Raw genomic sequence first — 144,179 nt, 5'->3', positions numbered from 1 at the left:
CTCTGAAGAAGATTCTGGTAGAGAGAACTGATGTAATTGACTGCTGGTGCAGATGCGTGATACAAGTAAGGTAATTAAGAGAGAGAAAGACTGTAACTTATTTTATATCGACTTAACTTGGTGGAGAACAAACGTTACTCTTGGAACATGTTGATAGGATCATGGCATTGCAACCAATGTGGACAGTGTTAGTGGAAGCAACAGCAGTGAATAATGGACCTAATAGTGGGTTTAGTTATTAGTTTACATCAATGTTGTCATCAAAATATTTTCCATTACATATTATACATCTATTACATTGCTTTGCCCAATTCCTGAAACACTTTTGGAATTCTGTCTTTGGGATAACTTTTAGTTCTCTCGGCGATACATTTTTAATCTCACCTATGTTTGTAAAAGACTGTTCATTTAGGTTTCCTTTATTTTTGGAAACAAAAAAAAAAAATCACATGGAGGCAAGGGTACCACTGTTTTTGGCCAAAAATTCATAAACATGAAACAAAATGTAAGCAGGTGCATTATTGTGGTGCAGAAACCACAAATTGTTCTGCCACAAACCAGGAATGTTTCCAGATTACTTCACAGAAATGGCGATAAGTTTGTAAGTAATACTACTTACTTATTGTTTGACTTGACTGATGACCAGCCATGGAAACTTCAAAAAACACCTACACACAATGGGTATAATGGAAGAGGACCCTAAATGTAGGATCTGTGATGAGGGTGAAGAAACTGCATCACACCTAATCTTTGAATGCATGGGATTGGAGAGTAAAAGATACAGAATCTTTGGGACAACTAGACCTGAAGAAACTGTGTCTAAAAAAAAAAAAAAACTGGTAGAGGGACTCCTTGCACTATTTAAGGGCACTGGTTGGCTTTACTAGATATACAGGGAGCAATACCACACAATAAACCTAGTTTCGGTGCGGGCAGTGGTGGGTTCGATCTAAGTTGTTTTAGCTGTCCTGTATTTAAAAAAAAAAAAAAAAAAAAAAAAAAATCATCATCATCACTGATTGTTTTACCTTCCATCAAAATGTTGCAATAAAAGACAACGGCCAATCCTTCCAACACCGGGAAAGCAAATTCTCACAATTGCAAGCCTAAACGTAGAGGGTATCACCAAAAACAAACAACAAATCATATCATCACAACTTTGCCGCACGCACAAATGGGACATACTGTGTATACAAGAAACACACAAGGAAGAAGGGGCAATAAGACCAGAAATAGAAGGAATGAAATTAGCCAAATCCACATCTTAAATATGGCAGCGCTGTCTTCACAAGACCTGAGATGGCCATAATATCAACTAACAGAACTACATACAATAACATAGAATTACTGACTGTCGGGTGTAGCACCTTCACCGTAACGTCGGTATACAAGCTGCCTGGAGAGAAGTTCAACTTGACTTTGCTGCCAAACTCCAACAACCAGAAAACACAGTTCTTCTTAGGAGACTTCAACTGCCACAGCACATCATGGGGCTACAAACATACAGACAACAATGGACATAAATTAGAGCAGTGGGAGGAAATAAATAACTTATCCCTGATCAATGATCCCAAGCTACCATGCTCGTTCAGTAGCAAAATCTGGAAGCGCGAATACAACCCTGATATTTGTTTTGTAAGCGCAAACGTGGAAGACCGATGCTTAAAAACTGCATACGCACCTCTTCCTAAAACACAATACCGACCTATTGGAATCCAAATATACGCTGCTTTGAGAACAACGAAAATACCATTCCGCAGACGCTTCAACTTTAAAAAAGCTAAATGGACAGAATATGCTGTGGAACTGGATGCAGAAATAAAAAATCTACACCCAATTCCAGAAAATTATCAAACTTTCGTAGAGACCCTCCAAAAGATTTCTCGAAGACACATACACCGAGGCTGCAGAGAGCATTTCATCCCAGGTGTCTCTGACGAATCAAAGAATGTCCTGAGGGAGTACGAAATGCTTTACGAACAGGACCCTTTTAGTGAAGAAGTAGTCCAATGTGGAGAAACACTAATGGAAATGATTAGTTCAAGACAAAGGAAATGGGTCGAAACTCTGGATAGAATGGATATGACCCACAGTAGCAAAGTCGCTTGGAACTTAATAAAAAAACTTAATTGTGACTTTAGGACAGCTAAACAATGCTCTTCAGTAACACCCAATCAAATAGCCCATCAGCTCCTTCTAAATGGAAAATCCAACAAGAAATGTCAGAAAATAAAAATCAGCAGAATTCTGAGTCAAGAGTCAAGCATGTTCGAAATACCATTTACCATGAAAGATCTTAATCATTAAATGAACTCAATGAAAAACAGGGAAGCAGCGGGAGCCGACGATATATGCGTGGAACAGATCAAACAGCTCGGACCTAGTGCCAAGCAATGGATCCTGCAGCTCTTTAATCATTGCTTAAAAACGTGTAAGATCCCAAAGATATGGAGGAAATCAAAGGTAGTGGCGCTACTAAAACCTGGGAAAGATGCAGGTCAACCAAAGAACTATCGCCCAATAGCACTCCTGTGCCATCTGTACAAACTGTACGAACGAATAATCCTAAACCGCATAGCAAATATCGCAGACCAAAAGCTCATCCCCCACAGGCTGGATTCAGACCCAGGAAATCATGCACCAGTAAAATCCTAGCACTCACAGAACACATAGAGGAAGGGTTTGAAAACAAACAAATAACAGGTGAAGCATTGGTGGACTTAAGTTGTGCATACGACACCGTCAACCGCAGAAAGCTCATGGAAAAACTATACTGTACATTTAAGGATCATCAGTTCACAAAAATCATTGAATCTCTGCTGCAAAACAGACAGTTCTATGTAATGTTGGACGGAAAAAAAAGCCGATGGCGTCGACAAAAGAACAGTCTCGCCCACGGCAGTGTGCTGGCCCCCCTACTATAACCTATACACCAATGATCAACCAACACCGGAACGTACTACCCATTTCTTGTATGCCGATGATCTGGCGGCCATTACTATGCAAGGAAATAGCTTCGAGGAAGTAGAAGGGAAATTAGAAAGCTTGCTACATGTAATGTCTGAATACTATAAACAGAACTCCCTCAAACCAAATCCATCTAAGACACAGGTTAGCGCTTTCCACCTCCGCACAAAACAGGCAAAGAGGAAGCTGAACGTCACCTGGAATGGCAACAAACTGGACCATACGGACAAACCAATATACCTTGGTGTCGTGCTGGATAGATCACTGACGTACAGATATCACTGTGAAAAAACCTGCCAAAAAGTTGCTGCCAGGCACAATATTTTAAGAAAACTGACGAATAGTAAATGGGGAGCTAGTCCGACTGTATTACGAACAATTGCTCGAGCACTTTGCTTCTCCATGGCAGAATATGCATGCCCTGTATGGTCTCGATCCACACATGCCAAAAAGGTCACTACAGTCCTTAATGAAACATGCAGGCTAACAACAGGATGCATGAAACCCACTCCACTTGGGAAAATATACAAAGCAGCTGGATTCTCATCTCCTGAATCCCGAAGGATTGCGCACAAACATACAGAAAAGTTTAAACAGATTTTCGACGAGAGCCACCCACTGCATGGTTCTTCATGTGGACGTAGCAGACTTAAATCCCGCAAGAGATTTCTCACTAGTGAATTGAACGAGCCTCCGAAGGACTACCCTGCCTCACGAGAAATACCCAGGAGCAGTACATCAAGCTGGAAGATTTGGAGAACACTGAACCACATCAGAACAGGTGTAGCACCAGTTAAAGCAAACCTAGTCAAATGGGGCTTCAAGGATGAAGGAGACAACAAATGCGACTGTGGTGAAGTTCAGGATATGGAACACCTTCTACAGTGCCCCATCTGCCCTACAAGGCGTACCCTCGACAAACTATGGCTTGAGAAGAGAGAAACATTGGACTTTGCCCGACATTGGGCTGGAAGGCTTTGAAACAAATCTCCGGACACGAAAAAGTAAAGTAAGTTATGGTGCACTATACTGTTAAAATCAGAGAATACTATGAGAAGCATGACATTCACATTTGACCACATGTGTTGAACATTCACTGGTCTTGGCAATCCAGAATGCTGTCACTGAGAAAATTGAGCGTTAGCTTCAACGTTGTATCCATTAACTCATGTTTTGTCTCTTATTATGACATGTTTCAAAACCTTCACCTTGTTTGGAAAGTTTATAGCAGTCATAAACCCTCATTTTTACTGATTTTTATAAAACTCTGATGCAGTTTATTCTGTTCTTATAGCAAAATTTAATACAAATGTACTGATCCATTTTATACAAAATAAGTAATTGCTGATATTACTAAATCACATGTAACCTTTTTAAAAGCTAACAGCGAACAAAATATCCGATATGCCTAAACTTGTTAGTGGAAACACAAAGAAAGAATGGGCCATAAACTCTACAGTATAATTGGCCTATGTTGTCTTTTTAAATCCTGTCAGAATATATCAATCCATTTAGGAGGAGGTAGTACACGAACATGTACATAGATGAACAGGTGATTGCCTCTGTATTTGTAATAGATGTAGGGACTATAAGAATGTTGGAATCCACAGTTGTAATACATATTACATAAATAGAAAGGGGAGATGGGACAAAGGAAAGGAACTGTTGTGAGCTGCATTGGGACTCTTAAGTGGAATCAGCAGGGATGAGTGAAAATGTGTGTCAGACCGGGATTCGATCCTGGGACCTCCTGCTTACTAGGCAGTTGCATTAACCACTGTGGCACCCAGACAGATTTTTTCAAAATTGCACACACTATCTGGGCACTTTTCCACTTAGCACCACCCATTCGCAGTCCCCGTCCATTTCCTCCATGCTCGCTACTTTGAGGTTACTGTACAAGGTCGTTTGTAATTGTGCACCCACACTGAAGGTGATCGATTCATTGCCCATTGAGGCATATCAATTATATCACATAATTAATTTGCCTCAGTGGGCAATGAATCCATCATCTTCAGTGCGGATGTACAATTATGTTTCACCTCCTGTGGGAATCTCAGAGTAGCAAGCATGGAGGATGTGGATGGGGACTGCCAATAGATGGCACTAGGTGGGCATGTGGTCAGCTGAGAGGTGTGCTGAGATTGTGCAATTGTCATAAATGCCTTGTGTGGGTGGCACAGTGGTCAATGCAGTTGGTTAGTAAGCAGGAGATCCCAGGTTCGAATCCCTGTCTGGCACACATTTTTACTTGCCACTGCTGATTCCGTGTAAAGTCCCGATGCAGCTGACATTAGTAGTTCCTTCCCTTTAGTTTCCTTTCTTCCCCTTCACCTACAATTTACATAAGATAGAACATTAACTTATGACTTCTGTATTCCAGTAGCATTAAGGCATTTATCTAAAAATAAACGCTGCCCGGATGTGTCAGCACACTGCTTCACCACTGATTTAAAGTGCACGCAGTGGAAGGGCCAGTCAGTGTTTTGAAACAGGCAGTAAAAGCACCTAGTGGTATAGCTGTTAGCCAAAATGGGGACTCACTCGCTCACTCAGGAGTTTACTGACAGACTATACCATAGCAACAACTTGTCAGATATACCTTACATTGCTGCCTGTTCCATTTCCTATTGTATGAACATCCAGTTGACAAAGTTATGCTGCGGATACATATATCTGATATTGTAACTGCTATACATCATTATTTTTTCTCTGCAATTGTACCCCTGGATAGCAACTTTGACACCTGTGTGTGGTGTTTCTGTCGTGAGGATTGTGGAAGGTTAGTGGACCCAAACACACAGTGTCTAGTTGAGGCAAAGGCAGCTGTTAGCAAGTGCAAGGATGGAAGCGATGTCTATTCCTAACAGAGGAACATAAGTGAAATTGAAGCAAATGTAATGGAATGTAGCCAAATTAAATCTGGTGGTGTTGAGGAATTATGTTAGGAAATGAGACATTAAATGTAGTAGACATGTTTGTCTGTTTGAGAAACGGTAGAGAGGGCATAAAATGCAACTGATAATATCAAGTAAAGTGTTTCCGAAAAAGAGGAATATGTTAACACTGAATATTAATTTCAGTTTTACGGAGAGTTTTCTTGCTGTATACATTTGTCTGGAGTGTAGCTTATATAGAAGTGATACATGTACAATAAACAGAACATATTTTAGAAGCTTTTAAATGTGGTGTTTCAGAACAATGTTGAAAAAAAGTAGATGGATAAATTGAGCAACTAATGAAGGAGTATTGTTCAAATTGAGAAGAAAAGAGCTCTATAGCATAGTGTCACTAAAAGATGAAATGGGTTGGTAGGACACATCCTGAGATAGTTAATTTGATAATGGAAGGAAGTGATGGGTTTAAACATTGAAGAATGAGACCAAGGCTTTGCTACAGTAAGCAAGACCAAGTGGATGTAGATTGCAGTAATTTTGCAGAGGTGAAGATACAAGCACAGAGTAGACAAGCATGAAGAATAGTATCAAATCAGTGTTCAGTTCATTTAGTTTTTTTCTTCTGAAAGATTTTAATGTTTTCATTTATTGGCTGATTTTGCATCATACCACAATGTTTTTATTATGACTTCTGCACATCCACTCGCCCCCTCAGGAGACACTGCCTTAACGAAACACTGTCCGTGTGGGCGAGGGGGTTTGTGTATTCCAATCAAGTGGAGGGCTATACCAGCAGTAGTGTAACTACCAGCAGGGCCTCTCAAGCCGGACAGGTCTCCATAGAGGACCCGGACAAAGTGTGTCTCACAACGTCCCATCTAGTGTCCTGTCCTGTCCTGTCCTGTCCTGTCCTATCCTATTCTGTTCTATCCCAGCTTATACACTCCCTTCCTTTCCTTTTCCTCCCTGTGATTGTGTGGCAGCAGACACAGTCCCCTGATGTAGATAGCGGAGGATCCTTGGAAACCAGGACAACGTTGATGCACATAGGCCTTACTGTGAAGGGATGGATAGCATTCTGTAGTCGTGGTGAAAACAAGCTATCTAATGGGTAAGGCCCTGAAATAAAACCGTGGTGGGTGTCCAGGCCCTGAGGTGGCAGCCCCACCAGGACGCTCGGGGGCTGTGGGCTGATAACCCACACCACCAAAAAGCACACATCACAGAAACTAAAAGGAGAAATAGCTATATGGATCTTAAGGATATGACCTTTGGCCTGAAAAGGAAAACCCGTACTGGTTTTTGGACTGTAAGGACATTGAGAGGGGCAGGGAGGCTAAGACAGGTCGAAAAAGAGATGGAGAACTATCAACTAGATATATTGGTACTAAGTGAAATAAGGTGGCCAGAATCTGGGGAATTCCAAACACAAAATGGTGGAGTGTTGCTGTATGTGGGTCAGAGAAGTGAGGACACGATGCATAGGAATGGTGTAGGGCTCTTACTATCTAAAAGCAGCAAAAAGAGCTTACTGGAGTGGAAACCGGTCTCAGAACGGATAATAACCCACGCTTTAAAACAAATGTGCAATATGTCACTGTAATTCAATGCTATGCACCTACTGAAATAGTGAAAGGAGAATTAAAAGATGCATTTTATACAGAGCTTAATGGAGCCCTTAGACAAACAAATTCTAGGGACATAAAAATTTTAATGGGTGACTTGAACACAAAAGTTGGTTCAGAAAATGAGGGGCTTGAACATATCATGGGCGTGCATGGCGTGGGGATCAGGAATGTAAATGGGGAGCTGTTGATAGATACGCGCGTTGAACATGACCTAGTCATTGGAGGCACATTGTTTCCACATCATAACTGCCATAAGATAACGTGGGCTTCTCCAGACCACGTTACCAAAAATCAAACAAACCACATAGTCATAAGCCGCAAGTTCCGACACTCTGTTAGATGTCAGAAATAGAAGAGGAGCAGACATTGCAAATGACCACCACCTAGTTTTGGAGGAATTCAGACTGAGGATAGTAGCAAATAGAACCAAGCTCAATCACAGGTGCAAGAAAAAAGATGTGGCAAGGTTAAAAGACCAACAGATCAAAGAAACATTTGCCTTTGAACTACAAAACAGATTCCAGGTCCTATCTGAAGAAAACTTTATGGAAGAGGGAATTGAAACATGTTGACAAAATATCAAAGACAGTTATTTAGATGTGGGAGAAATAATCTTAGTATTTAACACACATCAAAGGAAGGAATGGATTTCCAATGCTATATGGAATGAAATCAGCTACAAGAAAGAACTAAAACTTAAGTTAAATCTTTGAAAGACAAGAGCGCAGAAGAGCTTAACGCATAAAGAATACGCGGAGGCGAACAAAAAAGTGAAAATATGGTTATGTCGAGATAAAAGGAAATGGACAGATGAGCAAGCAAAATTAGCAGAAGAGGTAGCAAGACAAGGAAATATGAAAGAGCTTTACAATACAACCAAACTGTTGTCAATGAAGAACTTCAGACATGAAGGACCAGTTAAGAACACGGATGGGGTATGCTTACAACTCAACAGGCACAGCTACAGAGATGGGAGGAGCACTTCAAGGAACTGTTAAATTGTGAAGTCAACCAAGAGGAACACGTAAGAGATGTTTCAGAGGGAGTCGAAGAAGACCAAGATATAAATTTGCGGTGCCCCACAATAGACGAAATTAGGATTGCCTTGAAAACACTAAAAAATACAAAGGCTCCAGGCCTAGAGAACATAGCACCGGAGCTCTTAAAAGCCGATATTGAAAGTACTGTTAAAATGCTCCATCCCTTGCTGAAGCATATTTGGCTTGAAGAGAAATCTCCAAAGGAGTGGAAAAATGGTTTAGTGGTGAAGCTTCCAGATAAGGGAAATTTGTCAGTCTGTAACAACTGGCATGGTATTAGATTGTTGTCAGTGCCCAATAAGGTCCTCACCAGAATTATTTTAAAGAGAATTAAAGAATCCCTTGAAAAGCGACTACGTACAGAACAGGCCAGGTCTAGGGCACAACACAGGGGTGTTGATCTTATTAACACTGTTATAATCATTTTAGAGCAAAGCAAAGAATTCCAAGCAACCATGTGCCTGGCATTCATTGATTTTCAAAAGGCCTTCGATTCCGTGAAACATAAAGTGCTCTGGCAGGTGTTGCGGAAGTATGGCATACCACAGAAGATCTTATACATCATAAAAGATCTATATGATGTCTACAAATGTTGCGTACTCCACAATGGAAATATGACAGAGCCCATAAAAGTAACAACTGGAGTCCAGCAGGGTTGCATTTTATCACCAACACTTTTTCTACTTGTTCTAGACTCAGTTATGAGAAGAGTCACAGCAGGCAGGAGACGAGGAATCCAGTGGGGGATCCATGAACGTCTGAAGGATTTGGATTTTGCAGATGACATAGTTTTATTAGCTCAAAGGCTGACTGATATGCAAGCTAAATTAAACTTGCTGAGAGAAGAAGCAGAGACTGCTGGCCTCAAGATAAATACAGACAAAACAAAGGAAATGAGAGTAAATTCAGGGAACATGGAGGCGTCACTGTTAATAGGTCAGCAGTGGGTGGGGACTGTCAATTCATTCCTGTATCTGGGTAGTATAGTGATGGAAGATAGTGGAGCTGGTGATGACGTGAAAAACCGCATTAAAAAGGCAAATGCTGCCTTCACACAGTTGTATCCAATATGGAAAAATAGAAATATCACGTACAAAACAAAAATCCATATTTTCAATACAAATGTGAAGGCTGTCCTTCTGTACACCAGTAAAAGCTGGAAAATGGATAGAAAGGAAACATCCCAGTTACAAAGCTTCATAAATAGATGTCTTCGATGCATCATGAATATCTGGTGGCCAGAAAAAATATGTAATGAGGAGCTCTGGCAAATAACAAACAGATACCTATAGAAGACCAGGTACGAGAGAGAAAGTGGGATTGGTTGGGGCACATCTTGAGAAACCCAGATGGAGCCATCGAGAAAAAAGCATTGGAATGGAATACCCAGGGAACAAGGAAGAGAGGAAGACCAAGGGGCACATGGAAGAGGACAGTGGAAGGGGAAGCAAAAAGAGTTGGCAAGACCTGGGTAGAACTGAGGCAAATGGCCAAAGACAGAGACAGATGGCGAGGGTAGATTGTGATGGCCTGGAGGCTCAGCACGAGCATTTTGGAAACTGCACCACTTGCATGTTCAAAAAGTTCTGTGGTAAGTGTTTTCAACATGTGGTGAAACCACATCCAGATGTCTTGGGGTTGGGCGGCCACTTCTCATCACTGACATTGTATGTCGTAGGCTGGGCAGACTGGAAAAATAGGTCAGACAGTGAACTGTGGCAGAACACACAATGCACTGAACACTCCTAATGAAGAGCCTCCGCAGTTGATGACCCATGCATGTGGCAATGTTAACACCATGACACTGGCAACTACAACTGAAAGGGGCACCTGACCATCGGCACTGGACATTGATGCAGTGACAGAGCGTTCATGATCTAATGACTCCTGACACCTTCTTTTCATGCCAGTGGGAGGGTGCGAATTCATTGTCTTCCAGCAGAACAGCTCCTCGACATCTGGTCTGTGGGCAGAGACAAGCTGGTGGCAGCTCTATTATGATCTGGGGAACATTCATGTGGGCATCTATGGGTCCAGTGGAGCTCATGTAACAGGGTGTATACGTGGACAAGGAAAAAAAATTCCTGGATTTTTCCCAGTTAAAAGTACACCTTCTCCCGGTGAAAATACACTTAGTGACAGTATAATCTTCCTCGGCACTGTAAAACTCATCAATCCTTTGAATGTTTGTGGTTTTATATACTGACGTAGAATTTCACGGCACTTAAGAAAACGAAACTCAGGGGGGAAAAACACATTTTGAAAGACCTTTGATATGCAGCAACATGTATGCTGCATATTTTCGTATAACGAAGGTATAAATTTGAATTCCACCTAACACCGCATGTCACTTTCCGAAGCATTGAAATCGAGAAAGCGATGCGCTTTAGTAAGCCAGTCATAGCTCATCACGTGATCTCGCCAGCTGATGACAGCATAGGCCACGTGATGTTGTCAGCCAATAGCAAGATCACTCTTTAAGTAGCGCGAACACACAAATAAGAAAAGTTAATAGTTTAATATACATAGCATTCACATAAAATATTGGTCTTGAAGATTAATAAGTTGGAAGAGAAGCTAAGCGTCCACATATAATGTTGATCTTTTTTGCGCGTGTTACACTTCAAGATACATCACACAACTGTGCCAGTAAAATTTTTAGTAACGACGCAAATGTCTGATCTTCTGGGCTCAAAATTCTTCTAAATGGTCGTCCTCAAAGAGTTGATTTTTAAATGAAAGTCAAACACTTTTGTGATTCAAGAAATTCATTGTACATTCTCGCACATTGTTCATCCTGTGTAAAAGGAAATCTGCTTTGAATGTAACGCTTTTCAAACCACCATTCACAATATTTTCCCACAACCTGTTAGAAATAGGTTCGTTTCAGCAGTTGCAAGAAAGTGCCAGATAACAGGCGTCACCACACTTGCGCAGCTACGATGTCGCAGGAAGCCCATATGTTCGTACTTGTAAAACATTAAAAGATCTTACATTATGTCATAAAAGAAACAAGAAATCAGAGGATACTTCAAGAGCGTCAGAATTTCGTGAACCATACTAAAATGCATAATTCAGTTTAAAATGCACATTCGTATGTAAATTTTCTTGGAGTACCAGTACTGTATTATCTCATGTTTGGTTCTTTATTATGGCATAATGCCATAGGTGCACTTGAAACGCAACGAACAGTCGAAACTAGCCAACAATTTAGCAAACCTGCAAAAATAACTTCACTATTCTGTAAGGCGATTAATGCTTGATTGTCAGAAATGTGGGAATAAAATCTGAAACTAATAACATATTTTAGCCTTCTGTAACTATGCAAACGTATTTTAATTCATTTGATAGCTTCCGGTCACAAAAATCCGTTTTGTTATCATTTAACGTGAGAGCAATAAACGAAGAGGAAACAGCAAAATCACTAAACATAAACACCGGTCACCTGGAGACGACCCACCTCCCCACAACAACTCAGATTTTCTCTGTGCATCAGCCCCAGATTTACTATATTTCTGAACCGGAGCAAGTAGTGGCGCCCAGCCACACTTCTGCAACCACAAGAGGGAGAAGGTACTACTCATACGCGACTCAACTGCGCATGCGCAAGAGCCTGCCAGCAACTGCTCAAACGAATCTAATTTAAACAGTTTTCAGTCACGCTCATTGGAGGCAATTTGTTGTTATAAAGCATTGCATAGTCTTCCTAAAGCCTCTGAAACACTTTGCTGTTGGCAGACGCTTGTATGAGCACTGTTTTGTTGTTGAATACGGCGCATTCTGCAGTAGCGGGATACAGAAATATTGGTTCTTACCAGTCAAAAATCACAAAAATTTAACTGAAAACTAAAGCAATGAAAAATTCTCGGAAATCAACAATTCCCAGGTTTTTCCCGGTTTTCTCCCGGATGAAAAAATTCCTGGGTTTTTCCCAGATCTGCCGGGTCGTATACACCCTGTGTAAGGCACCATGATGGCCAAGGAGTATTGTACACTGGTTGTAGACCACATATACCACTTCATGACAGTCATGTTTCCTGACAGCAGTGGCATTTTTCCGCAAGATAATGCACTGTGTCACAAGGCTAGGAGTGTGATGGAGCAGTTCGAGGAACACAATGGCAAGTTCCAATTGATGGCTGACCCCCCAGCTTGCCAGATCTGAACCCGATTGAAAAAAAAACTGGAACAGGACTGAACATGACGTCAGAGCTCATCGCCACCTACCCAGAATTTACGGGAATTAGGTTACTTGTGTGTGCAGATATGGTGCCAACTCCCCCCAGTGACCCACCAAGGTCTCATTGCTTCCATGAAAAACGTGTTGCTGCTGTTATCTGTGCCAAAAGTGGATGTACCGGCTATTAGGTAGGTGGTCATAATGTTCTGGCTGATCAGTGTATATCTGGTGGTTGTAATTTTTCCTTTCACATTTCCCAGTTTGAAACTTCCAAAAATAAATTGTCGTGAGAAATTGTCTACATACTTGTATATTAACATACTTGTTAAAACATTGCTTTTATTTCTGGAGGCTCATTTGTCATTGTAATCCTTCTTTTAACAATAAGACAGTGGAGAAGAGGATATTGACGGGATGATGATACGACATCATTTTGACCTCCGCATAAAAAGTAGTGCTTCTCTTATTTTACATTATACCTTGTAGTTTGCAATATTAAATATTAGCACATGGGACAAAGAATTAGGCCCACAGAAGACATCACATCAATACCATATAAAACCACCTCTAGCTTTGATGATGGCCTCCATTTGGCAAGGAGCCATCAAGTTTCTTCTGGTTCAAATGGCTCTGAGCACTATGGGACTTAACATCTGAGGTCATCAGTCCCCTAGAACTTAGAACTACTTAAACCTAACTAACCTAAGGACATCACACACACCCATGCCCGAGGCAGGATTCGAACCTGCGACCGCAGCAGTCGTGCGGTTCCGGACTGAAGTGCCTAGAACCACTCGGCCACCGCGGCCGGCGTTTCTTCTGGTATGCCATATCCAGCTAAAGTCATTCACTGACAATTAGATCCCGTAAAGTTACCACACTGTGGGGATGTTGAGGACCCCACTGTTCCAGATAGCCCCAATCATTTTCTACAGGATTAGTATCAGGTGATGTAGTAAGTCAGTCAAGGTGCGAATGAGTGCCTGAGTCTTCAAGATGGGAGTGTCCACAGCACTCATCATGAAGAAAGTGCAACTGTTGGTCACTGATAATCTTGATATTTTGTAATGATACCATAATCAGTGTCCTTGCCTGTGAACTACCTAACCTAGGATCAGGTGATGTAGAGTCGGTAAAGGTGCGAATGAGTGCCTGAGCCTTCAAGATGGGAGTGTCCACAGCACTCGTCATGAAGAAAGTGCAATTGTTGGTCACCGATAATCTTGATATAAACATACTGTTTCATGTTCACTGTAACACGAATGAGTGGGCCCGAAACATTGTAATGATACCATAATCAATGTCCTTGCCAGTGAACTACCTAACTTCAAGTGCTAGTTGGTGAAACTTAACTTCTAGAACTTTGTGCAGTCTCCTATCTTTACTGTCGGATACAGCATTGCAATGTCATGATAGTGTGAGTTAATAATGAGTGTGTGAGGACAGTATGGGCAAGGACTTGTTCAAGGGAACATGCAGTGAAAGAGCTGTGAATCAGAAATATGCAAAGTTGGATTACGAAGTGTTTAATAGTGGACTGAGGGAAATATTTCATTGGAATAGGAATACTGAATTGTGTGTGTGTGTGTTTATTTTTTTTTTAATGCAATACAGTCAGTTGTGGTTTTCATTGTTTGGAGATGAATAAATTTTCTGCTTGTGCCTGTATATGTGTGGATGGATATGTGTGTGTGTGTGCGAGTGTATACCTGTCCTTTTTTCCCCCTAAGGTAAGTCTTTCTGCTCCCGGGATTGGAATGACTCCTTACCCTCTCCCTTAAAACCCATATCCTTTTGTCTTCCCTTCTCCTTCCCTCTTTCCTGACGAGGCAACCGTTGGTTGCGAAAGCTAGATTTTTGTGTGTATGTTTGTGTTTGTTTGTGTGTCTATCGACCTGCCAGCGCTTTTGTTTGGTAAGTCTCATCATCTTTCTTTTTAAATATATTTTTCCCACGTGGAATGTTTCCCTCTATTATATATATATATATATATACACACACTCCTGGAAATGGAAAAAAGAACACATTGACACCGGTGTGTCAGACCCACCATATTTGTTCCGGACACTGCGAGAGGGCTGGACAAGCAATGATCACACGCACGGCACAGCGGACACACCAGGAACCGCGGTGTTGGCCGTCGAATGGCGCTAGCTGCGCAGCATTTGTGCACCGCCGCCGTCAGTGTCAGCCAGTTTGCCGTGGCATACGGAGCTCCATCGCAGTCTTTAACACTGGTAGCATGCCGCGACAGCGTGGACGTGAACCGTATGTGCAGTTGATGGACTTTGAGCGAGGGCGTATAGTGGGCATGCGGGAGGCTGGGTGGACGTACCGCCGAATTGCTCAAAACGTGGGGCGTGAGGTCTCCACAATACATAGATGTTGTCGCCAGTGGTCGGCGGAAGGTGCACGTGCCCGTCGACCTGGGACCGGACCGCAGCCACGCACGGATGCACGCCAAGACCGTAGGATCCTACGCAGTGCCGTAGGGGACCGCACCGCCACTTCCCAGCAAATTAGGGACACTGTTGCTCCTGGGCTATCGGCAAGGACCATTCGCAACCGTCTCCATGAAGCTGCGCTATGGCCCCGCACACCGTTAGGCCGTCTTCCGCTCATGCCCCAACATCGTGCAGCCCGCCTCCAGTGGTGTCGCGACAGGCGTGAATGGAGGGACGAATGGAGACGTGTCGTCTTCAGCGATGAGAGTCGCTTCTGCCTTGGTGCCAATGATGGCCGTATGCGTGTTTGGCGCCGTGCAGGTGAGCGCCACAATCAGGACTGCATATGACCGAGGCACACAGGGCCAACACCCGGCATCATGGTGTGGGGAGCGATCTCCTACACTGGCCGTACACCACTGGTGATCGTCGAGGGGACACTGAACAGTGCACGGTACATCCAAACCGTCATCGAACCCATCGTTCTACCATTCCTAGACCGGCAAGGGAACTTGCTGTTCCAACAGGACAATGCACGTCCGCATGTATCCCGTGCCACCCAACGTGCTCTAGAAGGTGTAAGTCAACTACCCTGGCCAGCAAGATCTCCGGATCTGTCCCCCATTGAGCATGTTTGGGACTGGATGAAGCGTCGTCTCACGCGGTCTGCACGTCCAGCACGAACGCTGGTCCAACTGAGGCGCCAGGTGGAAATGGCATGGCAAGCCGTTCCACAGGACTACATCCAGCATCTCTACGATCGTCTCCATGGGAGAATAGCTGCCTGCATTGCTGCGAAAGGTGGATATACACTGTACTAGTGCCGACATTGTGCATGCTCTGTTGCCTGTGTCTATGTGCCTGTGGTTCTGTCAGTGTGATCATGTGATGTATCTGACCCCAGGAATGTGTCAATAAAGTTTCCCCTTCCTGGGACAATGAATTCACGGTGTTCTTATTTCAATTTCCAGGAGTGTATATAAAAAGAAAGATGATGAGACTTACCAAACAAAAGCGCTGGCAGGTCGATAGACACACAAACAAACACAAACATACACACATTATACCTTGTAGTATATATATATATATATATATATATATATATATATATATATATATATATATATATATATATATATATATATATATATATATATATATATATATAATTTTTTTTTTCTTGTACGAAAATCGTTGCTGCAATTAATTTCGGATCTGTTTCCACACACATAAGGACCAAAAATTTATAAACAGTGTAAAAGCAACGATGACGCAAGAAAAATTCTAGATTCTTATTGAACAATCAAAGATGTACTGCTTTTTATTTCTGATGGCAGGCTGTTTGTATGGTCAAATACCTCTGTTAAATGGGGAATTTTTAAAGGCAGATGTATGCATTTTTTGAAAATGGAGTTTCATGGCAGATGTATGCATTTTTTGAAAATGGAGTTTCATTTTCTGTCTTGTACCATGATAATGCAATTCACATTTTTGCTGAATTTTGCCATATTACTTTTTACAAACTTACACGTTTCTAATATGTAGAGACTGCCAAGGGGTAGAATGAGTTACTTTTGGAAGAGAGCTTTGCAGCTGTCAGTTGGCTTTGCCTTGTACATTACTCTCAAAGCTCTCTTATGGGTGGGGAAACCATCTGAACTATGTATGGAATGTCCCCAGAACATGATACTGTACTGCAGTACACTGCATACTATGCTTCAAACTCTAGACTTGTGCAGTGTGTGAGGATGCATAAGGTGTAGCACAACTTGTTCAGCTTTGGCTCTGAGCACTATGGGACTTAACTTCTGAGGTCATCAGTTCCCTAGTAACTTAGAATTACTGAAACCTAACTAACCTAAGGACATCACACACATTCATGCCCAAGGCAGGATTCGAACCTGCGACCGTAGCGGTTGCGCGGTTCCAGACTGTAGCGCCTAGAACCACTCTGCCACTCCTTCCGGCCTTGTTCAGCTTTCTATTAGTTTTGCTGATATAGATTTGTCACTTTAAGTTGTCCTGGATCCACAGGCTTAAAAATCTTGTTTCTGATGTGGGGGATATTTCAGAGCCATGTAATTTTATATCAGGCCCAAGTATCTTGGTTCTCAAGTGGAAGTTCTGAAAAGTGGTTTTCTTTGTGTTGACTGTCAGGTTACTTCTGTCAAACCAATCACCCAGTTCCCTTGTACTTTCAGTTGTAGTTCATCAACATTTCTGCTGGTAATGAGAATACTAGTATCATCTGCAAAGAGTGCACTTGTAGTGGCACTGATGTTCAACCGTTAGTCATTTATGTAGGGAAGGGACAGAACTGATCCAAGTATTGAACCTAGGGACACACCTTGTGCACTATCACCACAGTCTAGAGTAGTCTGTTTGGATATGTCCTTGATCATTGTTGCTTTTTGTTTCCCATTTGTGAAATGAGCAGAACCAGTTTATAGGGGGTGCCACTGATGCCACAAGAATGCAGTTTATGTAGAATTTTATGATGTAAGACATCAGACACTTTGACAAATCTAAGGAGATCTCAACTGCTTTCTGTCTTTTGCCTTGAGCATCTAGGATGGAGTGCCTGAACTCATATAGCAGTTGTGGATTTATTTTCCTGAAACCATGATGAGCATCAGAGAGGATTTAGTTCATTTGAGAAAATTAACTAGTCTTTCATAAATTAGTGCCTCCAGAAGTTTACCCAACACAGGTAACAATGATATGGGCCTGTAATTTTCCACATTATTTTTTTCATCTTTCTTAAAGATTGGGATACTTCTGCCACTTTTAATCAGAGTATATACACCTGTCATCATTAATGAATTTCACACATTGGAGAGTGGGACAGCAAATTTGCTTATGCAGTTCCTGATAAAATCTGAAATGTCATCAATTCCAGATGAGAGCTTATTTTTGAGGCTCTTTGTGTTTAATATAATTTCTTCAGCAGTAGTTTCCCTGAAGACTGTAGAGTCTATTGAAGTTTTTATTTTGTTTTGTCTATTTGGTGTGGGTTTGTTGATGCTTTATAATAGTTTCTTTACAATACCTCCATCATAATTGTTGAATATATTTGTAACTTTTTGTGGATTAGTGACTCTAGAGCTGTGGATCAGAGTAGTATTTTCATGTTCATTTCTTATGATGCTCAGCATTGCTTTCCCTTTGTTTGAGGACGTTACCACATAGTTGTCATTTACTGTCCACTTGGCTCACACTATAACTTTATTTTAACATATTGCTTAATATACCTCTTTTGAGAAGGGGTGCGATTGTTGTTTTTTAAGTACTGCAACAGAGCCTCTCCCTTCTTCAGGAAATCATTATGCCAGTGTTACCCATGGCTTCCTTTTGGGTTCTTTAAATTTAATATGTTTCAGTTTGAGATGAAAAGCATACTGAATTGGTATAGGAATGTATTTAAGAATAACTCAGTTTTTTTTTTTTTTCCATATCATCTGCTTTGTGTACTTCATTCCATTTTTCTGCTGCTAAGGAATCATTGAGTTTTCATATTTTCACCACTGTAATTCCTCACTTTATTTGTGTATTTTTTGTTGCTATAGCCTGTATCCAAAGGTTCTATTGTCTGGTATAGACAGTTTATAAATATCTGGTCAAGGATAGTTTTGGTATTATTTTTACATCTTATAGGGAATTTCACTGTGGCTTTCAAACTGAATAAGCTTTTATAGAAAGCTCTTTTGGGTTATGTAGTTCTTGTTAGTATATCTTTCCTGCATCTTTCTCTATCAATTCTACTTCCAAGACACTAAAACTTGACCATGTCTACAAGGGTCTCTTGTTCTAGTTTAACTTTCACCCATATAGCACGTCCATTTGCTTAATATGCCATGACCTTACTTTTGGCTTCTGTGCATATTGTAGCTATCAGCTAGCACATGTTCCAGTTAGTTAAGCAACTAAGTCATTTCCTTATTGCTTTTGGTAACTACTGCTGTGTTATTGTGCCTATCACAGAATCATATCATTAAATCTCCTCTCCCCCCCAATTCTTGAAAGAACCAGACTCTCATGAATAAAACATTGTATCTCCTGAATTTTGCAGGTACATTCTGTGGTGTATGTGCATACTTTCTGCAAAAAGTATTGATGAGTTAGTGGTAAAGGAGTAATAAACTAATATGTCTTACCTGATACTACAGTTTTACTGCACGAACAATGAATATACAGAAAGCAATAAACATTTTTTCCTATCACAATTTCCTGGGGATGTTGGCATGAAAAAGTTTTCCAAATGTTTGAATATATGTGCAGAGATTGTTGGAAGTCACCGACAATGGATACTCTCCATCACAACCCACTCAGATATAGTGACAGAAGGACCCAGTGGATAGCCTGTCAAAAACTGACACAGATCAAGCATGAGAAAAGGAAGGAGGTGTAGTGGACTAGAAATAAAAGCAAAATAAAAATAGTGAATGGTTCAAGGACAAGAAGTGCAATATAGAATATCCTAAAAGAGCGTCAAGAAAGCACGACCGTGTCGTGGTTAAGTGGTGTTGGTGTTTGTCTGTCAGGCAGGTGAGCTGTCTTCAAACCTCACTTACACCATTCTTTCTTTCTTTCTTTTGTGTGTGTGTGTGTGTGTGTGTGTGTGTGGTGGTGGTGATGTATCGTCCGTTTGCAACAGTGAGGTGTGAGGAAGGGACCCATAATGACAGTTAATTCTGCGCGACTACACTATTAGCAGTCAAGCGGAAGTGGCCTCTGAATGGAAACTGCAAATGTTTGACCTCAAGGTGACAAGTCAACTGAATCCTCCATCAAAAAACATGTCTGGTGTATCATGTATGTCATTAGTGACATTGCAAGTGTCATATGATAGGAATCTCTTAATGACATACCTAATTTGTATGCCTGGTAAGTGAGTAAGATATGCCTCCTTGTCCAATTTAGTTCTTTGTATGAAGGTGATCACTCCCAGGGAAATGATGAAAACATAATAATTTGCCACATAAGCTGCAACAAATAAACTCAACAGTTTCACAGTCACACAGTTTCTGTGTGCTCTGTCAAAATATATGTTTAATGTTTTTGAAGTTGCGTTCTGGTTTTGAAGTGTTGACTTGCCACATGACTCGTATTCTACAAATAATGTATAGTATGACGACTGTCAATACTACAGAAAGAGAACAAACATTTCAATGATGGGATGGAGAGTTCATAATGTTGTAAAAAATTAAATGGCATGAGGAAGTTCTGAACACGGCTTGTCTGCTTTACAGTCCAACATTGCGACCCCTTAACCACATTGCTGTGGTGTTTCGTATTTGCTCAATATTACACTTGTTAAGCTTGGACCGTTCACTGTTTCTATTTTGCTTCTTTTTTTTTCACAGTTCAGCACACCTTCTCCCTGTGTTCAGGTTTGATTGTGTTCAGCTTTTGATGGGCTATCCACTGGGCCACTTACAACTGAAGCTGAGGGGGTGCAATGGGGAGTTTCCCTTGTAAGTATTCTCATTTTCAAATACTGAATGATTACAGTTTGAGTAATTTGCATGCTGTGAGTTACGCTGCCTCAAGATGCAAAACAGTTTCTGTTAATGCTTGACTTATTGTGTTAAACCTAGAAAGTGACATTATGGCTCTTAATGAATAGATTATGACAGAATTTTAAATTCAGTCAATAAGTGTATGAAATATTGAAAATCAAATTTTTGTCACTCCTGAAAGCCAGTGGATAGGCAGTCTACAACTGTGACCTTACTTTGGTTTAGCTGTTTGATAATATAGATCATGTTGATTTTTCTGTCCATGACAAACAACACTCTGGGTGACTTTTCTCTAACCCTACCCATTTTCCTGGATGTCACCAATCCTTTTCCTTCATCTCTTTGCCTTTCCCTTCAACCGTTCTCCCAGAAGGAGCCACTGACTCTAGATTTCCACATCTTTTATGCATTTTCTCCTGCCACTGCCTGGTGAGGAATTTTTTTATACCTACATCCAATTACATTATATTTTGAAGCACTCACATTGAGATAGTGCTTTATTTCACTCCTTACCTATTCCATATACAAATGTAATATCGGTGGAGACAATGAGCGACCGTGTTCTCTGATAATTTGCTTCTTGTATCAATTCTGTCAATGATGACTATTCCATTCTGCCTCACAAAATAAAATACATTACCCTTTTATCATTGTAGTTGATACCACGCTGCTTATGAATAGAAAATATTATGTTCTCATTTTCAGTTGTGTTGGGCATATTTTGTGCTTTAATTTCCAATTTGCTTTTTCATATCTAAATCACTGTGCTCCTTATTCTGTGTGTTTTTAAAGTGACTATTAGTCTGTGTAAACGTTTACATTATCTGGTTTCAATTTTCTTGGTCTCGGGGCACCTTTGATCCATTTATTTTTCCGTAGAGTTTCTACATTTCTGGGCAGTTTTGTATCTGAGTGAGCTGTATTGTTGCTAATCATTTGTGTTCTAATGTTATCAGTGACTGGTAACATTATAATACAAATAGTTATTTCACAAAGTCACAGTTACTACACTTAGCCATTATAGCCACAATTAATTATTATTGCAGTTGACTTACAGCAGTTTTCCAGGGTCATAATTTCATTGACCAATAACTCATATAATTATCCAGTTATATTAAACAGCAAATTAGTTTTTATGTATATAACTGTAAATGGTGATGTACTTCACATCCAGTCATAATTATGCATGTTTGCCTGATACTATCCAGCAATAAATTGATAAAAGCAATCTCTGTTGGGCTGCTATTTCAGTAGATACATAAAAGAGAAACGTGCACAAGAGAAATACCTGAAGTGCCATTATTTCTTTTTTCACAAATTATTCCAAATTAGTCTGATATTACTGTCGCTTCAACTGTGTTTGCAGATTGCAGTGTTTTGCTAATTTCTCTTTAACTTCTTGAATTCCATCTGTATTCCCATTAGTACTAGGTTTAGTCACTATCAATGTCAGCTCCTTGATAACTCTTGCTCTTCTTAAATTGCTCTCTGAATCTTTGTTTTACCAAAGTATAGTGAATATAGTATCTTCTTTGATCCCTAGCATCTTCCTTAATACATCCTCCTTAAAAAGTATATTCACAATGACTATCTCATGCATAGCACAGATTCTGTTAATCTTTATTCGTTTAATTGTGATAACATTCATAAAAGTGTCATTAAAAGCTTTATTCGCTTGTTTCGCTAGCTGAGACCAAACAGGCCCCTTATTGCTTGTCCCCTACCTCCACTTACAACTACATTCCACTCTCCTGTTATGATTAAGTTCTCATATTCTTTATATTTTATGAATTCCTTAATAATATCACACTTCAGGTTTACCATTATCTGTAGTTGATATAGACAATTGTATGATTAGTCTCTGTTGGACGTCCATTCTATTTGCCCATCAACATTCCTTCTGTTTGCTGCATGTAACCCTTTGCTCTACTGCCATTTTCTGAATTCACTATTATTCATGCTCATATTCTGCCATTATCATCCCAAAAATCCCTCTTCTGGCCATCACTCCTCACACTTTCTTATGCCCAAAAGTCCCATCTTCTGTCCATTACTTCTCACAGTTTCCTTTGCCTATCTCCATTCCTTCTATTTATTAATTTAGGTTTTAATATTCCACACTGCCTTAGCATTCCGAGGGTACATTTATGCTGCCACCTTCTTGTTCACATCTAGCTTGTATGGCTCGGTGACAATAAAAACAATCCTACCAAGTCTTACCAACACATTTAATCATTTAATATGTGCCACTGCTGCTCATTACGACCTCGCCAGGTGAGGATATCAAGGTGGTTTGTGCTTGGTCCAGCAGCCATTGCTGCACACCCTGAAAGTCTAGCCACATTGGCTGCTTGAAGGTCACTCTAGTAGTGCCATATTGGACTGCTCCTCATTGTGTGGATTCTTGCACCCTATACATACACATCTACTTTTTCATCCATATTCTGAAAACTACAGTGAAGCGCAAGGCAGAGGGTACTTCCCTTTTGTTGTATATTAATATTTCTTTCCATCCCATTCTTTGTGCACGCTTTGATTAAATTAATCTTGTCTTCATAATCATTACAAGAATGATACATAGGGAGTTGTGGTATCTCCCTAGATTCCTCACTAAATACTGGTACTTAAAACTTATCATTTTCATTTTTTTGTTAGCATATTAGTACGATAATCGACAAGTGACATATGTAGTACATGAAGTAGATATAGATAAGAACTGACGACAGATTGCCTCAGTGTGAGTCTGCCTACGAATGTCTCTTCAACAGAAATTACGTTAATAATTTCAGGCTGAATCCTCATGTCTCATACTACTATTGTTCTGTAATTTTTAAAATAAACTGGAAAATTTATTGTAATATTCATAACTGTCTGAAAAGTCCTCTGGATAATTTTTGAGCTGTTTTGAGACCTAGTGAAAGTCTCAGCAGTGTGGATAGTCGACATTAAAGGATCTACACTATTTCTACTAATACTACTTTCTCGTTTTCAGTAACCACATTTTTTGTGTGAAAGATCTACTGTTATTGCCATCATGACACATAGAACATTGCTTTTGCTACATGCACTGCAAGTAATCTGTTCAACTAGCAACATGAATATGGTACCTTACAGAGATTACGTAGCCACACCGACGTTGACAATACCACAGACATTAGCGAGCGCTCGCTGCAATCTGCAGTGATGTGTGGGAGGTGCTCCTAAAGATCACACACCTCCCCTATCAGTAATGCCACACCCTTGCACTGAGGTCAATATGCATGCAAGAAGTCGACCCCATTTGGAGACCTGAGCTACAGCAATCAACAGCATCGTCTAGGACCAATGAGTAGTAAAAGTTCCATATGAACTTGGAGTGATGTTAATGTTAAACATTGTACCTAAAGAGAACTGTTTGTTAATTGGTGAATCAAATGATACCTTACGAGCCCACAACAATTGTAAATTATCCTGTACTCATGTAGCAAAGAAGTATGTCAAGGTTCAGTCAATCTTTTATTCATTTACGTAATAAAGTGAACTAATACGAGGGTGTTGAAAAGTTCTCGGAATGGAATAGAAAAAAAAAAAGTACTTACATCACTGAAATGTTTTTTATTTTTCAATGTAGTCTCCTTGTAGATTAATGCACTTGATCCAAAGATGTTCCAGTGCCTTGATCCCATCTCAAAAATGAGTTTCCTCTAGGCCTACAAAATAGTTGTCAACTCCAGCTATCAATTCTTTGCTTGAAGTGAATCTTCGTACACCAAGAAAAATTTTCATTTTGGGAACAGACAGGAGTCTGATGGAGCCTTTATCAAGTGCATAAGCAGGTGTGGCAACAATTCATACCTTAGTTTATGTAATTTTGCCATGGCAATTGCACATTTTTGATCCAGCGATTTAGCAGTTATAGTCATGATGTGGCTCACTGATTTTCTTCTCACCATCTGCAATTATTTATTGTTTGGTACCTGCAGTTTGTAGAATGTTCTGAGACAACCTTATTTATGGAAACCAGCAATTTAGCAAAACATTTTATGCATATATAAACACATGCACACCCTAATAAGGCAAGCGTTGCAGTTCTCTCAGTACTTTTGTGTGCTTAATAATTGCACCTTCAGTGTGAAGTGTTAGCTCATGATGACAACCCTGCTCTTGCAGCTAGAACTCTATTTCCAATGCTATGTAACAATGTGTGCTAAATGTATTGTATTTAACAAAAATAAAAGACATGGCTTCTAGCCTTGTGCAAGTCTTTTGATTTTGATGTTACTTTCATGGCTTACATTTCAATTTCATTACATAATTTGTCAAATAGCTTTCATTTGACCCCACAGGACCAAATAGACACCTTTCCACACTTCTTCATGGAAGGAAAAAATAGAATCACTTGTGATCAAGTATGAAACCACAACCTCTCTGCTGGTTGCCAGCGATGCTTTTCATTAGCATAAGAAAGCTATATATTAATCTTTTCAATCATCAATCAAATGAGTAGGCTCAAATGAAATGAAATACTTTTACTTGTGCATTGTATTTTGTTTAAGACCTCTTACAACTTTGTCATTCTTAGTAGTACAACCACAGAGAACAGTAGGTGCTTAATAGAAATGACGATAAGGATTGCATTGGAAAAACAGTTATTTATGACTAAGAAAGATATTTTAACCAGCACACATATGATTACAGGTGTCAGAAAATCCTTCGCAGACTCATTTGTATGGGGTACACAGCTCTATGGACAAGAAAGTTGAACTCGGGGTAAATTGGGGAGGAATTAGCTTGATGATGTTGAAATGTAGATATGGCAGGAAATACCAAGTAAGAGCTCGTAAAAAATAAATAAATAAATAAATATATAATAATAATAATAATAATAATACTACACCAAGAAGAGGATAGGATGTGACTTATATGGAACTGAATCAAACAGCCAATGACAGAAGAGACTGGTTGCATTGACAAGGCATTAGCCTTTAGAATATGTATGTATTTGTGTAAATAGAAAGGAAAACCTCACTTTGTCATTCAGCTTTAGCACCACTTGGCATTGTGGCAAAGTTCTCAGTACGTCACATAACTGTGATGCAACATGAATGCTTCTTTTATCAGCAGTCTCTTGGGGTATTCTTTATGTGAAAAAAAAGCACTGAATGGTTCTGAAGACATTTGCTCCAGTTTCCATTTCTGTGCTTTATCATCCACTAACCAAGACGAATGTAAATAGAACACGAAATAAAGTGACAGAAGACAACTCTTCAATCCCTGAGATGCATAAGAAATAGTAAAGTAGGAATGTTGTACAATGTGAGACTGAAATGAGACAGACATGAAGAACATCAGAGTAAGTTGATTTAAATTCTCTGGTGTCAGGAACTCTTGTTTATTTTCCCTACATGCAAGTGCTTGAGCTATTCGACAGCACAGATGTTACAATCAGAGAAATATGCAAAACAACCACTGGATTGTAACTCAATACATATTCTATAAGAAGATGCGTGGAATTTTGAGCTGTAGAAAGCTTGCAATTAACCATCCATCCTTGTTACCACATTTGAATAAAGCAGCTCCATGCAGATAGCTTCAGTACGTTTGCATGAGAGTTCATGAAAATTTTACTTGCTTTGCAGTTTTCACACCTTAACAGTTATAGGTCTTGTCAATGAATGGATTACTTTTCAATAAGATCAATTAAATCTATGGGAATTTTGTACTTGTAAGAAATGTGAAAATGTTTTTTTACTGTTTGATGAGAACAGTGTGGAAACTGGCTGTTAACGGGAGGTAACAATACATGATGTGGTAAAGGCTTACTGCTGGGGAGATCCCTATTTCAGCATAGCACTAAGAGTGAGCATGAGCTGGATGAACGACTGATGTTACCACAGAAATTCATTGCAAAAAGTCCATTCTTTTAAACCCTAATGTTATTCATAAAGATTAATTTATAGATAAAAAAATACTATTTGTTACAGAAGATATATAAATGAAAAATGACAAACAGAGAAATGATATGGAAAAAGCTAAGGAACAAGCTATCTTGATGTCATAGTAACAGTATAAACTCAAATATTTTCGTGCCTGTATGTTCTGTTTATGCAACTAAATGGATGACAGCTTTGTTTACTGCCACACGCATATCGCTTCTTGTACTTGTGAAGGATCTTCAGTGGCCTGTAATACATGTTTCTTTCTGTACAGTTAATAAATGTATTGTGTAGTAGTTACAATATGTTACTATATTACAGTATGTCATGTTTTTCAGATTAGAATCAACTTTTGTAGGACAAATTTCGTGAGGTGAAATTATCTTCAGTGTTACTTACAATTTCCAGTGCTGTTGGCCCATATGTGTGGTCCTGAAGAAGTGTGCACAAGTCCCCATGCTCCAGCTGATTGGTTCCCCCATTTATTCACCCACATTTGTTACAGCAAATCACTTACACTTTTCATTTTGTGGTCAACATGTGTGTATGTTTCCAGTGTATGTTACCAACTATCACTGTGTGTACATCTTTTGTTGTGTGCGTGTGCATACATCTACATCTACATCTACATTTATACTCCGCAAGCCACCCAACGTTGTGTGGCGGAGGGCACTTTACGTGCCACCGTCATTACCTCCCTTTTCTGTTCCAGTCGCGTATGGTTCGCAGGAAGAACGACTGTCTGAAAGCCTCCGTGCGCGCTCAAATCTCTCTAATTTTACATTCGTGATCTCCTCGGGAGGTGTAAGTAGGGGGAAGCAATACAGGGTTATTACAAATGATTGAAGCGATTTCACAGCTCTACAATAACTTTATTATTTGAGATATTTTCACAATGCTTTGCACACACATACAAAAACTCAAAAAGTTTTTTTAGGCCTTCACAAATGTTCGATATGTGCCCCTTTAGTGATTCGGCAGACATCAAGCCGATAATCAAGTTCCTCCCACATTCGGCGCAGCATGTCCCCATCAATGAGTTCGAAAGCATCGTTGATGCGAGCTCGCAGTTCTGGCACGTTTCTTGGTACAGGAGGTTTAAACACTGAATCTTTCACATAACCCCACAGAATGAAATCGCATGGGGTTAAGTCGGGAGAGCGTGGAGGCCATGACATGAATTGCTGATCATGATCTCCACCACGACCGATCCATCGGTTTGCAGCAATTGTAAATGGTAAGGCTTCTGCTTTAGCCTTTTCCGTAAGATTTTCCAAACCGTCGGCTGTGGTACGTTTAGCTCCCTGCTTGCTTTATTCGTCAACTTCCGCGGGCTACGCGTGAAACTTGCCCGCACGCGTTCAACCGTTTCTTTGCTCACTGCAGGCCGACCCGTTGATTTCCCCGTACAGAGGCATCCAGAAGATTTAAACTGCGCATACCATCGCCGAATGGAGTTAGCAGTTGGTGGATCTTTGTTGAACTTCGTCCTGAAGTGTCGTTGCACTGTTATGACTGACTGATGTGAGTGCATTTCAAGCACGACATACGCTTTCTTGGCTCCTGTCGCCATTTTGTCTCACTGCGCTCTCGAGCGCTCTGGCGGCAGAAACCTGAAGTGCGGCTTCAGCCGAACAAAACTTTATGAGTTTTTCTACGTATCTGTAGTGTGTTGTGACCATATGTCAATGAATGGAGCTACAGTGAATTTATGAAATCGCTTCAATCAATTGTAATAGCCCTGTATATTCGATACCTCATCCAGAAACGCACCCTCTCGAAACCTGGCGAGCAAGCTACACCGCGATGCAGAGCGCCTCTCTTGCAGAGTCTGCCACTTGAGTTTGCTAAACATCTCCGTAACGCTATCACGGTTACAAAATAACCCTGTGACGAAACGCGCCGCTCTTCATTGGATCTTCTCTATCTCCTCCGTCAACCCGATCTGGTACGGATCCCACACTGATGAGCAATACTCAAGTATAGGTCGAACGAGTGTTTTGTAAGCCACCTCCTTTGTTGATGGACTACATTTTCTAAGGACTCTCCCAATGAATCTCAACCTGGTACCCGCCTTACTAACAATTAATTTTATATGATCATTCCACTTCAAATCATTCTGCACGCATACTCCCAGATATTTTACAGAAGTAACTGCTACCAGTGTTTGTTCTGCTATAATACAATAAAGGATCCTTCTTTCTATGTATTCGCAATACATTACATTTGTCTATGTTAAGGGTCAGTTGCCACTCCCTGCACCAAGTGCCTATCTGCTGCAGGTCTTCCTGCATTTCGCTACAATTTTCTAATGCTGCAACTTCTCTGTATACTACAGCATCATCCGCGAAAAGCCACATGGAACTTCCGACACTATCTACTAGGTCATTTATATATATTGTGAAAAGCAATGGTCCCATAACACTCCCCCCTGTGCCACGCCAGAGGTTACTTTAACGTCTGTAGATGTCTCTCCATTGATAACAACATGCTGTGTTCTGTTTGCTAAAAACTCTTCAATCCAGCCACACAGCTGGTCTGATATTCCGTAGGCTCTTACTTTGTTTATCAGGCGACAGTGCGGAACTGTATCGAACGCCTTCCGGAAGTCAAGGAAAATAGCATCTACCTGGGAGCCTGTATCTAATATTTTCTGGGTCTCATGAACAAATAAAGCGAGTTGGGTCTCACACGATCGCTGTTTCCGGAATCCATGTTGATTCCTACAGAGTAGATTCTGGGTTTCCAAAAACGACATGATACTCGAGCAAAAAACATGTTCTAAAATTCTACAACAGATCGACGTCAGATATATAGGTCTATAGTTTTGCGCATCTGCTCGACGACCCTTCTTGAAGACTGGGAGTACCTGTGCTCTTTTCCAGCCATTTGGAACCTTCGGTTCCTCTAGAGACTTGCGGTACACGGCTGTTAGAAGGGGGGCAAGTTCTTTCGCGTACTCTGTGTAGAATCGAATTGGTATCCCGTCAGGTCCAGTGGACTTTCCTCTGTTGAGTGATTGCAGTTGCTTTTCTATTCCTTGGACACTTATTTTGATGTCAGCCATTTTTTTGTTTGTGCGAGGATTTAGAGAAGGAACTGCAGTGCGGTCTTCCTCTGTAAAACAGCTTTGGAAAAAGGTGTTTAGTATTTCAGCTTTACGTGTGTCATCCTCTGTTTCAATGCCATCATCATCCCGGAGTGTCTGGATATGTTGTTCCGAGACACTTACTGATTTAACATAAGACCAGAACTTCCTAGGATTTTCTGTCAAGTCGGTACACAGAATTTTACTTTCGAATTCACTGAACGCTTCACGCATAGCCCTCCTTACGCTAACTTTGACATTGTTTAGCTTCTGTTTGTCTGAGAGGTTTTGGCTGCGTTTAAACTTGGAGTGAAGCTCTCTTTGGTTTCGCAGTAGTTTCCTAACTTTGTTGTTGAACCACGGTGGGTTTTTCCCATCCCTTACAGTTTTACTCGGCACATGCCTGTCTAAAACGCATTTTACGATTGCCTTGAACTTTTTCCATAAACAGTCAACATTGTCAGTGTCGGAACAGAAATTGTCGTTTTGATCTGTTAGGTAGTCTGAAATCTGCCTTCTATTACTCTTGCTAAACAGATAAACCTTCTTCCCTTTTTTTATATTCCTATTAACTTCCATATTCAGGGATGCTGCAACGGCCTTATGATCACTGATTCCCTGTTCTGCACTTACAGAGTCAAAAAGTTCGGGTCTGTTTGTTATCAGTAGGTCCAAGGTGTTATCTCCATGAGTCGGTTCTCTGTTTAATTGCTCGAGGTAATTTTCAGATAGTGCACTCAGTATAATGTCACTTGATGCTCTGTCCCTACCACCCATCCTAAACATCTGAGTGTCCCAGTCTATATCTGGTAAATTGAAATCTCCACAAAAGACTATAACATGCTGAGAAAATTTATATGAAATGTATTCCAAATTTTCTCTCAGTTGTTCTGCCACTAATGCTGCTGAGTCGGGAGGTCGGTAAAAGGAGCCAAATATTAACCTAGCTCGGTTGTTGAGTGTAACCTCAACCCATAGTAATTCACAGGAACTATCCACTTCTACTTCACTACAGGATGAACTACTACTAACAGCGACAAACACGCCACCACCAGTTGCATGCAATCTATCCTTTCTAAACACCATCTGTGCCTTTGTAAAAATTTCAGCAGAATTTATCTCTGGCTTCAGCCAGCTTTCTGTACCTATAACGATTTCAGCTTCGGTGCTTTCTATCAGCGCTTGAAGTTCTGGTACTTTACCAATGCAGCTTCGACAGTTTACAATTACAATATCGATTGATGCTTGGTCACCGCATGTCCTGACTTTGCCCCGCACCCTTTGAGGCTGTTGCCCTTTCTGTAGTTTCCTGAGGCCATCTAATCTAAAAAACTGCCCAGTCCATGCCACACAACCCCTGCTACCCGTGTAGCCGCTTGTTCCTCCGATCCATAGCGACACACATCATTGGTGCCGACATGAGCGACCACCTGTAGATGGGTTTTCCCTGTACCCTTCATGGCATCCGGCAGGACCCTTTCCGCATCTGGAATGACTCCCCCCGGTATGCACATGGAGTGCACATTGGTTTTCTTCCCCTCTCTTGCGCATGTGTTTGTGTGTGTGGAGACAGAGAGAGAGAGAGAGAGAGAGAGAGAGAGAGAGAGAGAGAGAGAGAGGGGGGGGGGGGGGGGACTGAATAAGATGCATCCATCAATTGACCCAATGATGGCAACAATATTGGGGGAAGGAGGATGGCTGTCACTGAATGGCACATCCTCATGTCTGTGCAGTGTTCTTCCAACCACGCTGAACAAAATTTGGGACTGAAGGTAGAGAGAACCAGGGGGTGCTTTGAGAAAACAAATGAGTGCACATGATTGGACAGTAGGTTCCTGTGTGATTTGCCATAGACATATCATAGAAATATCAGTAGTACAATTTCATCCCATCTTGTGTGGGGCACACAAGAACCTTCCACCACCTTTCTACACAGGGTGGAGAAAAATCGTATCATGAAATTTTAACCTTGGATAGCTGATGCCAATAGGAATCAAAATTACTAATGTTGCGTAGGTCGACAATGTAAAATTTTTACTACGGAAGCTTGGCACCACGCACTCTGACTGCAGGATTGCCCTGTTGCCAGATGCTATGGACAACGCATGACCGCAAATGCTTTGCCTGCCGAAGATCGCAGTGTATCCAAGCTCAGAAGTAACGTGCCAGCCTTCCACTCTGGGGGCGAATCCACTGGGGTCCCAACACAGCCACTGTAGTTTCATGATAAGACATACTGGGAACAAACTCATCAACAGCTGTTAGATTGCATACAGAAAGTCTTTTACACAGTCTTTTGTAGCTAGGACATTGTTTATTTAAAGCAAGCGACCCTCTGATGCGACACAAGATTGGTAACTTTGAATGGTGTTTTGCCAAACTCTTTCAAAGATTCCTGGCATTGGCCTGATGTGATTAGCGGCATGTTGAATGAAATCCATTAATTCTTCTTCATTTCTTGGTGGTTTGCGTCCGGGTGGGTGAACTAAAACCTCGAAGAATCCCTACAGGAAAAAGTCCAGTGGCGTGAGGTCTGGTGATAACGGCCATGTCCTACAAGCACCTCTGCTAATTACCCGGCCGTCTAAGAGTTCATTTAAATATCCGTGCACAGCAACACTTATGTGCGGCGGGCGCCCCATCATGCTGCGACCACATACATAGCCATATGTCCAGCAGGCCGGGTGGAGTTTCTTGAAAAAAGTGAAGGTAATTTGCCCTGGTAAGTCAAGGAGCTAGAGGGACCAACCCAATCAGATGGTCAGCCACAATGCCTGTCCGAATATTGAGTGAAAATCGTTCCTGGTGTCCCTGCACGTACGTGATGTGAGGACTTCCTCTTGCCCACTAATGAACGTTTCGGGTATTGTAAAGGCCATCCCGATGGAAGGTGCACTTGTTGGTGAACATCACAATGGTGGGGATGTTGGGATCTCGTGCAACACATCCCAGAAACCACCAGCAAAACCCTAGCGTTGTTCATAGTCCACCACACAATTTAGGTCTTGGACATGGTGGAAAATAAATGTATGCTGGCTGTTATCCCTCAAAACCTCCCAGACTAACTAATAAGTGACCCCCACGTCATGTCCAACCGCTCGAGTAGTTGTAATAGGTGCTTCCTCGAAGTGCTCGAGAACAGTCTCTGCAAATGCAGCATCCCATCATGTTTGAGGTCTTCCAGCATCACCATGATATCCCGCTAACGAGCCTGTTTTGCCAAGTCGCTGGTGAATTGCTGTAAATGTTTGCGGTTGTGGGTGGTGTCTCGCTGGGTACTGTTCCTCATACAACTGCTGAGCTTCATGCACATTACTGTTGGGTAGTCCATAAACAAAAACCATATATCATTGTTCATCAAACAAATACTGTGCTGCCATGCTTACTGTATGACTATATCGAAGGTGATGTGTGTGTGCTCCAAAGCGAAGCTTACATGTTTGTTTTTCGTTTTTGTTTCGCTTTACAGCACAAAAGCAATTGGGGCCATATGCACCCAAGTCAAAACTATAGAACACGAAGACAGAGAGGAGTTCAAAAACGACTATACACCAGTACCAACTGACATAATAGCAGACAGCTAGAAACAGGCATGTGCAAAAAGGGATAAAAAATACACCAAAACTAAAAATTAAATGGCATTCACCATATTGCTTTGGCGGGTAAAATGTAAGACACATTCGACAGCCTGCACGTCATTTGCTAAAACGGGCAAGAACTCAGACGGCAAACCCAAACAGGAATGTAAATTGTTAAAAAATATACATTCAATCAGGAAGTGGCGCACAGTTAAAACTTGGGAGCAATGTGTAAGAAGTAGTGGGGTAGCGCCACTTAGCAAATTACCATGGTTAAAAAAGCAGTGCCCAATATGCAGCAGAGTTAAAATAACCTCCTCCTGGTGGGAGGGCCAAGAGGAGGTCGTCCAAGCTGCTGGGAGAGGCTTAATAAGCTGGAGCTTATTCCTGTGAAAGGAGGGCCATTGGCGATGCCAAAGGGACACCACCTCCTGACAGATAGTGACACAGGAATCATTGGAGGGAATATAGGTACTCGCAGGCTGAGGTACGAGGACTGCAGCTTTTGCAGCAGCCTCATTTCCTGGCAGACCAACATGACAAGGAACCCACAGAAACATCAAACTGGCTCCACCAAGAGTGGGCAGTTGAGGACCCACTGGACTAAGGGATGGGAGGTGTATAGCGAACATAGACTTTGAAGGGCACTGAGTGAGTCTGCGCAGACAACGGAATTGAAAAGGCTGTGTTGCCAGATGTACCCCATGGCCTGATACAAGGTGAAGAGCTTGGTTGTATATACTGAGGAGTGTGCCAGAAGCCGGTATCAAAAGACAAGGGTGCCAATGACGATGGCACACCCGCCTCACGGTCAGTCCGACAGCCATCACTGTATAAAAAGGTACTATTGCGAAGTTACATGTGAAGGTCGTGAAACTGAAGGCAATAGATCGAGGTTGGAGTAGTGGCCTTAGGAAGCGAAAGAAGGCCCAGGTTAACATGGGCTGCCAAGGTGACGACGGGTTCACACCCACTGGGAAAGTTGCAGGTAGTGTGAAGTTAAGCCGCCGTAGCAAGTGCCGAAAGCAGACTCCAAGAGGTAACATAGAAGAGGGACAAGCCTCATACTGATGATCAAAGGAATCATCAAAGAAGGAAGCATAGGATGGGTGGCCACACATGGTAGACAAAACGGCATGCATACCTGCTGAGGAGAAAGTCAAGGCGGTAGGACAGTGGTGGTTCAGCAGGTTCAGCATACAGACTCTCAATCGGGCTGATGTAAAAGGTGCCTGTGTCCAAATGGATGCCATTATGGTGGATAGTGTTGAGACAGCGTAAGAGGGATGGGCACGCAGACGCCTGAACAAACCACCCATAATCAAGCTTCAAACGGACAAGGGACCCGTTACAATCGGATGAAGGTGGTTTGATCAGCACCCCGGGAAGTACCATTGAGGACAAGTAGGACACTGAGGAACCACATACAATGGGCTGCCAGGTAAGACATATGGGAGGACCGAGAGTGCTTCCTATCGAGTGTGAGCCCCAGGAATTTCGTAGTTTCAACGAACAGAAGGGCAACAGGCGCGAGATGTAAAGATAGTGGGAGAAACCGCATGGGTCGCCAGAAATTCATACAGACAGTTTTGTCAGTGGAAAAGTGAAAGCCATTGTTGATTCTCCAGAAGTAGAGATGATCAAGACGCCACTCAGTGAGACAGGTCCGTGGAGAACTGCAATAGATGGCAAAATCGTCAACAAAAAGGGAGCCGGAGATGGCCGGTGGGAGACAGGCCATGACGGGGTTAAAGGCGACAGCAAAGAGGACGACACTCAGGACAGAACACTGAGGCACACCGTTTTCCTGGGTAAAGGTGTCCGACAAGGCAGAACCCACATGCACCTTGAAACCTCAACCTTTCAAAATTGCCTGAAGGAGACAGGGCAGGCGACCACGGAAGCCCTATGTGTAAGGCGTACGGAGGATACCAGTTCTCGAGCAGGTGTTGCAGGCCTTCTCCAAATCGAAAAACACGGCCACAGTCTGGAATTTCCACAGAAAACCATTCATGACATGGGTGGACAAAGTAAAGAGATGGTCAACCACAGAATGACGGTCTCGAAATCCACACTGTGCATTCGTCAGTAAATTGCGAGATTCGAGCCACCATACCAGCTGGGCATGAATCATATGTTCCATCACCTTGCAAACACATCTGGTGAGAGAGATGAGGCGGTAGCTAGAAGGAAGGTTTTTGTCCTGACCAGGCTTGGGTATGGGTATGATGATGGCTTCACGCCAGTGTCCGGGATGTGTGTCCCCTGCCCAGATGCGGGTGTACGTGTTAAGCAGAAAGTGCTTGCCTGCAAGAGGAAGGTGGTGCAACATCTGAATGTGGATGGCATCTGGTCCTGGGGCAGAGGATCAGGATGAAGTGAGAGCATGATCTAGCTCCCTCATAGTAAAGGTGGCATTGTAGCACTCACGATTCGGAGAAGGGAAGGGTATCACCAGAGCCTCCTCCGCTCATTTCCGATGCAGGAAGGCAGGGTTATAGTGGGAAGAGCTCAAAACTTCCACAAAATGATGGCCCAAAGTGTTAGGGATAGCAATAGGGTCCACTATAACATCGTCTGCTACTGTGGGGCCAGAAATGGGGGAATTGATCTTGGTCCCAGTAAGCCATTGGAGGTTGGTTGGTCCACATGACAGAGGAAGGGTTGTAAAAAAAAAAAACCACTAGTGAATGTAATCCATCTAGCTCGTTTGCTATCCCGAAGAATGCTATAACACTTTGCATGCACTTGTTTATAATGAATGAAGTTTGCCATCGTAAGATGACTGGGCCAAGGGACTGGGACACAACATGGTAAAGAGGAAATGTGAGGAATGGAACATTCTGCAGCAATAAGGATAATGTTGGTGAGATAGTCCACCTGGTTGTCACAACTGTGGAAATCTTGTTCTTTGATGGTTGCCAGGGAGGAGTAAAGCTGCCAGTCATCCTTAATAAGCTGCCACTTGGGCATGCACACGGATGGGGATAGGAGTCAGCAAATGGAGAGCACATGGGAAATGGTTGCTCAAGTAGGTGTCAGAAAAAACGGGCCAATCAAGACTATGGACAGGCTAGGCAGTGCAAAAGGAAAGGTCCAAATGGAAATAGGTGTGTGAGGAGTCTGAAAGGAAATTGAGTGCTCCAGTGTTAAGGCAGAAGAGGTTAAGTTGGTTAAAGAGGTCAGCCAAGAGGGCACCTCTCTGTGACGTCCTGGGACAACCCCAAAGGAGATGATGCGCATTAAAGTCAACGAGTAGCAAAAATGGGGGAGGTAGCTGCCCAATAAGCTGAAGGAAGTCTGCCCTAGTGACATTGAATGAGAGAGCGACATAAATGGTACAGAGGGTAAAAGTTGGGTAGGGGAGGAAAAGGTGAACTGTAACAGCTTGAAGACGGGTAGTCAGGGAGATGGGTTGGCTATGAATGTCATCCCACATGAGCAGCACGACACCCCCATGAGGTGGAATGTCAACCTCAGGGGGAAGGTCAAAACGAATCGGTAAGTAATGTGAAAGCTCAAAGCGGTCTTGAGGGCATAATTTCAGTTCCTGAAGGCAGAGTACAAGGGGATGCTAAAAGGAGCCGTAAATCCTCATTGGGGGACTGAATGCCACGAACATTCCACTGGAGGACCGTCATGAGGAGAAAGAGATGCAGGGGTGTCAAATCGACGACTGCCGAGTGACAGCTGGTGTAGAGTCGCTACTACAGGGCACAGAAGCAGGAGAATCCTGCTCTGATGATGATGATGTTTGGTTTGTGGGGCGCTCAACTGCGTGGTTATCAGCGCCCGTACAATTACCCAATCTTTGCTCAGTCCAATTTCGCCACTTTCCTGGATGATGATGAAATGATGAGGACAACACAAACACCCAGTCGTCTCGAGGCAGGTGAAAATCCCTGACCCCGCCGGGAATCGAACCCGGGACCCCGTGCTCGGGAAGCGAGAACGCTACCGCGAGACCACGAGCGGCGGACAGAATCCTGCTCTGTCGGGTCCACAGAAGCATCGGCTTGCTTGTGCAGTTGGTCCGTGGAGTCCAGCACCGAAAAATGGTTAGTGGTGCGCACTGGTGACACAAAGGCTGGCCTGGCTAAGGTACCACGTGGTGTGCCGTCTAAGCGGATCTTCGAGTTGGCAAAAGAGAAGACCGTTCACCTTTAGTGGACTTCTTTGAGCCTTTCCTGTTAGAGGAAGACTAGGGTGTTGTTTGGCTGGAGGGATGGAGGAAGTCTTCACGCGAGTACTCCTGTCCTTTCCTGCCTACTGGTTGTGTAGCTGGTGGCTTTGCCCCTTGAGGCGAGAGTTTGACAGTTTGTTGCACAGCGGGATGGCGGGATGGGGGGATGGTGACGCTACCTTGACACTGGGCAACTTTACAAACTCAGAGCTGAATCTGAGGTCACACATCTGCATGGGCTATGTCCTTCATGGAGCGAGGGGTAACAAGAACAGAACTATAGGTGCTGCAGAGGATAACACAGAGTTTGCGACTAGCCAGTAAATTGCGAGCTATTGGGTAAGGCACTTTTACCTTTACCCGTATCTCTTGGACAGCCCACTCATCCCGAGAAGAGACAGTATGGCCGCCATTGCAGCTGATACAGCACAGAGGAGGAGGCGGACAATCACCCTCATGTGCATCCCTACCACAGGTTACACATTTGGCTGTGTGTCGACAAGATGTTCTAGTGTGGCTGAAATGATGACACTGGTAGCAGCGCATCGGGTTTGGAATGTACGGCCGGACTGTGATAATTTCATAGCCTGCTTCGATCTTGGATGGCAGCACCACTCTATCAAAGGTGAGGAAAAGAGTGCGGGTGGGCACTAAGGAGGAATCTACCTATTTCATTACACGATGGACGGCAATGACACCCTGATCAGAGAAGTAAGATTGGATTTCAGCCTTGGTTAGACCGTCAAGCAGCCTGATGAAAATTACACCACGGGAAGAATTCAAAGTTCTATGGGCTTTGACACGAACAGGGTAGCTGTGGAGAAGCGAGGCAGCAACCAGTTGGTGTGCTTGAGAATAAGAAGCAGTCTCCGAACACAAAGTGCCATTCCGTAAATGAGAGCACAATTTCACAGGGTCAGCAATTGCATCAACACGTTTCTGAATAATAAACAAATTTACCGTGGCGAAGGACTGGCTGTCTTCAGTACGTGAGACCATGAGGAACCATGGTTCAGCGGGAAGGGTCTTCAAATCATTAGCCTCATTACGTTTACATTTCGTAGATGTTGATTGGGACGATAATTGATTCACTGCGAGAAAATCCCTGCCAGCGTCTCTGATGGTTTGCTCCTTCCAACTGGGGGCTCCCTTAACAAGGGGGCGGACCTGTCTTAGCTGATTGTTCATACCCCAGGTCACATCTCCTAAATATCTGACAAAGTGACAAATCAGCAATTTGGGAAGGTTGCAGCTTAGGCAATCCCCCCTCCCTGGGCCTGGCCTGTACCAGGGCATACGTGTGAACCCTACCTGTCGACCTGGGGCTGGGAATCACGTGTTACCCAGTCACCTGTTACACGTCAGATGCGTGGGCCGGCCTTCAGGAGCGCACAGGAAGAAGAAAAAGAGGAACCTCAAATACCGAAGTGGAGGAACGAGACAGTGCAGAACATTCCCAATAACATCCTAGACAAGTTTGCCATGGTAGGGAGAAAGAACAGCAAGAGGATAGAATGCAGCACAGAAGGGAAGAAACGCTCCAAAGCCTTGGGCGCCATGGTAGCCAAGCACGAACCCACCAAAGAGTGGTGAGCCCTTTGCAGGGGAAGCTTACGTTTGAATGCCTTTGATGTGAGGTGGAGGCAAACAGAAAGACCTATTTGACACGCATGCGTATCACATTGGGGCAATGCTGTTTGTATGTGTGAAATGACAACCATAGTGCTACCTGTCAATCAATGAATGGCAACAGGCCAATCCCATGGCCAATTGGAGTGCATGGTGCCAAGTCTGTAGTTTAAAAATGGTGTGTTGTCAACCTACACAACAATTTTGGTTCCTACTGGCATCGGCAACCCAGGGTTAAAATTTCATGACACAATTTTTCTCTACCCTGTCTAGTGTCTCACTGTCACACGGTCTGCACCGCTTTGTCCAGTTTTCAATGTGCTGGTATGCTACCATTGCACAGTCATCCGGATCTGAAAAAATGTGGTCAAAAACAGAAAAACTGATATAGTCAATGAATAAGTTGACTACTATAGAATCTTGTAGAGGAGGCTTTAGGGCATTTTACTCTGAAAGGAAAGTGAGATCTTTGATACGTAAGATGCTATGTTACTTGAAAGTCATTCTTTGTGGCATAACGTCAAGAATGTGTAGTGGCTCTGAAATTATTGGAAGTGCGTGTAACTTTTTAATCAAGTGCCCTATTTTGGTTCTGTCTGATGGAAAGTATTAAAGGAAGTATGTTGAATATTAGTGTATATAACATTTTCATTAATTTATACTACTGTGTGTTAGAAATCAATGTCAAATGACATTGGTCTTCCTTATAAAAATGTTTATCATAACGATATTTTCGTTATGCATCCATTAAAAATGCATTAATAACGTGTTTGTCACAATCAGAGGCAAAACGGCTAGAGAAGCTACTGCACACTGAAGAACTCTGAGATCGCACTCCATCACATCTCGTATGACGTTTGCGCACACTGGCAAGTAACACTGTAACTGATGATGTGCTACGAAATATATGGTTGTCTCGGTTGCCGTCAGATACTCAAAAAATTCTCACGGTATGTGCAGGCAATTTAAACACACTGGCACAAACGGCCGACAGGTTAATTGAAATGTACCCCACATCAAGTGTCTCAACATTAACGCCACAACAAGAAAATTTGCCCACAGTGACGCTAGTCTCCCTACAATCACAACTGGCAGAGTTGACCGCACAGGTAGCTGCATTACAAACAACGCACAACTGCCAATGGCCACGCCGCCGACGGTCACGAAGTCGCAATCAATCACCTTCACTACAGAACTTATGCTGGTACCACAAGACATTTGGTAATGATGCACAAAAGTGTACACCACCTTGCAAGTGGAAACATGAAGCAGACACTGAGACACTGTAGCAGCAATAACTTCCAGTGCAAACACTCGCTGACTTTCTGTGGCAGACCGCGAAACAAAACTACAGTTTCTCGTCGATACAGGCGCAGAAATGTCTGTATATCTAGCAAACCGCCTATCACGCCGGAGCTGCGACGACTGTTATCTATTCGCCGCCAATGACTCCAAAATTAGAACATACGGTTGAGTAACATTATTCCTTAACTTGGGGCTATGCCATGTGTTTGAATGGCAATTTACAGTGGCAGATATATCACAGCCTATTATCGGAGCAGATTTTTTGTCCTACGACTTACTGCCAGATCTGCGACGTCAGCGACTAATAGATTTGAATACTAGTTTGCATACAACAGGAAAAGTCCATTGTATCACACCACTAGAGGTACGCACAGTCACAGGCGACACACCATATATACGATTACTGAAAGGATACCCCGAGATCACACAGCAATCTCCTACTCTCACACCAGTCAAGCATACAATCGTCCACCGCATTTTGACCACGTCATGGCCGCCAACTCACGCTCGGCCTAGACGTTTAACAGCCGAAAAGCTGTAAGTGGTAAAGCAGGAATTTTGCAGCATGCTGTCACAAGGTATCTGCAGAGTTTCTAGTAGCAGTTGGGCATCCCCAATTCACATCGTGCCTAACAAGAAGAATGGATGGCGCCCCTGCGGTGACTACCGCCAACTCAATGCAAGGACCATTCCAGACCGGTACCCAGTTCCACATATAGAAGACTTTTCTGCAAATGTTCACGGTAAGACTATATTTTCTACCACTGATCTAGTTCGAGCTTACTATCAGATCCCTATAGCTGCAGAAGACATTCCTAAAACAGCGGTGACAACACCATTCGGTCTATTTGAATTCACTCGAATGTTATTCGGACTATGTAATGCCGCCCAGACCTTCCAACATTTTATGGATGAGGTTACAAGAGATTTATATTTTTGCTATCGGAAGAGGAGCACTTACAGCATTTGGCACGAGTGTTTGACTGCCTACGCACACATGGACTAGTAATTAATCCTGCCAAGTGTGTTTTTGGTGAGAAAAGAAGTCCACTTTCTAGGATATTTGGTGAATGCACACGGTATTCGACCGCCACACAGTAAAGTAGAGGCCATAAACAAATACCCCCGCCCTGTCACAGTCAGAGAATTACGACGATTCATTGGAGTAGTGAATTTCTACCAACACTTCATTCGCAATCATGCACTAATAACTGCACCATTGAATGAACTACTTAAAGGCGCACCTAAACCTAATCGCAGTGTGCATTGGACTATCGAGGTGGACACCGCGTTTCACGCTATAAAAAAAGCTATAGCAGAGGCCGCACAATTAGCACACCCAGTCGCGCATGCTCCACTCGCTCTCATGGTTGATGCTTCATCCACTGCCACTGGTGCCGTACGTCAGCAACAAATTGATCAGTTATGGCAGCCCATTGCATTTTATAGTGATAAGTTGTCACCATCTCAGCAACATTGGGCAACATATGACGGTGAGCTGTACGCTGCTTATGCGGCAGTAAAAAAATTCAGACACGCATTAGAAGGGCGACAGTTCACGATTTACACAGATCATAAACCGCTTACCTATGCCTTTAAGGTAAAGCCAGAGAAAGCATCGCCCAGGCAGCTGCGACACTTAGATTATATCAGCCAGTTCACGACCAGCATTGTGTATGTGGAAGGGAAGCTTAATGTTCCAGCTGATGCACTTTCTCGCATAGAAGCAGTGTCCACAGTAACAGATGACATTGCACAGGTGGAAGCAGTGACAAAGGCCATTGATTACGACGCCCTCGCGCATGCGCAACAATGTGAGAGAGAGTTGCGTGATCTATTGCAACAAGAAAAAGGATTGAAGCTACAGCTCGTGACATTTCCTGAAGCAAGCATCGAGTTGTACTGTGACGTAGCAAGTGGAAAGATACGTCCATTTGTGCCACAGCAATTCAGAACACAGGCAATTGCATCAATGCACAATCTGTCACACCCAGGAGTAAGGTTAGGATCGACCACTACAACCACAATATAAAACATGAAAGCATGTTGGTAATGTGGAAACATGTAGCATCTGCCCTCTAGAGTGCTGCACTACACTAGGGTTAGTAGAAAATAGTTTTAGTAGTTCCTATTTGTCCCAGTACAGAGCAGTTACTAGTATTACATCGCATGGTGTTTGTATTTTAGATGTACATATTGCTAAAATAATCTGCACTCACTGATAATTATTCAAGGTTATACAGAACAATTTCAGCTCCAACTTGTACGTGCTAATTAAATGGTTGGATCAATATTTTGCAACCTAGATGAAAAAGTTGGTCCAGCATTTTGCAACAAAGATGAAAAACTGCTGTGAAATGCTTGACAACAATAGGCAATCTTGTTGTCCACACTTGAATGGAGATACAAATACACTCAATGAACAACAGAATGGTTTCTTTAAAACAATAAAGAGTCACATTCTTCTTGCAAGATTGTCAAAGTGAGTACTGAAATTTTATACAGAAATAAGGAAACTTCATTGTAATTGGTACAAAAAATTAAAATAGGATTCAAAATTCCTCGCAATAATTCCATTATGTACACACAGATTGTTCAGATGACTAAGCAAATGATTGATGCAGAAAAGAAAAGTCAGTAATTTATGTTAACACACTAAGCGAACTGGAATTATCTTTGGCTATTCAAATGAGCCTTCGTTCGTCTGATTCCAATAATGGTACAGGTATCATAAAAGAAATCATGACAGTCACAATCGCGAGCTGATAAATATAAAGCAGCATCATTAAAATTATCAGCAACTCCCCAGCCATTAAAATTTCTGCAGATGAGATATTGTCCAATGTTGTTGAACGAAAGTTATCTAAATATAAGTACATGTTTATTATAAATTCAATGAAAAAACACAATGCTCTTATTTACCCCACTTATGAAAAAACAGCAACAGCCCAACTTCATTGTTACCAATTAGATATACACATAATGGAGACTTGTGCTGAAGTCAAGGTACAAGCACTCTTTAATCATACATCTGAAAGAATTTTACATGTTTGAGAGAACAGTATGGAAACATAATCTCCAGAAATTTTAAAAAAAGTGAGGGTTGTCAGTAAATAGGGGTTTCGTTGGTTCTACGGGGCACAGCAGGTTTACCTACAGAAGTGATTCAGATGTTTATGTTTTTATTACTTAATTGGTTCCACTGCAAGCAGTGTCCACAGATAATCTATTACAAAAGGAAATAGTTACATGGAAAAACCCTGCACCTTCGTCACCTTGTTTTTGTAAACCTGTAAGACTACAATTTTTGCATGAAAATGCTGGCTACTTTAAACGAGGAAAAGTATATTAACAATCAAATTGCATCTCTACTTCCTTTTGGAACTGTCTGGTACAGAAAAGAAATAATAATACATTATGAAATGATTTTCATAATGACTGATGGAAAGGTCTATAATGCTATAAAATCTACTAGATCATCTATGCACAGCTGCTTGTGCAGAGCAATGTCAAAACATTTTAGTATATTGATTTTGTAAATATTATTATAGTGATACATTTTTCTAATTTTGTTACGAATTATCATCCTTACGCAAATGGATTTGTTGCATTGAGTATTTACTTGACCTTGGGTAAACACTTGAAAGTAAAAACTGGTGATCAAGCTCAACTGAATGCATAATGTGTTTTGATGATTCAGAAAAAAAGACCCTTAGAAGGGGTGTCTGCTTAAATCCTGGTGCTGGACAAAGACTTCACTTACCAATTTCACTTTATCTTGCAGATCATGTCATGGGGCTACAATGTGAACATCGAAGAATTTCAAAAATATTGTCCTGATAAAAAAGTAACGATCTGTCAATGGATGCCCTAGAACTTTTGCTCTTTCCTGATGAGGGGTCTGAAATTTTTCTAGAAATTTCTGATAAATATGATAATGACTCTGCTTTTGAGCCCGATAACTATCCTGATAGTGAGAGCGATTGATTTTTATGTTTTCTTATTTACACAGTTTTTAACTGTACACATGTGATAGCTATTACCTCAACAATTTTGAAAATAATTATTTCACAATGTAATATTATAACTGTCATTTCCTGTTTTAAAATTATAATATGTAATTTATGACAGAATGTATAAGTGGACAAGGAAAAAAAAATCCCCATGTTTTTCCTGGTTAGAAAATACACTTCCTCCCAGGCAAAAATACGCTTTTTCTGTGTTAAGTGACAATATACCATCCCTCGGGATTGTAAAACTTATCCTTTGAATGGTTAAGGTTTTATACACTGGTGCAGAACATCCCACCACTTTAGGAATCGAACCAAAAACTAGCATTTTGGAAAGATCTTTGATTTGCAGCAACATGTACGCTGCATATTTTCGTATTAAAACAGTATATAGTCTAATTCCACCAAACAGAGAATGTTAGTTTCCAAAGCATTGAAATCTGAGTTCGCGATGCGCTTTTGTGAGACAGACATAGCTCATGTCACGTGATCTCGCCAACTGATGATAGTAGATATTCATTGCATTTACATGGAGCTCCCAAAATCAGATTTCGTAAACCGATCTCCCAGTACCGCTCCTGGGTGCTCACATAAACATTTCAAAATCGATTCTGGAAATCCGCTTCTGGTTGCCAGTTTTCCAGTTCTGCGATCTATTTTCGCTCCCATGTAAATGCAGCCGGTATTGAAATGTGCTTCGGCTGTCAGGTTTCGCCTTGTTTATAAAAATTTCACCTAATATTGACGGAGTGCCTTTTTGTACAGTGAAGGATAAGTATTACATGTGCAAACAAAGTTGACTCTCGGCGAAGTGTCTGTTGGGAGCTACCGTAAAGGCATTTCCCATTTACAGTTGCTCCCATCGGCCACTGTGCTAAGTGCCAACTTTCTTTGTGCGTGTAGTAGAAATACATGGTGACACAGAAAAGCAGGTCTGGGCGCTAATGACCATAGAAGTTTTGCGCCCTAAAACCACAAACAAAAAAAAAAAAAAAAACAGAAAAGCAGGAACATTTCCACAATCCAATAAAACTAGAAGTGATGAAGGAGAGAAATTGCATTCATAGTAATTGAAACCTTACAACTTTGCCATTTATGAACCATTGAAGGTATTTTGCATTTTTTTAAAAATTATGTCCTTTAGATGGCATCGTCCTCTACGAATACATTCATGAAATCTGCTGCTTGGATTCCTCACTGACCGCTGCAACATCACAGCTGGGATACTGTGAATTGCATCCTGAATTCTCTGTTTTCATTCGTCCAGCGTTCTTGGTTGAGTCATGTAGGCTTTCCTCTTGCCCCCCCCCCCCCCCCCCAAAAAAAAGAGAAAAAAAAAGAAAAAAAAAAAAAAAAAGAAAAACACACACACACACAGATAAATCTGGTGATCTAGGGGGCCAGGGAATGAATCGTGAGATCACACAGTTGTCAAACAATTCTTGCACAAATGCCATTGATTGCAATGCAGTGTGTGATTTTGCTCCGTCTTGTTGAAACCAGGGTTCTTGAACATTTGGAAAGTTGTTCAGTGCAAGTGTAACAAAAGTTCATAACATCTCTACGTAACAATCAGTACTGACAGTTATTGTGCTTCCCTGTTCATTTGCGAAAAAATGCGGTCTGATAATCCCATGTGATGAAACACCACACCATACTGTCACTTTACTAGCATGTAAAGAGGATTTGTGTTTGCCCAGTAACAGCAGTTATGTTTATTCACATGATCTGTGAGATGAAAATGTGCCTCATCTGACATCCACAACCTGTTTAGAAATTCATTGCCATTGTTTATTTTTGTTATTATTTGTTGACAAAATCCTAGTCATAACCAGTAAACATTGTCCTTCAATTGTTGCACCATCTGCAGTTTGTACGGATGAAATTTTAAATCAAGATGAATTCTGCAAACACTCTCCTTGGACGTTCCAACCACTGCTGCTTGCTTACGAATTGAACGCTGTGGGCTCCGTAAGACAGACTCGCATACATCATCAATGTTCACTGGCGAACGCACACTTCTTGGTCGTCCTGTTGGTTTTTCCTTGACAGATCCAGTCTCTTCAAAGTTATTAATCCAACATTTTATCGTGTGTTTCGACGGAATGGCATCATGATGTCCTAAATTATAAAAACATCAAAACTCCCTCTGCACCGCTACCAAATTATCATTGTTTTTATAAAACATTTTTATGGTTAATGTATGCTGTTGTCCATTCCACAGATCCATGATTACTGAAATGGCTTACTGTTTACTCGCTGTCACGAATCCGCAGTGCTGCCACCCGCCCATGGCTACCACTACTCATTTCAAATATTCCCATTATTCTGTGTCACCCTGTATTAGACTGAAGCTGTTTACACCTCAACTAATTGAAGAGAAATAGTGATTGTGCTGACTAAATTGTAAACTATATCTGCTGTTTTCCAGGCACAGCAGTTACTGGGCAAGCAAATCTGCTTCAGACCTTAACATGTACACACAACAGTGAAAAACAGTTTCAGAAATTTGGGTTTTGTCTTTCAAAAGACGTGTCACATGTAAATGTAGTAATTTAGAGCATAAGACATGTGATGTAGTCAGCCTATACAGACTATAACAACATCATTGTTAAGCAGTGCGAACACACAAATAGGAAAAGTTAATGGTTTAAATTAATGTATATAGTGCAGCTACAAGAAAATCTAAGCTTTCACATATAATATTTGTCTGTTTTGTGTATGTTTCACTTCAATTCATCACAAATGTGCCAGTAAAATTTTAAGTACTTAAGTAAATGTCTGGTCTTACGGGCACGAAATTCTTCTAAGTGGCTGGCCCTCAAAGAATTAAGCTTTAAATGAAAATCAAACACTCTGTGATTAAGAAATTCAAATCACCATCGTACACGTAACATAACTCATATTGCGTAAAATGAAATGTACTTTGAAAGTAATGCTTTTCAACCGACCAACTACAACAATTCCCGCGACTTGTTAGAATTCGTTTCAGCAGTTGTCAGAGAGCGTCAGAAAATGGCATTGTTATACTGTGCCTGTGCAGCTACAATGACGTAGATATCCCATATGTTCGTATGTATATGGCATTAAGAGATCTTACACTACGTCATAAACAAAACAGGACATCAGGGGATACTCCAAGAGCATTGTAACTTCACAAACCATACTAAAATGCATAATTTGACTTAAAGGGAAAAATTCGTATGTCGAGATTCACAAAGAAGTATGCCAAAAGCTGATAAACTTTTCAGTGTGGTTTTCGGATACAAATTTTCTTCGAGTACCAGTACTGTATTATCTCATGTTAGTTCTTTCTTATGGCATAATGCCTTATATCCCAAAAGATAACAACGTGCACTTGAAATTCTGCAAACAGCTGACATTAGCCAAAAGTGTTTCAAATAAACTGACAGCCTCTGCGGAAAACATTAATGAAAGCCAAATTTTGTTAGCATATCGACAAAGATAACTTCATTGTCTTGCAAGGAAATTAATAATCAACTACCAAAAACCTGGAAATAAAATCAGAAAACTGAAACTAACAACACATATTAGCTTTACATAATTATGTGAATATTTTAATTCATTTTATAACTCCCGACTACAGAAATACATTTTGATCTTGAGAGCAGTAAACCAAGAGGAAACAGCAAACTCATTAAACGCGGTCCACGTGGAGACTACCTCCATCCCACTACAACTCTGACTGCTCTGCGCATGTGAGAATCTTGCAACTTGGGTGCACCAGAAAAATGTTTCCAGGTAGCATCTGGCTGCTTGTTGCTACAGCTCATAGAGCTCGAGTCTAGTTACCTTGGATACAGCTAACGGCCACACTTCAAGTAGCCAGAAGCGGGAGAAGGTACTGCTCATACGCAACTCGACTGTGAATGTGCATAAGCCCGCTGGCAACTGCTGAAACAAACCTAATGTTAACTGTTGTAACACCCATCGAAAGCAGTTTGTTGTTATTAAGTAATGCATAGTCTTCGTTCCTAAAGCCTTTGACACATTTTGCTGTTGGCAGACTCTTGTGTGTGATGATGATGATGATGATGATGATGTTTGGTTTGTGGGGCGCTCAACTGCGTGGTTATCAGCGCCCGTACAATTATCCAATCTTTGCTCAGTCCAATTTCGCCACTTTCCTGGATGATGATGAAATGATGAGGACAACACAAACACCCAGTCATCTCGAGGCAGGTGAAAATCCCTGACCCCGCCGAGAATCGAACCCGGGACCCCGTGCTCGGGAAGCGAGAACGCTACCGCGAGACCACGAGCGGCGGACACTCTTGTGTGTGCGCTGTATTTTGTTGCTATAAATTGCGCATTTCTTTTGCAACTTAAGTTTTATTTTTTTCCCTTGTTTACGTTTTATTGCTGCTGGGTTATATTGCAGTAATAGGTTTAAGTAAAATTCTTTTTTGGAGTATCAGTTCTTACCAGTCAAGCCTACAAAAATTTAACTGAAAACTGAAACAACGAAAAATTCCCAGAATTCTTAAAAATTCCTGGGTTTTTCCCTGAACGTATACGCCCTGTATAGTGAACAACCTCAAAAACCCTTATACAACAATTTACATTTAAATCTAAAGCTTTTTTTCTACTTTTGGCCAACATTTGTGAGATCAAGGCCACTGTCTGTTGGTGTATATCAATGTGTAGCAAGATTCATTATTCCACTTGACCTTTTTCCATGTTTCAGTCAGGTGACTGCAGTGTTCCTGCATTCAAGGCAATCTGTGTGTCCTTTGACAAGTTTGGGCAGTGACTTCTGTAACCATAGCAAGGTGGTTCTTCAGGACGGAAAGGCTGTTTACCTGTTGTTCAGAACTGCATTGCTGCATTGTGGCCCATATATTCACTGCTGCTATACCTTATAGGCAATGGTGCCTCTGTCGTTAACACAACTGCACACTTCCATTGAAACTGGCAGTGTCCATCTACCTCAAATCGAAGTACATACAGTAGACTCTAGACACAGTTGCCCAATAAGTCTAGTGCTGCACAACTTCGGAGATGGAGTGACCCATGTATCATCCAGCCATGATCTGTACACAGTCAAGAGAGTTATATTTATGTTTTTTATTGTGTGGTCCATTCTAACCCTCGAGCAGGCATGCCAATTTCCATAACAAGAGTGAGTGAGCAGCGTACTTTGTACACATGTAAAGGATAGCTGTCTTTATGTGACCAAGGTAAACATGAATGAGTGAAATCACAGTTTAATCAGACCTCACCCAAATGTTTATTAAATAGCTAACTGTCTCGCAAACAACTGTGGAACTGTGCTGTTAGCTCTGAATCTGGGGCATTTTCTTGTGCAGTTGTAATTTTTTTCCTCACATATCTCAATGTTTATTTTACATCATTGCAGACATATGAACACACAACTGATCACTATGTTAGCTGAAGCAGTAATGAAGAAAAAGGTATGGGCCCCGCAAATGTGTAACAATGGAATGGGACAAGACAATGTACTTTGTGGTTGGCACACTTTATACATAGCTGCATCCACCCAAGAGTTAAAGGCAATGGGCAATAAGCAAGGTCTGATGACATCCCTGTCACATGACAAGGAGCTTTTTCTTATTAATAGTAACATTTTGTGATTGCTATCAAATCTGAAACTTTCCACAAGAAAAGCAGAACTGTAAGGCCATTGGTAATAAACCATGATAAAAACCAACTGGCTTTTTTTCCTAATGGTTTAGGAAGGATCTGTCAATGGAATCTCATTCATTCAGTCAGTAAGAATATTTTCTTTTATTACAAAAGAAATCAGTAGCCACCACATGGGTGGCAATGTAAATACATCAAGTAAAAATCAAGCACTCATTGGTAAATTCTTTCTAAAAAATTCTTATGTTAGCCTAGCATTATTATTTCTCATGAATACAATCATTTATTTCTTTGGACCTTAAATACATGGTTGTTGTGCCTCTTCTAACACACACACACACACACACACACACGGGTTTATGAAGATATAAAAGCTGTTCTGTGTACATATAAAAACAATGTTGTCTACTCACTACAGCAAAATTAAGTTTCCCAGTCACAGAAAGAGTTGAAGTGGAGCTCTTTCATCCAGTTCCACATTAGACGGAAATTTCAATCCACAAACACACACTTGCTGTAACAACAATTCACTCCTGTTCATTAGCACCTTGTTTGCTAACTCACAAGTACTGCAGGCAGCTATTCAAAATGTGATTTCCCGAGAATGTTTCAGTAATTAAATGACACAGAGCCTTTTCTTCTATAAATGTTAAGTGACAAGTTGCTGCCTGAAATGCTGCCATTTGCTTGCAAAAGGTGTGTATGATGGTTTACATGTCCTCTAGATCTTGTCAGACGGGGATACGGTCCCATCTCCATATGGTTCCATCATCACACACACACAGCAACACTGAGCCATCACGGCTAAGACTAGTTTGTCGGATTGCAGCAACACATCGAGGATGTGTTAGTGCTGTACAGCGTGACTGGCTAGGATCTGATACATCCAGATCCCAAACAAAAGTTTTCCCTACTTGGTTTCCCAGTGCCAGAATCTGCAAAAGTAAGAGACCACTATTAACTATTTTGCCTTGCTGTTCCAAAAATGTGGAAATATATTACCTGCAGAAATGATATCTTTACATATCATATTTTAAAATAACTGCTACACTAATGCCTATTGTACATTTGTGCAAAGTGAACTCCAGTGGTACATGTATTTTTACACATTTGTAAAACTCTCACTTACATGTTCGAACTTACTCGGTATTAGGATATGTGTAGGGCCATCTTGCAGCTCCACACAAATTTAAGACACTAAAGCATTTCTTGCAAACAGGGAAATAAATAAAATGGTGTGTCAATCCAAGAATGATGACATGCATGATAAATTAAAATAGAATGAGAGAACATATAATATGGAATCTGAAGGGACTCTAGAATACTATGTAATATGGCTGGACATTGAGACAAGCAATAATAATGCAGCTGATAGGAAACAAAACTGTTCTATGCATATTTCACCAATGGTCACATAATAATGCTCTATTAGATTTCCACATCACATCCAGGTGTCTCACTGTAGTTTAATTTTCAACTGATATCAAATATTAATCCTACATAGAGCCTCAAATGGGGAAAATTTATCTGAGGAATGGTACGCAACAAAAATATGTTATCACAATTTAGAAAGATTTATAAACACAGTAATGGGAAGTCCTTGGTGAAATATACATAATGCAAGGAATAAAGGTAACAACTTACCTTGTAGTTGAGGTATTGTAGGGCCGATGGGCACATCGACCCAAGGTTTCGGACAGCATGTCTTTCTTCAGAGCAAATTAGTACATAAAACACACACACACACACACACACACACACACACACAAAGGTTGGACAAAATTATGGGAATTCCATGAGAAATGCAAGCTTGAACATAAATACAGATGCTGGCCAAGCTTGTAGTTTGAGCTGTTGTATTTAACCACAAACAGCACCTGTGCAACATCCTTAATGTGTTGCAAGTGTTAGTTGTGATCACGAGCAGTGCTCTGCGTAATTGTGAGTGCATTATGCCGAAGGTAAGTAAATTCAAATGCAGGCAAATTGTTGGTGCTTGTGGCTTCCATAACCAATATAGCTGAAGTGTTTGGTGTTTCAAGAGGCACCATACTGAAGATTTATACCATATACAGGAAAGCAAAAAAACATTATCTGTTAAGTCACAACACGGATGAAGGTGTGTGTACAGACAATCATTGAATAGGACTAAAATGACAATGAGAGGACAACAGCTGCAAAAGTCAATGCACAACTGAATGTCACACTCACGAACCCTGTCAGCACCAAAACAACACATAGTGAGCTCCATGAACAGGTAACTGCAAAGCAAGCTGGAATTCCGCAACCACTCATCAGTGATGCAAATGCCTGTAACAGAAAAACATGGTGCCGAAGTCATAAAACCTGGACTATGGAGCAATGGAAGAAAATTATTTGGTCAGATGAGTTGTTTCCAACTTCTGGCAGAGTTGACGTCCAAGAGGTTAAATGTGGCAGGAGTTCTGTGATGACTTGAGCAGCCATATCGTTGTATTCCATGGGCCCCATGAGTACTCTGCAAGGTCGCATTACTGCCAAGGATTATCTGACCATTTTGGCAGTCAGGTCCATCTCATGGTGTAATGTTTATTCCTTAGTGATAATGCTGTGTTCCAAGATGACAGGGTGCCTTTTCACAACACTCGCATCATCCAGGATGGTTTTGTGAGCACAGGGATGAATTGTCGCATCTCTCTTGGTCACCAGTCACCACATCTCTATATTAGTGAGCTTTTGTGGCCTGCTTTTGAAAGAAGAGTTTGTGATCGCCATTCATCTCCATCATCATTATTTGAACGTATCATTATTTTGCAAGAAGCTGTTTTTAATGCCAATGGTTTTCCTACATCGAAAGAGGCATGTAATGTATTTTTTTCTGTAATTTCCATACTTTTATCCACCACATGTAAATTGTCCTGGCCAACAGTTGAGCTGTAGTGTTGGTAGAATATAACTGGATGGGACATTGCAGTCAGTGATACTCTCTTAATGGCTCTACCTCTCCAGGGGACAGTGCTTTGTAGAAGCACTATTCATAGAGGCAGACGAGCTAACAAGGGAGTCTAACACTCCCACTTCTCAGAATATCCAGAAACAGCCAAAATGGGAAAAAGGGAACAAACCCATAGCACTGGAGTTTCAGTTTTCAGGATCCAACAGGGACATGCACTGGTCACCACAACCACCACCTCACATGATTGGAGGGTAATCAACCAAAAGGTTGTACTGGTCAGCCAAATCCTTACAAGGAAAGCCAGCACAAAATTCCTGGCTGCAGAGTGAGAACAGTGCCTGAAACTGTACTTAGAGGTCTCGTAGGTCTGTCAAGATAATCAAAGCTATAGAGTGACAAAGGTGCTAACGCGGACACTGCAAGTGCTACGGATAAACCAACAACACCATGAAGGGACAATTGCTGTCCTGAATCACCTTCTAGGACGGCAGGAGCCGGATGTGGCCCTGATCCACCAACCCTATCTACATAAAGGGAGAATTGCAATCTTTGAAAGAACTGGAAGTAAGTTGATTTATGCTAGAAATCCAAAGAACTCGAGAACATGTATTTCTATTAAGATGGAATTTCATTCATGCCAATGGTGGACTTCTGCTCCAGGGAGTTAGTGACCTTCAGTATGAAACAACATGACGAAGGAAACTGTATTGGCATCAGTTAACTTTCTTTACAAGGACAGTAATACTACTACTCAAGTAAGGAGAGTGGTAGATGGCTAATAACAGAGGGATGAACAACTGCTGATTGGTTCTGATGCCAACACCCACAATTTGGTGTGGGGAAGCAGCAATGCCAACAGCAGAGGTGAGCACCTACTTTAATTTCTACTGGAAAATAATCTGAAAATCTTGAATAGGTACAGGGAACCTACCTTCAGAAAGAGAAGAAGGGAAGAATAACTTAGATAACTTTCTGATCCACTCAAATGGGTAGTTATGTCATACAATGGCATATGGTGTTTCTAGCCATCCTTATTCGACCACATGTACACCGATAAGCCAAAATATTATGACCACCTGTTTAATATCGAGATGGTCCACTTTTCAAACACAGTACAGCAGCGATTCTGCTTGGCATGTGTTCTGCAAGTACTTGATACATTTCCAGAAGTATGTGGCACCAAATGTCCACTCACAAGTTACTAAATTCCTGCAAATTGCGGGACGGTGGTTTGTGGGCACGCAGCTAGTGCTGCTGACAATGTAACTGAAACAACAAATGAACATGAAAGGGTTGTGTGAAGTGGAGCTCCATGTTCAACAATGACCTTTGAGCGGTGTGCTCCAAAACATATGTGCCTGACCAGCCTTGTACTCTGTCGTCAGATTGGACACAGATCACTGCCTATCCTGGATTGCACAGAGGGGGATCATCCAACTACTACATTTTGTGATGACACGAGGAAGTCCAATACCATACAGCCTATTCATTATTTCACCATCCTTCAACCTCTTTCCTTAGGTCCTCATGACAATAGTACACAAACAGGCAACCAAATTCGCCATTTCAGAGATTCTAGTTTCCAGCCACAGCGCCACAACAATATGCCCTTCGCTAAAACTGCTTATATCAGTGGATTTCTAAATCCGGGGCTTGTATCTTCGCTGTAATGACTGTCCATTTGTCTCTTCTGCTTATATTCTTTCTTTACTGTGTCACATGCCCACACCACCACCAAGAGGCACTCAACCTTGCAGAGGCCAGTGGTCATAATCTTTTGGCTCATCTGTGTATATTAGCCTTTTGTTTGGAATATATGTTAAACAGACTATGGCTTGTAGGAATCCTAGGAAAATAGACTGGGATTCATATAGGCAAGACCTACACTCACATTTATCTGAAGTCGGAACTTCAAAAAGGAGCCCGGTAGATTTTGACGAAATGGCAGACAGTGACATCTGCCAATAAGGCCACTTATTTAAAATACTGCACAGTCATCAAGGAATGCGCAAACAGAACAACAATCTGGAAGTGTAAGGGAAGCAGTTCAAATTACTGTCCAACCTTGCAAGAAAGAAAGGAGAATGGGCAAAATATCGGGGGCCCTGGTCAAAGACAACCTTGCGACCAAGGTTGTCTTTTCTGTGAGGAAGCGGAAGGTACAGCTACTTGCACTAGGATTTATAAATCTTTGCTGGAATACTAACTAATCTTGGAGGTACTTTAAGAAGGATGGTTAGTATGCCAGGACAGTGAGTGAGATGCTGGATGTGCTGCTCCTCAAGACTTACTTCCCTCAATGCACTCTTGGCAGATAAAAAAGATGAGGAGTCAGTCCTGAGAGACACTGGTTTACAGGTGATCAAAGGGAAAAGTGGGACTTAACTAGTTAATGTGCACATTAGAGACAAGAGGTTAACTGTGGTTCCTCTACATGTAAACCAACACACACAACAACCAGATAAATTACTTTTAAATTAACAACAGTCTCAGTTGCAATGTTTACCTAGATTTACCTAGGTTTCAGTTGGGATAACCCAACCTTCTTCAGAATAAGAGGAACTATGATTTGTCCATAATGGACAAGGTCTAAAACTAAAAACTATAATATAGTAATACATCGTCATATTGCAATAACTTATCTGGGAAACAGCCTCGCCCCCACTTTGTGACCGCAGTATGGCAGCAACGGACATTGTACTGGAACTGGCTGTAGCCTCGAGAGCGCACACGCAATGGTGTCTCATGCGTACTTGTTAACACTGGTACCAACATGTACTCCTAAACTTAAAATTTTTGAATAACCAGGTGCGGCTAACAAAATTGACGCATACGTTATCCTGTAAGGAACAAAGATATGTCGACTGTCTTAACATTTTTAATAATTTCTTGTACGTCAAAAGTGAAGGGAGGAATGCGTTTACTATTTTAAGCCAGCGTAGCATATTTGGGCTAATCGTCGAACTTGACTGCATGAGGATAACTACGGGTTTGAAATACCAAATAATCCCAGCTATTCAGCAAATGGGAGTTCTAAAAACATGTTGGCAAGGGTATAATGATTACTCCCTAAAATTATGATGGATGGAATGCTAGGCTGGCTTAAAATAGTAAACGCATTGCTCCCTTCACTTTTGACGTACAACAAATTATTACAAATATTAAGACAGTCGATATATCTTTGTTCCTTACAGGATAACGTATACGTCAATTTTGTTAGCCGCATCTGGTTATTCAAAAATTTTAAGTTTAGGAGTACATGTTGGTACCAGTGTTAACATGTACGCATGAGACACTATCGGGCATGCGCTCTTGCGGCTACAGCCAGTTCCAGTACAACATCCGTTGCTGCCGTACTGTGGTCGCGGAGTGGGGCCACGGCTGTTTCCCAGGTAAGTTATTGCAATATGACAATGTATTACTATAATATAGTTTTTTACCTTGTCCATTATGGACAAATTGCAATTCCTTTTATTCTGAAGAAGGTTGGGTTATCCCAACTGAAACCTAGGTAAATCTAGGTAAAAATTGCAACTGAGGCTGTTGTTAATTTAAAATTAATAATTACACAGTTGCTGACAGGGCCACGAAATGTTAAAAATATTAAAATCACATAAATCATGTGAAACAGCAATTCAGCAACTCCTTGGGAAGGCGAGGAGAGCTCTCCGTAGCTTAAGACCACACTAAGTAGAAAAAGGTAGAGGCCACTTTGATGGATGAAAAAATGGTGATCAACACCACCAAGGGATGTCCACAAGGACTATGGAACCTGGTGGAAAGTTACATACTGTAAGCTTTTTTTCTTCTTAAGATACACAGACAATTTGGTCATACTAATATTTAGCAAATTTGCTAGTACTGTTAGAACAGTGACAAAATGTGCACTAGACATTATGGAAAACTGTGCAAAAATAGGATCTAAGGGCCAGTCCCAAGAAAACTATTGTAGTACCATTTACAAGGAAGCAAATCTAGTACACATCCTGGAATTTCTAGCACCTTAATGCAACTCTACAAGTAGAGGAGTGTCTAGGGAAAACCCTGGATGTGAAACTATCATGGACTCATTAAGAATATATGCTCCAAGGCAAAAAGCACTCTTATGAGCACTAGAAGAACCTGTGGTAAAAACTAGGGTCTACACCCCAGGAGCACATAATGGATAGACACCACTCTAATGAGACCTATTTTAATTTACGGGGCTACAGTATGGTGGAATAATGAACAGCAGAAGGTGGCTGCTAAGGAGCTTGGCAAGGGGCAGAGATTGGCCTACTTAGTCATAACAGAAAGAATTAGCAGCACACCCAGCACTGGGATGGAGATCATCCTGGCAGGACGTATCCCCATTACACCTTTGGGTTACAATGGAAGTAGCAGCAGAGGCATATAGGTTAAAAACTGGAAATAACTGGATTCCTTTAAGATATCCAGACTCACACACCAATACATTGAGTATCAGCTCTGAAAACTTTATCAGCCCCTGCAGTGTGATCAAAGATCATTCCAAAATGCCCTTGAGACAAGGGGGAAAGTAAAAGGATTAATCTGGCAGTGGGTCTCCAGTTATCAGAAATTAGTAGCAGCAAACAAACTAAAACTATGTATCTGTATTATGAGGCAGCACATACAATATTGGACTACATTCCAAAAACAAGAACATGGCAACCTAATGATGCTGAAACTACAAAAGAAGTCCTATAATCCTCAACTTGAACAGGAAACACCTTAAACTCATGATAGGACTCATGACTGGTCATGGTAATTTTAGCGAACACCTGCACACCATGGTCCAGAGAAAGAAGCCCTTAATTGTAGACTATGTGGTGAGGAGGATGACACCACGCCACACTTAATCTCCCAGTGTGAAGTTCTGGAGGGCAAAAGACACAGATTATTCAGGTCAGTAGAGCCTGAAGAAGTTGTGTCTAATAAGGAACTAGGAAAGAGTCCCCTACAGCTTCTTATGGGTACCAGTTGATTTTCCTACAATCAGTGAGTGAAACCAACATTAAATTCTGTTCTGGTGTGGAAAATATTGGGCTAAGACCACTGTTCTTTTTGTCTCCCTGCATTAAGCAAATTAAATCAAATAATGGCGCTAAATTCTTCCTGGACACTTTGGTTTCCAAACTCCATCTGTTGCTAAAAAAAAAAAAAAAAAAAAAAATATCGAACACTGGAAACTCTAGGTAGGAATATCAACAATGCAGGAAAAGATAGATCACTACTTACCATCAAGACCTGTCAAGTTGCAGACAGGCACAATTAAAAGACACTCACATACAGCTTTCGGCCACAGCTTTTGTCAATAAAGCGGGATAGAGAAAGACAAACACAAACACACACACACACACACACACACACACACACACACGTGCGTGCGTGCGTGACCCCCAACTCCAGTGTCTCAGGCCAGATGCTTTTTCACAGTTCACCTGAGGATTACAATTTTTAAAAATATTTCCCTCCAGTAGTTTCTCTGTTAACATCTTTTGCAGCCCTGTTTGTCTTATAATGATTCCGTGAACTCAGTTTCAGTGCAATTAATCTACCAATAATAATCACCTCTACTGTCAATCAATAAACCTATGCTGCATTCAAATGATAAAGTATTTGGGCAGTTTCCCCACAGATCAAGCATTATCATAATTCTACTTCTACAGAACTGGAAGACTGTCACTGACAAAACAAAGCCCAGAGTTTCCCAGAAACATTTATTCTATTTTGATTATACAGTGACTGCTGCATACTCTTGGGTTTTGTCATGGAGGATAACAATATTTCTAAAGAAAAATTTCCAGTCAGTTTAGGAACATTGTGGACAGCACAAAACTATTTGCTGGTGGGTGAGAAATGTGGACATCAACAGTAACACATGTGTCAAGTGTCCAAGTGTACAGAGAACTTAAAGATCTTTAAAAAAGTTGAGTTCCAAACTGCACTATTTCTCAATATAATATTTGATAATTTTATACAATTTCTCACCAAAAACTTCTATGATACCATAGGAAGTACTGACTTCGTTCAGTTCTACTGAGTGCCTTGATTGTGTGTGTGTGTGTGTGTGTGTGTGTGTGTGTGTGTTTTCATCCTTCTGAGCCATGAACCAAAAATAACCTTGTAATTGAGCTTCGACTCAAAGTGTACACATACAAACAAAGCAAAATTTCACAAACCTTTTGCCAAAAGTCCATGGCGAATCTGACAAACCATATTTCACACTCACGGTACTCAAAACGGTGAATAATTGTAACGTTTGTGTCATTAGTTTTCAATTCTTTATCTTCTAGCCTCCCGGGTTTCCAACAGACAATACAGTTTTCACATGACTGCAAAGAAAATAAACATACAATTAATTACTTGAAATTAAAACAACAAATCCCTCTCTCTTTTGCACATGCCCCCCCCCCTCCTCTATACACACTGTAACAAAAATTATGAAATGTTTGTAGATTTAAGAACTAAAATCATAAAAATTTATAAAAAATAATTTTCGCTGTGTCATGAAGATGTGAATGTATATAAAACTTATTTATTTCTCACATTTGATTTAGAAAAGTCACAGAAGTAACAATACTATAAACCAAACGTTTCGTTAGGGTTCAACATTTCATGGATCATAAATTCCAGTTTTTGACATGGATTTGGTAAGGAACACGCTTTAGTTTTGTCGAAATAAGGATCCTATATTTACCTGGGGAATCCTAGGAGGTGACACAAAATGCTCACACAATTATGACATGGATTTGGTAAGGAACATGCTTTAGCTTTGTCGAAATAAGAATCCCATATTTACCTGGGGGATCCTAGGAAGTGACACAAAATGCTCACACTGTCAGGAAGACAGCTTTTAAACAAAAACCATCCAAATAATGCAAGTCTAAAAAACAGTGTGATGTTTTGTATCCGATATTAAGTGCCACAGAAGCATGTAACAAAATTATTTCCTGAAAGAACCATTATGATTGTACGCCTTGTATCTTTCATGGCAATTGACTGATAATTTATTTTTAGGGGTGTAATTGTGTTGAACATACTGCAGTAATGGACATTTGGAATGCAAATGGAATTGGTAGCACGTAATTTTCGTTACAATTACAATATCTACGAATATTTAGAAAAGCCAAACTATAACAATTTCAGGTAGAAATCTGCAAGGTACAGTCATTACATCTGTTAACAGTCTAATATAAGAAATGATACAAAATAAAGAAGATTACCAGGGGGGCGGGGGTAGTCAGAACTTTACTTCCAGTGAGTTGCCAGTTTGCCATTTCGGTATGCAAAGCACTTATAATGTGTATTTCACAGATATACAAGTTCCATAACAGACAACAGAGCACCATACAAAATGCTTGTACAGTGCTGGAAAAAATTTAAGACCATCACTTAATATCACTTACCTCAATGCTGTCATTAAGTTTACTTCTAATTTACTTTCATAATAACTGTTATATTCTGCCTTGTTAGTGAAACACCTTGCAAATAAATAAATACATAAATAAATAAACAAACAAATTATCTAACTCAAATGATTAAGAAGTAATTATTTTTTTGCATTTTTAAAAATTATGATTAATCACCTAATTCTCAAGGAGAAAAATGGTCTGGCTCTAATGCGGCTCATCACATAGGACTCTGAATTTTGGTACAAAAACAGAACATTGTAAGTCTTTATTACTGTGCATTATACATAAATAAAAATAAAATAAAACTGTTTTATCCTATTGTTTTGGGGATTTGGTTCTTAAAAGGGCACCTCGAGACATTCCAATACAAAGCAGACAATTCACCAATAACAGAAGGCAGGTATACAACTTTCAGGAAGAGCAAAACATCTAAACTGACCTCTGTCAACGACACAAAACCAAGCGGTATATTCAAAAGAAGTTGGAAAAGAAGGAAAATCATGAAAAATAGGACATTAAGAAAACAATGGAGATCAAACAAATTGTGTAATTTTTTTTGTAATGCACAGTAATGAACACCTCATGTTGTTGTTGCTGTAGCTGTCTTCAGTCCACAGGCTGCTACTCTATCTTGTGCAAGCTTCTTCATCTCAGAGTAACCTACATGCTGCTGCAACCCACATCCTTCTGAATCTGCTTACTGTATTCATCTCTTGGTCTCCCTCTACAACTTTTACCCTCCACACTGCCCTCCAATACTAAATTGGTGATTCCTTGATGCCTCAGAACATGTCCTACCAACCAATCCCTTCTTCTAGTCAAATTGTGCCACAAATTCCGCTTCTCCCCAATTCTATTCAGTACATCCTCAGTAGTTACGTGATTTGCCCATCTAATCTTCAACATTCTTCTGTAGCACCACATTTCGAAAGCTTCTATTCTCTTCTTATATAAACTATTTATCGTCGATGTTTCACTTCCATACATGGCTACACTCCATACAAATACTTTCAGAAAAGATTTCCTGACACTTAAATCTATACTTGATATCACCAAATTTCTCTTCTTCAGAAAAGCTTTCCTTGCCATTGCCCGTCTACATTTTACATCCTCTCTACTTCGACCATCATCAGTTATTTTGCAGCTCAAATAGCAAAAGAGATCTACTACTTTAAGTGCTCATTTCTTAACCAAATTTCCTCACCATCACCTGATTTAATTTGACTACATTCCATTGTCCTCATTTTGCTTTGTTGATGTTCGTCTTTTATCCTCCTTTCAAGACACTGTCCATTCCATTCAATTCCTCTTCCAGGTCCTTTGTTGTCTCTTACAGAATTACAATGTCATTGGCAAACCTCAAGGTTTTTATTTCTTCTCCATGCATTTTAATTACTACTCTGAATTTTTCTTTTGTTTCCTTCACAGCTTGCTCAATAACAGATTGAATAACATCAAGGATAGGCAACAACCTTGTCTCACTCATTTCCCAACCACTGCTTCCCTTTCATGCCCCTTGACTCTTATGACTGCCATCTGGTTTCAACATTGTCAAAAGCTTTCTCTAAGTCTACAAATGCTGGAAACGTAGGTTTGCCTTTCCTTAATCTATTTTCCAAGGTAATCTTTAAGCAGTATTGCCTCACATGTTTCAGCATTTCTAAGGAATCCAAATTGATCTTCCCCTAGGTCGGCTTCTACCAGTTTTCCTATTGATCTGTGAAGAATTTGTGTTAGTATTTTGCAACCATGACTTATTAAACTGACAGTTCAATAATTTTCACACCTGTCAACATCTGCTTTCTTTGGGATTGGAATTATTATATTCTTCTTGAAGTCTGAGGGTATTTTGCCAGTCTCATACCTCTTGCTCACCAGATGGTAGAGTTTTGTCAGGGCTAGCTCTCCCAAGGCTATCAGTAGTTCTAATGGAATGTTGTCTACTCCCAGGGCCTTGTTTCAACTTAGGTCTTTCAGAGCTCTGTCAAATTCTTCACACAGTATATCTCCCATTTCATCTTCATCTATGTCCTCTTCCATTTCCATAATATTGCCCTCAAGTACATTGCCCTTGTACAGACCCTCTATATACTCCTTCCTTTCTGCTTTCCCTTCTTTGCTTAGAACTGTTTTCCATCTGAACTCTTGATATTCATGCAAGTGATTCTCTTTACTCCAAAGGTCTCTTTAATTTTCATGCAAGTAGTATCTATCTTACCCCTAGTGATATATGCCTCTCGATCATTACATTTGTCCTCTAGCCATGCCTAGCCATTTTGCACTTTCTGTCGATTTCATTTTTGAGATGTTTGTATTCGTTTTTGCCTGGTTCATTAACCGCATTTTTAATTTTTCTCCTTTCATCAACTAAATTCAATGTCTCTTCTGTTACCCAAGGATTTCTACTACCCCTTGTCTTTTTACCTACTTCATCCTCTGCTGCCTTCACTATTTCATCTCTCTTCTAATGTATTTCTTTCCCCCATTCTTGTCAATCGTTCCCTAATGCTCTTTCCCATGCTCACCTCATACCGTTCCATTTTTGTATCAAAACTCACAGTCCAATTATAAGACACTTTTGAACTAGACCATTTTCCCCATTAATTAGATGACTCAAAATATTTGATAGGGCAAACATCTGCAACTGAGAAACATATTACTAAAATCAAAATTGTTTCAGTTGCCAGAAATTTTTTATTTATCACACAACTGATTTTAAGTCTGAAGCTTTATCTTCATGTTCCATCAACTGCGAACAAGATGAGGAGCAACTACCTTACAAGAACTATGGGGTTGATGTTCCAAAATGTAAGGTAAAGCAGTGAAAAGTGTTACTCGGATAATTATGGAAACACAAATGTGTGGCAGGCACAGCAGCCAGTCATTAGAGGTCGCATCCACACCAAACAAACGCATGGGACCTGAGCAAAGATGCTGACATTGAGGGAGGGATCTGGACAAAACATGAACTCGATAGTAGAGAAATAAATAAGAAACTACAATTATGCATAAGATCAGCAACTGGGGTGCCTGCCTCGACAGCCAACACGGAAGTGCAACCTGCCAGGAAGCCAGCTGACCTTCGTAGGAGCCACTGAGGCAGGGAACTGAAGCCGAAAAAGTGTGGGAAATGAGCTGACTTGTCTGCCTGCTTATGCATGTGTGGATTACGGGGTCGATAAATATAAGACTACAAATATGCAAATAAATGTAATAACACATAAACACAAGTATTAGGCAAAAATGCCTGGAAGTCTGCATGACAGAACACACAACAATAAGAAGATAAAAGATAACAATATAATAAAAAGCGAAGATGCTATTCACCATATAGTGGAAATGCTGAGTTGCAGATAGACACAGAAAAGACTGCCACCAATAAATAAAGCTTTCGGCCATTAACTCCTCCATCAGCAACACACACACACACACACACACACACACACACACACACACACAAACTACCACAGTTTCAGGTAACTGTGTGTGTGTGTGTGTGTGTGTGTGTGTGTGTGTGTGTGTGTGTGTGTGTGTGTGTGTGTATTGTTGACTAAGGCCTTAATGGCTGAAAGCTTCATTTATTCGTGACAGTCTTTTTGTTGTGCCTACCTGCGACTCAGCGTCTCCGCCATATGGTGAGCAGCAGCTTTCCTTCTCATAATATTGTTACATTCCATCCTGGATTTTCCATTGTTTGAGAAGATAATACAACTAAAACAGGGGTACGAGTAGTATACAGAAACATATTTAAAATTAAGTAATAAGATCATAACTGGTGAAGTGAGGCAGGAAAATGATGCCAACCATTAAGATTGGTAATCATGTCTAGACTCATTGTAAGGAGACAAAACAGTCTTAATCCAAAAAAACTTAGGATTAAAGTGACATACACAACAGGAATAGCGATGTAATCATACCAAACACCACCGAGCATCTCCACACCATCAGACATGTTTAGGCGCTTGTCTAAGTTTTCAGAGCTTCCATTTTTTAGTAACAAATCAATTGTTTTTAACGTTGATACTCCCATCTATTTAATACTGCTTATGTAATTTCATCTTAATGACTCAGTTACTTCATTAACCATATTGTGCCCAAATTTTAGTGTTCTCTTCCACTATAAATAGCCTTCATTTCTTTCCTCAGTTTCTCTAGTTCTAGTTTATAGCCTGTTTAACTTCTCACTTATTTGTATTACGTCTGGTAGTGTGTGGATGCACCACGGTATTTTATATGATTACACTGCAGTTACTTCTGTGTATATCATTTTAATCCTGACTAAGCTTTTTATGCTAAAATTTTTTTGTGATGCTTTAAGACAAATCTATAGACAATTACTGCACTTGAAGGTTGGCATCATTTTCCTGTCACATTTCACCTGTCATCATCTTATTGCTTAATTTTTACATATTTTGTTCTATACTATCCGTATCCCATTTCAGTTGGATTTTACCCTTTTATCTTTTATTGTTATGCATTCTATCACGATGACTTTTAGGCATTTTTGCCAAACACTTACGTTTATTTGCTGTTATATTTATTTATAGATTTGTAGCTTTATTTTTTACAGTTGCAAAAGAGGACAGACCAGTCAGCCCATTTCTTCCACTTTTTCAGTTCCCCACCTCATCGGCTCCTACATCAGGTGCTTCTGCTGTCATGATCAGCTGGCTTCCTGACACACTGCACTAGCCACTTACGTGTTGGCTGTCCAGGCGGGCATCGTGGTTGCTGCTCCTATGCATGAGTGCACTCATTTTTGTCAAGATCCATCGCTCTATGTGTGTCTTTGTTCCAGTCCCATAAGTTTGTTTGGCATGGGTGTGACTTCTCATGACTGACTGGCCCAACTGTCAAACATTTGTTTCCATAATTTTGTGAGTAACAATTTTCATGGCTTTACCTATCATTTTGCTACGTCAACCTCACAGTTCTTGCTCCTCCTCTTATTAGCAATTGGTGGCATCCGAAAATGAAGCTTCAGACTTTAAAACCAATCATGTGAAAATAGAAATTACTGGCAACTGAAGTGGCTTTTTATTCTATTAATAATTAGGTGATTAATCATCAATTTTGAAAATGCAACACAATTAATAATTTGTAAAGAATATGAGTTAGAGTATAAAAAAAAGCATACTTTGCTAACATGATGGAATAAAAAAAGCGATATGAATGTAAATTAGAATTACTTTTAAGGGCATCATTGAGGTACATGATTTTTTTGAGGTGCTTCATGTAAGTTTTTCATCTAAGACAAGCCTGAGAAACCCAGCGACTGTTTACAATACATACCTATGTGATTGGATATGATTTCAGGTAAGATAAAATTACAATTAACATGACTGCAATAACCACACACTTACTTCACTCAAGTATCCAACTTATGCAACTTGGGAGGTGGGAGCAAATGGTATTTCCCCAGATCTTAGTAGGAATTGGTCTCCACACATGTGGATGCTATCCAACTGAATCAAGTTTGTTGAAAAGTACTAACTCCATATGTACACTTACAGAATACCATTGTCCCAAAGGACTTTGTGCAGTTTTTAATTCTTGCGCACACGCGCGCGCACGGACACACACACACACACACACACACACACACACACACACACAAATTGGATTCACAGAATAAGAACTACACTACTTCATCCTACACACAATTCCACAATTTAGCAAACACAGGCGTCACTTGCACGGGAAACAGCAACCATTGGGAATTAATGTACAGAGAAACTGCCACATGCTACTTATTAGTTGTTTTATTACTAGTTTTGCTTTACAATGAGAGCATCACCTGATATTCAGTGACCTGATGGCAACACATTAACGGTTGAAATCTGCTTGTCACCATTGACAGCATGAAATTCTTGCTCTTAAGATGAGTGCATCTTCAAACACTTAAAGCCATGGACTATTTGTTGACAATAGTGCCAAGCAGAGCACTGACTAACATGTTACCACTGGATCAATGAATACTTGAAGATGCTATCATCTGAAGTGTGAAACACAAATAATACATTATCTGTGGTGTGTAAATTGACTCCAAAACTACTGATGATATCATGGAATGATTTATGAAATTAAGAAATGCCTCTCTCTCTCTTTTTTCAATAGTATACCTAGTTTTAACCCAAGTAACCTGAAAACTGCCAAGTTGCCGCAGATGTTATCTTAATAAATCCTTGCAGCACTGTTAGTCTTGTTTATCACAGTTTACATTACTCATTTCACAAAGCTTGACCTAACCTGAAGACTTTAGCATGAGTGCATCCATGGCTTGTTGAAATCTACTAAAAATGTGGTCAACTATTGTCAACATGACATCTCTGTGTTGGAAAATGGGCTAATGACTGCACAGCATTCTGTTAATCTTGGCAATCAGTCATTTTAGTGGTTTTCTACTGTGTACCCATCTATCAAACATATGAAAGTAGATTGGGATCAGATCATGACAGTGGAGGTTGTCTGCAGTATTCCAATGAAATAGCTCTGTCAGGGCAGGAGAATATAATCACATATGAATGTTGAAGAATTACCCCAAAAGCAGTGCTGATGTATGTTGCATGCCCACAATTTAGGATACTTGTGTCTGACTCCATGAGGCTATCAGTTACCCTACCTTTGTGGCAGATGGGAATTTACTGTGTTAAAATCTCTGACAAGCACCTATGGGCAAAGCACACAAATGGAATTTTAAAATAATCAAGAGTTTCCTATATCAACAAGACTCTACTGTTACAGCAATAATTCGGGAGCACTGAACTGCCTGCCCTCTTATTATGCTTCTACTTAGCAAGATCGTTACATATTCAAATCTATCATTTCATGCACAGTCTTTTTGAGAAGTTTCCAACTCTCTTCATGCAAAAATTTCAGTTCTCTAGTGCACACCTCACCTATTAGACCCAACAAGATTTAATAAATAATACTGTATTCTTAATTTCCATGGTCTATTCCATTCAGATGACAGTCCCCAATACGGTGTCATCTGATTATATAGGCAGTTACTAAGGACTAATTTCAGAAATAATACTCAATTTGAAGAGTGATATTCTGAGAATTAGTTATTGCGGTATTCTGTCAATTTGCAGCCAGTTATTGATATTTTATGCAGTCACCCAAAGAAATAAATAAAGTTTTCACATTATTAAACTGACAGAAAAATTAAATGTGGACTGTGCTTACCTTTGACAAAACAAAATCTCCCAGCCATCTAACACAATCAACATAATTGCGGTGGATATCTCTAGTTGAGAAATCTGGAAAATGCTCCTTTAGGGAGTCAAATGGTCTCAGGCTCCTTGCTGAATTGAAAAGATATGAATTCCTGACGGCTTCACGCATGCTGTCTTTATCTAAACGCCACAGTTTTAAGGAATGGTCCATACCACATGACATTATGCGCTCACCTAACAAATCAAAATCCTTAAACACACAAAAGATTTAATTAGCACTGTTAAATAATGACAAATATGATGCATTAATATTGGTACAAATAACAAAAATCATATTCCAGCTTACCGCACTTAATACTTCATCTCTGTGACCTTCTACACCCCCAAAAATAGCAATGCACACATCTGTTTTAATATTCCACAATCTTAAGGCATGATCCTTGGATACTGACAACAGGAGATTAGGATCTTTAGGATGAAACTTTAACTCATTTATTGCATGTCCATGACCTGGAAAATAAAACGGCATTAAGAAATTATATTCTGAGTCTACAGAACTGCATTTTAACTCCTAACTTTATTTCTCAAATAAAATAGCACTGCACTAATAAAGAGCGTGTGTGGGGGGGGAGGGGGGGGGAGGGGGAGAGATAATAAGAGCGTTAATTGTTAACTTGCAACATATTTCACACTGTTACAAAGATATGGCTTACTGAACAATGGGATCACCAAAAATTACAGTTGACACTAACACTGAATTTGTTGTTGTTGTTGTTGTGGTCTTCAGTCCTGAGACTGGTTTGATGCTGCTCTCCATGCTACTCTATCCTGTGCAAGCTTCTTCATCTCCCAGTATCTACTACAACCTACATCCTTCTGAATCTGCTTAGTGTATTCATCTCTTGGTCTCCCTCTACGATTTTTACCCTCCACACTGCCCTCCAATACTAAATTGGTCATCCCTTGATGCCTCAAAACATGTCCTACCAACCGATCCCTTCTTCTGGTCAAGTTGTGCCACAAACTTCTCTTCTCCCCAATCCTATTCAATACTTCCTCATTAGTTATGTGATCTACCCATCTAATCTTCAGCATTCTTCTGTTCTTGTCCAAACTATTCACCGTCCATGTTTCACTTCCATACATGGCTACACTCCATACGAATACTTTCAGAAATGACTTCCTGACACTTAAATCTATACTCGATGTTAACAAATTTCTCTTCTTCAGAAACGCTTTCCTTGACATTGCCAGTCTACATTTTATATCTTCTCTACTTCGACCATCATCAGTTATTTTGCTCCCCAAATAGCAAAACTCCTTTACTACTTTCAGTGTCTCATTTCCTAATCTAATACCCTCAACATCACCCGACTTAATTGGACTACATTCCATTATCCTCGTTTTGCTTTTGTTGATGTGCATCGTATATCCTCTTTCAAGACTGTCCATTCCGTTCAATTGCTCTTCCAAGTCCTTTGCTGTCTCTGATAGAATTACAATGTCATCAGTGAACCTCGAAGTTTTTATTTCTTCCGCATGGATTTTAATACCTACTCCGAATTTTTCTTTTGTTTCCTTTACTGCTTGCTCAATATACAGATTGAAAAACATCGGGGAGAGGCTACAACCCTGTCTTACTCCCTTCCCAACCACTGCTTTCCTTTCATGTCCCTCGACTCTTATAACTGCCATCTGATTTCTGTACAAATTGTAAATAGCCTTTCGCTCCCTGTATTTTACCCCTGCCACCTTTAGAATTTGAAAGAGAGTATTCCAGTCAACATTGTCAAAAGCTTTCTCTAAGTCTACAAATGCTAGAAACGTAGGTTTGCCTTTCCTTAATCTTTCTTCTAAGGTAAGTCATAAGGTCAGTATTGCCTCACGTGTTCCAGTATTTCTACGGAATCCAAACTGATCTTCCCCGAGGTCGGCTTCTACTAGTTTTTCCATTCGTCTGTAAAGAATTCATGTTAGTATTTTGCAGCTGTGGCTTATTAAACTGATTGATTGGTAATTTTCACATCTGTCAACACCTGTTTTTTTTGGGATTGGAATTATTATATTCTTCTTGCAGTCTGAGGGTATTTCGCCTGTTTCATATATCTTGCTCACCAGATGGTAGAGTTTTGTCAGGACTGGCTCTCCCAAGGCCGTCAGTAGTTCCAATGCAATGTTGTCTACTCCGGGGTCCTTGTTTCGACTCAGGTCTTTCAGTGCTCTGTCAAACTCTTCACGCAGTATCGTATCTCCCATTTCATCTTCATCTACATCCTCTTCCATTTCCATAATATTGTCCTCAAGTACATCGCCCTTGTGTAGACCCTCTATACACTCCTTCCACCTTTCTGCTTTCCCTTCTTTGCTTAGAACTGGGTTTCCATCTGTGCTCTTAATGTTCATACAAGTGGTTCTCTTATCTCCAAAGGTCTCTTTAATTTTCCTGTAGGCAGTATCTATCTTACCCCTAGTGAGATAAGCCTCTACATCCTTACATTTGTCCTCTAGCCATCCCTGCTATTTTGCACTTCCTGTCGATCTCATTTTTGAGACGTTTGTATTTATGAATTTATAACCTGAAATTTAACCCGTGACATTGAAAACTTAAAATCTCAGCAAATGTTATAAGATTTCAAATGGAAAAAATAAAAAAAATTGTGTGTTGTTGTTGTTGTTGTTGTTGTGGTCTTCAGTCCAGAGACTGGTTTGATGCAGCTCTCCATGCTACTCTACCCTGTGCAGGCTTCTTCACCTCTCAGTACCCATTGCAACCTACATTCTTCTGAATCTGTTTAGTGTATTCATCTCTTGGTCTCCCTCTACGATTTTTACCCTCCACGCTACCCTGCAATACTAAATTGGTGATCCCTTGATACCTCAGAACATGTGCTACCAACCGATCACTTCTTCTAGTCAAGTTGTGCCACAAATTTCTCTTCTCCCCAATTCTATTCAATACCTCCTCAGTACTTATGTGATCTATCCATCTAATCTCCAGCATTCTTCTGTAGCACCACATTTCAAAAACTTCTATTCTCTTCTTGTCTCTATTTATCACCCATGTTTCACTTCGATACAAGGCTACACTCCATATAGTCCAATCAAATTGCAGATATACCTTGCAAAAGGTGGGGTAGAGGAGTTTATTTATTCAGCTCGTTCATATGGTTGGAAAGATTAGAAAACCGAGTTTTGCCAACAAAATTTCGCTTGGGAAAACTTTCTGCAGTCAAAAAACTTGGAAAATTTTGCCCCTTTTCAGTTTTTTTCAAAATATCTCAGTTTCATTTGCTCCTATCGCTTTAACGTCTATTTTCGTTTTTAGAGGGCACAAAATTCTCTACAAATCTGATTCTTGCCATTTTTTTCTACTCCCAATATCTAAGGTGCTACAGTGCCTAAAAAATACCAATTTTTCACATTTTGAGCATAGTGGTAAGATACCTTATTTTTGAACACTATTTTTCTGTTTCTGTTTGTGTAGTATAAATACATTACACATCATGTTATATGTTGGAATTTACCACCTCACTTTCAGGTATTCAATTTCTCTGTATGCAACATGAGGATTACTTGGGCACCCAACTATTGTGATTCTTACATCACCACCTCAAGTTCACTATGGGGCACCTCTGCCCTGGTATTTGTAAAACTATAAATATAAAAGTACATCATTAAGACACACACACACACACACACACACACACACACACACACACACACACACACACACACACACACACACACAAAACAATTTGTCTCAGGAAACTGAACTATTATTAGCTGCAATTGGCAACCTAATTAGGTAGTTAATTATTCTTGTGTATAAAAGCCACACAGTTCACATTAAAAATAAGTAGCTTTATTACAATTACAATGCATTGTCAATTACTAAAAAATGTTGACAGTTCTGGGTGTGCAATACTTGTAATATCGCACTTTAGCGCACTTGAGACAGATATGAGCATCACTTCCAGCGTTTTGATGGGCCAGGTTCCTCAGTGTCACCAGAAATACCTTGAGTTACGGATTCAGGGTCTGTACATAAAGTTGATCCCAGATTGACCTCTTCTTTAAACAGCGAGTCAGCCTCAGCAAGTTCGTTGATTTCGTCAGCGGTTTCCTCAACATCCTCCATAACATCTTCTTCACTGTCTTCATATAAAAATTTTGGCACGTTTTCACAGTTGACCCCAATACATTTCTTGCAAATTGAAGAACATTTCAAACCCGCTTTTCAGCTTGCATGAGCATGAAACAATGTGAAGAAGTGCTTCAGGTGCTGGATCTTGGCTCATTATAACGGGTATTGGACCGTGGTCACTGTGATTCCAGTCCCATTTCTCAGGAGGTTTCCAGTTTCCCATCCAACTTTGGACTTGTTGGTAAGTCCGCAACGAATGATGTTGTGCAGCATCTTGGTAGGTGGCAACTGTGCAAGATTCAGTTTGCTTTTTGTGGCTGACTTGGCGAATAGCTGGTACCGCAAATGGTCTAGTGTGTGGGAATTGCTGACACCTCCACTATACAATGCGATAGTAACCTGTTCTCCTGCTGTTATTATTTCTACACGGGTAGCATGTGGTTTATCGAACGTGCAAAGGGCTGAGGTTAGGTGTTCATTTTTCGCAACTATATTGCAGCACTTAATTTTTCCTTGACCAAGAAAAGCAGATGTTGTATCACATCCGCTAAAGGCATGAGTGAACAGAATATTTTCACTGTCAAACTTGTAAGCTGCAGTGGAAAACCGCTTGTCTTCTGCATTTCTTCTTCCTGGCTTTAAGAAAAATAAGTTTTCAATGCCTTGCCCCAAACTGGTCATGAGCACAAGCAGGTCAACATCTTCTCCTACAATGACAACACTTTCACAATCTTTGGTTCTTGAAATGGCAGATGTTACAATCATAATGTCAGCATCTTCTTGTGCCTGGAGCAATTCAATGCTACACTCCAGAAATTCCTTTTTAAGAAGTGTGATCAAACGCATCTTGTTTTGTTCGTTGTACAAGAACTTGTCCTGAGGGACTTGGTTCACCATCTCTGATTCAACCACAACGTCAACCGAAGAATGTTTTTTGGACCTATGAATCCTCTCAGCACTCTTTGTGCTACATTTGTCTCCCTCACATGGATACCCATCAAATATAATAGCAAATTGAGATCCAAAATGACAGGTAAGAAACATAGCTTTGGGCTATTGACTTGAAGCAAACATTTCGAGTCCAAGTCACTTTGTGGATAAGGTACCCTCCATCAATGACAAAAAATTTATTCGGTCCACCTGACTTGACATCTTCCACTGGAACGAAGGCCAAAGAATAAATACTCTTTTGTCCGCTAAAGAACAATTCCTACATACTTTTTCTTATAACTGATCATTAACGTCAATCAACTGTAGAAAATGTACGGCACCTGCATGCAATCATATTACATATTGTAACACAAATAAACTTCACGCAATCCAACATGAATGTGTTCGTAGTTACTGAATATCATGCTGTTTGTCCTGGCCCTGCAGCAGAGTGAGATAGTAAATTCCGATGAATAACATGAGTAATATGTTTATACTACACAAATAGAAACTGAAATAACAATGTTCAAAAATTAGGTAATTTGCTACTTTCCTCGAAATTTGAAAAAAAATTGTATTTTTTGACGTGCTGTAGCGCCTTAGATACTGGGAGTAGAAAAAAATGGTAAGAATCAAATTTGTACAGAAGTTTGTGCTCTATAAAAAAGAAAATAGATGTCAAAGCGATAGGAGCAAATGAAACTGAGATATTTTGAAAAAAACTGAAAAAAGTCCGAAATTTTCGAAGTTTTTTGACTGCAGAAAGTTTTCCCAAGAGAAATTTTGTTGGCATACCTTCGTTTTCTAACCTTTCCAACAATATGAACGAGTTAAAAAAATAAAATCTGCTACCCCACCTTTTGCAAGGTACAAGCTTTTTTTTCTGACTGTTTCACTGGACTAATACAAATACTTTCAGAAACGACTTCCTGACACTTAAATCTATACTCGATGTCAACAAATTTGTCTTCTTCAGAAACGCTTTCCCTGTCATTGCCAGTCTGCATTTTATATCCTCTCTACTTTGACCATCATAAGTTATTTTGCTTCCCAAATAGCAAAAATCATTTACTACATCTCATTTCCTAATCTAATTCCCTCATCATCAACCGTTTTAATTTGACTACATTCCATTATCCTCATTTTGCTTTTGTTGAGATTCATCTTATAACCTCCTTTCAAGACACTGTCCATTCTGTTCAGCTGCTCTTCCAGGTCCTTTGCTGTCTCTGACAGAATTACAGCGTCATCGGCGAACCTCAAAGTTTTTATTTCTTCTCCATGGATTCTAATTGCTACTCTGAATTTTTCTTTTGTTTCCTTTACTGCTTGCTCAATATACAGATTGAATAACATCGGGGATAGGCTACAACCCTGTCTCACTCCCTTCCCAACCGCTGCTTCCCTTTCATGTCCCTCGACTCTTATAACTGTCATCTGGTTTCTGTACAAATTGTAAATAGCCTTTCGCTCCCTGTATTTTAGCCCTGTCACCTACAAAAATTGAAAGAGTACACCAGCCAACATTGTCAAAAGCTTTCTCTACAAATGCTAGAAACGTAGGTTTGCCTTTCCTTAATCTAGCTTCTAAGATAAGTCGTAGGGTCAGTATTGCCTCATGTGTTCCACCATTTCTACGGAACCCAAACTGATCTTCCCCGAGGTCGGCTTCTACCAGTTTTTCCATTCGTCTGTAAAGAATTCGTGTTAGTATTTTGCACCCGTGGCTTATTAAACTGATAGTTCGGTAATTTTCACATCTGTCAACACCTGCTTTCTTTGGGATTGGAATTATTATATTCTTCTTTAAGTTCGAGGTTATTTCACCTGTCTCATACATCTTGCTCACCAGATGGTAGAATTTTGCCCAAGACTATCAGCAGTTCTAATGGAATGTTGTCTACTCCCGGGGCCTCGTTTCGACTTAGGCCTTTCAGTGCTCTGTCAAACTCTTCAAGCAGTATCATATCTCCCATTTCATTTTCATCTACCTCCTCTTCCATTTCCATAATATTGTCCTCAAGAACATTGCCCTTGTATAGGCCCTCTATATACTCCCTCCACCTTTCTGCTTTCCCTTCTTTGCTTACAACTGGGTTTCCATCTGAGCTCTTGATATTCATGCAAGTGGTTCTCTTTTCTCCAAAGGTCTCTTTAATTTTCCTGTAGGTAGTGTCTATGTAACCCCTAGTGCTATACGCCTCTACATCCTTACATTTGTCCTCTAGCCATCCCTGCGTAGCCATTTTGCACTTCCTGTCAATCTCATTTTTGAGACTTTTATATTCCTTTTTGCCTGCTCCATCACTGCAGTTTTGTATTTTCTCCTTTCATCAATTAAATTCAATATCTCTTCTGTTACCCAAGGATTTCTGTTAGCCCTCATCTTTTTACCTACTTGATCCTCTACTGCTTTCACTATTTCATCTCTCCAAGCTACCCATTATTCTTCTACTGTATTTCTTTCCCCCATTCTTGTCAATCATTCCCTAATGCTCTCCCTGAAACTCTCTACAACCTCTGGTTCTTTTAATTTATCCAGGTCCCATCTCCTTAAATTCCCACCTTTTTGCAATTTCTTCAGATTTAATCTACAGTTCATAACCAATAGATTGTGGTCAGAGTCCACATCTGCCCCTGGAAATGCCTTACAATTTAAAACCTGGTTCCTAAATCTCTGTCTTACTATTATATAATCTATCTGACACCTTCCAGTACCTCCAGGCTTCTTCCAAGTAGACAGCCTTCTTTCACGATTCTTGAACCAAATGTTAGCTATGATTAAGTTATGCTCTGTGCAAAATTCTACCTGGCGCTTCCTCTTTCATTCCTTACCCCCATTCCATATTCACCTACTGTGTTTCCTTCTCTTCCTTTTCCTACTATCGAATTTCAGTCACCCATGACTATTAAATTTTCATCTCCCTTCACTATCTAAAAAATTTCTTTTATTTCATCATACATTTCATCAATTTCTTCGCCATCTGCGGAGCTAGTTGGCATATAAACTCATATTACTGTGATAGGGTGGGCTTCGTATCTATCATGGCCACAATAATGCGTTCACTATGCTGTTTGTAGTAGTTTACCCACACACTTATTTTTTTAAATTCATTATTAAACCTACTCCAGCATTACCACTATTTGATTTTGTATTTATAACCCTGTATTCACCTGACCAGAATTCTTGTTCCTCCTGCCACCAAACTTCACTAATTCCCACTATATCTAACTTTAACCTATCCATTTCCCTTTTAGAATTTTCTAACCTACCTGCCTGATCAAGGGATCTGACATTCCACGCTCAGACCCGTAGAATGCCAGTTTTCTTTCTCCTGATAACGACGTCCTCCTGAGTAGTCCCCACCCAGAGATCTGAATGGGGGACTATTTTACCTCCGGAATATTTTACCCAATAGGACGCCATTATCATTTAACCATACAGTAAAGCTGCAGGGCTCTGGAAAAATTACTGCTGTAGGTTCCCCTTGCTTTTAGCTGCATGCAGTGCCAGCACAGCAAGGCCGTTTTGGTTAGTGTTACAAGGCCAGATCAGTCAATCGTCCAGACTGGTGCCCCTGCAACTACTGAAAAGGCTGCTGCCCCTCTTCAGGAACCACACGTTTGTCTGGCCTCTCAACACAACAGATACCCCCCCTGTTGGGGTTGTATCTACGGTATGACTATCTGTATCGCAGAGGCATGCAAGCCTCCCCACCAACGGCAAGGGCCATGGTTTATAGGGGGCGGGGGAGGGGGGGGGGTGTTTTATTGTGTGTATGAACCAAAATCATTCAATAAACTGACAATCTAATCCTTCACACACATTCCAACAACAGAAGAAAGTTAGAAAACAAGACAGAATGCATCTCACACCTACATAACTGTTTGTAAAAGTTGCTCAACAGCATAATCTCAAACAAGACACACAGTCCTCTACAAATATAACACGCACCCAACAGCAATGGTTACACAGAGTGCAAGTTATACTTTTTTTCCATACCATTACACGTAAAATGTTACTTTACTTACCAATATAATGCCGTATACATGACAGTGTGGCAGGACTAAATATTCTAATAATGCCCCTAGAGCCAGCAACTGCAAGTAATGGTTTCCCAGACTCTTCCTCATATGACCAGGCACAAGTGTAATAATTTTCATCGACCTGGATGTCAGTCAAGGCCTTTTCATGTAAGCAATTAAGACTCCTATCAAATTCACAAACTGTTATTTTTATAAAATATTCTTTATAATCTTGCCTCAAATGACTTATTTTATTTGCAGAGAATGTCAAAATGACCATCTTCAATAGGAACCAGACAAATTCTATGAATCAGAAGAAAATAACAAGTGATGTGAATAGAAATAACTAATCTGGTACATTAATTTAATGTTCAAGCTCTTATCATAGCTCACAGTTAACTCAAATGATGAACTAAGTTCATAAACCTATTTTTTAAACACTTGGTGTCCTTGTTAAAGCAGTTTGAAGAAGTTCTGCCTACAACACATTGGTTCTGTACAAAAACTAGCTGTACTGGTGTTGGTTGCAGTGATTATGGCAGCAACAACAAGTGATCAAACTTGAGTTGTTATGTACTTCTGATTTTTCCCCTTCACTGTGGTTAGGATTCCCACCAACACTGAGGTTATCAGAGCTTATAAATAATTTAGGAATAACAACTCATCGAACAGTAGAAAACACACACACACACACACACACACACACACACACACACACACACACACACACACACACGTGCAGCAACATTGTGACGGTGGAAAAAAAGGTGGGATTGGGAGGTGGGGTTGGGAAGGGGAGGCTGGTGGCTTGAAGCAAGGCAGGTGTGCAAGATAGCAATACAGGAGGGAGAGGCAGAAGGTGCAACGGATAGGAATGCAACACGAGTACCAGACCCAGTGCATTTTTGCAACTCATGGTGTTGTGGGGGTGGAAAACAGAATAGAGGAAGGAAGGAAGGAAGGAAGGAAGGAAGGAAGGAAGGACGGACGGACGGAGGATGTATTGGAAGAATAGCTCCCACTTACACAGTTCAAAAAAGCTGGTCCTGAGGGGAAGAATCCAGATGGCATGAATTGTGAATCACTGAAATAGAGCATGCTGTACTCAGTAGTGTATTCAGCCACTGGATGGTGAACTCTGCAGTGGCTACTCATTCATTTGAATCATTAGTTGGTGATAATACACACAAAAAATGCTGTGCATAAATTGCAGCAGAGCAGGTATATACTGTGACTGCTTTCACAGGTGGTCCTGCCTCCTGCCTACAGGACTGGAACAAGGTGTGTTGGATTGATGAACTGGGTAGGTTTTATACCTTGGTCTTCTTGGTTATGACTTGTGGCAAAGGAGTTGGGAGTGAGAGTGGCATAGGGATGGAGCAGGACCTGGTGTAGTACGTGTGGGCAGTGCAATACCACTTTAGAAGGGTTGGGAAGGGCTGTGGGTAGGGTGTGTCTCATTTCCACACATGATGACAATCAAAACCTGTGGAAGATCCAGGTGCAAGATACGCCCAATCCACCCATCCAGCATTTTCTGTTCCAGTCCTGTCACTGGCTTATCCTAATGCATCAGAATATGGGCTACATAAGAAAGCAGACATGTCACACAACTAACCAGTTGTCCACCAGGCTGAATCACCATCACCCAACTGTGACCATCAAGCAAAGTGGACCACCCTGTGGCACAACATGCAGCTTACCATAAAATGCTTGATTTCAATGGCTAAATCAAACTATGGAAAATTCAGGATGGAATGCAACAATATTATGGAAAGGTTAGTTGCTGTTCACCATATAGCAGAGATGCCGAGTCACAGATAGGCACAACAAAAAGACTGTCACAAAAAAGCTTTCAGCCAACAAAGCCTTTGTTAAAAAAAATAAAAATAAATAAATAAAAAAATAAAATAAATAGATCTCTCTCTCTCTCTCTCTCTCTCTCTCTCTCTCTCTCACACACACACACACACACACACACACACACGACCATAGTCTTTGGCATCTGAAGCCACACTACGAGCAAAGCAGCAGCAGTGCATGACGGGAGAGGCAACTGAGTGGGGGTAATAGGGAGGCTGGGGTGGGGAGGGGGAGGCATAGCAGAGTAGGTGTGGGGGACAGTGACGTGCTGCTAGGAAGCGTGCAGGGATGAGGTGGGAAGAGGGTAGGGTAGCTAGGTGCAATTGAGAGGTTAAAACAGGGGGCGGGGATACCGGAAAAGGAGAGAGATAAAAAGACAGGGTGCATTGGTGGAATAGAGGTCTGTGTAGTGCTGGAATGGGAACAGGGAAGGGGCTAGATGGGTGATGACAATGACTAACGAAGGTTGAGGCCAGGAGGGTTACGAGAACAACGGATATATTGTAGGGAGGGTTCCCACCTACGCAATCCAGAAAAACTGTTGTTGGTAGGAAGGATCCACATGGCACAGGTTGTGAAGCAATCATTGAAATGAAGAATGCGTTGGACGGTGTGCTCGACAACAGCGTGGTCCAGTTGTTTCTTGACCACAGTTCATCAGTGGCCATTCATGCAGACAGACAGCTTGTTGGTTGTCATGCCCACACACAATGCAGCAATGTGATTGCAGCTCAGCTTGTAGATCACATGACTGATTTCACAGGTAGCCCTGCCTTTGATGGGATAGGTGATGTTTGTGACCAGACTGGCATAGGTGGTGGTGGGAGGATGTGCAGGACAGGTCTTTTATCTAGGTCTACTACTGGGATATGAGCCATGAGGTAAGGGGCTGGGAGCAGGGGTTGTGTACGGATGGACAAGTATATTGTGTAGGTTCGATGGACAGCGAAATATCACTGGGGGATGGATGGGAATGATAGTGGGCAGGACATTTCTCATTTCAGGTATGGAACAGTGGCAGCTTCTGTACAGCCTAGCCACCCGTGGTCATCACCTCTGCAGTCAAGAGTGGTCCTCTCGAAACATACTGAGGGGCTCACTGAAGCCTTTACAGACTGTAATTATCCTCCCAACCTTCTACAAAAGCAAATTTCCCGTGCCTTATCTTTCCAGTCACCCACCACTTCCTAAAGTATCACCGTCCGGCCACACAGGAGCATTCCCCTCATAGCTCAGAACCACCCAAGACTGGAGCAACTGAATTACATTCTCTTCCAGGGTTTCAACTACCTCTCGTCATCCCCTGAAATGAGAAATGACCTGCCCACTATCCTTCCCAACCCTCCCACAGTGGTATCCCGCCATCCACAGAACCTACGCATATACTCGTCCATCCCTACACAACCCCTGCTCCTAATCCCTTACCTCACGGCTCATATCCTTGTAATAGGCCTAGATGCAAGACCTGTCCCATACATTCTCCCATCACCACCTGCTGCAGTCCAGTCACAGGTATCACCTATCCCATCAAAGGCAGGGCTGCCTGTGAAACCAGTCATGTGATATACAAACTAAGCTGCAACAACTGTCCTGCATTCCGTGTGGGCATGACAACCAAAAAGCTGTCTGTCCACACAAAAGGCCACTGACAAACTATGGTCAAGAAACAACTGGATCACCCTGTTCCTGAGCACGCCACCCAACACGACATTCTCCATGTCAATGATTGCTTCACAGCCTGAACCGTATGGAAGCTTCCCAACAACACCAGATTTTCTGAATTGTCATTGTCCTCACTCATCTAGCCCCTTCCCTTTTGCCATTCCAGCAATACACAGCCCTCTATTCCACCAATGTACTCTGTCTTTTTACTTCTCTCCTTTTCCGATAGCCCCCCTCTCCCACCTACCATATAGCCTCCCGATAGCACCTAGCTGCCCTACCCTCTGCCCACCTTATCCCTGCACACTCCCCAACAGCACATCACTGTCCCTCATCCCTATCCTGCCATCCCTACCCCTCCCCACCCCAACCTCCTCCTTACCCCCACCCAGTTCTCTCTCCCATCTTGCACTGGTGCTGCTGCTCGTAGTTGGCTTCAGCTGCCAGAGACTGTTGTGGCCATGTGTGTGTGAGGTGTGTGTGTGTGTGTCCTTTTCCTAATATTGATTTTAATGGTTACTTCACTACCTAGACCATTTGGATCCTTCCCACCACCATCAGCTTTTTTGAACTGTGCAGATGGGAGTTATCTTTACACGACATTCTCCACTCCTGAAATTATCCCAGGCTCAAACTACGATCACCTACTGTTCCCATACCCTCTACCCAACAGTTTCTGCCTCCTGTCACATGCCTTCTCCCAATTCAAGTACCCTCACACTCATTGTGCCAATGCACCCTCCAGTGTTTCCCCTCTCTTCTCCTCTCCTTTACTGCTCTCCCCCCCCCCCTTTCCCTACAGCCTCCAAATGCTGCCCTTGGCAGCCTTATCCTACCACCTTCTAGTCCCTACACTCACCACCAGACAGCACTCTTCTCTCCACCCACCCATGTTCTGCCATCTCTCGCTCTTCTTGTTTCATTTTCCATTGCTGCTTTCATTCAACGCACCAGTTGTAGTCTGGCTAGAGGGGCCAGAATGAGGTGTCATGTGTGCATAAGATGTGCCTGCTTGTGTGAATGTGTGTGTATTTTCCTTTATTTTCTGAAGAAGGTTTTGGTCGCATGTCATCTATATGGTGAGTAACAATCTATCCTTTCCAATACTGGAATTAAGCTAGAGCAAAAAGCTCATGGTGTGCTGCACTCTTGATGTATGCCCACATTGCTCATTATTGGTCAAAATATCCGATTCTCAAAAGGAAAACTACCCAGAATCTCAATAATAGGAATATGGAATTTATAAAGCTACACTTAGTGTACACACCTGGCGGAAGATAAAGCAACAAAAGACAAGAATTACACGAACAGTATGTTAGATTCAGACTGTTCTTTGTGCAATGAGAACACACCACAGTGCAAACTCTAAGGCCACAACACACTTTGATGATAGCATGTGGGGTAAACCAGCACTGGTTGTGTAGGGGGAGGGGGGAGGGGAAGACTGGAAAGTGGGAGCAGATATGTGGGCAACTGAGACAATTAAAGAATCAAACTCCCATGTATAAAACAACTTCAAACATCTGATTACTTACAAATAAACTACAGTATTTAAATGTTCACTATTAAGCAACCGCCCTCCCCCAACCCAACACACACAAAGCACTTTTGTGGCCACTGTCTCTGGCCAGCGAGGCAATATTAATTGGCACAAGTTGCATGTAGGATAAGAATTTACAGTTTTTTTTATAAGTCAAGATGAAAGCAATGGTGTTCACAGATGACTTTATCAGGGTGTATACAGGGACAAGGAAAAAAAATTCCCGGATTATTCCCGGATTTCTCCCGGATATCCCGTTTAAAAAATATGCTTTTTCCCAGGCGACCTACTGTCACTTAGCACAGAAAAAGTTCCCTCGGAACTGTAAAACTTATCAGTCCTTTGAATGGTTAACGTTTTATATAATCGAGTAGAACTTCCCGGAAAAAAAAGAAAAGCCGGAGCAGAGAAGTTTTGGAAAGACCTTTGATTTGCAGCAACATATACGCTGCATATTTTCGTATTACGAAAGTATAAATTCGAATTGCACCAAACACAGCTTGTTAGTTTCCGGAGCGTTGCAACCAGAGGTTGTGATGTCCTTTTGTAAGTGAGTCATATCTCAAACCACGAGATCTCGCCAGCCGATGACAGCAGCTATTCAGAGCATAGGGCACGTGTTATAGTCAGCCACTAGCAAGATTACTGGTTACATAGCGCGAACACACAAGAGGAAAAGTTAACGGTTTACATTAATGTACACAGTACCGTATATCTACAAGAAAAGCTAAGCTTTCACGTGTAATATTGGTCTTTTTTTGGTGTGATATACTTTAAGATACATCACACAAATGTGCCAGTAAATTTAAAATTGTGACATAAATGCCTCGGCTCGAAATTCTTGAAGTGGCTGGTCCTCAAACTGTTCAGTTTCGAACGCTCTGTGATTTACACACGTAACATAATTCATCTTGCGTAAAAAGAAATTTACTTTGAAAGTAACGCTTTTCTAACCACTGTTCGCAATACTGTTAGTTATAGGTTCGATTTACCAGTTGCCAGAGAGCGCCAAAAACGAATTATTGTGCGTGTGCAACTGCAGTGGTGTAGGAAGCCCGCATGTTCGTGTGTATAAAGCACTAAGAGAGCTTACACTACACCATAAAAGAAACAGGGCATCAGAGGATACTCCAAAAGGCATCAAAATTTCGTGAATCATACTAAAATACATAATTCGGCTTGAAGTGCACATTGGTTTTTTCCAGATTCACAATGAAGTAGGTCCCATCTGATATTAAGCTTTTCAGTGTGGTTTTTGGGATGTAAATTTTCTTGGAGTACCAGTACTCTACGATCTCATGTTTGGTTCTTTATTATGGCATAATGCCATACATGGCAGAAGATGATAACGTGCACTTGAAATTCATCGAACAGTTGGAAGTACCCAAAATTGTTAAATGAAACACTTCGTTTCAAATAAAATGATTGCCTCAGCGGAATTTCTTTAGCAAACTTGCAAAAATAACTTCATTCTTCTGCAAGGCGATTAATGCTTGACTGCTACTAACTTGGAAAGAAAATAAAATCAGAAACTGAAATTAATAATATATTTTTGCCCTATGTAATTATGTGAATGCATTTTAATTCACTTGATAGCTCCCGGCCACAGAAATCCGTTTTGTTTTCATTTGACGTGGGAGCTGTACACGAAGAGAAGCAGCGAAATCACTTAACGTAAACACGGGTCACGTGCAGACTAACCCCCTCCCCACTACAACTCAGACAACTCTGTGCAAGCGCGAATCTGGCAGCTAGGGCGCGCGAGAAAATTTTTTCTTGTTTGCATCTGGCTTCTTGCTGCTACTACCGATGCAGCTAACAGCCGAACTTCAAGAAGCGGGAAGTGAGAGAAGGTACTGCTTATATGCGAGTCAAATGCGCATGCGCAACAGACCGCTGGCAACTGGTCAAACGAACCTAATGTGAACAGTTGTGACGTCATGCTCATAGCAAGCAGTTTATTGTTACGAAGAATTACAGTCTGCGCCCTACGGCCTTTAACATATTTTTGCTATCTGTAGACGTTTGTGCGTGCACGGTGTTTTGTTGTCGTAAAATGCACATTTCCTTTGCCACTACAGTTTTATTTTTTTCCCTCTCGTTTATATTTTATTGCTGCAGTATCATTCTCCAGTAGCAGGATACAATAACATTCTTTGCTAGAGAATCAATTCTGCAGTCAAAACTACTAAAATGTAACTGAAAGCTAAAACAATGAAAAATTCCCGGAATTCCGAAAAATTCCCGGGTTTTTCCCGGTTTTCTCCCGGATGAAAAAATTCCCGGGTTTTTCCCGGAATTCCCGGTTGTCCCGGGTCGTATACACCCTGCTTTATGATCAGGGGAAACACAGGGGAGGATATTCAGGAACAGCTGAATGCTTGGGAAGAAACTGTGAACAGTATGGAATGAAATTTAATGTAAACAAATCTGCAATACTGGACACAACTAGAAAGAAAGGAAGACCAACAAGTGGAGTACAGACTGGAGATGAACAACTGAAAAACGTGGGAAGTGTGATAGAGGAAAATGAAAGAAATGTGGCAGACAGGCAGAAGCAATCTTGTGAAGTGTTAGGAGCCTAGCTTGGAAGAAATATGTCTAGCATCCCAATACTGACCTACACATCTGAAACATGGGTAATTAAGAAAAGAGATGTAAGCAAATTACACACATGTGAAATGAAGTTTCTCAGAAGTAGGACAGAAGTAACAAGGAGAGAGAGGTTTAGGAGTGAAAGGGTAAACAGTATTGTCTTGGTTGTAATTTTAGTTTTTTATTTTTCAACTACGCATTTCACCTGATTTAGGCATCTTCAGGTTATCTTAATTTGGTATTTCTTAGAAGGACCCTTTAGTCAGTGTAGCCAAAGGGCATCGTTGAATATATCAGGCCAACATCGCCTTCGTTAAACTCAGTAAAAACTTTTCTAGATGGACGCAAGTGACAGAATAAGATGGGGCTCAGGTAAAAAGCATAATGTGCCATACTGATACGCATCCAGTGAATAACAGCAATATGAAATGGATAGAGGTGTGTGTGTGTTTGTGTGTGTGTGTTCTCCATCTAACGACTTAGCTTTATAGGTGATTTCTAACAGTGCCCCCCACTACACTGTCAACACCACTAAGCATTTCATGTAAATCTTTATTTGCTTGGAAAATTCAGGATGGAGTAACAGCAATATTATGAAAAGGGTAGATTGCCACTCACCATATAGAGAAGACAGAGTCGCAGACAGGCGCAACGAAAAGACTGCCATACATTTGAGCTTTTGGCCAAAAGGCCTTCTTGTAAATAGAAAACAAACACACACACACACCATTTCTGACAACTGAGGCAAAACTTATTTGCTTAGGTACACAAACAAGTTGCATGGAGGATAAGAATTTACAGTGTTTTATCCAAAGGATACATCAGGATCAGCGTAACACTGCAACAGCTTAATGCCACTGCCTTCTGGACATTCATAAACTGTCACACGGTTGCTTCCCACAGCTGCAAATATTAAAGGCTGTCCTTCCTTTAAATGATGGTTAAACTGAGCTCCAAATAGAGGCTGACCATGGTCTTCCTTTACACTTGTCCTGTTGACAAAAACTTGTATTAGGAACATGTGTGATACTAGCTATCTAAATTACACACTGAAATGCAAGTGTCAGACACTATTTTTGAAGTATTAACCCTTTTTTAGCATGAATTCACAGAACTAATATCATGGACATACAGAAAATTTTTGGAAAACCAACCTCAAAGCCACAAATACACATATGTGCTTGTACTAGTGACACAAACATTTAGGACTGGGGATAAGGGGATTCTAATGAATTTTACAATCCAATTACAGTCAATGCCTTTGTCAAGCTGAATAATTATGACAAATGAGTAGTAAAGTTCAGGAGAAAATTATATCAAATAAAACATATTGCTCATGTTTAAATGACGCCTTAGGGAGAGAAAAAAAACAACTGGAATAATGATACAAAACAGAACAAAAGTAGAAAAAAGGCAATGACATGGCTATTCACAATTGGAATAATTATACAAAAAAAGCTGCTAATAGGTTCACTTATCACTGTTCATGTGTGTTTCAGAACGTAACTTATAGACATATACAATACATCCTTTTGAGTCATCAGTTTTCTAACTGTGTTGATGTGGCCCACCACGAATTCCTCTCCTGAGCCATCCTCTTCGTCTCAGAAAGCACTTGCAACCTACCTGTTCAATTATGCACTGGATGTATTCCAACCTCTGTCTTCCTCTACAGCTCTCTCTAGTACCATGGAAGTTATACCCTGATGTCTTGACACATGTCCTATCACTCTTTTTTTTTTTTTTTTTTTTTTCGCCCTGACTACTCTAAGAATGCACCGCGAGGCACAAGTTGACAACAACAACTAAAAGGGAAAACACGATAAAAGACAGACTGACAGGCATAGGATTAAAAAACAGCATCATCAAATGTCCTTAGCGAGGTTCGTCAAATTGATAAAACGAAGAACACGAGCAGCTGCTCGTGGGTCATCCGCTAAAATGGCATCGAAAGTATTTGGCAGGTTAAGATCTAGGCGCAGTGTGTTAAGATCTGGACAGGACATTAAAATGTGTCTAACCGTCAGCAAGTGCCCACATGGGCAGAACAGCGCCGGCGCAGCCGTCAGCAGATGGCGATGGCTGAACCGGCAGTGTCCAATTCTTAACCGGGCTAAAACGACCTCCTCCCGCCGAGAAGGGCGTGAGGAGGACGTCCAAGCCACGGGAAGAGGTTTTAAGGCCCGAAGCTTGTTGTCGGTAAGTGCAGCCCAATCGGCATGCCACAGCGATAAAATGCGCCGACAAATGACCCTGCTAAAATCGGACGAAGGGACACAACAAGAAGCTGTCCGAGGCTGGAGGACCGCAGCCTTGGCCGCGGCATCTGCAGCTTCGTTCCCAGGGATACCGACATGGCCAGGAACCCACATAAAGCTAACCGGAGAACCGACGTCCACCAGCTGCTGAAGAGAGCGTTGGATCCGGTGTACGAAAGGGTGAACCGGGTACGGATCACTGAGGCTCTGGATGGCGCTCAGGGAATCTGAGCAGATGACATAAGCAGAATGTCGGTGGCGGCAGATGTAAAGAACAGCCTGGTAGAGGGCAAAGAGCTCAGCTGTGAAGACCGAACAATGGCCATGGAGCTGGTATTTGAAACTTTGTGCCCCGACAATAAAGGAACACCCGACCCCGTCATTGGTCTTAGAGCCATCTGTATAAATGAAAGTCATGTTGATGAACTTCGAACGAAGTTCCAAAAAATGGGAGTGGTAGACCGAACCGGGGGTGACCTCTTTTGGGAGCGAGCTGAGGTCAAGGTGAACGCGGACCTGAGCCTGGAGCCAAGGTGGCGTGTGGCTCTCGCCCACTCGAAAGGTTGCAGGGAGTGAAAAATTAAGGTGTTGAAGGAGGCGACGAAAGCGAACTCCAGGGGGTAGCAGGGCAGAGACATACAACCCGTATTGACGGTCAAGAGAGTCGTCAAAAAAGGAACGATAAGACGGATGGTCGGGCATTGACAGTAGCCGACAGGCATACCGACAAAGCAGTATATCGCGCCGGTAGGTGAGTGGCAATTCGCCAGCGTCAGCATGAAGACTCTCTACGGGACTAGTATAAAATGCTCCGATCGCAAGTCGTAAACCCCGATGTTGTATGGAGTTGAGGCGGCGTAAGATGGATGGCCGTGCAGAGGAGTATACGAAGCTCCCATAATCCAGCTTGGAGCGGACGATCGACCGATAGAGACGAAGTAGGACGGTTCGATCCGCTCCCCACGACATACCACTGAGAACACGGAGGACATTTAAAGAACGGGTACAACGGGCGGCCAAATATGACACATGTGGAGACCAGCTAAGTTTCCTGTCAAATGTAAGGCCTAAAAATTTTGTTGTCTCCACGATTGGGAGAGCAACGGGACCGAGTCGTAAGGACGGTGGGAGAAACTCTTTGTAGCGCCAGAAGTTAATACAGACCGTCTTCTCGGCAGGAAAACGGAAGCCATTGGCGACACTCCAGGAGTAAAGACTGTCAAGAGAACGCTGAAGACAGCGCTCCAGGACACGTGGACACTGCGCATTGCAATAGATGGTAAAATCGTCCACGAAAAGGGAGCCTGATACATCAGCTGAGAGGCAATCCATTATTGGATTGATCGCGATGGCGAAGAGAGCGACGCTCAAAACTGAGCCCTGTGGCACCCCATTCTCCTGGCGAAAGGTGTCGGACAGGACAGAACCCACACGTACCCTGAACTGTCGATCCATTAAAAAGGAACGAATAAAAAGAGGGAGGCGACCGCGAAGGCCCCATGTATGCATGGTGCGGAGAATGCCCGCCCTCCAACAGGTGTCGTAAGCCTTCTCCAAATCAAAGAACACAGCCGCGGTCGGGCGCTTCCGCAAGAAGTTATTCATAATGAAGGTCGACAAGGTAACCAGATGGTCAACAGCAGAGCGGCGCCTACGAAATCCACATTGTACATTGGTAAGTAGGCGTCGAGACTCGAGCAGCCAAACCAATCGAGAGTTAACCATTCGCTCCATCACTTTACAGACACAGCTGGTAAGCGAGATAGGTCGATAACTGGAAGGCAAGTGCTTGTCCTTCCCCGGCTTAGGAATCGGGACAACAATAGACTCGCGCTAGCATGCGGGAACATGTCCCTCAATCCAGATGCGATTGTATGTTCGGAGAAGAAAACCTTTACCCGCAGGAGAAAGGTTCTTCAGCATCTGAATATGAATAGAATCTGGCCCTGGAGCGGAGGACCGTGATCAGCCAAGTGCGTTTTCGAGTTCCCGCATGGTGAATGGGGCATTATAACTTTCACAATTCGAGGAGCGGAAGTCAGGTGGCCTAGCCTCCTCTGCCTGTTTGCGGGGGAGGAAGGCAGGGTGGTAATGAGCGGAGCTCAAAACCTCTGCGAAAAAGCGGCCGAAGGCATTGGAGACAGCCTCAGGGACCACAAGGACGTCATTCGCGACCTTCAAGCCAGAAACTGGGGAGTGGACCTTAGTGCCAGATAGCCGGCGCAGGCTACCCCAGACAACAGAAGAAGAAGTAAAACTGTTGAAGGTGCTTGTGAAAGCAGCCCAGCTGGCTTTCTTGCTTTCTTTGATAATACGACGACACTGAGCACGTAATCGTTTATAATTAATACAATTCGCCACTGTAGGGTGGCGTTTAAATGTGCGTAAAGCACGTCGACGAGCACGTAAAGCGTCTCTACATGCTGCGGTCCACCAGGGGACCGGTACGCGACGTGGAGAAGAAGTAGGGTGAGGGATGGAATATTCAGCAGCAGCGAGAATGACTTCCGTGAGGTGTGCGACCTGACGATCGCAGCTTGTGAAGGTTTGATCCTGAAAGGTCGCCCTGGAAGAGAAGAGCCCCCAGTCTGCCTTGGAGATGGTCCAATTAGAGGAGCACGGAGAGGGGGTATGCTGCAGGAGATGGATAACACACGGGAAGTGGTCGCTCGAATATGTATCAGAAAGTGCATACCACTCAAACCGGCGTGCAAGTTGGGGAGTACATATAGAGAGGTCTAAATGGGAATAGGTGTGAGATGTGTCCGAAAGAAAAGTAGGGGCGCCAGTATTGAGGCAGACAAGATTGAGCTGGTTGAAAAGGTCTGCTAACAAGGAGCCCCTCGGGCAGGATGCTGGAGAGCCCCAAAGGGGATGGTGGGCACTGAAGTCTCCAGTTAACAAAAATGGTGCAGGTAGCTGAGCAATAAGTTGCATCATGTCTGCCCTGGTAACGGCAGATGACGATGGAGTGTAAACGGTACAAAGGGAAAACGTAAAGGTGGGGAGAGTAATGCGGATGGCAACTGCCTGCAGGCCGGTGTGCAACGTGATGGGATCGTAGTAAATATCATCCCGGACCAGCAACATAACCCCTCCATGAGCTGGGATACCTACCACAGGGGGTAGGTCAAAACGCACAGAAGTGTAGTGTGCCAAGGCAATTTGATCGCATGGGCGTAGCTTCGTTTCCTGGAGGGCTACGACGAGTGGACGGTGCAAGCGGAGCAGCAACTTCAAGTCCTCTCGGTTGGAGCGAATGCTGCGAATATTCCAGTGAATAAGTGCCATCGTAAGAAAAGGAAGATTATAGAAGGGGTCACCTCGAAGGCCGCTTAGGGCCTGGCTTCGAGCGAGCACTGCCGCCGCTATCAGTAGGCGGACAGTCATCGTCCATTGGGTCTATAGGTTCATCGGCCATCTCGGGAGGATGGCCGGGAGAGGGAGCTTCCTCCGCCGGTGAACGGCAAGATGTACAGCTACCAGCGGTGCGGCCAGGCGAAACAGATGACGGCCTGGGGCGGCAACCGCTGGGTGGCGCAGGAGAAGAAATGCGCCATGGCGGAGAAGGAGAACTGTGCTTCCTATGAGCCTTTTTGGAAGGACGTTTGGTGGAAATACCGGTCGAAGGCCGGGAGGTCGAGGTACGTAGGAAGTCTGCACGGGATGGTTCCTTCTTGAAGGCCCGTGCATCTGACTTCGGGGTCTTCGTCTTAGCAGAAGCTGATGAAGGGGCAGGTGTCTGTGGGGTGATGGGAGGAAGAGGAGACGTCGACCGCACGATCTTAGCACTGGCCGAACGGACGACCGTGGTGCTGAAGGTCAGATCGCATGTCTGGGTTGCTACCTCCCTGGTAGTCCGAGGAGAGGCGAGGACAGTACTGTATTTCCCCGCTGGGAGCAGCGTGGGCTTCCTACTAGCCAATAGCTTGCGAGCAGCCGAGGTGGACACTTTCTCTTTGACCCGAATTTCTTGGATACAGCGTTCTTCCTTATAGACAGGACAGTCGCGGGAGGATGCGGCATGGTCACCCTGACAGTTCACACAACGAGGAGACAGAGGTGGACAGTCACCCTCATGGGCATCCCTACCACAAGTGACACATTTAGCCGCATTGGAACAAGACTGTTGAGTGTGATTGAAACGCTGACACTGGTAGCAGCGCGTAGGTGTCGGGACATAGGGGCGAACAGAAATAACCTCGTAGCCCGCCTTGATGCGCGATGGCAGCTTAACACTATCGAAGGTCAAGAAAAGTGTCCGGGTCGGTACAAGGTCATTGTTGACCTTTTTCATGACCCTATGGACAGCCGTCACGCCCTGCTCAGCGAGGAGAGATTGAATCTCCTCGTCAGTCAATCCGTCAAGGGAGCTAGTATAGACTACACCACGAGACGAATTCAAAGTTGGGTGGGCCTCCACCCGGACAGGGAACGTGTACAGGAGTGTGGTCCGAAGCAGTTTTTGTGCCTGAAAGGCACTCTCAGTTTCTAGTAATAAGGTACCGTTACGCAACCTGGTACAAGATTTGACAGATCCGGCTATGGCATCTACGCCCTTCCGAATAACGAAAGGGTTGACAGAGGAAAAATCCTTTCCGTCCTCAGATCGAGAAACGACGAGGAACTGTGGGGCAGGCGGTAGTACTTTTGTCACTGTTGGCTGGTCACGTTTCCGTTTTTGGGCAGAAGTCGAGAGAGATGGAGTAGAATCCATTGCGGAGGAATCCCCTATGATTGCCAGGGTCTCCGATGGCGCGCTCCTTCCTTGTGGGGACCCTCTCAGAGGGCACTCCCGCCTTAGGTGAATGTTTACACCTCAGATCACACCTCCCGAGAAACAGACGGAGGGACCAATCGGCATGGTCAGAAGGTATCAGCTCAGGCAATCACCCCTCCCCGGGCCTGGCCTTTACCAGGGGGTACGCGCGTGCCTTACATGTCTACCCAGGGCGGGGACTTACGCGTTACCCCGTCACTGGCTACGCGTGCGAACGCGTGGGTCGGCCTTCAGGCACGCACAGGGAGGAAGGAAGAAGAGGAAAAAGAAAAGAGAGGGAGAAAGAGGACAGACTGTCTCAAACGCCGAGGCGGAGACCAGAGAAGGCAAGGAGAAGAAGGCAATGAGAAGGCAAGGAGAAGAAGGCAATGAGAAGGCAAGGCGAAGAAGGCAATGAGAAGGCAATGAGAAGGCGAGGAGAAGAAGGCAATGAGAAGGCAAGGAGAAGTCAAGGGAAAGAGTAAGGAAGACAGTGAGGTGGAGAAGAGCAAAGAAAGGAACCAACAAAAGGAAGGAAGAAACGAGAAGTGAACAACCAAAAAGACCACAATAATAGGTCGAGGAACCGTCCGTCTCCGGACGCAGGCGCTAACTACCCCCGTGAGGGGGATGGACTCCTTTTAGTCGCCTCTTACGACAGGCAGGAATACCTCAGGCCTATTCTAATCCCCGGACCCGCAGGGGGATGTCCTATCACTCTGTCCCTTCTTCTTATCAGTGTTCTCCACATATTCCTTTCCTCTCCGGTTCTGCACAGAATCTCCTCATTCCTTATCAGTTCACCTAATTTTAAGCATTAGTCTGTAGCACAATCTCTCAAATGTTTCGATTCTCTTCTGTTCTGGTTTTGCCACAGTCCCTATTTTACTATAATACAATGTTCTGATCCAAATGGATATTCATTTCTGCTATTTTTCATTACTTTTGTCTTTCTTCAATTTACTCTCAGTCCTTATTCTGTACTCATCAGACTGTTCATTCCATTCAGCAGATCCTGTAATTCTTCTTCACTTTCCCTGACAATAGCAATGTCATCAGCAAATCTTCTTTAACCTTAATTTTTAATTCCACTCTTGAACCTTTATTTCCATCATAGGTTCTTCGAAATATAGATTGAAAACTAGGGGTGAAAGACTACATTCCTGTGTCTCACCCTTTTTAATCCCAGCACTTTGTCTTGTCTTTCATTCTAGTTATTCCCTCTTGGCTTTTGTATGTGTTGTGTCGTCTTTCCACCTATCCACTCTTTCCTCTGCATTTATTGCTTATAATTTCACCGAAGGTTGTTCTGATTTTATATATGCTGAGTCAGTCCTTCCGACGATCATTTCATTTTCGATTTCTTCACTTTTTTATGTAGCTATTTCACCTTAGCTTCCCTGCACTTCATATTTATTTCACTCCTCAGCAATTTTTATTTCTCTGTTCCTAAATTTCCCTGCACATTTTTGTGCTTCCTTCTTTCATCAATCAACTGAAGTATTTCTTCTGTTACCCTTGGTTTCATTGCAGTTACCTTCTTCCATTTTTTATTTTTTTTCACAACTTGAGTGATTGCCCTTTTTAGAAATGTCCATTTCTCTTCAACTGAATGCCTACTAAGCTAGCCCTTATTGCAGTATCTACCACCTTAGAGAACTTCAAATGACCTCTTCATTCCTTAGTACTTCTGTACCCCACTACTTTGTGTATGGATTCTTCCTGACTAATCTCTTAAATGTCACCCTACTCTTCATCACAATGAAATTGTGATCTGAGTCCATATCTGCTCCTGGGTGAACATTACAACAAGTATCTGATTTCAGAACCTCTGTCTGACCATCTTTTCACCTCCATATCTTGTGAATCTTGAACAGGGTAATTGCTATTACTAGCTGAAATTTACTGCAGAACTCCATTAGTCTTTCTCCTCTCTCATTCCTACTACAAAGCCCATATCATCCCTTAACCTTTTGTTCTACTCCTTCCCCTACGACCGCATTCCAGTCCTTCATGAACTATTAAATTTTCATCTCTCTTCCTACATGCTCTTAAGCCAACTGTGAAGAAATTCACAAACCTAAGTATTATGTGGATGACTTATATGTTATTTTAAAAGCACCTGAGAAGTGTATCTCAATATCAACCTTGTAATATAAAAATACATTCCGCAACATACTGAATTCACAGATGTTGTTCTACCCATGGATGAAGCATCAAATTAAAAACCTCACATTGCATTACAGTAACTCAATAATAGACATGTCAATTCAACAAAAAAGACAGCATGTTTAAATCTGGAAAGAGGTGGATTGAATGTCTTTTTAATATTACATCTGCTTCACTCTGGTACAGCTTTCAAACCAGAACACAATGCGGATTGGCAAGACAAAAGTTGTAAGATAATCATGAGGGAGTAGGGCTATCACAGTTTGACAAGCCCTATCTCAACTTAATTTATATACATGCTAGAAGGTAATTAAAGTACTTGTAGTAGTGAGTGCCAAATAGACTGAACAACAGAGAGCTGGGAATGCTATCACTCTTCTGAGCAGATAATCTGGCACAGGCTGTTGTATGTCATACATCCTGGTTCTCAACAAGAAACAAAGCACACTGGTTGTAGTTTAGTATGTTATGAGCTGTTGTTAAGTTACCTTTAACTATAGTGGCAGTTACACATGCATGTCAAGGTAAGTTGGGTAACAGAACTTCCTCCCACATTCAACTCACAAAATAACCTTGACAGGAAAATAGGGAGTAACAAAATGACCTTGGCAGGAAAACAGGGAATAATTGGAGCCTTCCTGACAGGCATCCACAAATGGAACAGGAAAGAGGTGAAATTATAGTGGTATACTAAGTACTTTACTCGACATGCCTAAGGTGTTTGTACAAGCCGTAGATGTGAACCCTGCCTCCCATACTGAACTATATGGCATCGTGTTAGACAGCTGAATGATGTGAGGATATGCACCCCAACAGCCTTCCTAATAACCATGAAAAAGAACAACTTAAAGAGAAACCTACTGTGGACTGTATTATTAGTAAACTCTCACTGTCATCTAATGTTGTGGCTTTCTTTCAAAGAATTTATTTCACACTGTAAATAACAGAATTTTCCTTGGATGTATCAGAACTGGTTCTTTGTTAATCTCTTACAGACATCATTTCCATTTCCACTACTTTACTACTTGCTTTTGTTTCTATTGATCACTACACGAAAGGACAGATTAAGGCTGAATGTTCCATTGATGAAAAACTCTTCAGAGATAGAGAACATACTTGGATAGATTAAGGATGGGGAATGCAGCTGCCTGTGCCCTTTTCAAGGGAATCATCCCTGCATTACACCTCATCTTTAAGATTTATACTCTGTAACTACAAGGAATGATCTGAAGATGGCTACACTGCTCCACTGCCCAAAACCAGTCGATTTGAAATAATAAAAACAGCAGCCAAAAACTGTAAAATAAGTATATTTTCTACACACAAGGATAATGGGTATTTCCCTGTGAGAAGTACGTTCAGTTCTGATAATTTAGAGAAATTATACAAAACCTAAATCACAACAGCCGCTCCTGCCTAATGGAAGTTTAATGCACTAACAATTGTAACCTCACATTTAACTGTAATGAAGAAACATCACTCACACAAATTCTAAATAGTTGGATAGTATACAAAATCACAATACCATCAAAGAAATGGCCACATAAAACAAATAGTGGCCTGAACCTAAATTTGAAAAGAGCTCTTAAAGTCAGTTGATGTGAATGGGTTTCCTAATGTTAAGCTGTTAGTGGGAAATGTAAAACTGGAGACAGCACACTGAGTACTACAAGGAGGACATTATCACATGGTGTTTTTTGAGGCACACAATTCAAATGTCCAATTACCTCTAATCAAAATGCAAACTACCGAATTGTTGGCTGGTTGTAAGAAATGAGAGCTGATCAATTACAAATTCATAGACCTATGCAAAGCAAGTACAAGTTGATAAGACACGTGACTGCCCAAGTATAAGCATATATGCTTACATCGATCTGAATTTCGCAAGTTGACTGTTGATGACCATTCTTATGCAGGTGAAGATAATTAATTATTTCTTTAATGCTGCACATGAAAGTTGGGTAAGAATATTTTAGATGCAGTATCATTATATAATTGCTCATCTAATACACACAACAAAAATAATAGAGCATAGCTAAAGAAAAATGTTGGAAGCATGGTCTTACAGATTGCTGAACATGCTACAAGACCTACTCATAGCCCTCAATATTTTATCATAATGCAAGAGTACACATTCCTTCCACTTTCCAACAAACCATTAAGTTGCTTTCATTACACAACAGTTTGAAACTGTTTCACATGCCTTCCTAAAATCAAGCAAGACACTATCAATCTATACGTTCTGGGTCTCAGGAACGAACAGAGCAAGCCGAGTTTTGCAAGATCTCTGCTCACAGACCTCATATTTATTTTTATAGAGATTTTTCTTCTCCATGAACATTCATAACGCATCAGCATAAAAAAAGTATCATAATTCTACAACAGACTGTTGTCAGCGATCAGGCCTATAGTTATGCGCAACTGTGCAAACACCCTTTCTTGAAAACGGCAAATACCTGCACCTCTTCCCACCCCTAGGCACCCTTCGTTGCTCCAGTGAGAGCTGCCAGGAGAGGAGCATGTTCTGCAACATAATCTCTGTAGAATATCGCAGGAATATTTCCAGTGTTGAACAGTTTTAGCTGATTTTCTATTCCAGGATTGCTTAGTTCATTATCTCCCATTTCAGCATTTATGTAATGACTGAAAGAGGACCCATATTACAGTCTTCTCCAGCAAAACAATTTCAGAAGACCGAATTCAGTATTTTGGCCTTCTCTGTCATCATCTGTCTCGGTGTCAGTATGGCCACTGAGTGATTGAATAGATGACCTATCTGCTTACTTACTTTACATCGGACTAAAACTTCTTAAGATTTTCAGTTTGATCATTTGGAAAAATTTTACTTCAAAATTCACTGTTCTTGCTTTTCTCCCCCAATTCTCGTTTTGGCTTCATTCAGCTTCTCTCTATCTACCAGGCTTTGATTGCTTAAAATGGAGATTAAGCTCTCTTTGCTTTTGCAGCAACTCTAACATGACTATTGAACCACGTTGGGTCTTCTCCGTCCTTTACAACTTCACTTGGCACATAATTGTCTAACGGATATTGTACAATGCTTTTGAGTTTTACCCATTCGTGCTCCACATCTTTGTCTTCTGACCTGAATATTCAATGTTGAGTACTTAAACACTCTGAAATACTCCGCAATTTCTCTGCTAACCAATAATATTTCCATCCTTTATTAACATTCCTTGTTACCCCTTACTCACTGACCCTGACACAGCTTTATGATCACCGATTCTCTCCTCGATGCAAACCAATTTTAGAAGTTCTGTTAGTTACTAGGTCTAACACACTGGTTCTTTAACTATCTACATGAAGTAATTATCAGACCAGACATTCGAACAATCTGTTATCTGTACCTGAAGGATGATGGTCAGGGACCAGTGCCTAGTGTTACACTCGTCCCTGTGAGAAGAAAGCAGTAGATGGAGACTCAATCAGTTGGCTGTGGTAGCTCATGGTCCACACGCTTTGTACACTAAACGGTGAGGATGTATACTTTGTTTTGCGAATGTTAACTCAACTGTGAATAATAAGTGAGTCTCTAACACTGCAATCTGAGTGGATTCGAATCATACAGTATACAGTACTGAATTCCTGGTCCTCCAGTAACATTTACATTTTTGTCTGTGGACACAAACATTTTGGTCCTTGCGAGCCTGACGGATGGATCTGACAAAGTGACATGCAGGATCAGCCATCCACTGGTGGAATGGCAGTGACTAGTTTCAATGAAGCAGCATGGACACCCAGCCAGTAGCATCAACACAGTGCTTCTATAAGCTAAGTTCCTGAGTCTGGCTATCCTACTTCCTACAGCACTCATTCTAACTGTTGCTTCTGCTGTTGCCTGGCACTACTAGCTTTCCAAGATGGACAAGGTTTTAAGAAAGAACCCTGCTATTACACGACTGTTGGTGAAAGCAAACTTCATGGAGTTAATGTTTGGAAACGAATTCGAAATAACAGGCAAATAGGGCACTTTGGATATTATAGTCAAGCTAGAACAGTTGTGAAAGACTGTGGAGAAGTAAGAGAATGTACAGTCACAGTTCAAATTGTTTTAACATTTAGATATGCTTGCCGAGGAAGACATTATTATGATTTTGTGTTCGAAAGGAATAAACTACTGGGTCATTAGTCTCTCCACTTCACGAGTGAAACACACAAAAATGTAAAAAGCGAAAACATTGGGGGACTTGGTTGCTCGAATTATAAAAGCAAGTCAAGGAGTTTGAAAAAGGGCATGACAATAGTAGTAACATGATAGGTAAAAGAAAATGGAGATAACCCAGGCAGCACCTTGTACAAGAGGGTCAAAAGACACAACAAGGTGAAGGAGGAAGGAAGTAATGTGCGGTCACACAGAGGGTACCCGCCGCTGGGGGAGGGAATCCCCACCATCCCACAACCACCCTTAACACTTAATGTGGAGGAGTATTATAGTTTAGTGTAAAATCCACTCTCCCTCAGGAAATGCAACACCTTGGTTGTGGCTGTCTCATCATCCACAAGCGTCTGAGGTACGCAAGCTGAGAGTGTGCCGCAGATAATCCAGTAGAGCGAATTCAACAAGAACATGAGCTACTGTCAGTAGACTACTGCAGCTGCAGTGTGGATAATTCTCCCAATACAGAAGGAACTCGTGGGGGAGTCTTGTTTGGCCAATGTGTAGTCAGCACAACACAATGGCATCTTTCTGAGAGGCCTGGAAAGAGGTATGCCACACTTTAGTGGACTCTTTAACTGCTCTCAACTTGTTTTGGGTCTTAGTAGCCTGCCATTTCAATTCCCAGAACCGCAAAATGTGGCATCGAAGCTTTAATTGTGAGTGGATTTACTGCAGCTGCGTCTTTAGCTAGATGGTTGACAAGTTCATTTACTGTAATACCCATGTTGCTCAGTGTCCAGCTGAAGGTCACTGTCTTTTTTCAGAGATGTAGAGGTCACAATAGGTCTTGGATGTTGGCGACCGAAGGATTTTTGGGATAGCACTGGGATATAAGCAAACTCGTGGAATTGCTACAGATTAGAAAGTTCATCATGGTCATGGATTTGACGTACTGCAAAGTCCAAGATGTGGCAACGACTCTGGAGTGTATACTTCTGGAGGCACTTGGCATAGAGTGCTTATGGGGTCCCCTTGCATGTCCAAAGGCGTAACCAGCCCTGTCGTTGACTTTTGATCCGTCTGTGTAGATACGTACCGAATTAGAATAATCATGGAGGACTGAACGGAACAGGTGTTGGAGAAAGAAAGGACCATCATCCTTCATGAGTCCACAAAAGAGGTCCATCCGTATAACAGGAGAGGGGCAGACCGTGGGTTATGTCTGGAGGGAGCTCTAGAAAAACAGACTAAAGGAGACTGTTGGAGGTCCTGCAGTGGAGTACTGAGTTGGATCCTAGCTGGTCTATCTAGTTTTGTGCAATGTGCAAACAGTCTGAAATATTGGTTGTGGAGTACAGTTGAGTGACACAGGTGAGTAGACATCTGACAGATTGAGACTACATAATTTGCCAGAGGCTGCTGTCATTTAACCCACAGCAGTTGGACACCAGCTTCTGCCAGCAGGCTGCCAACCAAACACCAATGTGGTGAACAGGGTACAGCATGTTCACGACGTATGATGCTGCCGATCTAGAGGAAACACATCTGCAGTGCAAACGGGATAAAATTAGTGCTTTGTAAAATCTCAGAAGAACTATGCAGTCCACACCCCACGTGGCATTACTAAGAAAATGGAGAACATTTAGCTTCTTCATGCAAGTTGCCTTGAGCTGGCAGACATGTGGCAGCAAAGTTAGCTTGCTGTCAAATGAAATACCTAATAACTGAAAAGTTTTAACAACTTAAGAGACTCGTCCCCAAGGTAAATTTCTGGGTGCAGCTGCATGGTCCAGAGTCAGCAAAAATGCACAATTCGTGATTCTGCAGGAGAAAATTGATAGCCGAGATTCAGGGCTCAGTCATGTACTGCACAGACAAACCCCTGAAGTTGGTGCTCAGCAATGGGCAGTGATGCAGAGGCGTAATATAGGCAAAGATCATCCACACAGTGATGGAGAGATTGTGGGACCCACTACATTTACGATACCTTATATGGTGTTGGCAAACAGCATTATGCTCAGAACAGATCCTTGAGGGGCTCCAGCTTCCTGTACATATTGGTTCTTGAGACTCAAGCCCATCCAGACCTGAAGAAGTCGAAGAGATAGGAAATTTCAGATAAAAATGGGTAAGTTGCCCTCAAACCCCACTCGTGCATTGTAGGCAGGATGTGATGTTGGCAGGTGGTATCTTATGCCTTCTGTAGGTCAAAGAACACAGCAATCAGATGTTGGTGCTGTGCAAAAGCATTGTGCACTGCAGATTCCAGATGAATCAGGTGACATGTGGTTGACCAGAAAGCCTGAAGGCCTTTTTGGAATAGTGATATATGCCCTCCATCTTAAAGGCAATAACAAAGACAGCAGTTGACCATTCACTGAAATAGCTTCTCATTCGTCAGAGAGGTTGGCCAGTAGTTGGTTAAAATATGCGAGCCGTTTCCCAGTTTGAGGACAGGAATAATATCTTCCCACCATTGAGAGGGAAATTTGCCTTCCTGCCAAATATGGTTAAAAAGCCTGAGGATATGATTCGTGTTGTTGGCACAAACATGTCTGAGCATTTGATTGTGGATTTTGTCAGGTCCTCCATCCTTATCTCAACACACTGCCAAAGCACTGCGAAGCTCCCATTCACTAAAAGCAATGTTATTTGATAAGAGAGCCGTGTGCATGGAAGGATAGCAGGTGGCGCTCAATAAGGTGTTTCTGGGTCAGGAAATGAAGATGGTAATTACTGCAAGTGAATACTTCAGTGAAGTATGCCACAAAACATTCAGCAATACCACAGGATAAGTGCAGATGTTACCATTGACAAGGGTGCCAGGAACTGCTGTGGGTGATGGATGGCCGCAAATGCAGCAGAGTTTAGTCCATGCTTGGGACAATGGGGTGTGGGATCGCTTAGAAGATACATATTGCTCCCAACACTCCTGCTGCCTTCTCTGTATTAAAAACCGCACTTTCACCAGGAGTCTCTCGAATGCTATTAAATTATCCATAGAGGGATGGCACTTGTGCCATCTTCAGATCATCACTGTATTGGCAGTTGTCACCATGAGCCAGAGAAGTAGGAGCATGAATAATAGTATCACTAGTATCCTGTACCACTTTATCGATATCTGTCTCACGACTGACTGCAAAAGTGGATGTAGAGGAGAAAGCCTGCCAGTCAGCTTTGCGATGTGACCAATGTAGAGCATGTTCCAGATATCTGTATGTGGAGAGGGAGAGAACAATAGGAAAATGGTAGCTACAACAACGATTGCCATGGACACACCACTGAATCAGGGGTAAGATTTTCGGGCTGCAAACTGTGAGGTCAACAGTGTGTTGAGTAGACAGACGTCCAATTCTGAAAGGAAGTGTTGTAGTACGTGACCTCTACGAGACATAGTGTCGCCACCCCGCTGTGGATTATTGGCATTAAAGTACCCCAAGAAGAGGAAGGGGGGAGGGTAGCTGTTCCACTAACTCTTAACAGTTCGTGATAGTGGAAAGGACCGTTGGGGGAGGGGATAAACATTATACATCGTCATTCAAACTGACAGACACTAACAGTCAAGGCCTCTAGTGCATTGGTAAGGGGCACCTGCTCACTGGAAGCATCAGAGTTTATGAAGGTATAGACCCCACTGGACACTCTCTCCACATTAACCTTTTAAGTACCAGTGTCCTATTTTGAGGACAGAGCACGTATTTATTTATAAATACACAATAAATTATTAATTTGCAACTATTACTGCTCTACGTCATTTGTTGATGCTTTTTATAACAAATGTATTTTTACAGGAAATTAAAAGCAATAAATCCTACCATTAATTGATTATCGAATACTAAGGCACACTTTTAGTTATTAAAGGTATTTACTTTATCAACAATTTAGTAATATTTAAAATATGTGGCAAAGATCTTTTTGTGATTATTTATAGTCAACAACGTGTCTTTTAAATTACTTGCATTGTTAGCTCAATTGGAGTTATATTAATTGTTTTCCATTGTTATAAAATTTGGTGTACTCGAAATAGGAGAATGGGACTTGGTGTTATCATTTCAGGTATTTGTATTGCTGCATGTTCGAATATGAAACTCTGCTACTGCTGATGTATTTTCTTTTTAGAATGTTACAGAAGTGTTGGTATGTTGATAGGACACAATTAAAAATAAAATTTAAAAAAACCACACACACACACACACACACACACACACACACACACACACACACACACACAACAGGATATGAAGTTACTTTGAAATTTACAGCGTATTATGTAAGTATATTTACGAATATGTTACCCATTAGTAAATAATACAGTTCCAGATGGACAGAGGTATTTACACATTACCTTTTCTGTAGTTTGTGCTAAGGTATTATTCTTTCATTTCACTTTATTTTATTACATTTTATTTCATTTCATTTCATATAGATTATAATGGCCTTCAGACAAGATAGATACCTCACTCACTAATGAAGAAATAGAAGAAATAATAAACAGTGACGCATTCTATAATACGGTGTCAGATGATCAGGACCACATTGATATTTCCTCCTGAAGTAAAATGTATGACCGACAAAGAAGAAGGTCCAGACGACGTTCCTGGAGCCGTGGAAGTCTCAGATGTGCCAAGGGCTATTGAATTACATTATGTTGCATTAGAGAATAACGAAAAAACTGTAAGTAAAACTTCACTGCCAAGTACATCCCAAGTTTCCAGAAGTAAATCGAAGAAGAGAAGTCTTACTGATGAGAAAAGCAAATGGAAAAAAAGACACCTCCAGTTTATACAAAGCTGTCTCAAACTAGTGAGCATGGCATCAGCACAAAGAGAGAGGAATTGAAGGAACAATGTTCTTCCTTGACTCCGAAGGAGATGTTTGAAGAACTGATGAACGAAAACATATACAAGTTCATACTGAAAGAAACTTTGAGGTATGCAGTAAATATGAAGAATATGCAGGATTTTATAACGAAAACATATACAAGTCCATACTGAAAGAAACTGTGAGGTATGCAGTAAATATGAAGAATATGCAGGATTTTATCCTCACATTTGAAGAAGTGAAGGTCTTTGGCAGATTTCTTCTTTTTGCTGTCTACCATAAGCTCCTTGCTGAGAAGCTATACTGGTCTGAAGATGAAGATGTAGGCATACCAATTATAAAGACAGTTATGTCAAGGAATAAATATCAGAAGTTGAAAACAAATTTGATTTATACTGTGGAAAGGATCCAAAAGATACTGCAAGGGATGACCTACTATTGGGATCAAGAGTAGTACTAAACATGCTGGACTGCATTGAAAAAGCCGAGAATCGTGTGTGTACTTTGACAATTTCTTCACTAGTAGAGATCTTCCGATTCATCTGTGAAATTTGGGTTTTCGAGCAACTGGTACTGTCAGAGAATCAAGCTGGTGACTGTCCACTACTGAGTGGCAACGAACTGAAAAAGACAGTTCGACGAAACTATGACTACCAGTTCAACAGGAATGGTGAAGTCTTATTTGTTCGATGGCACGACAACAGATGCGTTACAATTGGTACAAATTTTGACAAAGTTGAACCTTTGAGAGCGGCTACGCGGTACAGTAGACAAGCAAGTAAGAAGACACAAGTGCAACAACCTGCCGTTTTGACGTCGTATAACGTGTACATGAGAGGTGTTGACCACCATGACTGGTTAGTTGGAAAATATGCAACGGTAATTAGAGGGAAAAAAAATGGTACTGGGTCCTATTTACACGTATGCTGGAAATGGCCCTCGTAAATACCTGGCTCTTCTACAGACTAGTACATGGGAAAAATGCACTGGATTTCAGACGTCCTGTTACAGTTACATACCTGAAATTGGACACTGGAAGACCGAGTATTGGACGTCCAATGGAATACCCATAAAGTCAGTTGAGAGTGATACCCGACATCAGGTTTGATGGAATTGGTCATATGATTAACAAAAGAAGCACGCAAAGAAGATGTGTAAGAGCTAAATGCAATGGGAAACCAAAAAAAAAACATATTGTGTCAAATGCTGTGTAACACTGTGTGTGAAGTGTTTTGTACCATTTCACAAGAAATAAATAGTTAAGACTTGCATACGGTTTAGTGTGCTATATGATACTGTTAGATCCCAGCAGCCTATTTTGAGGACTGCCATTATATCAGCATGTATAAATATTCTTTGGCTATTTTTGTACTTATTCTGGAAAAAATTAATTTGGGACTTAATGGGTTAACATGATTGGTACAGTAGCGTTTGTTGTTTCTCAGAGCAGGGAGGCATATTGCTGTAAACCGTGTTTCCTGAACTATTACGCCTATTATGGAGTAAGCAGCTATTAAATGACAGAGTTCGGTCAGATGGCAATAGCAGCTGTTACAGTCCAACTGAAGAAGCATCGGAGTCATGTCTGAGCAAGTGGCAAATGGAAAAAAATGGGTGTGTGTACTTTGCTACCAGGTCATAGTTCAGCTGATTGTGTGATCTGTCATCAGTGTGCATTGCCTCAACCTCTGCAAGGAGGGGGGGGGGGGGGGGGGGGCAAACATCCGAAGCCTCAGAAGTAGTTTATCTTTGTGTTTTTCCTCTTAGACAGATTTCTGTGGAGATTTCCCCAGTTTACCTTCCGGGAGCGAAGAGGACCTACTTTTCTTCAGCCCGCAGCCTGTGGCTACTGGTCCTTGTCTTGAGAGGGGCAGGGCGGGGGCCACCTTGACAGGTTTCCTCGTTGCTGATGATGCCAGAAGGTTTTTAGGCACCTCTGGCCACACTGATGGTGTGTGAACTGCCGGTACTATAGGAGCAGGGGGTGAGGGAGCTCACATTCTCTCCCCCACCTGTAGAGCAGGCCCTGGGATACAACCAGGGCCAGGTGGTGTCATGCGAGCCCTTGTTGTCTCGTGAAGTATGGATTGTGAGACAATAATTGCAAAATTTAAGACCATGTTAGTCAGATGAAGTCATCCAAACTTTTTCTTCGCATATTGATAAGACAGGTGGTCAAGCTTTTTATACTCTGAATTTTCTTCTCTCTCTCGAACACTGAGCACTGCTGTGAACAAGGTGGTCGTGGTTTCGGACAGTTAACACACTGGTGTGGTTGATCGCAAGGGCTGTCCACAGGGGATGTCAATCCACATGATTTGAAGATAGCCTCATAGAACAGCAGGAGGACATGTGTCCAAACCTTTGGCACTTAAAACATCTCATCTGAACAGGAAAATAAGGCCCAACAACATATCTATAAACAATGACCTTAACCTCATCAGGTAAAATGTTGCCTTCAAAGGCTAGGATAAAAGCTCTAGCATCCTCTTTGGATGCGGCAAACAAAATCGTCACCACACTGCACCAGATTAATATGTAGCACTTCATCAGTTCGTAGCATTAGGTCCCTTGAATTCTACTGAGCTTGTTATGAGGAGAAATGGTGATTGACACATCTCCTATCTTGGCACAGGTCTGAAGTGCACACGTTTGGTTAGCGTGCAAGGTTTTGATCGGCAAAGATTTGTTTCTCATTATCTCTATTGCAGCAACCTTCCCAGTCTAATCTTCAATATTTTCAACAAAAAACAGTGGCTTCTTTGTAGCAAAAGATTCGCTGTCAGTTCAGGAACAAACAAGAACTAGGCAAACTGTCCACTTCCATTTCTCCTTACCTGTCTCTCGTCTTGAGACACAGAAAGACAGAAATGCCATAGGATTGTAAACCTAAGCATTAAAATCACTGTTCCTGACTGTTGAAAAAGCCATTTTGGCATGGCCACCACGAAGTTTGATCCATTTCATTGTGGAACATCCACCCTGATGCCACTCACTTCGATCTGAGGCTCTCCCTATGGGTGTCATCCTGCCAAGGCAAAGGCCACCTGGCACAGTAGCCGTTGCCCAGAGTCCTGGTAGCCTGAAGCAGATAGATACCTACTCCTTGGCTGACATGGGGAGTATACAGCTCAGGCATTGGCAGTGCAATCCTTGCACTGACAGTCGGCTACCAACAAGAGGGTACATGACAACTCACCAAGACAAACTGACTGCCATGCTGGATTTCGGGTAACAGAGCACAGTGGAGAGTTAATGCACCACAGTAAGCCATCTTTGCCCAAATGACCCGCACTTCTGAAAAATTTGGAAAGTGGAGGTCAAACTCAAAATGGGGACCAGAATTTAAAAATCCAGAAAAGGCGAGGGAAATACATTAAAAACAGCGAAAACCTTCATAAGTCCAAAGAACAGTCAAAGCACCAATACAAAAATGTGACCAAATACAAAGACTCCTATTAGTCACCTCTTACAACAGGCAAGAAATGACCATGGGTCTATTCTAGCTCCTGACACAACAATGGGAAGGACAATTTGAAGTCAGTTCGAGTTCAAACAACTTTATGGTATTCAACAAAACATGAGTTTTTCTCAAAAACAAATGAAAATCATTAGAAATAATCAAGGCTACAGTATGACCATGGAAGGTAAACCTGGTAATAAACATCATAATATGCTTCCAACACAAGCAATTTGAGTATTCAAGACAGAATTGTCTCACTACTAGTGTTGCATATGTCATGTGCTACCAGTCTCATGTGTTGCTCAAGTGCAGAAAATTCAAGCAAGATGCATGTAGTGAACACAAAATCATCGTGATGCACAACTACTTGTGCAAAAATTGTCTGAAGTGGCAAACACCAGTCAAGTACATACAGTTACTGTTTACTGAAGATATTGTTCACTGAAGATCAACCCAAGCAAACTAATGCTTTTTGTGACAGTGAGAAATGTTGCAAGACAGCAGTGGCAAATGACAGGCTTGTGTTCTATTAGATTCTGGGTCAAAGTCAGGCTTCGTATTGCAAGAATGTGCACAACACCTCACATCATCAAAGGTGGCACAGCAGAGTGATAATTCAAGGAATAGGTGCAACCTCTCACCAACAAAACACCCTGTATAAGTGGGCTCCCGCATAAGCAAATTCATGTTGTCTGTTGAATGTTTAGTTTAACAAAAGACAACTGACACCTTGGAGGCATAAATAATTGATCCCAGAACACGGAACTTGCCGAATATGCAACATGCTGATCCAGAGGTTTTGGTCACCTGGCAAGATTGACTTATTGCTAGAAGCAAAATTTGTCTTTACATTCAAAGTCAAGGGCTATCTCCTTACCAGCTACTCATCATGTGCTTCAAGAAACAGAACTAGGTTGGGTGATATTTGACAACAGAGAACACCAGCTTGTCATGGCAACCAGTCAAGAATCTGACAGCTTTGTAAAACCAAGGCTGACATTCAAATATGTTCAATTCTGGGAGATAGAAAACTGAAATCAAGTTATGATGACAAAATAAAAGTAACAGTATGAAGCACAATTTGTGGAACACACGACACAGTTCCACAGGTAGATTTGTCATCGGCTTTTACATTTCATGAAAAGCCAAGTCAGTCAGTTGACTCTTTCCACAAGGCAGTAAGAAGTTTCTCTCAAACTGAACAGTGACCAGTGAGTGAACAGAAGGTTAAGGGAAGCTGCATTTAGTTCAGGAGGCAATATGAAAACATTTGTGGGGAACCACGACTCTGAGATACAGGAAATAACTGCAGCTGTGGCGTGGAACCATCTACAGTGGAGAATCTGACAGTTCGAGGAGTATCTCCTGCAGACATGCATGAAAACCCTGTGGTGGGAGGGATCTTCTTGGCTTAAAGATGATGACACTTCACTTCCTGTATTAGACACCTCTAATGTTTCTGCATTTCAGGAGGTGCCATGAGAAAGAGGTAAAGTCCTCTGACGTGAGCAGAGCAATCTGAGGCAAGGAACACGTCAATCATCACTTTGTTCCTCCAACATCACCAAGTTCTAGCAGAACATGGGAATCAGGAGTGAAGTTCTTCAAATACCACTTGCAGCAAACAATGGAAACCATATGTCCAACATTCAAAGAGCTGACAACCTGCTGACTTGTCAAATTCAGGCTTGCTTGAACTCTCATTCTCTCATGCCACTGTCTTGCAATCCTACTGATTCTCAACTCCTCATTCAGGTAATTTCCTAATTCGAACAGCAATCACAAGTATCCCTCAGCAAGATTTAAGTACACCCCAACTGAGCATGCTTGCAAGGTGAGAACTACTGTAACAAGGACTGCAGATCTTTTGGCGCCACTGGTCATCTGACTTCCTGCATTATCTGCAGCAGCGAGCCAAGTGATTGTAGTAAGAGAAGGTAACTTGAAACCCTTGTGTTGGAAGCTGGCCATCACTGAAGGAGTACATCTTAGTCATGACAGAATGGTGCGAGTGGCCAGTAATCGCACACAAGGGGTTTTCAAGAGAGTAGTCTCAAACTATGTCCTTTACTGAGTGAAGTGATACAAAAGTAAACAGATGCTCAGGTTTTTTACCTTTTACGTTTTCTGTTCTGTGTGTCCCTTTGCTCACCAGACTCAGAGTATTTCATCATTTTTTTCCAGTGTATTTTTTATTTATGCGATTGTGATTTTCAGGTGTCAGTTATAAACTCTGTTGACAGAACTGCTGATTGAAAGCTGCAATGATGTATGTATTTCCACGTGTTCTTTTTTAACCTTTAGCAGAACTTTCACTATTTTGGAGAGAAAGTAATATTTCCTTTGCAGCCAGTATGTTTGGTCATTATATCAATATGAGTCCCAGGAGAGTGCTGCCCTCTCTGGCATTATTTGTAACTGAGGGACAATTATGTTCAGCAGCAACCCATCCCAGTGTATCTAACGGTACACTCGTCCCTGCGAGAGAACAGTGGTGAATGATGACTCAGTTGGTCGACTGTTGTTGCTAGTGGCCCCTGAGACTTGTATGTTAAACAACAAAGATGTATATTTTGTTTTGTGATTGCTAACTCAGTAGTGAATAAAAAGTGATGTCCTTTTTGGCAGAATAATATAATTGGCTAGATTAAAAATCTATTTGCCAAGTGGTGGCAGAACACACACATAAGAGAAGGTTATAAATAGGCAAGCTTTCGTAACCTGTGGCTTCTTCTTCATGTAAATCTCCACCATCCCATCTAGTAAGTCCCCATCAAACCGCAGTTCTGGGCGACTTTCCTGAAATTTATCCCTTTTTCTACACCTCGCCAGGCCTTTTACTTTGCCTCTCTTCCTTCCCCTTCAACCCTTCTGCCTGAGTAAGGTGCCACAGCCTCGGAAAGCTTGCCTAATTATAACCTTCTTTTATGTGTGTGTTCTTCTGCCACTTGGTGAGTAGATTTTTTTATCTATCCAATTATATTACAAGTGATTCTGTAATAGATGTCATCGTTCACTGCAGTCTGAATCTGTCTGAACCACTCTACAATCTTCCCAGCACTAGCATCTTCTCCCACTACTATCCCTCGCCACACACAATCTTTGTTAACTCCCCTACCCACCCCAGCTAGACTGCTGCTAACGTCAGACGTAGCTGCAGTCATGGCTGAGTGCTTGGAAACAGTGACCAATTGTGTGTGTGTGTGTGTGTGTGTGTGTGTGTGTGTGTGTGTGCTTGCAGTTTCTATTACAAAGAAGGACTTTGTTCAAATGCTGAAATATTTGTAACATTCTTTTTCATCGTCCTATAGGCAATTCAGCACCACCTGTATGTGGTGAGTAGCAATCTATCTTTTCCACAGTCAGTAACTTTTGAGGCATAAAAAATTAAAATATATTGTCGATTTCTTTAATATTAATGGATATGGTACGAGTTAAGCCAAATTCTACTGCAGTTACAAGAGATGCTTTTAGCTTGAATACAGAAGAAGTGTTGCATAAATGAAACTTTAGCAGATAAGTTGTTTTATGGGAAACACTTAACAAAAAGTCAATAATTTACTATGTTAAGTTCTATATTTCTTGAGTTCATAGTGTGCTTGTTACACGGGATGGCAGAATCAAATAACCTGGTCCACTGTCGAAGAAACTGAACGAAAAGCTTAGTTTTATTAACTGTATAGGTTTGAATGAAACCAGTTGGCTTAATTATTTTCTTCCACTAATACATTACTCACCTGTGTGTTCATCATCACAAGTGCTATTTCATAGAAGCACAAGACACATAAGAGTCTATAAAAATAACACAGAACGAGTTTTAAGTGAAACACATATTCCACAAATTTCCAGGCAGGCTAAAACAGTGTGCTGGATCATGACTCAAACCTAGAACCTCGCCTATTGAGGCCAGTACTAGTCCACCAAGGTACGCACGAGGGTTGCTGTTAAGTTTGTAAATTAGGGGAAAGGCATGGTCAGAATTGAAACCAGGAGGGCAGGTCATGAGATGAGCCAGGCAAACTCAGTAAGAACACTGCCCATATAAAACAATATACTGGGTTTGAGCCTTAACACACCTGTTTCTTTTTCTTTCTTTTTTCTGCCTTCAATTTAGCAATGGGTCATATCAATATCTAAAAGTTAAATGCACTTTACCACCAAAGACAAAGCAGGACAAAGATTTGCATTACTCTCTACACATATTCTCTCTCTCTCTTTTTTGTAGAGGGAGAAGGTGCCAGAGGAGTTAGTTCTAATTCGTCTCTAAAAGCAGGAAGAAAGATTTTTTAACTGGTCTGCCATTATCACATATCTGTCACTACAATGCGGCATAATCAACAAATGTGGCATACTTAACATTATTAATGAAATAAAACATGCAATTTAAATTACTGCAATTGCATATTCTAAATAATTCTGCACACCAAGGAATAAAAAATACTCTGAAAATTCATTCCCGAGTCTTCTGTGTATTATTACTGGTAATGAATTCTATATTTCCACAACCAATCCACAAATGACCAGCAAAACATTTTCCTAGTACAAAGCCTTATAGTACTTAGCTTTTAATTTATATGAGACAAATCAGGTAAAGAAAGTATCAAAAGATATCACAGTTGTGGTGTTGTCTATCAGTGAAAGACCCATACCTCCCTGGAGTTGCAAGGTGCCATTGCCACACAGTCGTTATGAAATATGGCTGCAAGGGACATGCATGGCAGTTCCGTATGTGTTCAGTTCTGTCCAGTTGGCAAGTGTCTGTAACAGCTGCATTTAGAATATCCAGAGACTGAGATCAAGACCTGCCATACCACACAGCTCCATGCTCTTTGGCTGCTTCTATGTATACTTGGAAATCACATGTCATATCTGTATAAATAATTCCACGTCTGATTACTTCAGTCACAGCAGTGGAGAGCTACAGAAGGTAAGTGTCTTTCAGTAGTAAATAAAGAGATGTGCTATTTGACTATATGTGTTAATCAGCTGACTGTTCTTTGTCAACCTGAGTGTACAGGGACCCAACAGCAGTGACAGGGTGGGCACTCTTTGTTCGCTGTGGCAAACTGTACTAAGTTGTCTTTTTCAGTACCACTTTTGTGTTTTAGTTACCTAATGCTTGGCTTCTCATCAACTCAAATTGTACAGTTAACAAACACTTCAAGGCATGTTACAAGCAGAAGAACCAGCAGCAACCCACCCCCCCCCCCCCCTCCCGGTCAATTTGTTCAAGTTCAATCAGCACAGCAATTGGCATGAGACTTTGTGGGGCATTTTTAGTGGCATTGTTTCCAGTCGCTTTATAGCAGGAGACATGCAGGGTGATTCTGCACTGTGGGCCACCAAAGCATCAGATAAGTACTCAACTTACGGTGACCATGAGAAAGTTTTTTCACAAAATACTGGTAAAGAATCCACCAAGGAAGATCGTATAAGGAAGTATTTAATCCTGCTATGTGCAGCAGTAAGCAAGGCGCTTCGTGTGCTTACTTTGAAAGATACTGAAATAAAACAAATCGACTATTACACTCACGAAATGGCACTGACTGATGTGTCAAAAATATTTAAGGGGAAACTCCTGACATGCATCAGAGAAAAAGCAGTTCTGTCTGCAGGAACAAGTGCAACTGGTAGGGACCAACTCAATCCACACATCTTAGACATTTGCAGTGCCAATGATTCAGTAATAACCACTGAATATAAAGTATCTGAATCATGTCATATTTATAATCAACAGAGTGTCAATTTGCAAAGTATTCTAACCATTATGGCGAGTTTTTTCAAGAGAAGTCTGGCATATAATTAATTGTTATGAATGCAAACTAGAAGATAAACCTCACTAAACCTTCAATTTGTCATCAAACCCCATCCTATAGGCAGAGAGATCTGCCATTTTTTGTAAAGTATATGTTACATGAGGCATTCATTGAACAGTCTGTCCATTACACCCTATTCTTCCAACAAAACTGCTAAATTTGTACCATAGACATTTAGGGACCTCTCCCACAAGCAAAGACTGGAGTCCACTAAGTGGTAGCATTATATTACAAATTTAGTAAATATTTACAGCTGTATACAGTCTGGAATGAGACAAGTACATCTCTGATCAGATGCATACAAGCTGGCTGTTTTGAGAGGATTGGTCAAGCTGGCATTCTGCTCTAAGACTTTCCAAGTGACAAAAGCAATATTGTCCTAAGGAACAGTGGGATAAAACTAGTTTTAATTCCAAGATATCATCAGGAAGGGAATCTACTTAGCAATTTTTCCACAAACTGTCTCAACTTCTGTGTCCATACTTATAATGAGACCACATGCACACTAAGAGGATAGAATACATTATTTGTTGAAAATTATCTGCAATTCCCAGTGTAATCTGAAACTGAGCAATAGACATCACAACAGGTGAACTCTGCCAGTATAAAAAGAGGCAAGGAGTACTGTGTTGCAGTAAGAGCAGACTGGGTCAGCCAGAAGAGCTCAGCAACATCTGACATGTACTACTCATTGGGTATTACATGATTAACAAATCTATCAAGGACATTTCAACCCTTCTAAAGCTGGCCAAGTTGACTGTTGGTGACAAGATTGTGAAGATGAAATGCAGAAGAATAACCACAGCTAAAGAAGACCAAGCAGACCTCGTGTACATGGAGTACAATGGTCGAGTAGCTACCCATAAATGCGAAGCGACACTTGATATGCTGCAAAGAATGACACTACTGGACAATGGATGACTGGATCCAAGTAATTTGTAGTGAATCATGTTATAACCTGTGGAAATCCAAAGGAAGGGTTTGTGTTTGGCTAATGCAAAGAGAATGTTTCCTGTCATAATTTGTGTGCCAAGAGCGAAGTACAGAGGAGGTAGTGTTACAATGTGGGAGTGTCTTTTGTGGTTAGCATGTGGTCTCCTTATTGTGGTTAAGAAACTGTCAAATGTGGAGGAAACGAAAATGCTAAATGTGGAGGGAATGAACACATTTTTCGGCATTGGGTACCTTATGCAGTACAGAAACAGTGTGGAGACGACAACTGTTTGTATCATGACAAGGCACCCTGTGGTAAAGCAGCAACTATGAGGCAATGATATGCCAAACACAACAACAATTTACTCACCATGTGAGTTGCTGTTTGACAGCCTAGAGAGCCACAAAAAGTGCAAACCCATTCCAAAGCTTGAACGAGGTAAACCATGCTGAGTGGATAGTCACTCAGACAAACATTGACAAACCTATCTGTGAAAGGAAACAAAGAATATCATATTTCAATAAAAAAAGTCATAAAAATCTGCATGCGTAAAGGTTGGTGTCTAAGTTTTAGTTCACTATCATAAAACCTTCCCTAATAGCCAAGCAAATAAAGAAGTATAGTTATAGACTGTGTGCAGTTCAGCTTTCCCAGTTCAGGGAAAGTAAAAGGATTATACATGTATGAGCATGTAAAACCATATTAAAAGTGTATAAAGGAAGACATGATTCATGCCTTGCATTACAAATAAATATATTTTGACAATATGAACTATATGATTTATTGTCTAGCACAACTGTATTCCTTATTTGCAATTAGTGTGTTTTTCACATGTTAATATGACAATAATTTGTGATAGCAGATATGGAATCCACATGCTGCTCAGCTGGATAGTATTTTTTCCATATGTAAACTGTACTGTATGTTTAGTATTTAGGGAGACAAGAAAATTTAAGTCTTTACTGGGCATGACTGTGCCCCGCTTCTTCTTCTTCTTTTTGCACTTTCGAGAATAAACTCAGTACCGATTTTGCCTCCGAAGGACTGACAATACAAAGAACCACGATAGTCCAGGCTGAAATTTCATCCATGTAACAAAATGGTTGATGTGGTTCTTCCTACTGAAAATAAATACTACATGTAAAAAGAGATGTGTCAACAAATTCACAGTTAGTTTGCTGTTATTAGATTAACTCTAACAGGTCACTTTGATTTGCTATGATGAAGAAAAGTAAGGTAAACATGTAATTCACTGTGCCTTTCATTGGAGACATAATGTTTGTAATGATAAATGTATGTCGAGGATTGACACATTTACTTTAAGAGAGTGCAGTGTGTCCCATGTCATGGGTTTGCATGTGTTAACTGTGCTGTCAGTAATAAGAGCTTGTAGCTTACCTTGTATTGGACAATCTGATCTGCCATTCAAGGTTTGTAGACTGAAAACTCATTACATGTACACAATTGGTAGAGAACTTAAAAACATTCTTCAAGCGACATAACAACTCACTTACCACATACCTACACCCACTGTGCCGCGAAGATAGGTAAACTTTAACAATACGCCTAGAAATACTCTGTGTATTGACTGTTCCAACAAAGTGGTGGATCTGTGTTTCTTCAACTGCCATTAAACACTAAGCAGAAAAGTGACTGCAAGAGGCTATCTGGTAATACAAAAGCAAAAGTGCCATGGAAATACACTGGCATTTCTGATAAATAAAGGAAACGTACAACGCTTTGTAGAAATATTTCCATGCTTTTTTACATTTAAAAGTATAAACTGCACTTTTAGGCTAATTGTATTAATTTAAATTGTTGTTTTATCTTGTTTGCCACATCATCTGTTTTCTTTCCATGCAAACTACAGTAGACGACAAATACATGTCCCCGTAGAGGTCACTGGGAGCATTATGTTGATTGTAATGAATTAAACTAATATTTGTCACTCAATTTATTAAACATGAGCTATGTCACGAAATTGCAAAGCCAGATTCGTGTTGACAATGCATTCTGTCATCCCACATCCTAACTGCCTAATATCAAATTTGTATGGGAAACAATGTATTGATATACTACAAGATTGCCAGATCACACTCTGCTATTGGATTTTGGGATGGTTTTCCAACAGCTACCAGGGTGAATATTAAGACCTCCATCCGCATGCAGTTCAATTTAATTGATTCCTGGGATTGACAATAAAAAACATGTACCGTCAAAGTATTTATACAAAAGCAACAAACATAACATCATATGTACTTGTGAATGTGTTTAAACAAACTACTATCAAAGGGAAGGAATGTATATAAATGTAGGTGGAGATCTGAGAATGTACTTTAAGACAAGATTCATAAGATGAATTTTTTCCATTGTGCTCATAGTCTTATGTAATGCCTGTGAAAAAACCTATTTTAAACAAACAATGTGGCAAAAAAAAAAAAAAAATTCTTGAAATAGTGTGTAAAGTAACATGAAGTTAAAAAAACTTTTTTGCTTGCATTTGTTGAACTTCATAGCAAAGCTATGTGATAAGGATGAAAAACTGATTCTGATGTACTGTGAGAAGCAATATGTTTTCAACGAACATTTTCGGTCTCCTGTCTCCCCCTTCCTTGTACACAATAAGGTGTTTCTCATTTGCCTTTGTCATAGAACAGCTTAAAATTTCATAAGCTTTATTTAAAATACTAAACAGTAACAGTCAAAGCACTTCAAAATTTGAATAGTAGACTTAGTCTATACTTCTTTGACATCTCTGCCAGTTAATGAAATATAATTTTCAATAAGAAAACAAAGACACAAACTTAGGCAGAAAAGATTTTGAACTGAATAATTTCTATCTACCAGAGGGCAATGCAGAGTGTATTATTACTATTATTATTAATAATTATTATTATTGTTTTTGTTTTAACCTCCAACATAACAACATGTAACATCGATACCTAAAAATTAAATGGATTTTACCACCTCCAACAAAGTAGGCCACAGATCTGCATTGATCTCTACACATTGGTTTGTCTCCCTCTTTTTGAAGATAGACACAATGCCAAAGAAGTTATTTCTAGTTCATCATGGAAAGCAGGAAAATTACTTTTGTTAACTGGTTTGCCATTACAGTGTGGTGTAATTAACATAATGTGGTGTACTTAACATTATTGTGAAAGCAGAAATACAATATGCATTATTCCAAGTACATACTTAGAATAATTTTGTGCATCAAGGAAAATAAAAAAAAGCTAAGATAATTTAAAAAGCAATTCCTGTTTCTTCAGTGTAATATTAACACAAAAGAATTGTTTTAGTCCCACGTTGGAGGCTACATGGTACATAACAATCTAATTTATACGAGAGAAATAAGGTAAAGAAAGTAGCAAAGAACACCACAGTAACAAATAGGCAAAAAGAAAAACATAAAGGAGTACCATAGCGTCTAAGTCCAGCACAAAATTTTAATCCTGCCAGGAAAGTAATCTGTAGAGCAAAAGCTTCATTTTGAAAACATATTCCATACTGTATCCGCTAACAGTTATTATTTTTTATTATTCAATGAATATTCTTCACTTTAGAACAATACAATTAGAATGCTATGTTATTTACTGAAGGGAGCTGCGAGCAATTTGTAAATATGTCACTCACGAAAATTTGTACTGAAGTTTCATATTGTTAATTTTTTGTTGAATTTTCTTCCTACCACGTCGACCTTTTCTACCTCTATTGGTAGGAGTTTCACTGCGTGATGTGTTATCTGTGGTTGAAGTACTTCCTACACTTGATGTTTCATCCTGAAAAATTAGAAATTAATTGTTAAAAATATTGTGACAATAACCATATTATAGTAAACAGTCAGAATGCACACCTATGGACTGACAAATTTTAGTTGCTTTTTATTAATGCAAACATTTTACTACTAAATGCATGACAAGCCACAACTGTGCTGGTCCAGAAGTAATGCTGACACCTGCCACTCATCAGCAGTACTCTACCTACCAACCAAGCCATCTAAGTAATATGCTGTGAGGACCAGGTGTGAGTCGTGCTTCGGTAGCTCAGATGGTAGAGCACTTGCCCGCGAAAGGCAAAGGTCCCGAGTTCGAGTCTCGGTCGGTGCACACAGTTTTAATCTGCCAGGAAGTTTCATATCAGCGCACACTCCACTGCAGAGTGAAAATCTCATTCTGGAAACATCCCCCAGGCTGTGGCTAAGCCATGTCTCCGCAGTATCCTTTCTTTCAGGAGTGCTAGTTCTGCAAGGTTCGCAGGAGAGCTTCTGTAAAGTTTGGAAGGTAAGAGACGAGATACTGGCAGAAGTAAAGCTGTGAGGACCGAGCGTGAGTCGTGCTTCGGTAGCTCAGATGGTAGAGCACTTGCCCGTGAAAGGCAAAGGTCCCAAGTTCGAGTCTCGGTTGGTGCACACAGTTTTAATCTGCCAGGAAGTTTCATAAGTAATATGCCTGACAGACAAATTTGAAACTTCAACCTTCCACTGTCTTCTCTCCATTGCTTCCAAATTCCATATTACCATGACACTACAAAATTAGTACCTCCAGAAAAATTGATATAACACATAGTTTAAATACAGTATTCGTCAGATGTGAAAACTGCGATCTGGATGGTAGAACAGATTTCAAATCTTGGACAAATACAGGGCTATTACAAATGATTGAAGCGATTTCATAAATTCACTGTAGCTCCATTCATTGACATATGGTCACGACACACTACAGATACGTAGAAAAACTCAAAGTTTTGTTCGGCTGAAGCCGCACTTCAGGTTTCTGCCGTCTGAGCGCTCAAGAGCGCAGTGAGACAAAATGGCGACAAGAGCCGAGAAAGCGTATGTCGTGCTTGAAATGCACTGACATCAGTCAGTCATAACAGTGCAACGACACTTCAGGATGAAGTTCAACAAAGATCCACCAACTGCTAACTCCATTCGGCGATGGTATGCGCAGTTTAAAGCTTCTGGATGCCTCTGTAAGGGGAAATCAACGGTTGAACGCGTGCGGGCAAGTTTCACGCGTAGCCCGTGGAAAATTGGCTCATGCCACAAATGGAGACCGACAGCGCCGACTTCATCTTTCAACATGATGGTGCTCCACCGCACTTCCATCATGATGTTCGGCATTTCTTAAACAGGAGATTGGAAAACCGATGGATCGGTCATGGTGGAGATCATGATCAGCAATTCATGTCATGGCCTCCACACTCTCCCGACTTAACCCCATGCGATTTCTTTCTGTGGGGTTATGTGAAAGATTCAGTGTTTAAACCTCCTCTACCAAGAAACGTGCCAGAACTGCGAGCTCGCATCAACGATGCTTTCGGACTCATTGATTTGGGACATGCTGTGCCAAGTGTGGGAGGAACTTGATTATCGGCTTGATGTCTGCTGAATCACTAAAGGGGCACATATCGAACATTTGTGAATGCCTAAAAAAACTTTTTGAGTTTTTGTACGTGTGTGCAAAGCATTTTGAAAATATCTCAAATAATAAAGTTATTGTAGAGCTGTGAAATCGCTTCAATCATTTGTAATAACCCTGTACAACTCCATGTTCGTAACTGCGCCCACTTCATTTTAAAGTGTATCAATTCATTACCAGCCAATCCAACAGTTCGAACTTTTCATACATAATCACACAAATATGAACATGTTAGACATGTTGTCCCGTTTTAACACCCCATCCAGACATAATGGCAATGTGGGATCATATAAGAGGCGTATGAACGCCAATAACGTAGCTCATCCCTGAACCCATACATATGATACTGTCTGCGAATATACTAAAAGTATTCATGTCCGGGGAAATTTAGTACCAGCAACAGTCCATTCCAAATAAGGGACGTGACCACCTCTGGCACTCTACATATACAATCACACCACAGTGGTTAGTGTTAGGTTTTTCAGACCTACCCATTCATCAACTGGGACATTCACAAAAGCCAAAGGTGGGGGTCACCAATTGCACCCTGCACATGTCACAGTAGATAATGCGTTATCATATCACTTGTTGCAGATGTCGTGGACCCTCACATTTGTTCCACCATACACCCTGTGTATGGTATCAGTGTCAGGATCAATTTGTGTGCAATGATTGACCAAGTGTTCATGGATGCTGTGATGCTGATGACGTCTAGCCCCTGCACACCACTGTCTAGTATATTGGCTATTTATAAATTTTTAACAAGTGACACAAGCTACAGTTGTTTTGCCTAATGATACTATATCTGTACCACTGTAATAAGGAACAATCAAACAGTATACATCAAGGACATCAGTCCCTTTTTCCTTTCATAAAAAAGCTGAAGGTTTACAAGAGGAAAAAAAGGTGGACAGCCAACTTTAACTTCTGCATCATCTAAGGCACAAAAGAAGGTAAGCTTTAAGGGGAAAAAAGCCATAAAAACTAATACAATACAGTAGGATGAGGGATAAGCACCAGTTGAAAACAGCCGGAGACCCCTCCCCGTTACCTTGTAGCAGGATGGCAGCTTCTGCATCCAACTGACAGCCCCCCTTTCACTGTCTAATGTAGGCAGAATGTTAATGAAATGGTAAAAAGTAAAATAACTAAAATAAAAGTGAGGAAGAATACAAAAGCATAAAAACATTGACAAGGGCTTGTGTCAGAGTGGTGATCTGTTCCTTACCAACTAGACAACTATCTGAATCTAGTGATCATATAGGAAGCGTGGCAAGAAGAAGAGCAGAATAAAATGGTCACAAAATAAAATATTATGAGGTAAGGAAGGTGCACTGGCAAGAAGCTGCTGGAGATACCCGGGGCCCTGTATCAAGAGGTCAGCTCACTTACCCGAATGGCAAACCTCCAGTTGCTGTAGAATTCTGAAGTCACAGAATGGTAAAAGTGAAATGACAAATAATTATGAAAGCACATACAAGCATAGAAGCACAGACAAGCATAAAAAGGCCACGAGACTGTTCACAAGTGGCTAGGCAGCCAGTTCAATCTTCAGTACTTTCATTTGTGGTGTAGATTAAGACAGAAGGTAAAGCGGAGACAAAACAATTGTTGAAATGTGATGAAATACTGTGAGGTGGGTGAGGTGCACTACACAGAATCAGCCTGAGTCACCTGTGATGAGTCCTCCAGTGGTAGGCCAACTTCTGCTCTCGACTGGCAGTTCGCTGGTCACTGCAGATTCTAGCAGAATGGTAAAAAGAGGTGATGGGACCATGATGACAAACTCCAACTGAGGGTATATTAACCAAACTCTTGAATAAAAAATAAAACCAGATATACTTTTAGGACATTACCACCTACCAGCAGAGGCAATGAGTCTTCAAGTGTTAATGTTCACCTCAAAGTAGCAAAGTCTGATCACTCTGACAGGGTATAGGCCACTGATAGCAGGGTGTCACAACAATGGGAAGGTTTGCTCTCACCTGAAGATGTAGCACAAGCCATACAGGTGTGGCCAAAGTAGATACCAGCAAAAGATAGTACATTCCCTTTGGGAAGGACAAAAGGATGATAATTAGGCTGTGGAACCTTTTCTTGCTCATAGTGTCCATATGGCGCCATTCCCCATTCCAAGCCTCCAAAAGCTGAAAAAAACCACGCTGACTGCAAGCTGGATGCCAGTATTCCCATCTTACAAGCTTCCTTTGTTAACCTATCAGTAAGCTTGTTTCCTGAAATACCAATGAGAGGGTCTACATGAATGTAATCAGGTCCCAGTACTGCGAAAGTCACAAAGAAGATCAGGTCATGTACTGTCCAAACTGATGGCTTCCTGGGATAGCATCTGTTTATGGTCTGTAGATAGGGAATTCTCATGAGCTGAAGTGCAGGAATAACAAAGCACTTTGACAATGGCCTCAAATTCTGCTGTAAAAATACTAACCCCATATGTTAGAAGTGTTGTTCATGACTCCCAGAATGTGTGAAGACATAGCCAGTATCATCATCAACCTTGAGAGCTGTCAGTATACACTGTGGTGACAGAAGCCATGTGATACCTCCCTTTTATCATGCCTGACCTGCTATTGCCAGGTGTTGTGCAACATGGTTTGGACTCAACAAGTTGTAAGTCCACTTCGTAGTTAGTCTGGACAGTCTTCGCTCTGACCACCTTCCTCCACTGAACCCTATTGTCAAGTCATATTTGCAACTCACTCCATAATCGCGGAATATTCCCGGTGCTGGATTTTGTGCATGAGCTGACCTATCCATTATGTCCTGTAAATGTTCTATGGGATTCTAACTGGGCAAGCTTGGTAGCCAAACCATTTGTTTGAATTGTTCAGAAAGTTTCCAAACCATATGGCAAGGTGACATGGTGCACTGTCATCCATAAAAACACCATCGTTGTTTGAGAACATGAAGTCCACGAATGGCTGCAAATGGTCTGCAACTACTCGAACTTACCCATTTCCTGTCATTTGGACCAGAGGACCCAGTACATACCATGAAAACTTAGCTGACACCATCATGAGCTGCCATCATCTTGCACAATGCCTTGACAACTTGGGTCCAGGGCTTCATGGGGCCTGCACCACACTTTAACCCTACTATCAGCTCCTACCAACTGAAATCAGTGCTCATATGAGCAGACCACAGTTTTCCAGTCTATGGTCCAACCCATATGGTTACGAGCCCAGGAGAGAGGCACTGCAGATGTCGCATCTGTTGTCTGCTGCCATACCCCATTAACACCTAATTGCCTGTAATGTATGAATGTCTTCACTCTAGCTAAAGATGGGGGGGGGGGGGGGGGGGGAGGAGGGGAGGAGGTGTTAGTCACCATGCTTGCACAGTTTATTGTCATTTGAAGTGGATGTGAGTATACATATTTCGTGCTTCAAAATCTAAAAAATGGAGTAAGGTTTAGTTCTGCTGTATCTTTCTTTTCTTCTTTAAAATGAGGAGTGGAACATAGCTCTCCACAGTTGATACATATTGACAGTTGGTTGCAGGGAATATTCTCATGTAATTCCCACCACAATCTCCACAAGTCAGTTATTTTGTGTAAGGAGATATACCCAAAACACATTCATTTAAAATGCCAAATGGAGAGCAGAAAATATGGCTCTACATTACAATGGTTTACCATTGCTATTACCTTTCAGCTAATACATCTCATCCAGAAGCTAAATTAAAAGCACCTTATATTTTGGCTCTATCAGATATGGCTACAAAAATGGACACCCATTCACTCCAGGTTTGTACGCAGCTAATTTGTCTGCAATGTGAGGTCGTTGTCATGCAGTAGACCCTGTGTAAGTGGACGCAGAAACTGTTAGAATTTGTTAAGTATCAGTGGATGAAAAATGGTCAGATACAAGATGCCCCCTCCTCTCCCCCCCCCCCCCTTTCTAGCAATTCCACACAATAACACACATACAGCTTCCTAGATGGCACATCCACTAAGACGGGCAGTCATGAACTTTTAATTATTACCTCACAAAAGTTAGTTTTTTTTACACGCTGAAAGGCAGAAGCACTGCAACGTAAATAGGCACACACACAAAAGGTACAGTGCTAGGCTATCTTTCAGAATGCAATCGTTTTTCTAACTAAAACACACACACACACACACACACACACACACACACACACACACACACACACACACACACTACTAGATGGGGGTCACAAGTGACCTTAGTTTAGGCAAGGAAGGTTACAGGAGCAAAGGATATGCTGTAATACAGGAGCAAAGGATGTGCTGTAAGGATAGCTCCCGTCTGCACAGGTAAGAAAAGGTGGTGGTGGTGGTGGGAAGGATCCAGATGGCACTGGTTGGGAACCAGCCATTGAAATCTCACACACTGTGCTCTGCTGCATGTTGTGCCACTGGCTGGTCAACCTCGTTTTTGGCAAAAGTTTGGTGCTGGCCACTCATTCTAGTTGACAGCTTGTTGGCTGTCATACCGATGTAAAAGGCTGTGCAGTGGTTGCAGCAGAGCTGGTATCTAACATGGCTGCTTGCCATTAACAGGCCAGGCCTCTGACAGGGTAGGATAAGCCTGTGACAAGACTGGAGTAGGTGGTGCTAGGTGGGTGGATTGTGCAGGTGCATCTGGGTCTTCCATAGGGGTACGATCCCTGTGGCAGCAGGATCCCTGTGGGAGTGGCATAGGGATGGACTAGGACATTGCAGAAGCTGGGTGAGTAGCGCCATGTCACTTTGGGAGGGGTTGGAATTACCTTGGGTAGGATGTCCCTCATTTTAGGGCATGATGATACATAACCAAAGCCTGATGCAGGGCATGGTTCAGTCATATCAGTACAGGGCCTATTGGGTGACAATGGTGGGGGGAGGAGAAGGGAGGTGCTTCTCTGTGGTTGGTTCTTTGTAAGGCCTTCAGCTTACTGGGTGAGAGAGTTCTTATCACCGCAGATGAGCTAGCCTGTATAGGAGGGATCTTTTGGTGTGGAAGGGGTGGCAATGCCAAAGTGCAGGTAATATTGATGATTGGTGGGTTTGACATGGACTGAGGTGTGGAGGGAGCTATCTGAGAGGAGGAGACCAACATCTAGGAACGTGGGATGATGGGTGGGGGGAGACCAACTGAAGTGGATGGGAGAGACGGTGTTGAGGAAGAATGAGTATAAGGCATTCTGGCCTTGGGTCCAGATTATAAAGATGTCAACATTACACTTGAACCAGACCAGGGGTTTGCGGAAGCTAGGAATGTTTCCTCTAGATGGCCCAGAAGAGGTTGACACAGGAAGGCACCATACAAGTGCCCACAGCTGTGCCACAAATTTGTTTGCATACCTTCCCTTCAAAGGTGACATAGTTACGGGTTAGGAAGTAGTTGGTTAGGTGTACGAGGAACGAAGTGGTGGGTTTGGAATCTGCAGGGCATTGGGAGAGGTTATGGTTAACTACGGCAAAGCCATGGGCATGAGCAATGTTGGTGTATAGTAAGGCTGCATCAACAGTGACGAGTAGGGATCCGGCAGGTAAGGGTGTGGGGATAGTGGAGTCGCCCGCATCTCGTGGTCGTGCGGTAGCGTTCTCGCTTCCCACGCCCGGGTTCGATTCCCGGCGGGGTCAGGGATTTTCTCTGCCTCGTGATGGCTGGGTGTTGTGTGCTGTCCTTAGGTTAGTTAGGTTTAAGTAGTTCTAAGTTCTAGGGGACTGATGACCATAGATGTTAAGTCCCATAGTGCTCAGAGCCATTTGATTTTTGGGGATAGTGGAGAGTTGTCACTAACTAGCCACACTGGGACGCCCATAACTGCTAGGTTTCTAGATTTTGGGGAGCATGTAGAAGGTGCGTGTGTGGGCTGTTGTTGGGGCGAATAGAGAGATGGATTCAGGGGAGAGGTTCTGAGAAGGGCCTAAGAATTTCAACAGGGATTGGGTATTATGTTGGACTTCTGGGATGGGGTCACTCTGGCATAACTTGTAGGTGGAGCTGTAGGACAAGTGGCAGAGGACTTCTGTCAGGTAGTCTCTCCGGTTCATCACAACGGTGGTGGAACCTTTGTCTGCCAGGAGGACGATATAGTCAGGATCCATTTTTAAGTTGTGTGCAGCAGTCCTTTCTTCTGTTGAAAGATTGTTCTCATTAGGGAGGGAACTGAGGAAGGATGGTGGGGCCAGGTTGGAAGTTAAGAATCCTGGAAGGTGACCTTGGAATGGTCAGGAGGGACTGTGGGTGTGTCACTGTTGGATGGTGGTCTGAACAGGGACAGGAAGAGTTCAATGTTGTGACTGGATTGGCTTTGGTTAGAAGGGTTAGTGGCAAAGACGTGCTTCCAATATAGGGAATACGAGAAGGAGTAGGTCTTTCACAAGTTCGAATGGAAACTTCTCTGGGGCTGACGAGTTTGGTGGAGAGGTTACCAACAGTGTTCTGGGATTGTTTCGCCTCTAGATTTTGTGGAGTGTTGGCAGGGGGTTTTGGTTGATGCTGTAGATTACAAAGGTCAGCTAGGCAGGGTCCTGGTGCTATGAAGGATTGACAAGAAGGAAAGCTGTGGGTAGGATAGGAGTAGGACAATGGTGCCCCAAGGTGGGAGTAGGATGTCAGCAGGTTGGATAAATTGTGGAGGTGGTATTTGGAATTTTCTTCTGGCCGTTTGAGTGTCATGATTTCAGTTTGGGTGATGAGGTGTATGTAGTTGTGATTGCATAGTAACGATATTTAGCAGAGCGAGTGGAGGCAGTCGAGGGATGCATGTGACATGGAGATGTTTTTTGTAGAACTAGGTTTGTGTGGCAAATGGAGTGGCAGAATCTGAAAAAATAAAAGTCATTGTGGAAGGAGGGGTGTAATCCAGGGAGACAGGCGTTTGTGTGTGTGCTTGTGTGTTTGCGTGCATGTGCAAGTTTTTCCTACAGCAAGAAAAAGGAACTGCTTTTCGAAAGCTAGTCAAGTTCCTACCTTTCGTTTGCGTGCCTATTGACGACACAGCACTTCTGCCTTTTGGTGAGTCATTACCTTTATTTCTAAACAACTTTTAATTTTCAACCAGAACTTTCCATACATTATACTGCCAAGTGGCTTCCTTCCATCCAAACCTCATGTCATCTGTCCTTCATTACTGTTTGCTTTATTCAGCTCCACTCTATTGTTTGTCAGTTTCTTTCTGTTACTTCTTTTCCCTCTCGCATTTATGACACAAACCATAAAGGTTGCGTCAAACGTGGTCGCACCTGACTTTTGTTACACCTTGTAGTATTAGCCACATCCGTTATGGCAGCAATCCCTAAGGGACTCTGCATTAATTTGCTGAGTACAGGTTTGGTGTCCCCAGAATTCCTGAGCTGTCAGTCCCCCGTCACCGTAAGCTCTGGGCATGCTTCAGCGAACACCATACGGTGCAGTGGTGGAACGTTGTATGTCTCAGGGAACGGGGATCTTGGCTTGACTGGCTGGACTGCGAGAATGGAATAAACCTCTATTAAAAACCTTCAATCTCAAAGTGTGCTGCACACTGATAGGATGCATGGCTGCTGAGATGGGGCAGTCATTAGTGGGCAACTTCTGGGGAACATGCTGCACCTCAGTTGTATAAGGCTTACTCAGGCTCTGTCTGAGTGAACCCTTATTTCCCTAGCCGCTCATAGGATCGAAATGGAACCCTGGAAATCATCATATTCTCTCCTCCCATTCATCCAAGACAATGAGAGAGGCTAGTCCTCCTGATAGTAAGAATACTTTGGACTTCATTAACAGGGCTCATCGAGTCATGAATAATAATGTGTTTTTGGTGATAAAGAGGAGGGAGAGGACATTTGAAAATGTGTCCCCCTTCTGTATCCATAAGGGTTTTCAGATTATGCCACTCCATTTGCCACACAAACCTGGTTCTACAAAAAAACATCTCCATGTCACATGCATCCCCCAATTGCCTCCACTCGCTCTGCAAAATACTGTTACTATGCAATCACAACTACATACACCTCATCACCCAAACTGAAATCATGACACTCAAACAGCTAGAAGAAAATTCCAAATACCACCTCCACAAGTTATCCAGTCTGCTGACATCCTACTCCCACTTTGGGGCACTACTATACTACCCCCATCCTACCCAAAGGGTTCATCCTCGTCAACCCCTCATAGCACCCAGACCCTGCTAGCTGGCCTTTACATCCTATCACATCCTCCAAAACCCCCTACCAGCAATATGAAATCTGGAGTCCATCGGAATTCTCAGCCCCACAGAAGTTTCAGTCCTATCCAAAGGCCGCATTCAGCCTTACTCCCAGGTTAAACAATGTTGAACTTGTGACAGACCTACCGTATTTACTCGAATCTAAGCCGCACTCGAATCTAAGCCGCACCTGAAAAATGAGACTCAAAATCAAGAAAAAAAAATTCCCGAATCTAAACTGCACCTGAAATTTGAGACTCGAAATTCAAGGGGAGAGAAAAGTTTTAGGCCACACTTCCAAATCGAGACAAAGTTGGTCCATTGTAATATGAGACACAATTTAGGTCGAATGAATGACGATACAGCTACAGTAGGTTCGAGTCGTAAGCTTAGCAGTTAAGCTTTACTAGGTAGCCATTGCTATGCGTCACGCGCTCCGTCCGTATTTATACGGGTACGTTTCCTTTTTCATGTGCTTCGTCTGGTTTGAATTGATTGCTTATTTTGCTTTGATCTGGTAAGTGCCGTTCTCTTTGTTATAGGTGTTTACGTCACTCTAAGCTGAAAATGCATTACTGTACTGTGTCATGAGTTGTTTGTCGCATTCTGATAGTGCGTGTTTACGGTCTGTCGCCGCTCGCGGCATGGCTTGCTTTTGTGTGCGCTAACACCGCTTACAATAAAAAAAAGAGAGGAATTGTCTCATTAGCGAAACAATGGCAAGAGACTGCTATTTGTTGTTACTTACACTGCTGCTTTCTTTGATAATGATCAACAAGAACCAAATAATAGACTACTTTTGATAGAAGGCGTTCTGAACGAGAGTTTAGCGAAAATTTTTCTCCGTTTGAAAATCTTTGCAGACTCCTCTTTAGTACACTACATTCTGCACAGAAATTAGTCATCAAAGATTTAAAAATCGAGTCAACTGCCGTGCTTCATTTCTGATTGTGTAACTATTAGGCATAAGAATAATACGAATATAAACATGACATGATATGTATATTCTTCCGCGTTTGCTGTTGTCTCACCCTAGTTTCGTAGTTTATTAGGCAGACAGGATTTAAATGAGATAGCAGCAAACACTAAAGAATACACGGCAAAATATTTATATTCGTATTATTCTTATGGCGAAGAGAATACTGTATGTGATTCACAATTCATCTAAGTTCCTATTAGCAACCATCTCTTCTCACAGGTAGGAAAAAATTCAGAACGTAGGGTTGACCATATTGACAAATCATCACAGTCTTGCCAGTCGGATTTTCGTAGTACATTCAACATTGAAATGCTGCTACATTCGAAGATGAACAATACGGAATTTGTATTTACTTCGTGGATAATGTATAAAATGCAGTGATCGAAACTCGGGGCGGAGAAGAAGGCTCGTCTTCCACCCTTTTTTTTTTTTAATTTATTTACTGACGCGGAGGTTTTGGCGCTAGTATTTATCTTTGTGCCGGCAAAGCATGCCTATGCAGAACTACATATATTCGACGACGGAAATCAGTTGTGGCGGCACCTACCAACATTTTTCAGAACTTCCGCTTACTTTGCACTAGATTCTAAGCCGCAGGCGGTTTTTTGGATTACAAAAACCGGAAAAAAAGTGCGGCTCATATTCGAGTAAATACGGTAATCTCCTTTTCTCTTTCCCCAAAGTGGAAACACTTTTTTGCCACCAATCCCTCCAACCAAAGCCAATCCAATCCCAACATCGAACCCTGCTTGTCCCAATTCATACCGCTATCCAACAGTGATCCAGCCACAAACCCTCCTAACCATCCAGGAATTCCTAACTTCAAACCTGGCCTCACAATCCTTCCCCAGGTAAATAGGATCTTGATCGGATCACCCTCGTGGCAGACAAAGGTTCCACCACTGTTGTGATGAACAGGGAAAAAATGGAAATAAGGAGGGACAACCTGTCAGGAGGCCTCCGCTAGTTGTCCACCAGCTCCACCTGCAAGTTCTGTCAAGAGTGACCCCATCCCAGTTGTATAACATAACCAATTCCTGCTGAAATCATTAGGCCCTTCTCAGAACTTCTCCCTAGAATCCATCTCTCTACTCGCCCCAACAACAAAGCACACCCACTTTCTATAAGCTCCCCAAAATCCACAAACCTAACAGTCCTGCATGTCCCATTGTGTGCTCCCACTGAAAGAATCTCAGCCCTGGTTGATCAACACCCCCAACTAATTTTCCAAAACCAAGCCTCCCACATTAAAGATACCAACCACTTCCTGCACCAGCTCACAACCAGCGCCACACTCTTACCTCCCAGATCTCTACTCGTCACTGCTGATGCAACCTCACTATACACAAATATCGCTCATGCCCATGGCTTTACCACAATTAAACATTACCTCTCCCAATGCCCTGCAGATTCCAAACCCACCACTTCATTCCTCATACAACTAACCAACTACTTCCTAACCCATAACTATGTCACCTTTGAAAGGAAGGTATACAAACAAATTTGTGGCACAGCCGTTGGCACCAACAATGTGCCCTTCTATGCCAACATCTTCCGGGCCCTCTAGAGGAAACATTCCTAGCTTCCCAAAACCCCAACCCTCTGGTCTAGTTCAAGTGTACTGCTTACATCTTTATAATCTGGACCGAAGGCCAGGATACCTTATCCTCATTCTTCCACAACCTCAACACTGTCTCTCCCATCCGTTTCACCTGGTCCTCCTCCACCCATCATCCCACATTCCTAAATGTCTATCTCTTCCTCTCAGACAGCTCCATCCACACCTTGGTTCACACCGAAGCCACCAATCACCAACAGTACTTTCATTTTGACAGCTGCCACCCCTTCCACACCAAAAAAATCCCTGCCATACAGCCTGAACACCCTTGGTAGAGACAACTGCAGTGATGAGAACTCTCTCACCCAGTATGCTGAAGGTCTCACAAAGGTCTTCACAGACAGGCAATACCCTTCAGACCTAACTCACAAACAGATTTACCACCTCATATACTCATAAATACCTGATTCTCACATCCACTCCAAGAACCAACCCAAACAAGCAGCTTCCTTATCACCCAATACTACCCTGGACTGGAATGACTGAACCACGTCCTTTGTTAAGCTTTGATTATCTATCATCATGCTCTGAAATGAGGGACGTCCTACCCAAAATACTTCCAACCCCATCCAAAATGGTATTCTGCTGCCCATCCAACCTGCATAACATCCTAGACCATCCCTATGCAATTCGATCATACCCCTATGGAAAACCCAGATGCAAGATCTGTCCAATCCACTCACCCAGCACCACTTACTCTATTCCCGTAACAGGGTTATCATACACCACCACGGGCTGTCCCACCCGTGAAAGCAGCCATGTTGTATACCGGCTCTGCTGCGACCACAGCACAGCAATTTACATTGGTACCAACCAGCTATCAACTAGGATGAGTGGCCACCCCCAAACTGTTGCCAAAAGCAAGGTGGACCATCCAGTGGCATAAGATGCACAATTTCAATGGCCGATTCATGGCCAATGTCATCTGGATCCTCCGGACCACCACCACCAGCTTTTCGGGAGCTGTGTAGACAGGAGCTATCCTTACACCACACCCTTCACCCCTGTAACCTTCCTGGCCTAAACCTAAGGCAACTAGCTGCCCCCCCCCCCCACACCACCCAATAGTGTGTACACCATCCCCTGCTCAGTACCCCCAGCCCAATTTGTGTCCCCACATTAGCTAGTTGTGTGCTGTCATCTCATGTCCTACTCTATGAAATCGCATGCCCCACTGTTTGCCACCTGCCTCTTCTACCGACACACCCCTAGCTAGCCCACAGATGGCTCCTCAATCTCCCAAGTGCCACTAAATACTTCTCCCCCCACCCCCTCCTTGCCTCCCGCCTCTCTTCATCCATCCCTCACCTATCCCTCAGCTCCCCCCCCCCCCCCCAATCACCCCAAGACACTCATCGTGGGCCAGTAAGGAGCTGGCAGTTGACTGAGCACAATGTTAGGAGACCGGTGTGTGTGTGTGTGTGTGTGTGTGTGTGTGTGTGTGTGTGTGTGTGTGTGTGTGTGTCTTCAACCCGAACTTTCCATACATTATTAAATAGTTTTTTGTTTGTTTGTAATTACACTTGTAGTCCTGGTACACATTTAAAAGACATGCACCACAACCTGTCACTAGAGAACCCAAAACAAAATGGCACAATACCATTGATAAAGTGGAGTAATGTGTGGTAGCTCATTTTCTGCATTTGAAGGGGAACAATGCTGCAACAATCCGTGCAGAGTTGGTGGAAGTGTACAGAACAATGCACCATCATATGACTTAGTGGTTAGGTGGTACAGTGCTTCCAGTGTGGCCAATAAAGTCTGAATGAAGAAAAATGAAGGGGGAACACCATCTCTCAGTGGAAAACCAAGACTCCTAGTAGAATTGGAGGAACTGGTGCTGGAAAAACTGAGAAACAGCCATGCGTCAGTTTTCAACACACTGCGGAACATTTTAAACATGATAAATGTTGCCCCTGTGCCGGGTTCCATGACCACTTGCACCAATTTAAAGAGCCTGCCAGACTGAGGCAGCAGCAGAAATATTTCAGCCATTTCTGGCCAATACTGAGGACTTCATTAACCACGTGTTCAACATGGACAAATCCTGGGTGTATCACTATTCCCTTGGGACAAGGGAGCAAAGCAAGCAGTGAAAGTATGTCAATTCACCAGTGCTGAAAAAGGTGAAGACCCAACCACTATTGAGTAAAACGATGTCTAGCTTTTTTTCTCTCTCTCTCACAGAAGGCAGTCAAGGTGAAGAGTCGTGCAACCCTGCCCAAAGGTGTGGTTTTTGTTCCACGAAATCACCCCAGCTCAAATTTTGCTTCACCTCCTATATTCTCCTGGAATAGCTCCCATAGACTTCTTCCGCTTTCCTCGCATAAAGAAACCATTGCATGGCAAGCATTTTCAAAATGACAATGAGATGATTTCTGAGGTGGAAGGTTTCGCGAACACCTGAAATGCAGCCTTCTACAACCAATGTCTACACCAAATCATCCATTAATGGCAAAAATATAGAACACGGAAAGATGAATATGTGGACAACTAACACTATCACACAGTTTTGTGGTTGCCCATTGAGTTTTTTGAGGTTATAATTTTATGACTACCCCTTGTAAAAATCATCTGTTTATATAAGAGTAACAGATGTTGATATAAATCTGAAATGCTGCTAAATAGTCTTACGCACTTCTTTTCTATGAAAGGAAGTCCATTATAACTCTGGTTCTCTCTCTCTCTCTACACACACACACACACACACACACACACACAAAATAGTCTTGCCAGTGCTACTAAACTGTAGTTCCCTCACATCCATGCCAAACATGATTGTCTCAGCAGCAAAAATGGGTCATAAGTGTGTTCTTCATCTTTCTCCTTTTCTGACCGAGTGATATCGGAATTCATTAGAGTAATTCACTGGTTCTTTCAGGCAGATACCCAGAAGGCCCCAGGAAGAAAATGAACCCTCAAGACCAGTGCTCTATATCTGTTTCACAATTGTTATTTTCAGTTCCACTTTCACCTTTTATTTAATGTTCTGGTACACAAAACTGTCTTGCTTGACATCCTGCTGAAGCAATATGTTAAGTTCCAAATGGCCACATTTGTATGCTTTTCAGACAGCATGGGGCACAGTTTGTGGGCATTCCTGCAGTTGCATTTGTATTCAATGGTGTTATACTTCTCAATAAGTTTTTTAAGATCATGATAAATTTTGTCACACGGGTGGAGGCTGCAGTGCATTTGTAACACAACAGGGATATTTTTAATGTTTTCTCGAGTTCTTGTACTTTTCACATTACTCTACGGCAAGTGAATCATATCTGCTAGGTTGGCAACATTGTTTCGACACAATAAAGCATCTTCTCACAATTATCTGAATCTTATATGACTGTTATGCAACTGAATCACTGGTATTTAAGATAAACTTTATTGTGCATACAGATACTAAAAGATGAAGACATCATCAAAGAGGTCGCCCCAGAACAGTGCACAAAGCTGCTTTTCTCCCCAACACCCTATCTTTTCCTTTAATTACATCTTAATTACCACTCAGGTACTGAATAGCATTCATACAAAAGTCGTAAGTCAAAGACAACTGCCACACATCCTGCTTTCCCTTCCTCTTCTTGCCCGTTTCCATGTTATCTTGACAAAAAACAAATGTCTTGAGTGGACTAAGGAGTGATGTGCGTGTTCCTTGCTGAGATATTTTAATGTCGGAAATGTAGCTGGTACTGTCTGACTCATGTCTGAAGTGTTAGAAAGTAAATGGCCTGTCCAGACAAAGCACAACACTCTAGACTCATTGGTTTGGAACACAGGTGGGAGGGAACAGTAGTGCAGAATGGAAAGGGAAAGAGATACCGAAAAGGGAGGAGGTGGAAGTGACCAACAGAAGCTGAAGGGAAGTTAAAGAAAGACCTGAAGGGCAGAGCAACTGTGGGATGTCAAAAAATAGGAAACAGCAACAAGTGGTGAAAATCTGGGAGGGAGAAGAGGAGTAAGTGGAAAGGAAAAAGGCAGATGGATGCAGAAAATGCAGACTTGTGACAAGACCGAGGACTGAAGTCGTGATAGGCAAGGGTAAGATAGGGTGAATGTACAACATAGCTGGGTCAATCCAAATGAAATGGTCCAATGAAAATTAAGCTGGTTGCTTGACCATTTTTAATTTTTTTTTTAATATGTGATTATTACCATATAACTGAGAAGTTCAAAACAGTTTTTTAAAAAATTTTACCTTTCACCTTTACTGAAGCCATTTTCATTTGTAAGTGTGCGACGATGTATCAGTTTAGAGATGTTAGCAAAAATATGAATATCTCTGCACTGGGTTAAGTTGCAACATTGCAATTGACATGATTGTTTTTAAAAAACCGTCTTCTACAACACTATTACACAAAATACCCTAAATTCAAAAACAACCAGTCAAAATGACCTCCAAAGTTTGGTATCCAAATTTTCAAAACTCCACTTTTTAGGCCCAAAAATAACAAACAAGGAGTGATTCATGACAACCAATACAAAAGAGTTACATGGTTGCACCTGTTACTGTCCTTCAAAGTAGTCACCAGCATTGTGTAGAAACCATTGCCAGGCGTAGTATACAGTCAGCAGAGCCTGTTCTGTTGATGGTGCAGAAGGAGCGGTCTAAAGTTATGGTGATTCTCGTGTACGACTGTGATTGTGTTATACTAATTCATTATGTTCCTTCACGGCAGACTGTCAATGCAAAGTATTATTGTTCTCTTTTGGAGCATCACCTGCGATCAGCTTTGCGAAAGAAGCGGCGACACTTTCTACGCAACCCACCCATCATTTTGCACGACAATGCGCAGGCGCATACAGCGCAAGCTGTGGCTGCACCGCTGAGTCGATGGGACAAGGAAGTACTGTACCATCCACCATACTCCCCGACTTCAGTCCTTGTAACTTTGATTTGATTCTGAAGATGAAGGAACCAATTTGTGGCATTCGCTTCAAAACTGTTCCAGAGATCGACAGGCAGTAGACCGCTTCATTTGCACCATCAACACAACAGGCTCTGCTAACGGTATACTACACCTTCCACATTGCTGGCAACAGGTTCTACACAATGCTGGTGACTACTTTGAAGGACTGGTGCAAACATGTAACTTTTTTGTATCGGTTGTGAATAAACAGTTTCCACTATAAGTTACAACCCTCATATACACTCAAGGACTAAGTTTTCAGTAAAAATGAATGTATCTTTTGATTTGATAAAGTACAATCACTATGTGCTTACACTAAATTTTAAGCACACTAAAAAATCCAGTACTTCCGCTAATCTGGCACTCGCATGTGTTGGTTTAGCAAGAGTCTAGTGCATTAATTTTTGAAATGCAATCTCCTCCAGACAGTTTATAGCACTGACTTGATATTTCACAGCCTGAAAAATGTTGCTAGGGTAAAGGTTATTAATTTTCATAGTTAATGTTCGATACTGCTAACAGTCACAACCAAACTATTAGCTGCCACATAACTGTTTTTCCCCCTCCCCATCACTAAAGCAACATACAAAACACAAAGTGTTCTTCATAAAACAAGAATCCAAGTGAAACAGCCTTTTTATGAGCAAGCAGTGCTCTTATTAACATCGGCATCTCCAACAATTCATGCACAGTTAGTTAGTTACGTGTTCCATTGATCAATAGCACGGAAAACCGTTATGATGTGGAATGTATTAGTAATAAGCCTAATGATATCAGACGACCGAAATGGGCAAGTAATGTGCTGTTGTTTGTGTTTAATGTGCACAAATGACAAACTTGTTTTTATCTTTAGTGACTTACGAGTGATAAGCAGCAATGTTAGTTGGAACACCTATGAAGTGGACTTTCATATATATTTCAACTGTCAAGCGAGGGGTATTCTTGTTATTAACATCTTCAAAGATATTTAAAACATGGACATATCAGACTACGGTACAGTTTTCAGTGGTGTCATAAATTTAACTATGGGTTGAACAATACTTTCATTCTGTCATGACGCTTTCACTGGCTTCATCAAGTCAGAACAAGATTATCAATTTCCAACTTACATTAGATTTTAGGCTTTGCTATAGACTGTAGCCAAAAGTTGCTTCTTCCTTTTTTTAGTCGTAAGAGTATTGTGAACTCACTAAACTCAATTTCCAGCATGTAACATGCTTTAAACATCAGGTCATCCATCACTTAGCTAGCAAATTGTGCTAAAATATAACTGACTATATTTTATCCAATAATAAAGAAACTGTTTAGGATGAGGCAGTCATAAACAAGTTAGACTTTCAAAAGACAACAGGGATATTAAGATGCAGATCAAAAGTACATACAGACTCATCAGGCAAGATATTAGAAATGTAGAGTATCAGAATTTACTTAAGAATACAAAGGTTCACTAGATATATTCAAGCAATGAATACAGCATCTACAACATTTAAGGATATACAAACAAGAAACTGGCAATTATTGAATAAACACACTTAAAGCAACAAATGATGTTACATGTACAAAGGAAGCAAAAAGATAATCTCAAACAGACTATGGCAACTACTGATAATAAAGAAATGAGAACTTAAGAAACTGATACTAGGAACATCGAAGAATAATCCGAATTATCCAAAATACTTTGGAAATGTCTTCAAGAGGATGCAAGACGATACAGTGAAAATTTTATAAGATTAACTACTCAAAACCCATACAAGTATGACGAAAAGTAAACAGAAATTTAGGTAGATCGTACATTTCATTGGTCAATATGGCACTAACAGAAAGGAAACAATATAAGTACTCAACTATCTCTCTAAATGTTGGCATAATTTATAAGGGAATCAGATCAGAGAGAGCTGAAAATGAAAATAATTATACATAAAGCCATTTGATGCATAAATACAAAAGCACCACAAGATGATGTTTCAATACTACTGATAAAAGATGAAGAAAAAGTATGTCAGAACTTGTAATTTATTTTACAAACTATAGATCCATCTGAATCCTTTCCACTATTTACAAGATATTCACTAAAATTGTCAACAGCACAGAAAAAAACATAGTGACTTAAGCAGACAGATGAACCAGCAGGCTTCCAAAGTTGCTTTAGCACAAATGGGCCACAATAACAAAATTGTAAAAGTCAGTAATAAATATGAAAATTATTGATTTGAGATTCATAATTTTCGGAAAGTTCTTTAACAAATAACCCTTGAAAAACAGGGCACTGATTCAACATGCGTTGGGAAAATACATAATCTGATGTTATAGCTCCCATTAGATTTTACCAGGATAATGCGGAATTAAGAAATAAGAGAGGTGTCGCCAAAGTGATCTCAGCAATACAAAAGGAAATTTACTTACCCTTAAATTGAGAAATTTAAGGAGCAGTATGCTTTAATAGAACACTTACAAACCATGTTCATTTTTGTAAAGTCACTACCGTTCGTCTCAACTGAAGATAAACAACAGTTAATTGAAGTACTTAATACGGCCATTTTACAACTAGCCATGAAAATAAACTACAATCAGACTATAAAAAAATAATGCGCAGTCAACACAATGAGAAAAAGATTTTACAAGTTCATAATGAAATCATGGAACTTGTTGACTAGGAATTTGGTGCATTTGAAGACGACTGGATGGGCAGTAAAGAAAATAATCATAAGATAAAAAAATGGCTTGGAATTTGTATGTAGTGCCGAAAAAAATTGGTGAACTGAGTTTTGTTCCGCAAGGTATTAAGATACGAATATTGACAAGTATTTGAGGTGTGTTGTTTAACAAGGTATGATGATATGTATATCGGCAATTACTTGTGACAGGAAAACAGTGGACTCGGAAACAGACTAGCAAAAGACATCATTGTGACAGTAATTACAATGAAATGGAGATGGCCCAAACATTTAGCCTGGGCCTGTACAAGGCGTCGAACTGCTAACGAATTAATCACAAAATTTCTACTTGGTAAATTAACTGTTTTGTACATCTACTCATTAACAGAAAGTAATTCATGCATCCAAGCAAAAGGTATAGTTTTACAATTAGACTTCAATCGAGAATCTAAGCAATAAAAATTAAAGCAGTATGCCAACAATACAAGGCTTCTTTGAACATGCATGTAATATCTGCAAAGTTAAACACATGATTTCATAACAAAACAACAAAACCTATGTGGCCACAAACAAACGCATGCGCCACTTATGCATGCAATTTACCCAAATCAGGCGATATAATACACACAAACGGCGGTACCGACAGTCTTACAGAATGATACACATGCCACTGGTTGTGAATCACGCCAATACGACAAAAACACTACCACTGACTCACTCGCACCGTGTAAATTTATCCACCTGATGCTCAAAATTAGGTCTTTTATTCCTAAAGCTGTCATGTATGTCATCAAATCCCCGGTTAATGCAGGTAGGTAATATTTCTTTTTAATTAATCTCATAATTCGCCTTGATCCACGAATTCAAAGCCACAGCACACAGCGTCAGTTCTTACCGCGTCATCCCCTGAGTCTTCTGTATTTGTGGATTGCTCTGAATGAAAATGAGAGTTTTTCATTACTTTTGATTTAGCTGAACTCGTTACCGGTGACATATTGACTGATCATTGCCCACTATACTTAACATCTATTCCTAAACTTCATACAACATTTCAATCTCATCAGAAACTTTTCTTCAAAATAAACACCAAACTACACACACACACAAACCAATACAAAACGAATTAATTTCAAATGTATCCCACACTTGCCCACGCCACACTGCCAGGTCTACCAACATTACACCGGTCCGGTAACATGTGTCCACTAGAAGCAAGTAACTTCCGCAAGTAATGTCTGCAAGACTTCGCCGACGTGATTACAGTAGGTCAAAAACTTGCTTAAGAGGGAAGGAACTTGCTTCCAGACATTGTGGTAGTGTGTATACTAGAGGCGCGTTACGAGATAAGCAAGTGAGAGTTCAAAATCTCGTCTGCAAAAGCCTCAGCAGCTGCCACTGTTATTATTGAAGAAAAAACGCGACGAACAAAATTTTAAGAAACGAAAGAATTGCTTGGGGTAAGAAGTGGGTACAAAGGCGTACCTTTTTCTTCCGAGATAGATCATCGAACGAACTAAAACCAGAGGACTCCGCTGAATTTAAAAACTTCCTGAGAATGTCTTATGTAAGTTTTGAACAACTTTTGTCTATTATAGAATTAAATAATAGGAAACAATATACGAAAATGCCTCACGCTCTTCTACCAAGAGATCGTTTTTTAATTGCCCTTCGATTTTTAGCAAACAGGTAAGAGGATAAAACACTTAACTATAAAAACGAAGTATTTATTTAGTATTACTACATACACTGATTTATTTTATATATTTACAGCAGAGTCCTACCACTCCTTCACGTATCTTTCGTGTGCCTGACTATAGGATTTCTCGAGTCGTACTGGACTGCTGTGAGGCTCTATAAAGATGTTTGAAAAGAGAATATTTCAAGGTTAGTATTTCGACACTTCACAAGCTCACTCAAATAATTCACTTAAGCAGAACGTTTTGAATGACTCACTTAAACGGCATAAGATAAAATAACATCATGTGATGTTGTGCACACTGTAGCAATAAAATTTCTGTCGTCAGATATTCAAGTGTTGCAACTACTAACCTCTGTCAAAATTTCCAAAATAGCTTTCTGGATTCTATAATTTAACTTTTTTTTATTTGCTCTTGTTTCAGTGCTCGACACTCTGAAGCAACGTAATCTCCAAATACTTGTAATTCATCATTTGGTTTCTGCATCATTATCAAGATATTTTTCAAAATAGCGTCAGAAACAGACTGTGCCAGTCTCTTCCTTTTGCACGTTGTCCTTTTGGCTTCCGTTTCTACGTATTTTTTCTCCGAAATAATAGGTCTGTTTGTATCAAATTCATTTTCTTTTTTATCTGTATTCGATATCTCAAATACGAGGGCTATTCGGAAAGTAAGTTCTGATCGATCGCGAAAGTGAAAATCTCATGAAGTTCCACACGTGTTGGACAGTGTCTCTTAATATATCAGTCGATCGCATCACGTTGCTCTTTCCAGTACTGAGCGCTTAAAGTTGCTTAGTAAATAGTGTCTCCCGCCAAGTATGAGTGACTGTGACAGATTTCGCATGATTTCATGCAACACACACAATGTAAATGTCATGCAGACCCTCCTTCATGACAATTCTTCGCTGCACACTGCATGGGCTCCCTCTGATTTTCATCTCTGCTCAAATGAACCACTGGATATGAAGACATTTTGGCACAACCAAAGCGCTGCAGGTCAGCGTAGAGAATTGGCAGAAAGTATGGTTGGCTGCCTTATATGATGAGAGTATTGGAACAATGCCACGACACATATCTTAGTCAAAATGGAGACCCTGTAGAGAAGTAGCTGGAAGGTGTAGCTAACTGTTGCAAATAAAATATTTTTGATTTTAACTGTGGTTCCCAATTCACAACTAATCAGAACTTACTTTGCTAATAGTCCTCGTAAATAGGATAGTGTAATTCGTTTCTTAGTATTCATATGAAGTATTTTAGATAAAATTCTTGATTTCTATATTTTTAGGTACCTTTAGGACAAGAAGAACGGTTAGAAAGTTGCCAATGGTTTTTTAAGCAGATGGGATTTATCAGACTGTATTGCTGCTATGGATGGCAAACATGTAGTCATAAAGGCTCCCAAGAAAGAAGGCAAAGTGAACTTTAATTATAAAGGTACACATAATATTGAGCTATTAACACAGCTGGATCTGACTATGGAGTTGTATACTTTGATGTGGGCGGTAATATCTAATGATGGAGTTGTTAATAATTGTAAACTGTCAGAATATCTTGGCACAATGCTTTGAATTTAGCAGTTCCTCGAATTTTTCAAGGCAGAACTGTTCATACAATGCACGTTATTCTTGCTGATGATGCATTTGCTTTTAAAAAATATGTCATTAAGGCTTATCCTTTTAGAGGTCGACCAGTTCAAAATCAAGTGTTTAGTTATCAGGTCTCTAGAACAAGAAATGTGTTTGAAACCCTTTTTGGACTTATCTCCACACAATTTCCATTATTATAAACCGCAATTCTATTGACCCAAAAAAATCAAGGAAAATTATGAAGACAATTTGTGCTCTCTACAAATTCTTAATGACAGAGGAACGTAACAAGTCCCTTATGCATCACTTGACACATCTGACACTCAAGATTCACAAACTGAAGGAGACTGGTATAAAGAGAGATGGGCAGAAACAAATGTACCACTGGGCCCCTAAATGTACAAAATAGCTACGGTCAACCAAGAAAGTGCAGAATGAATTTACAGATTACTTTGTTTCACCCAAAAGGGAAGAAGACTGGCAACATTGATGTCTTTAAATTTGGGCTGAGTTTTTCCATGTAAGCATACATAAGCATTTGTAATGAAAGTAATAAATACTATTTGTAAAATATAAAATTTATGTCACTTAGCAGATTATCCTCTGTTTCCTTGCGTGAGCATAAGTGAAACATAATTTCAGTGAAACGAAATACTCTGAGTTAGTGGTGTACTTATCATCCACACTCTGTCAACTTTTTGGTTTAATCATTTTGTTCACTTCTTGTCTGTATTGAGAGGGTAAATTATGATTTTTATGCGATTTCGGCGTCTGTTGTGCCAAAATCTGTCACAATATTTTCGAAAGCGATTTGTTTTTTTCATTCTACACTGTAAAAAAAAAGTGGATCTATAAAGACGACGTCGATTTTGATCTCGTGATGCCATATGGCACCTGAGATATAGTAGATGTCTCAATAATGGATTCAACATTGTTCTACAACAGTTAGCGTAGTGGCAAAGTTATCAGAGCGCCACCTGTGCCTACCCTTTAATAGGGAATGCTCACAGCCAGAAAGCTCAATTTGGTGCAAACATATGAAGCAAGCAGACAACCATGCCACAGACACACACTCATGCGTCCTACAGCCAACCGAGCGAGTTTGAAAGGGGTCAAATTGTGGACTTATGAGTGGTGGTTTGGTCCTTTTGGATAACTGCCACACAAGTTGAACATGCCGTGCCAGTTGTGCAACAATGCTGGTACAGCTGTGTCAACATCAACTGTTGCGAACTGGTTGTTAGCAGTGGAACTACGGGCACAAACATCTCTAGCCCGTCTTCATCTGACATGACAGCATCAATGTGCATGGCTCAATTGGTGCCATCATAGGATCACTTGGAAGATGTAACGGCATACTGTTGTCTTTGGTGATGAAAGCAGATTCTGCCTGTATGCAGGTGATGGTCGTTTGTGCATATGATGTAGAACTGGTGAGCCCTGTCTCATAGAGTACAATCAACTAAGACACGCTGGCTCCATCCCAGGTCTTATTGGCTGGGTGCAATAAGCTATAACTCTCATTCACCTTTGCTGCTTCTAGAGGGGACACTTTCCAGTGCTTGGTATGTCCAGAGTGTTTTTAGATCTGTTCTTTTGGCGTTCTTGCAACAGTAAAGTGATGTGTCGTTCCATCAGAATAACGCTTATCCACATACTGCCTGTGAAACTCAACATGCTATGCAACAAGTACAGCAACTTTCCTGGTCAGTACGATCTCTGGACTTGTCTCCAATAGAGCATCTGTGGGATATGACGAGCTTCCATAAGTTTAAGAAAAACTTCTGACAGCTGGCAAGTTCAGCAGGTAGTTGCTGCAAGTTTCACTACATTGTAGCCAATAACTTGCGGAAGCTTCTTCTACAAGTCGACGAAACTTGTGGATATCGACTTGCAGTGAGTGTTTTACATCACAGAACTTCCAGAAATAGCTCCCGCAAAAGACTTGCACAAGTTTACTTGCTAGTGGACACAAGCATTAACGTTGAATGAGCTAAACGCCTCAATGTTCAAAGCGCCAAAGCATCACAACTCACAGATAAAAAATAATTACATTGCAGTTTAAGGTCAGCATTTATCCAACAATAGCTGGATCATGCTTGAAGAAAACGCAACTGTAACACAGCTTCAGATCCCAACTTACAGGTTATTTTCGGAATAACCTGTTTCCGGGGCCATTTGTATGGACGACATTTCGAGGTGATTGCTGACCATGCAGCACTTAAGTGGTTGTTAGGGCTTAAAGACCCAACGAGTAGATTAACTAAGTGAGCTTTGCGTATTAGTGAGTACGATTTTGAAGTGATTCATCGACCGGGTAAATCGCATGGAAACGTGGATGCTGTGAGTCGTATGCGACATGGAATGCACAGGAATAAATGAGAACGAATGGGAGGAGGCACAAACCGCCGACACAGATTGTCAACGATTTACCTCGCAGAGACAGTTCATCGTGGAAGATGGGATATTGTACCGTAAAACTAGGAACGGTCCACACATAGTCGTATCAGAAAAATTGCGAAGCGAAATTTTAAGGCAAGCACATGATTGAATGTTTTCTGATCATTCAGGTCGAAGAGCAATGGAAAGTAGGGTAGCACAGAGTTATTGGTGGTCAACGCGTAGGCAAGACTGTGATACAGAGGTAGCACATCACAGTTATCAGCAAGATAGATCAGGACACTCAGCAGACGTGCAAGTATCGAAAACGAGTGACAACACCAGTGCGAGAATCGGACAGGACTTTGATCACAATCACTTCCTGTCGATACTAAAATTCCAAAAGTTCAGAGATAATGGAGGGGCGATGCATCCCAAGAGCTGGGTGATGCAGTTTACAAATTCATTACCGTCATCATTGCCAACCCTGGCAAAATTAGAATTCATGTGTGGACACATCGAAGGCCAAGCCGCGGAAAAGATGCGGGGTGTGGCAGCGACGTGTCAGACTTATCAGGAATTTGTTGATGCCTTCCTGGGGATCTACTGGTCAAAGGAAACGCAAGACAGGATTAAAGAGGAAATAATATTTTGTCCTGAACTGGAAGTGTCCAGGCAAAGGAGCGCAACCAAATTTTTTGATGATTTACTCAAGAAGAATCAATTTTTAGATAGTCCATATAGCAAGGGAGAAATCATCAAATTTTGTTTTTCCAAATTGCCAGTTAGGTACCAACAGACACTAGTCGGGAAGTGTGGATCTGACATAGAAGCATTCAAGAGTCTATTGCGTGAACTCGAAGTTGTCTTTGACAAACAAGACGCAAAGGACAGGAAGAAGGGGCAGAGTAACAAATACCAACGACCAGCAAGGGAGGACGACAACAGATGGCATAATCACACTGGTCATTTAGGAAACCAGGGTTACGGAAATCAAGATTACGCTAACCAAGGTTTTGGAAACCAGAGACATGGAAACCAGAACGTCAGGGAACAGGATCATGCTAGACAAGGAAGCGGGGACAGGAGGAATAACGAACGGCAAAGCGACCGTAATTGGAGAGAGCGAAATCAAGGACAACAGGAGAACCAGGAGACTGAAATTAGACCTGCAAATCCTAATGCACGTCAGAGGAGGGGGAGTCTAACAAGGGATTGGCGCTAGTGCAAAGGTCTCCACCACATCTCTCACACAAAGAAGTTCATGGAATAATAGTAGTTTAAGTAATGTACATAGTAGAATAGGCAAATATATGAACCGTTCTTCGGGGAACAATAATCGTTGCATTAATAGATTAAGATTGTTAAAGTATTAACACGCTGCGTTGGCTTGTAAAACAATTTACTGCTGCTGCTTTTCTTTCTTCTTCTTTTTTTTTTTTTTTTTTTTTTTTTTTGTATATGTTCGCGACTTCCAATGTCGATGGAGTAGGAGGCACTACCATTCCATGAGCAATGTTTTTGTCCTTTCCTGTCTGGTGCCCATGTTGAGGGATAATGATGAGTGAGGAGATGTTGCACAAACGGGCGCATACAAGAACGTGCTCCTAGAAGCGTTCTGGGATGTCGTGATACGCTCCATAGCGGCAACAACCAGTTCGTGAGACGTTCATACCAATGCTTGCAGGCACACGTCAGTGCACTGCAAGATTGTGGTATATTGCGTGATTTCGAGGATGAATATGGGCAGTATAGTTTTTACAGAGATGCGCCAGCATCGTTGTCTTGTAAGTCCAGGTGAACCTGTGAGCGTTTGACTCCAATGGTGCCCTAGACGGTAGAAATGCGGGCATAAAGCCTACCATGCCAATGTGCTGGTTGGGGATTTAGTGTGCTGCTCGTGACTGTCACAGATGAATAACCAAGGAATTATACTTGGAGATTCGTGACATACTGTGTAGCTGGAGTGCGGTGGGCGACTGAATCCTCAACAGGAACCAGTCCTGGCTTGGTCATATTACATTGCCTCTGGAAAGGTGTGCTTTGACCGCGAAAACCGCATCACATAGAAAAAGAAGTTGCAACTATAAATTTATTGTCTTGTATAGCCATTGGTAACCCAGTCTCTGGAGTTTCAGTGA

The 144,179-nt window shown here is 41.4% G+C and overlaps 1 protein-coding gene and 1 non-coding gene across 4 annotated transcripts; one reads left to right on the top strand and one right to left on the bottom strand.

Moving 5' to 3' along the window:
• Nucleotides 1-50,132: 50,132 nt before the first annotated feature.
• On the bottom strand, nucleotides 50,133-137,560 carry LOC126185952 (polycomb protein EED). Of its 3 annotated transcripts, none has more exons than XM_049928170.1 (8): nucleotides 137,270-137,560; nucleotides 116,270-116,415; nucleotides 85,117-85,288; nucleotides 76,643-76,778; nucleotides 67,883-68,046; nucleotides 67,547-67,786; nucleotides 59,126-59,278; nucleotides 50,133-50,943 (listed from the first exon to the last, which is right to left on the bottom strand). In XM_049928170.1, the coding sequence occupies exons 1-8, from the start codon at nucleotides 137,366-137,368 to the stop codon at nucleotides 50,740-50,742; spliced, it is 1,314 nt and encodes a 437-aa protein (XP_049784127.1). In that variant the 5' UTR covers nucleotides 137,369-137,560; the 3' UTR covers nucleotides 50,133-50,739. The 3 variants fall into 3 exon arrangements, with proteins under 3 accessions (XP_049784127.1, XP_049784129.1, XP_049784128.1); XM_049928172.1 differs by lacking the exon at nucleotides 137,270-137,560 and adding an exon at nucleotides 137,116-137,235; XM_049928171.1 differs by lacking the exon at nucleotides 137,270-137,560 and adding an exon at nucleotides 137,099-137,228.
• Nucleotides 116,669-116,742, top strand: Trnas-cga (transfer RNA serine (anticodon CGA)). Its single transcript has one exon. It is a non-coding gene; the product is annotated as a tRNA-Ser (tRNA).
• Nucleotides 137,561-144,179: the final 6,619 nt, after the last annotated feature.

The sequence above is a fragment of the Schistocerca cancellata genome, chromosome 1 (assembly GCF_023864275.1).
Source record: "Schistocerca cancellata isolate TAMUIC-IGC-003103 chromosome 1, iqSchCanc2.1, whole genome shotgun sequence".
In the NCBI taxonomy this organism is placed as follows: domain Eukaryota; kingdom Metazoa; phylum Arthropoda; class Insecta; order Orthoptera; family Acrididae; genus Schistocerca; species Schistocerca cancellata.
This window is presented reverse-complemented; position numbering and strand designations above follow the sequence as displayed.

Excerpts from the sequence above, each read along its gene's own strand:
- LOC126185952 (XM_049928170.1), bottom strand. The coding sequence starts at position 137,368 with ATGTCACCGGTAACGAGTTCAGCTAAATCAAAAGTAATGAAAAACTCT. Across the intron at positions 85,289-116,269 it reads AAACTTCAGTACAAATTTTC|GACAAGTGTAAAGGAAGACC; the intron begins GTGAGTGACATA and ends TTTTGTCAACAG. Across the intron at positions 68,047-76,642 it reads ATGTATACGGCATTATATTG|GTCATGGACATGCAATAAAT; the intron begins GTAAGTAAAGTA and ends TTTATTTTCCAG.